At 43.1% G+C, this 107,737-nt stretch overlaps 3 protein-coding genes across 3 annotated transcripts; all 3 read right to left on the bottom strand.

Annotated features, from left to right (window-relative positions):
• Window positions 1-2,129: 2,129 nt before the first annotated feature.
• On the bottom strand, window positions 2,130-85,744 carry LOC138611396 (receptor-type tyrosine-protein phosphatase S-like). The gene is made up of 38 exons (XM_069684474.1): window positions 85,467-85,744; window positions 69,837-70,050; window positions 62,817-62,962; window positions 60,976-61,117; window positions 48,121-48,309; window positions 42,597-42,602; window positions 36,832-36,942; window positions 36,089-36,100; window positions 32,407-32,421; window positions 30,834-31,103; window positions 29,889-30,268; window positions 27,610-27,811; window positions 24,954-25,090; window positions 24,596-24,740; window positions 22,289-22,612; window positions 21,976-22,169; window positions 21,806-21,832; window positions 21,438-21,555; window positions 20,578-21,240; window positions 19,716-19,810; window positions 17,851-18,104; window positions 17,670-17,757; window positions 17,192-17,410; window positions 15,161-15,318; window positions 14,218-14,232; window positions 13,873-13,985; window positions 12,093-12,190; window positions 11,720-11,843; window positions 11,081-11,256; window positions 10,868-10,987; window positions 9,900-10,054; window positions 8,876-9,161; window positions 8,271-8,449; window positions 7,822-7,948; window positions 6,722-6,847; window positions 5,836-5,990; window positions 5,115-5,250; window positions 2,130-4,826 (listed from the first exon to the last, which is right to left on the bottom strand). Exons 2-38 carry the CDS (start codon window positions 69,979-69,981, stop codon window positions 4,758-4,760), a joined length of 5,919 nt encoding a protein of 1,972 aa, XP_069540575.1. The 5' UTR covers window positions 69,982-70,050; window positions 85,467-85,744; the 3' UTR covers window positions 2,130-4,757.
• A 2,778-nt stretch (window positions 85,745-88,522) lies between these two features.
• Window positions 88,523-92,037, bottom strand: fem1a (fem-1 homolog a). Its single transcript, XM_069684825.1, has one exon. It carries the CDS (start codon window positions 91,874-91,876, stop codon window positions 90,023-90,025), a length of 1,854 nt encoding a protein of 617 aa, XP_069540926.1. The 5' UTR covers window positions 91,877-92,037; the 3' UTR covers window positions 88,523-90,022.
• Window positions 92,038-96,219: 4,182 nt separating this feature from the next.
• On the bottom strand, window positions 96,220-98,154 carry LOC138612049 (C2 calcium-dependent domain-containing protein 4C-like). The gene is made up of 2 exons (XM_069685348.1): window positions 97,386-98,154; window positions 96,220-97,277 (listed from the first exon to the last, which is right to left on the bottom strand). Exons 1-2 carry the CDS (start codon window positions 98,133-98,135, stop codon window positions 96,726-96,728), a joined length of 1,302 nt encoding a protein of 433 aa, XP_069541449.1. The 5' UTR covers window positions 98,136-98,154; the 3' UTR covers window positions 96,220-96,725.
• Window positions 98,155-107,737: the final 9,583 nt, after the last annotated feature.

The raw sequence follows: 107,737 nt of genomic DNA, 5'->3' as shown, positions 1-107,737 counted from the left end.
CCAACTTTACTCCTGCATGCAGCTCAGAGCTGTGCTGACCTTTGTCTTTGTAGTCTGATTTATAATGACGGATTTAGTAACCACTGAGTTGTCAGTGTTATTGTGGCAAAGAGTTAAGCATTTTGGTACTTTCAGCAATACGTTTCAGTTCAGTATTGAGCCACAACAACACTTGTCATCACAAATGGACTCCTCTGCTGTTTTGTATTAAGGTGTTCTGAAAAATGTTATTCCATGAAATGCACATACTGTGCAGCATTGCAATTGCCAACATTTTCAGATGAACATTGTGCTCATCTGTTGTGCTCAGTACATGTTTGCTTAGAGCGAAAGTAGTTCAGGGTCACATTGACTCTGTGTTTTGTCACCACGTGAAGCTGAAGGAAAACTAAACAGCTACCTGAATGAAAATTAACACTTCCTTATGTGACAGAGATTAATTTCATTGCGAATAGTCCTTGAACTACAGTTAAAGGTGTAAAGTCACAGGGCCTGTCCCAGCACCCCTTAAGAAGGAAGGTTAGAACCATGACAACATTCAAACAACCATACATGATCTGTCCTGGGATGGAAAGAACAATACATTCCTTGTATCCTGCTTTTCTTCCTGATCTTTTTCGATCATTACTTTAAAATATTAAATAGCCTACAATTGAGCTGATGGTTTTCTTTGAGAGATTTTGAGGAAGTAGTAAGGTAAAGGATTAGCCAGTCACACTCAGCGATAAGCAGCACATACTTCTCTTCAGGTGCAGCAGGTCTTTTAACAGATCAGATTATAGTCGGAAACATTGAGGATTATGTTGCTGTATGTGAACTTCACACAAGGAAAGGAATCTTTTAAATCTTATGTTACTGAAAAATCAAGCACGTGTGGAGCTGTGCTGAGATCAGATTTAGTCTTTGGTAGTAGTTAGGTAATTATTGCTGATAATATTTCCTTATGTGTGGGTGTGTGAGCTCTGCTGTAGCCTAAACATACACGTTCGGTTATGTAAGGAGCAGCATTCCTCGTCATCTCCTGATCAGAAGCATAACGCTAGCTGTCTAGAGAATGTTATTCCAAAGAAGGGGAAGACAATGGAAAATATGTTTTGAAATACCTTTTGTCATTCAATCATGAAATGATGAAAAGCAGTTTTTCCTTTCCTGTCTAAAAGTAACACATTCAAACTAAAACAACTGCAAAATGAAATACTTTTTATTTCCTTAAAAAAGTGTGAAAACTGTTCTTTTGGGTTGTGTTATCTGGTAGTTTTTTCCCCCTTTAAACAGGGTAAAGCTGTTTCCGCCTTCTTTCACTCCTTTTGTTAAGTTAAGCTAAACACATGCTAAAGCTAGATAGCTCTGTCTTAAAGCACCAAATTCCAACTAAAACACTGTTCAATTTCATAGCAAATCTTCCTCAGTTGTCTGTACATAAAAAAGTGTTGAAAAAAAAGAAGAAGGGGGGGTTATGATTTGGTTATGTTATGTATCCCCTCTCAGCAGCAAGCTAGCTGTTTCCCTTGCTTTCAATCCTTGTGTAAAGCAAAGCTAACACTTTTCGTAGCTTCATATTTAGCCTACTATACAGATGTATGAGTGGTATGGTTATTTTTAGCTAACTTTTTGGTCAAGATATATTTGTCCTAATGTCAACAATAAAGTTGTATGATCAAGTTTACCCCCTATCTGACTTCACACTTTTTAATAAAAAGTGTAACAAATGTAAGCTACACCTCACATTAATCAGTTAAAGTTGTATCGTTCAGCCCAAATATCATGGATATGTTATTTTGTGAATGTAGTGTTTTAACCATGTCCAGCTGGTGTTAACATGAGAATTGATTCCATTTCCACCCTAAGTCCATAACATGAAATAATCCTGTCTCTGTCCTGTTGTACGTAAGGTTTAAATTCGTGGCTCCAAACCAGCTGGGAAACTGTGAATTCTCTCTGCTCTTTGGTTGCAAAAAAGGTCAAAGTTAAACATTATTTCAGACAATTTCTAGGTGTAATCCTATGTGCTGTGTAGTCAGTCTAACATGGGTGCAGGGACAGGAAATTGTGTTTCAGTTTAGAGTTACTTTGGTCCCATCTAGTGGACGAGGAGTGAACAACCAAAAAAGCCACAGGATCCAAGCAGCTCATTGTGCTGTATATCCAATCATCCTGCTTTTAATACAAAGTCAAGATACAATATCTACATCCATGGTTTGAAAGGAAAGAACAGGTACATAAGTGAGGGGGATGGCGTCATCAGAGCTGGCCCTCAACACATTTCATATTATGTTTCATGTGTGTGCCTTTTTATATTTCTCTTGACACAATAATCATTAGAAATCGAAGGAATAACATATTTTTATATATGTCACACACTGTCAAGACTTCTGGACCACACATAAATTTCATATCAGAATAATTTGAGATTTCAACAATAACCTTTGAGTATGTGTGTGTGTGTGTGTGTGTGTAGCTGGGCGATTGTTCACCCATTCTCTGTCAAAAAATACACTTGCTACCATGTGCTTTCCAGCAAACTAAATACCAACAGCTCGTCTGAGGTTTTCACCAACAACTCTGCTCTATATATCTAACTTCTCTGATGCCCCTTAACCTGTCACCATTAGGTGGATCATACCTGTAACTCTTGTTACTATAGGCAGGTCGAGCGAGGGAGGGCATCAAAAGGGCATCACTGTAAACTTAAACTAGGTCTGCCTCTAATGTACATCTCTAGCTAACTAGTTGGACATCAGTAATCAGTATCAAATAGCACCCTACACAGAGGGCATACTTTATAATAATAAAGCAAATAAAAAAGCACCAAAACTGACCATTAAAAATTAAAAAAACAAACAGTGACAATATCATACTTTAACATTGGCTCGCCAAAGAAACAAGTAAACAACATCTTATTGGTTATAGTTGCTAGATATCCCAAATAAATAAATTAAAAACATACGTAAAAAGTAACAAAATAGAATAATAAATATCTTAAAAAATCATATGAAATAAATATGACAAAGTGAACGAGAACAATAAGGCGTTTTTTTTGCGACAATAAGAACTACATCACATCCAATCCCACGTTATATCTTGTGCTCAGACGTATGTAACTGTACTGTATAGGACTCCAATGATAGACTGTATGTACAAAATCGGTGAAATCGCCCGAGATGTCTGATACACTGGAATATCGCTGTGCTCTTCAATCACCACGTGGGACCAATTATGATTATATGTCAAATCAAGAAAAGATATATATCGATATCACGGACTTGTGCAGTTGTACTGAAGGAGAGGACAGAAGAGGGGGAAACATCATTTGGTTAAGTTGGGATGTTCTGTACAGCGTGATTCAGGAGCAGAGAGATTCATAATGGAGTTTAAATGGAGGCGGGTCAGCTGGGTGAAGGGAGAGGACTGCTAAAGTGAGCAATTCACCACTCGCGCTGAATGTTTTTGGGATTTCTCTCATTATCCGTCATCGCTTTAAATAGTAAAATATCAGAGTGATTTAACTGCAAAGAGGTGCAATTCAAGTAGGTAAGCTTCAGAGGAGGATCAGGACACAGCTTTCATCCTCAGTTTAAGATACTGTATGACAATAAAAGTTTAGCACACAATGCGTGAACATTAAGCAGCATGTTAAAACACAAGATATATGTCAGCATAAGCCAAAGACATACCGTAAAAACACACAAAATAATCATGAAATGGGCTGAGACGTGTTTTCAATTCAAGAGAGAAGCTCAAATCTTTCATTAGCGTCTCTTTCAATAAGCCACTAAAGCTGAACTGACACAATGGGGCTGACATCAAGAGGAGCTGGAGGATGAACAAGGAACTACAGCAAATAGCAAGCACGCTTTGTTGAATGAGGATGCACTGGACTACAAATCTCAGCCCAGTTGAGGGTAGGACGGGCTCTAATCACTGTTCGGAGGCCGGCTGAGGATGCGGTTTGGGAGTGCGAACTGATCCTTAGCCAGCGCTTTAAGAGTCTGACTCTGGGTTATGCTGGATAAGGAGGGAGCCGCCTCTCCTCGTAGGCCACAGTTCATGTTCTGTATGGTTTCTCTTGGCACTGTGCGTCGGGTAAATGAGCATCCACATGCTTCTCCAACAGTCCTCAGGGTGGTGAGTCCGCACTGTAGGCTTCTGCTGAGGCGTGACCTAATAATCATCTGCTTTAACGATAATCTGTGGCAGCAGTAGACACCTTTGAAACAGACTCACGGACACATAGAAATGTTCACCTTTGCACTTTGTAACCCCTCAGTACACCAAACCAATAGATACAAAGTTGAGGATAAAAAGCCCATTTAGGGTGCAGCAAATATCCAGGCTCTTTGTGTTTTTGTTTTTTTTCCTTTTTTTGTTTTTTATACACATATAGTATCATAATTCCTGTTCAGAAGCCGTTTGTATTTCACTGGTTCATATTGGAGATAGCTGACCACAACACACATGTATTATACGTCCTTCACACTGGAACACTGAGGTAAGTATATGGATTACACATGGACAGTCTCCACACCCACCAGCTCCTCCCGATGAGTGTGGCTGCTGTTACACACAGATTTTCTTGTTGCTGTTTTTGTTGTTGCTTTTTGTCCTTGTTGGTGTTGATTTCATCTTTGAGCCTCGCTCCCGGGGAAAAAAAGAAAGGTTCAATGTTCACGTTTAATCTCAGGCCGTGTTTCTCTCTGTTTCTCTCGTCGGTTTGTTTGTGGACCTCGAGGCAGAAAGATGGATGGTTGTCTCTTCACTTACGTTGCATAGTGGTCAAAGCTACCCAGGTACTCCAGAGCGGCCTGGTAGCAGAACTGGTACTCGTCCTGGGAGAGAAACAGAAGGCACATAAATATATTATTGCTATGATCTAACCTTTTTAATTTTTTAACTGGAATCACAGCAGAAGAAACAACGATTTTAGCAAAAACTTCGACTTTTTGGAAGGAATCTTACTTACTTATCTCTCCAGTTTAATCAAATGTTGATCCGCCAAATATAAGCAGAACCAACACAACCAAGCAGTACCACTAGCGTGGTGTATCAGTGCTTCCCTTGCGTGTCTCGGCCCTGCCTAAAGAACAAATAAGTCTGACATGCAGTTCAGTGTCTACCTCAGTCTGCACCATGGCCGGTCTCTGTGTGCGCAGCATTTTGACAGTCTGGAAGATGTCCACCGCCCCCTCGTAACGCATCCTCTCCAGGACTATACTCAGAGTGATGAAGACACCTGTCCGCCCCACGCCAGCACTGCAGCCACAAAGGAAACATGTTAAGTGCCAGACAATGCCACATTCAGACCAACTTACTGCAGTTCTTATTGATTAAAGCAATAATCTCAAAGATTTTCATTTAAATAAATGTCTGTTAAGTCACTATCTATCTCCGAATGAGGTAACACAATGGTAATTGAGCCTATGGCCCACTGATGAAAGCCTTTGCATTTGCAGTATATAATATTATTACAGACTGGGTGTCTGAAAAAATCTCAAGCACCACCCAGTTAGTGACGCGTTTTCCAGCAGTGGTTGGTCTGCCAGAGAGGGTAGGCGGAGCTAAGCAGCTTCTTTTCCAGTCTCTGAAAGTGTTATGATTAAACAGTAGTCTACTATGGCTGAACAAACAAAGAAAAGATCGATGACTACAGATACAACTTCAAAAATAAGTGAAAATCCGACCGTCAGCGAGGAAAATCTAGAGTTACAACTGTAACAAAGGGAGCCAACCATGGACTCCCGCAATTGCTGTTTATCGCCATGCTAGGTACTGCTAAAATCTTCAATATTATACCTATAATATTAAATTTGAAGTGCTAAGATGATCCCCACAGCTCACCTGCAGTGAACGCTGATTGGTCCGTCCTGGCCAAACTGCTCCTTAGTTTTGTGCACTTGGCCGATGAAATCGATGAAGCCCTCTCCAGATTTGGGCACACCTTGCTCCGGCCAATCAGTGAACTGGAACTGACGCACTGTCCGTGATTGGCCGTCCTGAATGGAGTGAAGAAAAAATGAAAACAACGTCACAAAAATACTATGATCTGAAAGAGTGTCTGATGTTTATCCCCGCAGTGTGTAGTTATTGTTTATGTGAGGTGATTATTCAAAAAGAGCTTCTTCTCGCCGTATCGACTGCAGACTGAGACTCTGCCAGGCAATATCCTCTTTTTTCCTCTAATGATTACTGTTATCTGACCCTGGATCTGTGGCTGTGGTTAACATCAAGCTGTAACGTCAGTGCGTCTGCTATTGTCAGCCACTCAGTAGGCAATTACATCTTTTCTCCGCTGCTCAGCCTTCCTGACTCCCCCTTTAATGGAGATCAATATAGCATCTGTCAATGTGGCGTCAGTGCAGGACAGGCTTAACTGGAGTTATCTATGACTGGCACACGTGTGCACGAGCGGCCTTTTGCACGAGCGGTCACACACGCACACACACACACACATATGCCGTCAAGGTAATCTGGAGACAGCATGGTTGAATGAGTAATTCAGGTCCGCCTGTCAATACTGCTAACCTGATGTGTTGTGCACATTCACATACAAAACACACAATAACCGACACACACTACAGGTCGATAGGACATGCGATGCACTGCTGCTTTCTGACAGCACTGATGGATCGGGAAAAGAGCACAAAAGTCAAAGAGTGCACTGTTGCACTGCTGTTTGAATACAACATAAAGAGTTAGTCTTTAAACACAGACACCATGAACTCACCCTGGCATCAGTAACTTTGAACTCCCGCAGGATGTACTGAGGCATGTTGTACTCAGCCATGGGGTCCACCACGAAGTACTGATACCTGGCCGAGCGTTCAGCCGGCCAATACTGGTGACACTTCTCCTGGGAGAGCAGGACAGAAGGAAGGTATGAAGACATTTTGTACAGCAGAACTACTCCCTTATTTTAGCCACCCGTCTGGATGTTTCATGTTTGCAAAGCTAGGAATTGAAATGTGTTAACAATGCAGCTTTTTAATGCTAAAAGAGAAGTAGGCTGTTGATTTAAAGAAACACAATCTTGCTTTGTGTTTTTTTCCAGTTACCCTCAAAATAAATAGACTGGTTTAAAACTTTTAAATTAAAATATGCATTCTTTGCTTAAAGAGGGGTATTATGCTGATTTTATTTTTAAGACATATATAAGTCTATATTAAGGCATTTTAAAACACATATAAAATGTCACAATTTTGGATGTTCATACTAAATGTGGGTGAAGTTTCAAATCTGTAGGTAAAAGTATGTTGGAGTAATCCCCAGGCTTCTCAGCTCAGTCTGCAGGCTGCTGTGAACGCCAGGTTTCACACTGTTTTTTCTACACGCTTCACTTTGTGATGTCACAAAGGCTTGGGAGCGCTCCAATCAGAAGAAAGTGGGCTTGTAGGGGCGGGGTTTCTTAAAGGGACAAAGCTGACTGAGTCGTTTCTGGCAGAAGGCTGTATGAGGGCCTGCACAGAGCACCAGTGTGTGAGTTTTCTCTATTGTAAATGATGCTAAGCTACTCCACAGGTATCACAGGGTGAAATATGAAGCTTGAAATTAGCATTATACCCCCGTTTAACAGCAAACATAACTAAAACGGAACTACATGTGGCACGGGCTAAACAGCCTACTAATGAATGATCATCTTCTCATAATCAGGCACTGTAGTGACACATGAAGTGACATTAGCTATTTAAAGCAGCAGCTTGTGAAGTTTTAAGTTACAATTAAAGGCCCTGATTTAGTCCTCAGATTAAATAGGTCTTGTGTACAGCTCTGAAATCTGGTGATATTTGTAACACTTCACATGTGCATGTAAACTGAATTCGTCCCTACCCGTCCCATTTCTCTCAGTTTAGTCAGCATGACCACTATAGTCGAGTTGTGCTCCCATAGCATCCTCCAGAAATCCTCCGTCGTCTCAGCCAGTGGACCCTGGGTGGCAATGTAGCCTCTCTGCTGCCTGCACACACACAAACACACAAACACGCACGATGAAGCCACCTCCTCTCATCTTTCCTCCATCAAGCATCAAAACGAAAAGGGGGTCAGGCTTCAGGCAAGAAGAGGAACAGTCAAAACATGTGTGTACAACCACTCCACCACCCCTTCACCGCGGATCGAGACGGATAGCGGGAACATGTATACAGTAACGACAGATCTGACAGGACGTGACAGGTGAGAGCGCTGTGGTGAAAACCTATCCGATCCATTCACTCATCAAGCCATCATAAGAGCACGAGGGGCTCAGGTCATATTAGCGTTTGCTGGGACCAAGACGTTACCTGTATCCGTCTATGTAGCTGGCGTTGATGTAGTCTGAGCCCTCCAGGCCTCTGATTGGCTGGAGGCAGACGCGGGTGGTCTCGTACGGCATGATGTTGACCAGTCGGTTCTTGAATTTGTTGCAAGGCAGGTTGGCCGTGACAAACCGGGACGTGTGGGCTTTGGTGTTCGCCAGTCGCTGGATGGAGAGAGAATGTGAATGTTGTGTTATCATGTTTTTTTAAACTTCAGAGTAAATTATCGAGGGAACCACAACTGCTTTTGCACGCAAGGGAACTGGTTTATGCAGGATTATTTGCTTGGTTAGCTAATGTACAAGGCCACTATATTTTATCATCTGATGGCTCCGAACCACAAAATAATGTGAGGGGTTGTGAGATGATGAGAACAAGACAGGAAAGTAGTTTTCTCTGTTACACACAATGTTGTTAATTTTTTAGACTTTATAATTCTTTTATATTTTCTTCCTGGATGAATGTTACATCATCAGGCCCTTAAATATCGTTCTAGTCAAACTATTTCAGGTGCAAATCTGAAGCTGAGCGGCTCGTAAACTCATAGACACATGCAAGCTTATGTAAGTACACCCGACCCTTTTCCTCACCTTGAACTCCAGCTCCATGCCGGTGACGTGCTCCCCGCTCTCCACCTTGGAAAGCTTCTGCATGTAAGAGTACAGACTCCTGGCGGCCACCTCAGTGTTGCCGCAGGCCACGGCCTCCAGCAGGGACTCATGGATGAAGCTGTATTGGTCCTCCGTCTGCACCATGTAGTTCCTCTGTGAGCGCATCAGGGTCACATGACCGTAGATGTCCACGGTGCGCTCGTGTCGGATGCGCTCCAGCATGGCGTCGATGACGATGAAACAGCCGGTGCGACCGACTCCAGCACTAAGAGAAAGGAGTAATTCGATTTAAGGGTCTAGTTCAAGTACCACTCTCTTGTCTGTCACATGTTAAGCTTTAGGAGAAGCTTAGCCTAGCATGAAGACTGAAAAAGAAAGATCATAATCCACGCCTACCAACTCCTCTAAAAGAAATGAGCAATTGTTATACAGTATCTCAGTAATAATTAAATCTTACTTGCTGGACTATTTCTTGTGCGGAGCCTCTGAAAGTTACTGCACCCAGCCAAGAAACAGCCCCCTACATACCCCCTGCCCTACAGTTTTTACACTTTGGTTTTTGTACCGATGAAACTCATAGACGGTATAAAAAGATGGACGACATGACAGCTCCCTAAAAGTGAAGCCAAAACATTTGGAGCGCCCCCTGCTGACTGTCTGCAGTATAGGTCATAAAGCCCGCCTCCTCCATGTCAACAGATGGGACATGAGTCAAACTATAAAATCAAAATACACGTCAAATAAATGTTTCTCAAACATGGTTTCTGTCATTATAGTTCTTATCATGCTGATTTATGTCCAAGTGTTCATTTTGGCTTCAATTCGGTACAATAAGAGCAGATGGAGACGCGTCGTCCATCTATATATACAGTCATCAAATCAAACTTTGAAGATAGAAAGTACTTTTGGTAGCTTGAGATGTGCAGGTAAGCATGTTTTATTTTCTCTGACCGAAGCCAGAGTCAAACTATCCCCTTTAGATAAACTTGTGTGTGTACTGTACCTGCAGTGGGCGATGATAGGTCCGGCGTCAGGAGGGTTGCAGGCTTTGACCCTGCGGAGGAAGTTGAGGAAGGGGGTGGGATACTCCGGCACACCATGATCTGGCCAGGCTGTAAATTGGAACTGACGCACTTCTCTCCTTTCGCTGCTGCCACTCTGATATAAGACACAACCATAAAATAAGAGTGGCTTTAGTATCACTGAAAACAGACTTTTTATACCCTTTGTATTATGGGATATTATAACTCAAAACCTATTAAGTGGTTAGAGGGAACTGACACGTTTGCCAGTTTGTTTGAGTGCAGTTTCTCACATATATTTCCATTTGTCATGACTACATCTTAATTACTGCCAGTCAAAGGAGCAACAACCTTCATACTGAATGTCCAAGAAGCTTTTAACTGCAAAAATCATGTATATTCGTCTTTATTAGATGTATTATTTCAGAATATTTAACGTTAAAAATTCCTCCTCTAAACACAAATCAAAGCGATAACCAGCATTGTTGAATATTTCATGTCCCTTATTCTCTACTTTATGATGTCTCTCCCAACTTGACATTTCAAAACACATCAACAACATTTTGGAGAAGCGTTGGTACTCTTGGAAGCTACAGTTGGCCTAGTTTCTGTGTTTGTAAGTAGGCCACAGAGACACGCTAGTCTGACGGTCCTAGATTAGCCCTTTGCTATACGAAAGTGCTGTGCTTCCAACAGCGATCAAATCTCAGCGCCCGACACAGGGAGGCTGGCCTGGTTTGAACACTGCATGAAGGCCAGACTAATCTATTCTCCTCCGTGTGTCCACATGCTCGGCTCATTCAGTGACGGAGGAAATTTACGATTACCCTGCCCGCTCCTGGTTCCTGTAAACTCGAGAGATGAAAGCAGTTTCAGATGGATGTGACTGAGGAAAGGGCAGAGCGGTGAGTCAAGGGGTTGAAGAGAGGAAAATAACGCTATAATTTACCTTATGCAGGGAAAGGGTGCGGACACAGAAAGTGGCCAGCTCCATTGTGTCCAGCAGGGTGACCTGGATCATCCCGTAGGTCTCTGTGCCGCGACTCGGCCAGTACTGGTCACACTTTATCTGCAAACATAAAAGAAAAAATCATCAGATTTGTCCCCCGTGAACTGTAAATTGTGGGTAATGGTTCACAATGGGTTTGGTTCTGGTTCCTACCCTTGATTTCTCCTCCAGCCGGGTCATCATGACGACAGACGCGGCCCGCTGCTCCCACACCATCCTCCAGAAGTCCCCGAACGTCTCCGCCAGCGGGCCCTGTGTAGCGATGTACGCGTTCTGCTTCCTGTAGCCGTCAATGTAGTTGGCGTTGATGTAGTCGCTCCCCAGGATACCTGCAAATGAGACACTTGTGAGGCTCTTGCTAAACTGCGATCTGCATAAGCGACATAATAAATTAACCTGCATGTACGACATCAAACAGCCTAACGAACTGTTTGTCTCCAGCAGCCGCGGCTTCCAACAGACAGCTGCCGGATGACTAGTGGACGACAACAAACAAACAAGCCTCTGTCGGTGTAAATTCATGAGCTCCAGATCAAATCCCCTCTCCCCCTTGTTGCTCTGGAGGAGTGCTGGCTGCACTTGAATGCACTCGCGCTGTTTGTCAGTCTCATGCCGCTGCACACAGGCAGACTCCAGCACTATTTGCGATTTCAGATTTCATCCATCATGCAGCCCTCCCTCCCCACCCTCCCTCCCTCCCCCCTCTTTGTGTTCACCCCCTCTGAACACAAACATGCTCAGACTCTCTCATTAAAATCTAACATCTTCTTTAACTCGCCGCTCTTTCCTCACCTTCTATCGGCGCCAGGACGACTCTGGTGTGGTCGTACGCTATGACGTTAGCGTAGCGGTTTTTGGGCTTGTTGACCTCCAGGTTTGAGTGCTCCCAGGTGAACTGCTGACTGGGGTCGATGGACTGAGGAGAGGTGGCAAAACACACACGTTAACCGTGCTCGGTGGTTTAGCAGTGCATTTGAGCGTAATGGAAAGGGAGTGCCGCGTAATGTGGGCAAGTTACAGCAATAAATTGCAGTGTTGAATAAATCATGAGCGTACAGTCTGCACACGGAGATATAAACGTTAAATAAGATCTACTTTATGAAGCCGAACGTCTCTTAACAATAACCAGGAGATTTATTCATATTACATAACGATGATGTCTCACCTCGTACTCCTGCGACAGTCTCAGGTTGTCGTTGGCTTTCAGCAGCTCGATGTGCTCGGCCAGCTCGCTGATGGGGATCGGAGGATGGCTCATCATTCCTGCAAAGGGGTCAAAGGTGACACCGAGTTTAACTGAACAACCTGAATAACTGCAGGTCAACATCACTCATATGCAAAGATGTGAGGATAATATTCACAATCAGAGAGCTTCACATATCATTAAGGAACACGCTGAGGCAGAAAATCAATTTTGATCCATGTGCAAGAACAAAGTGAGGCGAGTCTTGTTTGTTTGTAAATTGTTTTTTCTTTGATAAATTGCTTTCTCTGTGATCAGAGAAGCAGCGACTCAGAGAAAACAAACACAGACAGAACGCTAATTAGGAGGGCTGCATGCACACACACACACCGAGGAAGCAATCTTTGCCTCCTACAGTCGTTTCTTTTCACAGCTGGAGCGAGAAAGAGAAGCCGGAGCGATCCATTGTCCATTAAAAAGGCAAAAAGCTCCATCAAAATATCTAAGTAACGCTGCCATGTAGTCAATAAACAATCCATTAAATGCCAGCTCAGATTGTTTTCCATGTTTGTAGATTTGTAATACAAACCGATGCACTGTGCAGAGCCATTGTGCAGCCACAGCTACATAAAGCAGCCTCATAATAACATTTATGTTCTGCTTCAGCACTGGCACTGCAGCTCCCACAAGTGATCACGACAAAACACTCCTGTCACGACCGCAAACGACCTCACATAGCATGAGCCGCTTCTGCTGGAAATACATTTCATCTTTGCCAAAGATCTCAAAAGCACAAATCTCAGGGGAGAAGTGGGTGAGGTGGGAGTTTCAAGGTTGCAGCCACAAGAGAGTACAAAAAAAAAAAAAGTGATAGAAGAGAAGAGCTGTAATCTGTGGGTTTTACTTCGCCTCCAGGAGCATGCAAAAAAAAGAGACTTCAAACCTTCATCTGTGGGTTTAATAAAATAGAATATTTGACTTTTTAAATCCTGGCAGGTAGAGACGAAAACCTTTCTACGTGGTGACACATCTTACCACCTTTTCCACGTGGGATTTCTATAAACTGCGAGCATGAAAACAAACTGAGAACAGGGATTAATTTCCTGTGTGTGTGTGTGTGTGTGTGTGTGTGTTTCAACGCTGTTAATTTAATGAAAGAAGCGAAAGCGAGGCATCAGCGGCCCGCTGCCTCGACCAAAGCAGCTGTGTTGTTAGATCTCGCTCGGTAGGGGGTGGGGAGGCGGCAAAATCTATGTAGTTACTTCACAGTGGGCTTTTTTAGTTGGTTATGCTGCTGAGGACGGAGTCGATTCCTTTGCAAATGATCACAGTTAACCCACAGCTCACCTTCTGATAGAGCAGTTTGACCGCTAAACCCCGATTGAGAGCGATAAGACGGATAGCCGTCATTCCTGTCTGCTCTGATGTGCTGTCTGCTCCCTGGCATGTGGCATGTGGAATGTGGGCGAGCGGAGATGATGGGATTTTGTCACACCGTTATGACTCATCCGTGACTAAGCACTGACTGTACTACCTGGGCGGCGGCCATTTTGACTCCTTAGAAACGGCTGGAAGCTGCCAGGTACATGTTTGTTGCAGTGCGGAGGAGTGCTCTCACAATCTCGTCTGCATAATCTCACCGGAGTTAAAATTAGCCGCATGAATATTTCAGCTTCAAATCACCTGCGATCGGAAGTGGACTTTATCATGCAAATACAAAGTGTGCGTGTCTGGGGGGCCTGTGCGGGTTCGCGCGTCTCACCGGGAGTCTGGAAGTTGATGCGCCTCATCTCCACGGGGTCGGTTGGGTGATGGGCCATCATCTCAGCGTTGCTCAGAAGGCTCTTGGTTCCCGGTTCAGAGTCCTTGCGCTTGCTGCTCGAACACCAGTGAGTCAAAAGAGCAATTAGCACATGCAAACAAGCAGAGGAGAAAAGCAGACTCACTACTGACACATCATTAACATGGCTACTTGAGAGTAGTAAACAGCACATTAACAGATATAGTGTTTTATAGCTTAATACGACATCTCAGCGCAGCATCTGTTATCATCTGTAATTGCTGCCGGTTAAAACAGACAAAGAGCTCGACATTGCTTTAATCTCACCTGTCGGGCTTGCTGCTTCCAGTGAACCGGGAGCAGGGAAGGAATAATTAGGGGAAGAAAAGGAAGGAAACAGACAGATTGTTAGAGAGGTAAATCAATATTTTGCATTAGTATTCCAAAGCTTGATGGCTTGCAGCAGATATCACAGGCTTACAGCAGGGTCAGGCTGTTTCATGGCTGTCTGAGGGGAGAACTAACTCCTAAATTGGAACAAATTTGATGAATATCCGACTAAAAGTGGAGCATTGTGGGAGAGCGGCTGGAAATGAAACAATCCCGAAACGGGGAACTTGAGTGGGAGCTGCTGAAAGAGCAGGAGACACAGAAACTTTATGTCGTTCTAAAAAAAAACACGGGCTGAAAATATTCAATATTTAGAGAACAAAACTGATAATGTATCCTACAGGACTTCTCAAGTGTTGTTTGTTTCGCCAAAGCCTGACATCGCTCACTCATCTGTCACTGTTTAAAAAGCTATTTAAAACACACCAGTGAGACTTTCTGTTGTCTGTGACATGTTCCTTCATTAACATGAACATAGACGCTGCAGTTTACTTTGACTCAATCCCACATAAACCATCCTGCTGCTATAAATACTCACCAGAACATCAAATATGTTTTATCCACCTCTGAAAATAGTCCCCGACAAATGCTGTTTACTCCAGTTTGAATAACTCTCGCCAAAAACTACAGTGCCCAGCATCTGAAGGGGAAGTAACTAATCTATTTTAAAAATGAAAGGTTTCATTTGTGACCAGTTTTCACACCTTCAGTAAGATGAACTGGAGTACGAGCGTTACTCGATGTACTGATGTGTTCATTGTTTGTCTTTCCATTGGAATCACCAACATTAAGTTAAACACAAATTAAAGCCCACCTTTTCCCTCTACAGTTTTAATAGAAGCTGACATTATTTGTCACAGAGTTTAACCGTCCCACTCACTTTTTGTAGAGCAGGATAGCGATCACGATGCAGATGATGAAGACCACAGCCAGGACCGGACCGACCACCCAGATCAGACCATCGCCTGCGTCCAGGGGCTGGGGGTCTGAATCTGGGGCGATCACGGGGTCTGTGTAGGGGCTGGCCACGTACATTTTCTGTAAACAAACATACAAGAACATAGTCAGAAAAATAATGTGTTTGTTTTTATGGTTTAGAGATGGATAGAAACCATCAGAAAGTTGTTTTTATTTTTAGGTTTTTTTTATCTCATGGACAAAACAACAAAAGAACAAGACACTAAAGCCGAGATATACTTGCTGTTAACTAAGCGTTCGCGTGTGCATGATGGCTGACATGCGTTTCCTGCGTCTGTTTTGAGCGTCAGTTGTGCGCGTCCTCAAAAGCACGAGAGGCAGTATGCACATGGACGGTAGGGGCAGTGTAGAGGCAGAGGGGATGTGACAGGGTCAACACAGCAGCAGGTACAATCTCGGATCCCATCGGCTATAGTCAGACAACGATATAGCCTCTGGGGACACCGATGAACATGTCGGGCGTGTCAGGTTTAGCCAGCGGTTAGCGATAAATGACTTTTTAAACCAGTCAAGTCTTCCTTTTCCACATGTCGCCTTGTTTACAGAAATAACTCTTTTTTCTTGTGGTTTACTTTAATTAACGGGTCTTAAATTTGCCGAAATGACAACATCATGATGCAGATTAGTAAAAGGTAAAAGTGAAGCTTTGTCAGGTCTGTCCTCAAGAGGAGAAGAAAACTACTTTATAATGCTCGTTTGTTTAACGGAGGTCGAATTGATCATTTCGGATGCATTCGAGGAAGTCAGGAAGTCAGGAAATCTGAGCGCTGAGCGGCTTTCGTGACACATGGTCAGGGACTTTGTCTCAAGTTGAATTTTTGTTCTACTGGTGAGAGATTGGTCAATACTACTCAGAGTACAAGCGTAGTACAAACGGAGACAAGAGCACTTGCCGTCCCTAAATTCCAAGTCCCTGCCTACAGATTCAGAATCTGTAAATAGAGATTACAGCAGTCGACGTGGAAACCTGCAAAACTAAATGGAAACAAGTCCAGGACCGTTACGTCCATGCACGGAGGAAAATGTTGGCACGGTGCCAAGAGGGTCAGAGTTAGCTAACCCCAATTGTGTTCTGTCCACCGAACACACGACAGCTGTCGCTTTTTGCACCCTGATCTCAAAATTAACATAACAGTAGCCTCCCCGAGTGTCGGCATGTCTGATGTTTACATCCCGCACACACAATAGCACATACAAATGCATAGGGCCTGAGCTCTCTGGTGCGCCCTCTATAGGTATCATCTAGAAACATGTTAAGTGCAAAGACAAGTACGTGAACAATTACGCTCATGACGCAGACGGTTGTGTACGTGAATGCAAGGTTAAAAAGCAAGTACATCCCCGGCCTGTGTGTAAAACCAACAGGTGTTTGACTTGTTGAATTGGATTAAAGGGCATTCCTGTAATTGTAACCAAGCTGCACTCGTGAGATCAGAGCTGATCAGCTTCAGCATTACAGCCCACAACCAGCATGTACCCGGGCTCACTGACATCATGCGTGTTTTATGGTGACAATAAACTAAATAAAGTGCCTTTTTATTACTTCTGAAGGACTTCTGAAGAGCACCCTTGGGCTACAAGTGTTCCTAATAAAAAACATGTAATGAAAAAATAAAATCTATCCTAATTAAAGTTGTATATCTATTCCAATTCAGCTCAACATACATAAACAAGCAGCGCACAAGGCAATATCTCTTCCGCTGCCACAGTTGCACACTCGCTCTTTATTAGCAGCGCTGATGGAAGTACGAGAAGGTTATTGCCTTTTGCTTACAACACTTTGACTGACGTGCTTTTTATTGTTTTAGCAGTGAGGCCATATTGATTACGATGTATAGTGACAGCCTGAAGGAGGGAAACACGGGCAGCGAGGGAACGAGGGAGTGGTTATAAACATGGAAGTAAAAGTGATTTGACACGGTGGCTTTCGTACCCCGGTGGTGGAGTTGAGCTCAGCCAGGATGAAGAAGACGTACTCCTGCCCCGGGTCCAGAGCTCGGTTCTCAAAGCCACCGTAGTCCAGCTGGTCTCCCAGGGTGAAGAAGGCAGGTAGAGTGGCAGGTGTGAAACGGGCGGTGATGTAAGCCCGGCGCAGGTCCACCTGCTTCTGCTGCCGAGAATCCCTCTGCTTTTGACTGATGTCTTTTAACAGCTGAGAGTCAGAGAGGGGTGAAAAGCAGAGAGGGACAGAGGGAAGACAGACAGAAGAGAAATGAGGCGTTCCAGTATCTATGACTAATGTTTAAACACAGATATTAAATTATAAAAGGGCTGGCGTTGCCAGGAGTTCTTAGCGATGGGATTGTGTGTGTGTGTGTGTGTGTGTGTGTGTGTGTGTGTGTGTGTGTGGAAGTCCTTTCCTCCTTTCAGGCACAGACATCTGTGGGTGCTGTCATTGTTGTGGTTCTCACCTCCTCTAGGTCCATTTCATCTGGGCTCTTGAGGTGTCTGATGACGCCGCGGGCTCTCCTCAGCGGAACCACAACAACATAAACATTCCTGTCGAAGCAAAGGAGGAAAAACAACTTGTGCTCTGATGTTTCTTTGCCAGATTGTAACACTAAGTCTGAAACTCTCTCTTTTTTATCTTACTTGACTGGAGAGCGACTCTCCAGCGACGGCAGGATTATGGTGACCGTGGTCTCGGTGTCACGGGTATGGTCGATCTCAGGGCGGCGGATGGTGATGGGTGGGGAGGTCTTGGCGGATATGCGGTGGCGGAGGCCTCCCATGTTGCCCTCCGGAGCTGTGATCTTGAAGTCGTAGCTGGTGTCAGCCTGAAGGTTTGGGATGACGGCCTTTCTCAGACGGGCGTCCACCTCCATCTTCTGTCGGTTATACTCCACCTAGAGGACGGGAGGTGGAAAGCAAAGATTATTCATATTCAGTATGCTGATGATATCCTATTCTACATTAAAGCACACTACTCCCTTCTAAATAAATTAAAACAACTTTTTTATCATTGGACCAAGAAAATTAAGTTTGAGATGAAGCTTTTAAGATATTATGACAATATTGGCGACCATACTGCCTCAGTTATCACCTTTTTGAAAGAAAAACTAAACTTTTTGGGGAAATATGCTTATTCAGTTCCTTGCAGAAGGTTGCCTGATAGCACCAGAGAATGTCTGTACGGTGATTATGAAGTGAATGAACACCAGCAGCCAGGTAAATTAGCTTAAAACAAAGACTCGAAACTGGGGGAAATAGCTTTCCTGGCTCTGTCCAAAGTTAACAAAATCTGTCTACTATTACTTCCAAAGCTCACTAATTAACATACAAAGTCCCCAAATGCAAAATAAACCATTTAAAAAATGTGTGCCCACGTCGATCAAAATTCTAAATGCTTCCTGAGGTTATAAGGATTGTAGATCGTGCAATCAAGCATCAGGATGTTCCTATATTTGTATTCCTATATTCTTTTACATGGATCTCTGCAATACTGGTTACATGCAATACATGTTTGTGGTCTTTTCACAGGCATGTACTCTTACATGTGGATTGTGTTGGTTTCTATTGTTTTTAATGTATTGATCCTACTGTAATGGGAGTGAGATGTGCACAGCATTGGAGCCAAAACATCTCTATCGCCCCCTGCTGACTGGCTGCAGTATAGGTCATAAAGCCCGCCTCCTCCATGTTAACATATGGGACATGGGTCAAACTATAAAATCAAAATACACGCCAAATAAATGTTTCTCAAACATGGTTTCTGTCATTATAGTTAGTTCTTATCATGCTGATTTACGTCCAAGTGTTTATTTTTCTGACAAGTTTATTTTTTATTAGTTATTTGATGCTGTAAAAAGGATGATTGACAGCTCTGTCTGTTCCGGACGACAACAGGAAACATAACTAAAACAATCACTACAGTCATTGAAGTTTCTATATCTGTGAACGTCTGCTTCAGACCAACACAAGAAGCTGTTAAACACGCCGTTGTGCAGGATTTTTGCGGTTTTCTTTAAGTGTGCTAATTTAAGTGTGTGTTTTGGTTAGCTTAAGTGGCTACAGCGGCTCCACCCGCCGATCTCTACTGCGCAGCTCTGGCTCAAAATGACGTCACCAGTGCAAGATGGCAGCGCCTGTCACAGGGGCTATTTTGGCTTCAATTTTGTACAATGAGAGCAGATGGAGACGTGTTGTCCATCTATATATACATTCACTGGTTGGCACGCTATGCTAAGTAACAGCAAATGTTAATTTTCATGTAACTTTTTATACAACTGTGTAATGAAATTCTAGATAAAGCCAGCCTCCCACAGGAGGAGCCGTGGGTGATGAAAGGTTAACATAGTCACGGTTGGGATTATAATTGAGGTTGTGGCCACACAGGCTAGAAATTCAGTACCTTATGCTAATGTAAGGTATGATAATGAAAAGCACCCGGATAATGATTTTACATAATAAGTTGTATTATGCACATGTACAGTACAAGCATCAGCAGATGGACATACGGTGAAGCGATAGGGGTTGCTGCTCTCTGGAAACTCCCAGGTCAGCAGCACGCTGGTCTTTGTGGCCAGATTGACTGAAAAATTCCTCGGCACGTCTGAAAACCAAGCAAAGAAAAGAAGAAGTGTCACTCATGGTGAAGCATTTTTATTCCGACCAGCTGCTCCTCTCATTTCCCAATGCTACCCTGTAAAACTGGAAGACACGTCAGTCAGATGTGTTACTGGGGGAAGAATCCATGACGGTTAGGAGGATGGGCAGGTGATGAGGAGAGTGGATGGCAAGAGTAATAAGAACAAATAAGACAGACAGACCGGCTGCAGGAATGTGACATGCCACATTCTCAGAGTGTTAGGTTGTGTTCTTTAGACTCAGACTTCAGCATGTCAGCAAAGGCTTTAGAAGAGGTGGAAGTGGAGGTCTATCAGATTAAAACAGCTTACCTGCAGATACAGCAGCGGACGCCCGATTTCACTTGAACTCAGACTGAAGACTTACCTCGTGTGTTAGATACTGTATATCCAAGCCTTGTATTGACTTTTACCTGAGGGTGTGTGATAAGCAGTGCTCTTGAAGCAAACATCCATTAACATTCAGCCTGCTCCCACTGGTGGTGAAGGGGAGGTGATGAAGGTATAAGTGAGTGAGTGGAGGAGATTGGGGGGAGTAGTCGTGGTCCCCTGGACTTTGCGGTTCTCAGCCTCTCTTAGGTGCACAGGTGAAATTTGGACCTGTAAGAACTGGCCCACACTTCATTGAGTTTAGTGTTTTGGAGTGAAATCCACATTAAGGGGAGCAGAGATGTGAAGCTGAACCAGTGCTTAGAAGGTGAAGGGGTTTCCTGAGGCCTGAGGCCAGCCCTACCTGTTTCAAAGGCCAGGGTTTGGCTCACCAGAGGTGGGCTGAAGGGGCCTGGCCCGGCCTCGTTGTGGGCTCTGAGCTGCACCTCGTAGGCCGTGCTGTGATTGAGGCCCAGGATGGTGTAGCTGGATTCGCTCGCTGGTATCACGATAAGCCACGGGGGAGAAGTGGGGGTGGGTAGGAAATAAAGGCCAGGGTCGCTAGAGGGATTGGGGCCCGGAGCTTCTTTGTAAGCGATAGTGTACTCTGTGAGGACACCGTTGCAGTCCTCTGGGTGCGGGGGATGCCAGGAAAACTCGATGGAGCAGCAAGTGACATTAACGTAGTTGGATAATTTGGGGTATCCCAAGGGTGGAAACACGGGAATCGTTACTTCCTGCTGCACTTCATCTCCGTAGCCTGCTCGGCTCTTGGCGGAAAGGACAAAGACGTAAGAGGAGCCCTGGGAGAGGTTACTGACAGTGAAGTTTCTCTCACGGCTGGTGAAATCCACTGCGGCGTCTAAAGAGGAATTCTTCAGGCCAAACTGTAGGCGGTAGCCCTGGATTTCCACCGGGGCCCCCCGGCTATCAGAGCCTGAGTCAGAGCACTCCAGCGGGGGAGACCACCGCACCACCAATGACGGGCCGAATCCTGGACGCAGCCAAAGGGAGGGGGGGCCGGGTACTGCAAACGACAGTGTGGGCGGCAGAAAATCAATAGAAATATATATAAAAACCATATATCATGTAAATCTTGACAAGAATTAGAATTGATTTGGCCGTTTATTTACTGCTAGCTTCTGGTGCAGTTTACTATAAGATCAATTCATGAGTATGTTACTAAATCCAGTGCACTGAACTGTATACTTGGCATATGCTTACAGATCCCCTGGGTCTGCACCAGCTTGGCTTTGCTGTGCGCTCCATCCCCTTTGGTGGTGTACGCCGCCACTGAGACGGAGTACAGAGTTTCTGCTCTCAGACCCCCCAAAATTAGCTCCTGTGAAGACAAACACATAACACTGTTGACTCAGTGCTTTAAATAGGAGACATTATACAGATTCTGTTTCTTTACCGTTAAGCATCAGGGACAAATTATCTAAAAGCAACATATATCAGAGGCCACTGAATCTCTGGTGGCCAAACTAATGAGGTTTTCATAACTGTCCCTGTGTAATATATGCATTGTGCTGCATTTATTAATAGTTGCTTCATTTATAATGAGAAGAGGATGGGTAGGCTGCACTCACATATTGGGTTGAGTCATCCTCCTCCATCTTATCCCACAGACAGAGACACACCCGGCAGGCAGCCGAGACAGATGAGAGTGAGTCAAAGGACAAAGGGAGAGAGAGATGGTGTTTAATGATAAATAAATGAACGCTTTTGAATCATTTTAAATGCTCTGCTTTCATGTCACCTGAGCCTCGTCCAACAAGAGGTCTTTGATGCGGGGAAGGGTTCGTGATTCACCGCTCTCTGCTCGGGCGAAGTGCACCTGGTAGCCCCGGACCTGGCCTTGCCTTAACCGAGGCAACACCGACCTCCAGGTGACGCGGAGGGCCGAGGAGTTGAGCTGTTGGACGTCCACTTGACGAGGGGCAGCTCCAGGAACTAAAGACACACACACACACACATAGGCAGAATTAATTAAGTGACCAACAGTCCAGCCAGTAAATAATCAACTAAACAATCAATACTGTTTCAGTCTGATCTACGGCTCTCGCTCTCACCGTCTTCATCAGTTCTGCAGAGGGCAGCCGGGCTGGCGGGTCCGGTCCCCTCTGTGGTCGTAGCTGCCACCGTGACGTTGTACCAGCTCCACTTCTCCAGCCTCTCTAACACTGTCTGCCCCTGCTGGGCCGGGACAGGAAGGCCCTTCACCTCCTGGCCATGCCCACCTGCGCCTCCTCCTGCCCCAGAAACTCTCTGGTATCTCAGCTCATAACCTGCCAACTCGCCATTCAGGCCCTCCACCGGAGGCGGCCTCCAACCTACTCTCAGCGAGGTGGAGCTGGCACTCTCGCAGGACACACCCTCGGGTGCGGCGGAGGGCTCTGATTGGACAAGAGGGGCAAGGAATTGGCAAAGAGTTTAGGAGAGACCCACGAGAACGAGGGTTGAAAAAAAAAAAAAAAGCAAGAGAGGGGGAAGTTTATGCGAAAGGATTGGAGATAAGGATGAGAAAGGAAAGAATAAGAAACTACAGTAAACTGAACTGAAAGCAGCCAACAAAACGGGAGCGACCACATAATGTAAACACATAATGTTAGACTAAGAGTCTAATGAAATAAACCAGAGACGAGAGCATCGACCATCGAGTGGACAACTTAATTATACCCAAGGAGAATGTGCGTCTCATACCCAGCGATAATATCTGATCCTGCTGGTATAAAAGGATGCAGATTTATGAATGACAGAGATATTTATTTCTAAAGCACGGCTCAGCACACACAGCACGGACAAATATACACATTTATATTAACACCAGCCCCCATGGTGGCATAATCCTTGAGTCCTCGGGATAATAGAGTGCTTTGAGACTTTCCTCTGCTGACTAGGGGAAGGTCTTCACAGAGGGGAGAAACAAACAAACTAAACAGATCTCACATTGAGCAGAAAGGATTTAGGAGGCAGGCAAAAAAAACAACAAAAGAACAGGAAGCCGGGGAGAGAAAGGCACTCAGACGGATATTGAACGTCAGGCTAGAATGATGAATCGTAGACAAGGATTGAATCAGAAGTAAGCTGCGGCGCTTACTGTAACACACACAAATACAGAGAATAGCACACCTTCATCAGCACTGTGATATCACTCACCCTATACACTGTCCCTTACAGAGCGCACACACACTATGGCGAGCGCAGCCGAGGCGTCTGCAGGAGATCGGAGTGTATAGCATGTGTGTGTGTGTGTGGGAGTGTAATAGTCATAGCTGACAGGTTCAAGTATCTATCCACTCAGCCGTACAGCCAGTGTTCTGTCGGCCTCTGGGGACAATCTAGATGTGCACCAAAGCTTGGCGATAACAAAGCGCACATAACCTCCCTGGGAAATGAATTCTGCTGCATGAAATAGTCTGCTTATCTGGCACCTTCCTTTTCCTTAACCCCCCTCTTGCCCCCATCCTCTGCCACCCCCTCCGGTGTTCCTCTTTGGTCTCTTTTTCTTTCCGCAGGTTACCAGTGAAAGGAGAGCAGCTCGGAGCGTTTAATACTTTTTGTACTCAGCTCTAAAACAGATCTGATTGTGAACGGTGTGAGTCATTGTGTGTGTTGAGAGAGTGTAAATACTTGACAAACTTACCGCTGAAACGACACCGCATCAAGACCTGCACGACTTTCTTTCGGGTATGTTCTCGACTACTTTATTAATTCTCTTCCTTGCTCCATTTTCTCTGTTATCTCCGGGTTTCCCCCTTTTTTTTTCTTCTTAAGAGCAGATACAAAATGTCTATGTCAAAGCAAAACTGCGGAACTTGTTTGACTTTTATCACAGAGAAATGAGACAAGGAAGAGAATCCAGGTTCATCGTGGTTAAAACACAGACTGTCAGGCACTTACCTGTCAACAAAGCGGGCCAACCACCATCCTTTAATGCTCCTCACTCCTGGCTGTTTGCCAATAAGTGGCAGACAGTTTCGCCCTTTCAAAGACATTAGACACTGATAGAGTGGAAAAAGTGAAAGAGGGCGAGGAAAAGGAAGAGCGAAACATTAATCGGTGCTCCGTCTCCATCTGTCATGATGTTTTGGCTGTGTAAGAAAGCGAGAGGCTGAGCGCAGAGAGAAAGGCACGGTCAAACGGAGATGGATGGATGAGAGGGGAGGTGGGGCAGATGGGTTGATAAACGAGAGAGATGAGAGATGTGACGATTTTTCACAGGTTTTCCTTGGGTCAGGAGCTGAGGACGATGTGTGTGTGTTTGTGTGTGTGTGTGTGTAGAGGACAATATATTTCCATCAAGTCAAAAAAAAACACAACATAATCAACTGTGTGCGTTTATATCTGCATATGAGCTCAGTTAAGCGGGGACGTACTGGCTTGTGACGTCCTCTGCACCAGCTCGTTGGTGAACGCTCCGATGCCTTTGTTTGAGATGGCGGCCAGGGAGAAGGAGTACTCGGTGTTGGCTTTCAGACCCTCCACTGTGTAAGAGTTCCTCGGCCCAAAGGTCAACTTCTCCTGCGAGAGAGAAGAGAGGAAGCGGAGGATGGGACGAGAGGGAAAGTGAAACATTAAAGCAGAGTTTGAGAGGAATTGAGACGAGGACTGTCACCAGCAGACAAAGTGGTGCTGAGCGCCGGGGTTAATCTTTTAAACTTCCTCTCTTCCCTCTGTCTTGTTAGGAAATCCACTCAGCAGACAGATTTATGAAAAGAGACTAAGAGGTCTTACCAGACTGCCAAACTTGACAGGTTTGTAGAGCAGCTCGTAGTTGACGATGCCCTCCTTGGTGTAAGCAGGCTCCCAGGTCAGCTCAATGCTGGTGTCAGTCACCCTGCCGACCTTAAACTTCCCTGGTTGGCCCGGGACTGCAGGGGACAAAGAGACAGTCAGGACTCCAAACAAATAGACTTAATTCTATACAGATAGACAGTTTGTGTCGTGAATTTTGCGGTGCGTAGTTAAAGGTTTTTTCAAAGAGCTTTAATGAGAATGTATTCTTCATGGAAACTCTGTTATCTGCCTGAGTAACAACCATAGCGCTTATATTGACAAAATATTAAAGCTTGTGAGGAGTTTTTCGCTGGTTATGAATCAGACTGAAATTTATTCTGATGACTCTACATGAGCAACAAAAGCAAACCAGACCATCAGCGACAACACTGATTATTTCTTTATAGTTATTCTTAATGCCTGAAACCGCTGGTGGGGGGTAGGTGTCAGAAGAAGCGATAAACTGCACTAATTAAAGATTTTTTGTTAAACACACCACTTAAAGGAGCAGTTCGCCCCTGGAAAAAGCCACTGTCAGTCACAGCCGGTGTTCTCTGTAATCAATAGAAGCAATAATGTTTGAAATTGAAGCCATAGCTGTGGAGAAAGTTGTAAAAACAGCTTGTGGTTTCACCCATTCTACATTCCTACAACTCCCAGCATGCATTACACCCCTCCCTCTGAAAGTAAACGGCCCAGCGAGAGACGCTGGACTGAAATACTACCGAGTGCTACTCATGGTGGATTCATGTTGGGCCTCTCTTTAAATAACTTAACAAAGAGTCGGTCTAGACCTCCTCTTTCTGTAAAGTGTCTCGAGATAACCCTGGTTATGATTTGGCGCTATACAAATCAAATTTGATTGATTGATTGATTCTCTGCAGGCAATGGCTCACAGCGGGACAGAATCTGAAATACAACGAGAATATCATCTTCAGGTTTGCAGTCTACATTTCAAACCTGACGATTTTGAGAGACATGACACGAGACGAAACATGTCGGGAACGAGAAATGACAATGGAAGTGTTGTTAAGCAAGCTCCCTGGCCTCCCCCAGATGACGCGTTTTTACACAGTCTGGCTGAGGTTTTCCAGGGCCCATTGGAGAAGCGGATAGCGTGCTCCTAAAGGCACAGAGCCAAATTGCATTTTTCTCCTACCATAATGGCATTAGCTCCACATAATAGCATGATAGGACTGAGGTTGAAAATCGGCAAACTCGCCCTTTAAGCATCTACAGGGCAAAATCAGCAAAGAGATAAGCGGTACGGCTTTGTCCACAAGGGGCGACAAAATCAACACAAACCAAAAGTTCCTCACAGGAGCTTTAAAAAAAATGAGGGAACAAAAAGTTTTTTCATGACTGAATCAAAATTGATCTGTCAATCAATTTGTGTTTATAAATCGCTGAATCACAACAAAAGTCCTGTCAGGACACTACACAGAAAGAGCAGGTCAAGACAGTACTCTGTTATATTAGACTGCACTCTGTACCAGTATAAGCAATGATACACGTTTTATTTCCTTTATATTGTCGTCATTTAAAGTCTGTTATACTCTATATATAATTTAAATTTCTTAACATTCAATCATGTTTATAGAATACATAGTTCTCCTCCTGTCTGGTGACTTTATACCTTTAGTGAGTGTTATTGTTTTTCTCTGTTTTGTTTAGTTATTTTTTTGTGTTACTTGCTTGGAGCTGTGTTTAGACAAGTGGTATATAAATAAAGTGTATTCATATTATCATGGGAATTATGTTGCCATGGCAATGACACTGTCAGTTAAGTAACGGTATTATCACACACACACACACACACACACAACCTTGATGAAGCAGGTTTAAAGAGCGATAAATTATAATGACTTTATTGCCTGTAGTGTTTCTCTAACTTTGCTGTACTAGTTCCTTACACAGTCAGACAGGCCTCATATCACAGATAATGATGCTGTGTAACCATCGGCTCGTTTTTTTTTTTTCTATCAAAGTCAAAAAAGATTTTGCACTTATGCTGGCGACACACATCGACCCATTAATCCCACAAACCCTTGCAATTGTTTTTGCGCAGTTCCTACATAATCTCATTCCTTTCATTCACTGGTAGACGGCAGACTTTTTAAGGACATCTAAAGGCGCAGCCGTAGCTCAGGCTGCAGTACACACAAATTTAAACTAGTAATACCATCAGAGTAATCATCTCTTTGTACCTCCCATCACATAAAACCTGCCACAGCAGCTGTCACGGCGACACGAGCAGCAACGAGCTACGACGGACATTTTTGGCTGCTAATCCCTGTTTCCTTTTCGTAAGTCTCCACGGCTCCGTCCCGGCAGGTGGAATTTATTCATTTTCAGGAAGTCGTATTTTCTGACAGGTCAAGCTTATATTAAGTATTTCACAGTGGATTGCCTCCCAAACTTTACATAAGTCACTCAGATAAGCTACTTAACAGTTTGGATACATGCACACGCACAAAGAGTGACTCATGTGTGCACATCTGAGAAGAAAAACACTCTCCAGCACAAGAAGACCACCGCTTAGCTGTTATCTATGCGCAGGCAGGCTAGACAAATATACTTAGGCACACACTTTCACAGTCGCGCACACACTGACCTCCAGGCATGACTTTAACATGGACTGGGTCTGAGAAGGGCCCGTCCCCGACAGAGGTGAAGGCCAGGACCTGGATGGTGTAGGTCTCAGAGGTCACCAGGTTCTGGATGGTGGTGATCACGCTGTCCTGGACGTTGTGGATCTGCCACTCATTCATGGGGCGGGACGGGTCCATGGTGTAGTACACGCGGTATCCTTTCACCTACAACAGGAAGAGGAAGGGGAAGAGGGGAGAAAGAAAGGCCGCTTACTGGATTGGGTCTGGATTTTAAGGCCATCAGCGACTCTTCCTGTATAAAACAGTCCATTGTTTAATTCCACTATCCTGCAGAAGAGGTAATCCACAACTCGCCTCGACTCTACCGCAGCAAAGGTCATCGTCTATGAATTATATTTCACTTTAATCCCGTGGATTTGTTGGTCCAGTGTTTGTGTGCGGTCATTGTCGCAAGGTGATGTCCCTGCGTCTGCGGGCCTGTTGTGCAGCTGACCCCGATAAACAAATGTCACTCTCAGCTTAACCAAACCAGTTCCAATACATGCCCTCATATTGTAGCGCTTAAGATATAATCACTATACCCTCTCCTGTGGGATTTGTTTACGGCCAGTTCAGAGGACGTGTAATCCCGCTGCCATGCTTTTGCCCTCAGCCCTTCCACCTCTCCCACCTCTCCTGTTATTACTCTTTAATATCCATAATCCCCATATGCACTCAATTCAATCTTGCACTTTTATGAACATACTGTACAGTTAGGTAGGCTAGAACAGGAAATAGGCCTCCAGAGGGAGCGCTCTTAACTCAGGGCGGACAGTCCAATTACCTTTCCTTTCTTTAGCGAGTGGGGAAAGTAGCGAGGGAGTTACAGGAGGGAACTCTCAAACCCTGCAAACGACATGAACCTTCACACTGAAATAAAGCTCCCCGTGGTGAATTTGATCGAGGCTTATCAATTTAAACTCGTCTGTGTCGTCTGAAAGGTTGTCAGTCCACAGTAAGCGAAGCTAAATGTGACTTCAAATTTCAAGAGTCTATTTTGTATTGTTGTTTTTGTTACATATCTAAGACTATTTATCACTATGTCCATCCAGTGTTATAGGAAATGTTACTTTTAATCAATCAATCACTTTTTGTGCCACCAAATTGCAATTAATGGTGCAGCAGTGAAACAGAAGATAAAAAGAAGATAAACGCATGATTACAAGAAGCATAAAAACACAGTACACAAGTTAAAAAGTTAAGTTTTAAATAAGTTATCATAAAATCTGCAAAGTGAATTGTTATTTGTGCTGAACTTTATATTTTCCCTCCTCCTCCCACCTACAGTATGTTGAGAGATGACTTCTCCGTTCACGTGGGTTCTCTATCTGTTATCATTGATGATAAACTCTACTGACCAAAAGCTGATGTCAGACATTTAACAGTGCTTTTTTTTTATTTAATAAGTCTTAAAAATGTTTCTCTTTCTTATATTTTAAGACTCTGGAAATTGTCATCCATGCTTTGAACACAACCCATCTAAATTATAGCTTGCTGTACTCCTGCCTCACACGATCTGTCTGAGCACAAAATCCCACAGAAGACTCCGGATAACATCGCTGGTTACCTGTAAGTTTTAGAATTAGTTTGAACATTTTAATAATTACCTTTATGCATGTTTTGGATTGGCACGTTATTATACCACTGATTTACTTCTAGTTGCGCGATTTTGACTCACAGCATCACTGCTTCATGACTCCTCTGGGAGGCACTTATGACATGAATGAGGGTAACTTGAACATAAGTTAATTGGCTGAAGAAGTTCATCAGATATCGTGATGCATCATTTTATGATTGTCTTGCAATATATCAATTATCACAGAATTGCTGTATCGTGATATTATCGATATCGTGGGCCACGTGTCGCGTATTGTATCGTGAGTTACCCTGCGATTCCCACGCCTACTTACTAACCACAAGTCTATTAGTAATAGTTTAGAGGCCCTTTGGATTCCCACGACTCTGGAACAACCTGAGAGAAGAGTTCAGGCCGGCTTGATCGGTTTCTTCTGCAATTAATCCCAAACTCTAAAGGTTGGTCAGAGCTGTCACTCTAAATTGACTCTCTCTCTTTCTTTAACAACTTTTTGTTGAACAGAACAGGTCGGCCTTTTTGTCAAGTGCTACTGATTTTGTTGACCATATTTAGGCCAATAAGGTCAACTCCTCAACTTCCTGCTCAAAAGGAAGAAAAGAACACCCACACGTGTGTTCTCTACATCTTATAAAGTCCTCCTCCCACCTGTCCATTGGGCTCCTCCGGCTCCTCCCAGCGGACCATCACTGTGTTCTGAGAAATAATGTGGGCCTGGACGTTTCTTGGAGGACTGGCGGGGGCCTGCTCTCCTGTGCGGGCCTCCACCCTCGTAGATGGTGGCCCCTGGCCGATGCTATTGAAGGCCGACACTCTGATCTCATACTCGGTGTTGGGGTACAGTCCCCCAATGCTGTAGCGGGTGGTGGTGATGCTGTCCACCGTCTCGTACTTGCTCTCTGGCCCTTTGGCTCGGTACTGGATGATGTAGTAGGAGACGGGGTCTGGGTTACCGGAGTCCCAGGTGATGGTCACACTGGTGGCGGTGGTCTCCGTGACGATGGGTGTGCCGGGAGGCTTTGGCAAAGCTGGGAAAATAATTATATTATATATTAATATATAATTATATTATTAACTACAGTTCTCTATTCTATTCTATTCTATTCTTATTACTTTTACATTAATGAGACATTTATTTACACAAATCACACTGATATCTCTCCCTCCTATTGCATACATTTGTTTATATGCAACATGCAATAAAGGCTATATCATACAACAGTTAGTTTTGACCAGGTAATCAGTTTGGACAAGAGGCAATCATGAGTGCTGATATAGAGTATAACAGCACTGGTGTTCTGAACACTATTAATAACACGCTCTTTGTCTTGAATGATCTGGTTCTGTTTAAAATCTAAATTTATTAAATTAACTGCATGAAAGTGAAATTATACTCAAGCTGTTGTACTGAATGTCAGCACAGCTATAATTATCTTCTATCTTCTACAACCGTGTCCCATCTGTGCTGGTATTCAGTATAACAGCACACCCTCTCGTGTGACATTGCTTAATATTATGACCTCCCACACTGCCATGTGTCAGTGACGATCTCAGTGTGAAAATGATTCATCATGTCATCACAGCGTCTCTTACTCTTTACTAAGACCTGAGCAGTGGCCTCGATGATACCCAGGCTGCTCATGGCCACACAGGTGTAGTTAGCAGACTCCCGGACACCGTTTAGCTCCAGAACGTTCCGTCCGATCGGCATCTCATCCTCGGGGGTCAGGTCCTCGCTGCCCAGCATCCACTTGACGTAGGGCATGGGCGAACCCACGGCCACGCAGGTGATGTTCACGCTCCCTCCCGGCATGATCTCGTGGTTGGAGGGGAGGATGGAGAAACGAGGGGGCACGCGGCGCACTGGGAAAGGAGGAGAGTCAGGGTAGAGAGGAAGGGGGAGGGTTTTAGGGGTAAGGGCGGGGAGGGAGGAGAAAAGAGGGGAAGGGAGTGAGGAGAAAGGCGGAGAAAGAAGGAGGGAGGAGGGGAGGTGAGGGAGAGAATGAGAGAGAAAGAGAGAGAGAGGAAGAGCGAGGCAGAGAAGCAAGGTAGAGATTTAGAGAAAGCGAGGGCGAGAAAGATAAAAAGAAAGAGAGAGGAAGAGAGGAGAGGTAACAGGAAGGGGGAGAATGAACTTCAGGGTTTTTACAGAAAATTACAAAGGGATATTTCAAGTTTTGTCCCAATTACTTTATGGTACTGATGATTCCAACAGAAAGACACAAATCTTGTGTTGAGCTCAACCAATCAGAGTGAGCTGCCTACAAAAATAATAAAGTGACAAACTCTTGAGTATCAATTCAACCAGGACATGACACCTAGAGTCAGTTTCTCTTCTTTTTTTAATTCTGTTTTTCTTTTATTAAAATCACATTATACTTTTTTCACCCCCTCTGAGCAAATACGTTAAACTTTACCAGAAACTTCAGTGACAAACTTTACTTTATAGAGATTTCTTTGCCTCGGGGTGCTTCTGCATCAGATGGGCTCCTTTTAGAGAGAGTGTATGCATCATACGGGCCGATCAATAGGCCCTCCTTGCTATTTGTGTCCCCATGAGAAGAACAAGTAAAGTGGCAAAGTATATCCAATGCTGCATCTGTCAGAGCTGGGTTGACTATATATTAGGGAGAGATGCATCGAGAGACTGAACTCATAGGTCACTTGCATGCCTGGGCGACTCAAGAGGGAGAAAATGGTGGAGGAAACACAAAGAAGAGAACGGAGAACTGAAGGCTGAGGAAGAGACGGAGAGAAGCGAGACGAGAGCAGAGACACGGAGAGAGGGACAGAGGAAGTGATAGAGAGAGAGAAAGACAGACAGAGAGAAGGACGGAGAGAGAGAGAGAGAGAGACAGGCAGCTCTGCTTCTCTTCCAGACAATGACAGGCAATGTAGCAAAGGACAGCCACATTGTACAACAAGATACTGTACAATACATAGGATTCATAACTGATACAGTGTGTAGTCAAATGAATTGAAGATGTGGACAGGAGTGGGTTCTATAAAAGGTGTCGTGGCAAATTACAGAGTGATCATTGGACACATTAAGTAAAGAACACCAAGACAGCATGAGAGAGGCAGAACGGGAAAGAACAAGTGCGAGCAAAAAAGAGAGATATGTGAGGTAGTATGTGCATGTTTATAAGTTAATAAACTTATGTACATGTGTCTGTCGCTCCTACACATCAGGGTGCAGACAGAATGCAGAAGAAGAAGAGAAAAAAAGGAGGGGAAGGGAAAGGAGGGGAGAAGACAGGGAAGTGGAGATAAAGGGAGGGTTAGAAGAGGGTTTCAGGGGAAGGAGGGAAAAAGGGGGGAAGAAAAGAGGAGCGAGGAAGAAGAAAACACATGGATCTAATTTAAAAACACGGCTATATACCAGAGTCAGGCCCATTCAGAAAGGAGGTGCTTTCAAAGTAAGAGAAAAGAAAGAGTAGAAGAGAACGGATGTTTGAAGGAACAGAGAAGAAGAGGATACCCCAGGGTCACAAGACAGGAAACAGAGAGAGACAGAAAGAGAGAAACGGACAAACATCTCTGCATGGGAGGAGAGAATGAAAGGGAGGCAGACAGAGAGCAGAAACATAGTCGAAAAACAAAACCCAACTCAACACTACGTAGCTTGTATGTGTAATAAAAAAAGAACGTGAGGAGCAACAAAAGTTCTGTTTAAAATAGATTAACTGAAAAGTTGCTGTTAAACCCTACAGTAGCAAAACAATAATACGATTCCTTACGATGTAATCCTAAAATACTAATTCTAATATATGAAATTAAAAATAAAGCTTAATAAATCAATGAATATGGGTAAATTGTCTGCACAACCTCCTCTCCTTAATGTGTAACATCATTACTTGGAATCTTCACGGGCCACATCCCCCCTACTCAAAGAATCTAGAGACAATTGGGTAGAAGTTAACATTTTGTGCATGATATCAACAAATTAAAGTTAAAAAACGTTGCCGTGGCGTCAGTGTCATTTCATGAATAACAAAACATTTTGAATACTTGAAGGAATGAAAAAAACAAAAGAAGCCGGAAGATACCCAGAATTGGATACAGAAGTTGAAGACACGAAAGAGACAAAGAGACAAAAACAGGTAGATCTGTTAGAAAACAGACATGATTAGGCAGGCATCTCCTTATATGGGCATGCTGGAGACAGACAGACAGACAGAGACAGACAGACGGCATCCATGATAGCTTCATGCACAAGACAGGCCAAGCAGACGCAATGCAGCATGACACAAAAACAGTCATTCAGTCAGTTATTTTATACCTATAAATATGGGAAAGAAACAAACTTAAAACACAATTAGTCAGCTTATAGATTAGTGCGGTAATATGAGGAGGAGCAGGATGGAGGTGAAGACTCAGGATGATCGTTTAGTGAAACATGACCTCAGCCGTATTTCTTAAAGAAAAAGTATCAGTCAGGTCGAGAGACAAAAGAGTGAAGAATCCACTGCAGAGACACAGCCGAGGACTTTACAATGAAGTGAGCTCATAACAAGGGATAATCCTTCACATGCTCACAGAGCCTTCAGCTTAAAGTTAATCTAGCAGGGCCGCATGATTCCCCTCCATTTTCTATACAGTTTGAGAGAGCCAGGAGCCTCAGTCTTTATTAGCAGAGCTATCATTAGTGCTGTCCTCTGCAGGGAGTCTGGAGGCTACAGACTGGGGAGACCTTGGCACAGCCACAAGGATTACCGCCGGATCTCTGCACTGCTCTGAACGCGCTCAGCACCGGCACTGAGCTGACATTTACGCAGCACCATCCAGCCCGTCTCAAGGACACAGCTTTCATTAACCACTGTAGTGAGAGGGAATCATTAATATAACCCCCTGATATCGAAAAAATGTGAATGGATATGATTAATTTCAAATGTCAGTCAACAGAGCCGTGTCTGAGTGTTTGGCAAAGATAGCTTCAGCCAGGACACAGCACAGGCTATGTTACAATACATAATGAGATCTCATATTGCTTTACTTCACCTGTAAACAGATACTTTGGTGTTAGCATTCAAATCCTTTACCTAGTTGTTTATATATACATATATATATTTAAAAGCTACAGGGTTTATTTTTTGCTAAAGTGTGGTATTGACTGAATAAAAGCAAAATTCCTAAATAGCCTAACAATAGCTACATTTATTTAAAGCTAGCTTATAAGTGTGGCATTGACAATATAATGCTAACTGCTACAATGTAGCCTAACAACAGCAACATTTATTCAAAGCTAGCTTATAAGTGTGGCATTGACTATATAAAGCTAAATGCTACAATATAGCCTAACAATAGCTACATTTATTTAAAGCTAGCTTAAACGTTTGGCATTGGCTATATAATGTTAAATGCTACAATGTAGCCTAACAATAGCAACATTTATTTTAAGCTAGCTTAAAAGTGTGGCATTGACTGTATAATGCTAAATGCTACAGTATAGCCTAAAATTAGCAACATTTGTGTGGGGTGGTAGTGACTAAATGCTGTAATATAACCTAAAGGTAGCAGTAGTAGAAAAGATTCATAAAAATTCTTGAACTTACTCAATAATTTTAGCGTCATGGCAATAACTAGCTAACGTGCGCAAAAGCTAGCTAACATTAGCTGCAATAGAACACTGGTGATACGAGACCAAGTAAGCCTGGTGCAGTTAAACTCCTTAGAGTACTGAATAAAGCAAGGATGTGTTTTATTGGTTATTTATTCAACTTTACATTTGTAAGAAGAATAATGTGTTCATTCTTTAAGAAGTTATACAGTACTGCTGTGAAGTTCAAAGTTAAATGCATTAAAAAAGTCCCCCCGGAGTCTTCATTTTACAGTTTTTTAATTAGTAGAGTTGAGCTTATTTGAACTCATTTAAATACTGTTGTGCACTCTAATATATAACAATGCATCATATTTTATTAAGTCTTCATATACTTTGTTAAATCTTGTTTTGTATTTTGTAAAGGTATTGTTAAATACATGTAGTGGAATAAAAATACTTCCCTTTGCATTGTAGTAAAGTAGACGTATTATTCTCAAGTTAAGTCCCTCAGATATGTACTTAAGTACAGTACTCGAGTAAATATATTCAGTTACTTCGCAGCACTGGTGACGTGTCGGTTCTCTCACTATCTTGAACTGATGTCGTGAATTTGGCAAAAATAACTGAAGCTTCTCCTACAAACCTGCACAACACTTAAACCTCAGAACAGAAGGGCGAGTACAAGCGTGACTGCAAGTGCAAGATTTCCACCAACAAGTGCAGAACTGGACAAGATGTAATGTCATGGAAGCTGTGACACACATGGCAACACAGAGGAAAATAAGAGAGACAAGCAAGACATGACAAGACGGCAAGTTCAATAACATCACAATCTGAGCATATCAATAGGCGTGAACACACACTGTGCCATGCTCTGGTGTCAGTCCAGCAGTCTACACACATGCGAGCGGTGCTCCTTTCTCTTTCTCTCTCACTCCGTCCATGCAAACATCTTTTTAATCTTCCAATTCTTGGGTCTCCATGACAACAAGATCATACCATGCAGAAAACATTGATCGGGGAGTGAAGGCAACACCAAGGGTTCTGCACACAAGGCCTCACAATGCAGTCAATGCACTCTGCTGCGTAGGCAGACCACTTCATCATCATCATCATCATCATGGTAGCAGCTTTAGAGAAATCAACTCTCTTCATTTTTGGAGACAATATCATTTCACTTTTAAATCTACTCCGACGTCCTTTAAATGTCTTTTTTTTATTTATTCTTTTTTTGTTTCTCTCTGTTTCAATAAGTAAAGCTTTCTGAAACAAAGGAGTAACAAAAGAAAAGAAAGAGCACACCAACCTTCTCGAAGCTCTGAGGGATGGAAGGGGGTTGATGCAGAACACAATGACGTGAGGGGGGAGAGAGAGAACGGGGAAACACAGAGAGAATAAAAACGGCCAGCGCAAAGCCACTCGCTCCACTGCATCACACTCACACACACACACACACACACACAAACACACACGCACTCACCAACACCCACACGTCGCATTCACACTCCTCTGATATCCCAAATCACATAGAAACTAGAACTTGTATATCTTAGCATTGGTCGTCGTTCAGTTATAAGCACCCACAGTCCAGAGGCTACGATCAGTTAAACAGGGATCATGTGGGTGTCATCAACATCTCTAAGAATTATTTATTTCCTGATTGTTTAACGTCCAATTTCAATCAAATCTTCACTAAATTTGTGCAGCTTTTTCTCTTAATCTGCCTCTTGTACAGAAACCAGTTTAGTAGACAGATCAGTGATGTTTCCATGCAGTTAAACCGAGGTGTGTCCCCGCTTTTATCTTCAATTTGATTCCTCTGTAGGGGCTCGCACCAGGGTTTAAGGTGGACTTGTTAAGGTGGTTGTGAGAAACAACAGAGTCAACATATACTGTAGACAATGGATGGGTTAGTAATACTTGTTTACAGTAAGAACACAGCTATGGGAAAGAGATATTTATAGCAGCACCTTAATCGTAGGGATTTCTGCGTGTTCTGTCACTGCGTGTGTGTGCGTGACGCGGCCGTGTCATGTGATCAGGTCCTACCTCGCACGTAAAGGTTGGCAGGGGAGGAGTAGCGCACGCCTTGGGAGTTGGTGGCCACACACTCGTACTTCCCTTGGTCGGTCTCCTCGCTGTTCTCGATCTGCAGCGCTCCTGCCAAACGCAGAGTGACAGAAACAGAGAGAGGGATAAAGATATTTAGTTGAGTTTGCAGAAAAAGCGACTCTGCTGCTGTCTGCTTTGCTTTGCATCCTCGTCTTTTGATCCTGAAACGCTCGTCTGCTGGTCTGTTTCTGTTATATTTTGACCTCAGGCGTATCCTCCCTTCTATTGCTTTACATCTAATAAAGTCAGCTTTGTTGTTACATCTGTGAAGGATCAAATGAAAGGGCCCTGCTTTTATATAAAAAACTTTTATTAGTCTTTCTCCTTCCTCCTGAAAAGCGAACAGAAATGATAACACATCGAGAAATCTGAAATAGCTTCCAAAAAAGTTTCCAAGCAAAGTCCCAAAATGACTTTTTACAAACTTCTATGACATTTAAAGGATCCTTTGTTGTATACTTTTTACAAGCTAGTGATGCCTCTCCTGCAGCCCTGCTGGCGTGAAGAAAGCCTGTTTCTATCTCGGCAGTTAACTGGCAGCAGCTACACGGCTTCCCCCCACGGCAACAACCCGCCAATGCTCTTTAACTCCTCTACTTGTTTCTTTTACTTCCTCAATCCTTACCCTCCTCCCCTGATCGCACCGTGGTAAACAGTGTCTCCCTAAATGTGCTATAATTACACACAGCGCTTGTCAGGTATTCTTTTGTCTCCTCGGCTTCACACTGTGCTTTTCTCACTGCTTTTTCTAAACTTTCCTTTTTTTTTTTTTGCTAACAGCCTTTTGAATTACCAGCAGAGATTTTTTTTTTCTGGTTTTGCTCTTTCAGCCTGCTCTGTCACATCCATCTCATCTGAAACTGACTTTGACAAGAAGCCTGAGGAGGAAGCACAGAACCATGGATTACACTCTGCTGCAGGAGGAGAAAGACACAACTCGAAACGCACAGGACACACACACACACACACACACACACACACACACACACACACACACAGGCATATAGATAAACTGCACACACGCACACAAAGCGCAGCGTTTTGTATCAGATCTTCTGTTAGACCGATAAAAGGGATCTGGATTATAACAGATGCATTGAGTTATGTAGAGAAACAAATACTGATGTTTCACATACACACAAATACTCAATAGTCAAGGCATTCAAAGGACAGAAGAATATGGGAAAATGTACGACTGTGATCTTTGTTATGATGAAAGATTATTTTGCACGTCTTTTACAACTGCATTCATTGTACATTTAAATGTTACTGGTATTTGTAGCTGGTTGAGGTGAAAGAACAGTCACACATTACAGTTGTACAAATAAACCCCGTGCATACACTGTACAGTATTTTAAACTGTGCTCAGGATGCAGCAGAGGTCTGAAAACCTGCAGAGGATTTTTTGTCTCCCCCTTCTGGCATACAAACATTGTTATCACATGCTTGTGACATATTAGCTATAGACTGGATAAAAAGATGGACGACATGACAGCTCCCTTTAAGTGAAGCCAAAACATCTGCTGACCTGGTTTCTGTCATCATAGTTAGTTCTTATCATGCTGATTTATGTTAAGTGTTCATTTTTCTGACAAGTTTAGGATGATTGACAGCTCTGTTGACCAACACAGCTCCTGCAACCGATCTGTTTTAGATTAGCAGAGTAGAGGATCAATCACTACGGTCATTTAAGTTTCCATATCTGTGAACGTCTGCTTCAGACCAACATAAAGGAACTGTTCTGCTGTTAAAGGAGAAGTCCAGTATTTTTAAAACTGGGCCCTATTTTTTACAAATTTGCATGTCAAAATGATTCATAGGAACAAAACCTTTTGGAATCGGTCCAGTAGATGGCCTCCGCCGTAGCGTAGCAACATAATCCCCAGGGGCAACTGCGCACAATCAAAGTGCGTCCACTAAAAGTGCTTGTTTTTGCCACTGACAGGCTCAGATTGTTACTCCAGGTGTCTGACAACATTAAGGAAATTATCCCTGCAAAGATCGTCCTTTTTTTAAAGAGTAAGATCCTTTTTCATTGCTACACTAACATTTGTAAAAAAAAAAAGAAATAGGGCCCAGGTTTAAAAATACTGGACTTCTCCTTTAACAGCAGAACAGATCCTTTGTGTTGGTCTGAAGCAGACGTTCACAGTTATGGAAACTTAAATGACCATAGTGATTGATCCTCTACTCTGCTAATCTAAAACAGATCGGTTGCAGGAGCTGTGTTGGTCAACAGAGCTGTCAATCATCCTAAACTTGTCAGAAAAATTAACTTCTCCTTTAAATACACCAACGTGCAGAACCATAGCCATTTTGTTTTGGTAAGCTAAGTGTGTGTTTCACGGAGGATTGACCCACCCACTGTGCAGCTCTGGCTCCAAATGACGTCACCATAACAAGATGGCAGCACCCGTCATGGGGCTATTTTGGCTTCAATTGTGTACACTGAGAGTACATGGAGACGTGTCGTCCATCTATATATACAGTCATTGGTATTAGTGCGCTACAAACAGGGAGAAGCTGGGGCTCCAGTTTAGCTCAGTTGGTAGAGCATAGTCCACGTCGCATCAGCCCCCGGCTCAACTCTGGACTTGTGACTCTTTGGTGCATGTCATTCCCCACTCTCTCTTCCCATTTATCCTTTTCACTGTCCTATCTATATATACGTTTGTCCTCACCATCAACCACTTCATTTCTTTTTACTGTAATCCTCTAAACAGCAAGTTTCTTTTTTTCTTGAGCATGACAAACTTTTCTTGGATGCTTTTTAGTTTTTTTTTAACTTCGTGCCTACAGTTGCTGGCTCGACACATCTCTACCAGTCTGCCAGCGTTGGATGTCACCACAGCAGCAGATGACACCTTAAATGTAACAGACGTTCAGTTATAGGCAAGTAGTGCTTCACTCCAGCTTTTACATAAAGCTATGTCACTTTGTGCATGTCCCCAGAGAAAGTTAAACATGGTGGTTGGGTGTTTTGTGATTTTTGGTGGACTGTCTGTTTAACTTCTTTTTTTACATGTTCAAAGAAAAAACAGCTCATCATGGTCAACTTGCACAACAAAAAGGAGGCAGAAGTTGAGTTAGTTAACTTTAACACAGCACTTTATACATTGTCCGGTGGCTATATCACTAACAATGTACTATGCAGTAAAATAGATGTATGATGAAGTAACGTAAGTTGGAAATACTTCAGTAAAACCACCCAGAGATTCATTGATTTATCAATTAGTTTGCTGTTTTTGGATATTGAATATTATATATCATTATTATATTATATATTATATAAATTGATGGGTCTTTGGGTTTTGTGCAAGTTGTCCGGGCAGATATCAAATCTTCAACCAACTCGTGTTTACAGACCAAACAGTTAAACCTACTAATGTGGAAAATAAAAGACGATGATGATTGAAACTGAAAGTGATCACCAGTCGCAGTCCTGTATTCAGTCTAAATATAATACTTGGGTTGATGTACTGACAGTTGCTTTCCTCTGCTGCAGACACAGACGGTACACATGGTGTGTTATCCTAATGGAGAGAAAAGCTTTCACTGATTAAATCTTAAAAAGCCGGCCAGTTAAGCCCTAAAAGGCTCCACAGAGACCCACAGTGTGTGTGTCGGTGTGTGTGAGTCTCCACATTAGCCGATCGGTACATGCAGAAGTCTAAACTTGGTTTTGGAGGCTCAGAGGAGGAGAAAGTTTGACTTGTTACACTCAAGGAGGGCACGAGTGTGCGCTTCGTGTGCCTGAGCGTGTTTAGTGAGCTGAGGCCTGCTAGCTGGAGCTGTCATCCATTTGCTTCTGTCTTCTGCATTACATGAAAGAAAAACAGCTCGCGCCCTCTTCTTCTCTCTATTTTTCCATCTCACATTTCCCCGCGGTACAGGGCCGAGCAGGGAGATAAACAGGAATAAATTATCTGCTCTACAAGCCGAGTCTCCTCTCCAGAAAGAGGAAGGAGGAGACGCGAGAGGAGGAAGACGGAGTGGAGGAGGGATGGAGCTGGACAGGTGGAGCTCTGCAAACAAGAACTCATCTGACAGCTGGAAGCAGCTCATATGGCCAACCATCAGCACAAATTTGAAATTGCCGATTGAAATCTTCCTTTATGCAAAACATGGCGATACTAAACGCTGTTCAGTATATATGCACATATAAAGGTCGCCATATACGCGTAAACAGACGGCGTAGACACAAACATAATGACAGTCAGTGTGGAGAAGCAGCACAGAAAGCTGTAAAAAGGGAGAGTGAAAGATACCAGAGAAGAAGAAGAAGAGGGAGAGCAGTTTGTTAGTGAGTGTGTGGAAGCTGCTGACAGACCCAGAATGAGATGTGACTTCAGTAAATTGAGCTGCTGTGAAATCGCGGGCGGTGTATTATGTCTGCTGGGCAGAGACTCTGCCGGTCGGATGACAACAGATACTGCTAACCTGATAGGTCCGCCCGAACATGTAGGTCAAACAGATCACCTGGACTCCAGCTCTCCCACAGGGCAAGGCATTAACTTTAACTGGGAGCGGACATTACCAACAGACATGAAGGACTGAAGCCATTTATACTGCAAAACATTTACTTAACACAGTTTAAATGTAAACACAAAGACACTAAAGACAGGACATAAAAATCTTTAAAGCCAGGTAACTTTTGAGAACCTGGTGCAGTGTAATTGATGACTTCATTATCATTCAACTAATCATTCAAGTCATCTTAAGACTTAAGAAGTCTTTAATTCTCTGAACAATTCAGGTTAAGGCTGCACAATTAATCGAATATTAACCCCGATCACGATTGCCGACATTTAAATAACTGACTGACGCCGATACTGATGTTTAAAATGCGTGCTCTGCCCGTAGAAAACTCTGCTGCATATCAAATCAAGCACCTCCTAAACTAACAGCCACTCCCCCGGGGGTCGATCCAGAGGTTCTCGCTTCACTTTTGGGGCAGCTGGCATGTCATGTCATGAGCGCCTACCTCGCAGCGACAGTTTAGAGTGGAGGAGAAAACAAAAGAGACCGGTGTTTCGGTTCAACAAGTGACCATGTGAGCTGGGGACTTTCAGCCGAATGCATCTGTGGTTGTCATAGTTACAGCGGCTGCTGAAAATGGAAAGGGGAAACATAGCTGTCCTCGTAAATGCCTGTGTTTTTTTTTATTACAAGCTCAAAATATACTTATCTGCTGCTAACGCTCAGTCGCATTTTGAACGCTGCTTGTTGTTAAGTTAAAACAAGAAGAGAGCAGGTCACTGGTTAAACCGGAACACCGGTCCCCCGGCCCGACTTATCATGGGTTGTTTGGAAGTTTTTGGGGTTTCGTGATGTGATGTTATGTTAAAGATTCAATCTCAAAGATTTCTGTTGCATTCTTTATGGCGACACCTTCGGCGATAAACGGTAATTGTGGGAATAAACTTCCCAATTTAACCAGACGTCCATGGCTGGCTCCCTTTGTTACGGTTGTAACTCTTGATTTTCCTCGCTGACGGTCGCTTTCCTTTTCAGACTGTTTGCCTTCATCTGAGCGTCGAGTTTGTTTCTTTTTCTTTGGATTTTCACTTATTTTTGAAGTTGTATCTGTAGTCATCCATCTTTTCTTTGTTTGTTCAGCCATAGTAGATTACTGTTTACTCGCAACACTTGCAGAGACCGGAAAAGCAACCGCTTAGCTCCGCCTACCCTCTTTGGCAGACCAACCACTGCTGGCTGATGGAAAATGCGTCACTAACTGGGCACCACTTGTGATTTTTTTCTGTGAAAGTCGCCACAGACACCTAGTCTGTAATAATACTATATACTGCAAATGCAAAGGCTTTCATCAGTGGGCCATAGACTCAGTCACCATTGTGTTACCTCATTCAGGGATAGATAGAGACTTAACAGACATTCATTTAAATGAAAATCTTCTAAATTATTCCTTTAGATGGAAAAAATAATATGCAAAGAGTGCATTAAACGTGTGTCTGAGCTACAAAGCAACACAACTAAAAACAACACAAAGTGCAGCATGATGAGAGTCTGAAGGCCAAGAGGAATAACGGCGCTACTCCCATTTTATAAAGTGTTGCATTATATATTCAAATGTGAAATTACAATATAAAATGTTGTCCCTAAAATAAATAAATAATCATGATCTCAATATTGATCAAAATATGGGTGATTATCATTTTGGCCAAAACTGTGCAGCCCTTGTTTCAGGTGTTTTTCACAATTTAGAGCCAGAATCAATCATCGCTTAGGTGTGAAAACACACACAAAAAATTGAAGTCGCTGCACTTTATTATTTCTCATTTATCCTACATCATAAAATTGGTCGTGAAAACTACAAACCAGAGGATAAACTAAAGGTATCTTCATATTTTCTGTCCGATCTGAAACTGGATCTGTCAAAGGATTTCTCCAGCTATTTTAAGACATTCTTTCAAACAGACCCTGGATCCTCACCAATAGCAAATCATTTATTTTTCTGGCCGGTGTCCTAATTTCCCGTCCAAATTTCATTGAAATCTGTTTTTGAGAAATCCTGCTGACTAACAGACAGATGAACAAACATGACCAAAAATAACCTCCGTTGCAGAGGTATTCAGTGATGCACATGCAACATTTAGAGTCGTGACAAGAGAACCTGCCTTCAATAAGTCAAAACTAATTTGAGTGATTTCAGAACAATTGGTCCGTGTTTGTGGCTTTTACAGAAATTGTTTTAATTATTTGCCTTTTTTGCTCAGCTGAAAGTGACTTAAACCACGACGGTAACCATAACCACGAACTTTGATCAGATCCCAGGTCCGTCCATCACCCAGCAGTCAACCTCAGGGTCCATATTGCTCGCCATCTGTTAGAGTGACGGTCTACGAGGGCTGTTAAGTGCTTAGGTAAACTCTGCAGATCTCGTCCCAAATGTCAGCGAGAGACGGATCGCTTGTCACGGCTCTCCTCACGCACATCTAAAACTGGTGCAGCAGATGGCATGGAAAAATACATGGATCCCTTAGTTGAAGTATAAAGATGTCAGAAGAAGTTCATGTCTATACGCCGCCATATGTTTGTCCCCTCAGGAAGCCGATCTGCGCAGGTATATGCACATGGGGTTCCCAACTGTCACCTTTTGGACAGTTACCTGCGTTGGGAGGACACCACCGATGATGGATACTTATGGGCTGTAAAATGGCTAAGAGTCATCTTTAGAGGGATTTGAGAGCAGCCATTCTCTACATCATTTTTCATCTTGACCCATATGGGCCATAAAAACATTTCCAACAGAGAAAGAAAAGGAAAAGACGGAGGGAAAACAATGTTTGTGACTCAAAACAGATCCCTGGCTGCGCTCCAACGAGAGCTGGCAGCCGTCCACTAAATGCGAGGCTCTGCTTGGAAGGTGCCCTCATTAAACAGATTTTAAAGGAGTGTTTCATCCATAACACATCTCGCTGCTATTTTGTGCTTTAGCTTAGGTGTAATTGATTTCCTCCAAGTCATTTCACCGCAGTGTTTGGTTCATTATACAGTGTGTTTTGTTGTTGGGCTTCGTGATGCTTTTGGTGATTTGAAATCCTATTAAAACCCTGCGGTGAATCGCACTGAGCCATTTGTCTTGCTACTGTTTCATTGATGTGAAATGTGGCCTAACGTTCTGTACCGGTGAATCAGTGTCATGTCTCTGTGTGACACCCTATAGAGGACAAAATGAGCCTGAGAGCACACAAAGTGAAACTTATTATGATGGATTGTTAAATTATTTACAATTTTAGGGCAACAAAAAAAGTATTCGCTAAACTGTAAAGGAAAAATACTTCAGGAAGAGAGAGCAGCAGAACAAAAGCTGGCTGCATCTGAGGAGTTGTTTCCTAGCTCCAACGCCGCCAAAGCTTTCTCATAAATTATAAGCAGAGAATAAAAAATGTTTGTATAGTGTTTATCGCAATTAGGGGTCCATAAAACAGTCACTGCACTGCTCCCTCTGGTATGTTCCTTATGTTCCAACAACTTTAATGGTCTCTTGTTCTCGGTCTTTTTTGTGGCACTGAACATATTGGCTCACCTGCCTCCGTGCACAGCATGACACGTCCTACGTCAACTTCCACCCACACCCCTTGCAGAGTATTTTACACAGAGGCAACTACTCTATGAATTCTGTACATCAATCAGCGATAACATTATGACCACCTGCCTGCCTGCATATAATTGTGTAGGTCCCCCTTCTGCCGCCAAACCAGCCCTGACCCGTCGAGGCATGGACTCCACTAGACCGCTGAAGGTCTAGTGGAGTCCATGGCAAGACGTTTGCCGCAGATCCTTTTAGTCCTGTAATTTGCGAGGTGGGGCCACCTAGGATCGGACTTGTTTGTCCAGCACATCCTACAGATGCTCGATTGGATTGAGATCTGGAGAATTTGGAGGCCGAGTCAACACCTTGAACTCGTTATCGTGTTCCTCAAACCATTCCTGAACCATGTCTGCAGTGTGGCAGGGCGCATTATCCTACTGAAAGAGGCCACTGCCATTAGGTAACACCGTTTCCATGTAGGGGTGCACTTGGTCTGCAACAATGTTTAGGTAGGTGATATGTGTCTAAGTAACATCCACATGAATGGCAGGACCCAAGGTTTCCCAGCAGAACTTTGCCCAAAGCATCACACTGCCTACACCGCCTTGCCCTCTTCCCATCATGCATCCTGGTGCCATGTCTACCCCAGGTAAGTGGCGCACAAGCACATGATGTATAAGAAAACGTGATTCATCCGACCAGGCCTCCTTCTCTCTCACCTTGCTCTGTGGTCCAGTTCCAATGCTTTCAGGCAGTGGACAGGGGGCAGCATTGGCATCCTGACCGGTCTGCTGCTACACAGCCCCATACACAACAAACTGCAACACACTGCGTTTTCTGACACCTTTCTATCAGAACCAGCATCAACTTTTAGCTCGGATCGGACAACACTGACCAGCCATTGCTCTCCATGTGCATCAGTGAGCCTTGGCCACTCATGACCCCGTCGGCGGTTCACTGGTTTTCCTTCCTTGGACCACTCTTGGTCGGTCCTGACCCCAGCAGACCGGGAACAGCCCGCAAGAGCTGCAGTTTTGGAGATGCTCTGACCCAGACATCTAGCCATCACAATGTGGCCCTTGTCAAAGTTGCTCACATCCTCACACTTGCCTACTTTTCCTGCTTCCAACACGTCAACTTCCAGGACAAAATGTTCACTTGCTGCATTCATTTTGACACCTCAGTAGGTTACTGGAAAGCCTTCTAGGAATGGCTGTAGGAGCTAAAACTGGCAGAGAGAGTGGGCAACAACTACCTGTAAAAGCTTCAACTGACTGTAACCCGTACCTCAAACAGCGGTGCAGCATATCATTGCTGATGTTACAAGGCAAGGTAGGCCTGCTAAGCTTTGGGTTTCTTTGCATATTGAGGCGGTGAGTATAGTATTGTTGTAAGTGCAATACTCGCTGCTTTAAACACAAGTGCATGGTGCTAATAAAGGCCACAAATGTAAGCATGTATATTAACACTAACATAATGTTATTTCCAAGGTTACAGCGCTTTTTCCAGGTTCCAGGTTACATTAGAAACAACCCATCTTGATCCGTCACATCCTGTTTACGGTGTTGACCCACTGTAGATGCTTCTGGATGTCACTGTGTCACAGATTTGACCAACGCTCGGGACTCTGTCCTGCTCTTTATTGGATTTGATCATATCCAAGGAACACAAGCCAATCTCGTTACCCGTAATAGCATTAGCGTTAGCCAAACAGAGCCCTCATCCTAAAAGCCCTTTTTTCTTGTAGTTTTGTGCTCTGTTGTTTATGTATTATAGCATGATCCAAATTCAAATATACTTCCAGGAATTTTGTGAGAACAACACAACAGCTTGATCTCACATTGTCCTTTTGATGCTGCCCTTCAGTGCCGAGGCTAACAGCTCTGCAATGCCCTAAAAAAACAATGCTGCAGCTATTCTTCATGTCTCCTACAGTTATTCTTGCTTAGGACATGTAGCTTTGTGTGAACTATGGCACTATGTAGCCACTGATTGCATATTTGAGACCCTGTCATGTGTCTCTGATACAGAGTCGGATAAGCTAACCCAAAGAGTTAGCAACAATAAGCTAGCTAGCTACAGCTGATACCTCTTCTTGTGCAGAGCAGAAATCTTGACAAGCTTGGAGACAGTAAGTAAAGGAGGCAAATATTCAAAAATGTGAAAGTTTTAGATTCTTCTATTTGTTTATAAAGTCTTAGCTGTGCACATGGAGACGCTTCTGCAAGTCTGACAGAGGGCACCAGTGATCAGTGAAGGCTATTGGCTGACAGCAGGGAGATATCAGAGCTGGCAGGACGCGGGAGCACAGAGAATATGGATGAAGCGACAGCAAAATGGTTTCGCCTCACCATCACTTTCATTCCCCCTGAGGAACGGCTGAGAAAATACGCGTCTGCCTCCTCCAGGAGACACTGTATCATCCGTACAGGAGAGCATAAACAAAGCTGAGCAAACTGTCTTAAACGCAAAATGTTATTCTTCTGTTTTCAGCGCAAGATTCATCAGCACAGACACAATCTCCCACTTCTCCCAAACATAAAAAACAACCGCCCTCCTTCTTTACTTATTACTGTCCTTGGAAAAGTGATCTTACATCCAGAGTTAATTTCACGCTGTTTCAGGCGGGGCGGGTCAGAAGATAAGAGGAGCATCAGTTAAATGTGAAGGAACTCCTGTTTGATTACATTGATTTTGAGAGAGAGAGAGAATTGCTGTTGTTTTGGGGGAGATTGATCATTTTCATGTGGGTTTACTTAATAGTTGTGCTTTAACTTTTTCAACCCACTTGTGTATTTGGACTTTTCTTCTTCATGCTGCTGTTTCTTGCCATTTATGATCCACAATGGAAAAAGATTTGTGCCTTTTAAGTGTCATCTTTTCTAATCTTTTCTCCCTAATGTTAATAAAAACGGCTATTTTTTTAATGGCTTAAGGGCGGCACAATTATCCTTTTATAAAAATTGGCTTTAAAAAGGTTTTACACCCCCAAAGGATGCAGATAAACTCAGAGAGCAGCGTGTAATCCCTCAATCCTAATTAAAACACGATAATCACCAAATTTAGAGCATCGGGGATTTCACCTGATAGCCGGGCTAAGCTTTAGATGCACTGTTTGTTTACTTATTTCCAAATGAAATAATCTGACAGTAACTGCCTGTCTTTCTCACCTGATCGGAGCTGTTTGATGCGACCCTGGCTGGAGCCCGGTTCCACGGGCAGGAAGTCTTTGAACCAGGAGATCTCTGGGTCGGGGATGCCGCTGGCGGCGCACAGCATGGTTGCCGTCCTCGTCCGCTCCACCACCTTCAGCTGGGGCCCCATGTCTATACTGGGGAAGCCAAATGGCAACAGGTCCTCTGGAAGGATGAAGACAAAGAAAGAAATTTAAAAAGCGTGTCACCAGGAACTCAGTAATTAGGCGCAAAAGTGGACATGCTGTAACCTTTAAACTGGCTCCACTACAGGCTAATGCTAACGTCCAGTCTCCTTTCTTTACTTTTTCTCTGTTATTTGATTATTGTATTATCAAGTTCTTTTTAGAGGGAATAAGTTGTAATGTTTTTTTCCATATTGAAAAAAAAACGTCAAAAGACTAAGAAGCATGCAAATGGCTCTGGGATGCTGAGGCACAGAAGTACTTAAAGCTAAATGGTAACATCATCATGTTAAAATGCCCACAACAACATTACTAAGAAGCACATTTTTGGCAGGTATGAACTCTTAAAGAGGGGGTAGTATGTTGTTTCACATTTTAGGACATGTATATAATGTTACAATGTTGGATGTCCAAACTAAAAGTGGGTGGAGTTTCAAATCTGTTGGTAAAAGTATGTTGGGGTAATCCCCAGGCGTCTCAGCTCAGTCTGCAGGCTGCTGTGAACGTCAGGTTTCACACAGTTTTTTTCTCAGCAGACCTTGGAGAGCTGGCCAATCAGAAGAAAGTGGGCTTGTAGGGGCAGGGGGTCTTAAAGGCACAGAGCTGACTGAGTCGTTTCAGGCAGAGGCTGTATGAGGGCCTGCACAGAGCACCAGTTTTTTTGACTGTAAGTTATGCTACGCTACTCCACAGGTATCTCAGAGTGAAATATGAAGCTTGAAATCAGTATAATACCCCCCTTTAATCTTTTTTAAGGTTTTAATTTAGCATGTAAGCATGCTAACATTAGCAATAGACACAAAGTACAGCTAAGGTTATGTTGGGTCATTAACCAAAGTATAGTTGGCGCCTTGGTACCGATAAAACGGTAAATGGACTGTACTTATAAAGCGCCTCTCTAGTCTTCACACCACTCAGGGCGCTTTTACACTACATGTTACATTCACCCTTTCATACGCTAATTGAACGCTATACAACTGTTCAGCTAATGTACACACACATTAACACTGCAGCCTTTGCAATTTCAGGTTCAGTATCTTTCCCAAGGACACATCAGCATATAGACTGTATGAGCTGGGGATCGAACCGCCAACCTTCAGATTATCGGGCGACCCACTCTACCTCTGAGCCACAGAGCTTTATGAAAAGTTACAATAAATTCTGTTCATATCGTTTCGGGACCAAAACACTGACGGTCTAATTACCCGTCAGACTGAAACTGTTGTCCCTAGAAACATGCTGCTGGCATGGCTACTAACAGATAGTGACAAAGCAATAAAGAGAGGCAGAGGGTTGTGGTTGGGGGTCAGGACACGATGTAAGGATTGCTTTTCATCGATAATTTGGACGGAGGATAATAAACAAAATGTGTGTTCTCCTTATTTTTTATGTCAGTAGATCTGCAGCTGTTTTAAACACAACTGACTTTTATCTGCCTGAACAGAGACAGCGCGAACCCTGCCATGCACTGAATCCTTCCACACTGACACTGATGTGAGAGCCACTGTCAGCCCCCCTCCACCTCCTCCTTTAACATCTGCAGGCCTTTGAAAGTGGCGCTGCCGGCGGGGACGGCCGAGCCACAATATCGTTCCTCATCAAAGCGGCGTTTTCCTTCCTACAGCTAGCTAGTCATTAGGTGATCTTGTAGGCTGGCAGAAACACTGCTAGCTTTTAATGTGTGTGTGACAGGCCGTTTCTACAGGAGGATAAACACGCCGCCCAGTCAGCAGGAGGGACTTAAGTGCTGACACACAAACACACAGCCGCGCACACACACTTGCAGTCCTTTCCTAGAAACACAGGTGTTTGGTGGCAGTGGCAGTGAACTGTGAGTTTTTCCGTGGTGTGGCCTTGTGTTGTGTGCTGGTAATGATTCTTGTCTAATAACTATGCAGAGAGCTGCTCAGAAACAGCAGCAGCAATTAGACGCCGGGATCAAGAGGAGGGGCAGGGCGCTGGGGGTAATAAGGACTTGTTAGCAGTAATTGTTAAAATGTACCAACGATTAGAGAGGCCGATCTGGGATGTGTCTGCATGCGTCTGGATGTGTCTGATTACAACAGGGGGGCAGCGCACAAGTGTGTGTGTGTGTATTTGTTTCTATAGCTTTGTTCTTATTAGCATCTTCACAGATTTATGCAAAGTGTGGAATAATGTACAGACACATGTCCTCACATATCCTGGAAAGTGAAGGTGTGTGCACGCAGAAAAGCTTTCACACACACAAACGCGCACACACATTAACACTCACTTTCTCTGCTGAATGGGATTAAGCATCTTGGTGACAACAGTCCAGATGGCGAGACACGTAATCAAGCATCCATCAGCCTCCCTGCTTCCTCCTCGCCTTACCCTTTAACCACTAGATCTCTTTCTCTCTCTCTCACACACACACACACACCTCCCCCATACCTGCAACTATAATTATATATTCCACCTTCCAACAGCAGCAAAGCAATTACCAAGACGCTAATTTGCTCGGCTAATAAATCAAACTTGCGCAGCCTCTTGATTGTCAAGCACAACAAAAACACCCTAAAAGTTTCCTACGGCTCAAGCCCAACAAATCTGCGGCCAAACACAGTCCGAGACGCATGCTGCAGCCACGTCAACATGTCCGTGTGTTTTTTCCTCCGCTCCTCTCCTCCTCCTCCTCCTCCCCCTCCTCCGGGCCCCCTGCTACCTAACCACATGACAGACGCGTACCATCTGTTTCCACACACTCCGCTATGGGGATGAGAGGCTGAGTGGAGATAGGATCTATCGCCCTCTTTCTCTCTCTTTCCACAGTCATCAGCTTTGGAGAGACACACCGTCAGATAGGAATGTCAAGCTGCTGCTGCTGATGGCGGAGCAGAGAGGAGGAAGGAGAAGAGAAATGTCAGAAATGGCAAGAGAGCAACTCACAGCTCCAAGGAGAGCCTGGCGATGAGTCTGAACGCTCTGTGGTTAGAGTTAGAGATGCTCTGATGCCAATTCAGATACCTGAATCTGCGTATCAGCCGGCACTGAGTATCTGATACGATCTGATACCAGACTTAAAAAATAACAGGTGTACACTTTTAAGTCTGTATGGATGTGGTGTGATTCCTTTCATTTTTGTATTTCCGAGCTCAGAAAATGTATGACGGAGAACTTTCTTTTATTTGGAGGTTGCATAAACAGTCAGAACTTAGCAAGAACATTAATTGATAAATAAATCAAGAAGTAAATAAAGATCCTGCTGTAAGACGATTTGTCTGACACATCTCTTGAGTCTACTTAAGGGCCTGTGTCCACTGACGGCATTTTTCGTGCTGGCAGCGCCTATTTTCAATACAAAGCCAATGCAGTTCAGCGTTTTCCTAAACGCAAATATGCCCTTCCTCTGCGCCAGCTGTTTTTGGTAACTGCCACGCAAGGTGTGGACCCACTGAACGCGAACCGACACGGCTGAAAATTGGCCCCTATTCAAAGCGTATTGCAAGCAACTGATTCACTGCTGAATGTATGCACCAGGCAAGTGGCGCCACTTTTTAACAGCTTTTCTCCCTCATTCTGTCGTAATCATGCATTTAAAGAAAACAGCAATGTAGTATTTAATTAAAAAAACCTTGTGGGGTGTTGGTTTGATTGAAAAAACTTCTCAATTCACACCAACAAGTGACCAGCGAGGCTGGGCAGATGTGAGTGTGGGTGAATTGGTCACCTGCAGTGAGTCCACACCGTCAGTTGAAAATAGTTCAGCTTTTAGAACACCACTGCGCTTGTCAGTGTAACTTCTCCTTCACCAACCAATCAAAATGAAGAAGGGGCGGGACTTCAGATATCAACTTTTAAACATCAGTGGCGGAGGAGAAGCTAATCCTTTCGTTTTTTCAAGGCTACAGTTTCCAGGTGTAGAGCTGTTGCTAATGCCAGACACGATTCATTTCCAGTGTTTTTATGTTTTCTCTGTAAAAAATCCTTGAATAAAAGCAAATATTAAGCCTACTAAGCAATTTAAAACAGACTTTAAGGTCACGACCAAGGGAAGCGGAAGTGCTGCAAATTTCGTATCCTAGCAACACTAAGTGTCGGTGAGAAGCGCTCTGAAATTGAGGTTGTGGGCGCTGCCAGCGCAAAAAACCTCGTCAATGGACAAACGCCCTAAGAGTGTTGGAGAGACACAAAATTTGAATGTGGAACTGCTTTTTTTGAGTGTTTTTACAGGTTTTAATTAGCAGGTCAGCTTTGCAGATAATTGAGGTCCTTTTAAAGAGCTCAGGAACGACGAACGATAGAGGAATGCTACCCTGAAAACAAGCTGAGTTAACGTTAGCGGCAGCTTGAACCTGCTGTGTCGACAGAGGCGTCAGAGGAAGGCAGATTTTTATGTGAAACTCCTTTACTTTCCATAGATCTGCCTGATGTTACATTCTCTGCTAGCACTGTACTGTTGTTTTTGCTATTGTTACGTAACAAATGACCAGAAACCCGTTCTTCTTTGCTGCTCTAAAACAGTCGTTACCTGTGGCAGCCGTATTACATCCATGGTATCAGAGTGCTGCAGCCTGCTGTGAAGGGAACTGCTTCACAAATGATTTCCTGTGACACTAAATTATTTTATTTTGGTCCAATAAATGATATCGGATCGTTGGACGGTCTGCTGTGCTCGCCACAATTTGCGATCCTGGTGTCGGCTTTGGAACAACGCTACTTAGAGCTCAGGTGGAGATCAGGCCTCATCAAACCCTCTTTTATCAGCCAATGAAGACTTAAGCAGAGGGGGGGACACTACACATGATTCCTCCCTCACCTCCACCTACTCCCACCTCTCCACCACTGATCAATGCTAATGATCCATCTGAATGGAGGCTAGTCCTACGGCCATTGACGAAAAGATGGAGGAAAAGAAAGAAGGAACAGGGGGGAGATCGATATGGAGGTCAGGAGGCCAGCTCCCCCGAGGAGAGGAATATGCTGGGCCTACATCTGCTCCCCTCTGCCCCCCCCCCCCAACCTCACTCCTCTCCTGAGAGGGTTCAGATGGTCTTTTTATCACCCCGCCGGCTACGACTACATGGACTCCCTGGCTGTTAATTAGAGCACGCCACTGCAGCGGGCTGGGGGCCTGTGCAAGGGTGTGTGTGTGTGTTTGTGTGTGGGTGTTGGGGGGTCTGGATCTGTATTCCAGTCAGGTCTTTATCAATGCTGCAAATATAAAGCGTAGGTGGACCTTGGACTGAATCGAGAGAGGCATGAGAAGGAGACGGATGGATATATTTTTAGATTCTGCTGAATTCGTGAAAAAAATATGATACAATACGATTTGTTTTTAAGAGCCAGATTTTAAGCAATTCTTCCCGTTCCCAGGAAGGCTATCTTTAGGCATCTTGGCCATAAAGATGGCATTTGTTAACTTAATAAATTAACACAAAGTTGTGAAAAATATCCATAAAATGTTCCCCGGACCCAACGTGACATCTTAGCTAAAAGTGTTCAGATGTAAAGGAGGCAGCAGATGCAGATGCTTTCACTGAGACACACTCTGTTGTTCATCATCAGGCACCTGGACTCTGCATCGCTGCCGTCTTCACACCAGCAGTGGACTTAATTGTTTTAACCTTGACATTTTTAGATACGAGTGGCCTGGGTCTTCTCCCTCATTGTGTTATTTCATATAAGGTTTCTTGTGTGCTGACTCAGGCAAAAGATTGGCCTAATACCTCCTTTCCTACAAAACATTTTTCCCTATAGAAATAGACAATCCTGGATAATAGTGATGCAATCTAAAAGGCACACACCCTCTCCAACCTCTAAACGTCTGTACTTCATCTGTAATTGTGTAGTAAGATTGATTACCTGCGATGCCTTTGGTGCACATCATTGTGTTTTGTATAATAGGGTTGGTTAGTCCCGTCCCCAAGAGGAACATGATACTCACTGGCATCTTTTAGTTATACGTCCCTTATTGGAAAATTACCATTTTACTTCCCTGAACCTCTTTATTTCTCCAATGGGCTTTATGCGCTTTACCTGCTGTTGTTCCACAAGTTAGGTCGTAACTTTTAAAGTCTGCTTTTGATTTTTTATGGACTAGAAGAAAAACACAGCACAGCCTTGGATTAGATACAATCTTACCTTTGGGACAGTTTTACAAATGTGATTATAAACCTCCCAACCTCGATTTGTAATTCTTTTACAGAACAGGTTTTTTTTTCCATCTTAAAGTAATAATCTTGAAGATTTTCATTTAAATAAATGTCACCATCTATCGCCGAATAAGGTAACACAACGGTGACTGAGCCTACAGCCCACTGATGAAGGCGGCGCCCAGTTAGTGACTCGTTTTCCATCACCCAGCAGTGGTTGGTCTGCCAGAGAGGGTAGGCGGAGCTAAGCGGCTGCTTTTCCGGTCTCTGTAAGTGTTGCAAGTAAACAGTAATCTACTATGGCTGAACAAACAAAGAAAAGATCGATGACTACAGATACAACTTCAAAAATAAGTGAAAATCCAAAGAAACAAATTGTACGCACACATGAAGGCAAACAGTCTAAAAAGGAAAGCGACCGTCAGCGAGGAAAATCGTCACATGCGATATCTGGGAAGTGTGCTCCTGCAGTTACCATTTATCACCATAGGTGTCGCCAAAGAGAACGAAAACTGAGATCTTCGAAATTATTACTTTAAATACTTTATTATATCTCTCAAATATTTGCTCTAGTTACCAGTTTTTCAGGCTTTTTTTCTTACCTGTATTTTATTTTAGCTTTTAATTATCTTCATTCATCTATTAAGATTTCTCAATGTTCGGAAAACTCCAATGGCCTTTCTATTATGTTATTGTGCTATATCTGTTTTTGTGTGTCAAGTATCTCTTTGCTGTTTTTCTTTTATGTTCTCTGGGATTCATCTCAATGTCATCGTCAACAAGTGTTGCCCTTAATGATCTCCTTATTGTCAATAAAGTTTGACTGTATCACATAAAATCAGTTAAAGAAATTCAACTGCCTAAGAGCTGTTTCACATGAACACACAGCACAGCAGTAGTTCAGCATGCTCTCACAGTAACAGTGCTGCAGATTTTTGGCATGCAGAATTAGCTTTTTACACCTCTCTTGTTGTAACTTTGTAAAGGGATACAAAAGAACAGAATGTAACCAGTATAATATGAATAATATAGACCGAGAGGAAGACACTGCAGCATGTATTGTGCAGAAGAAGCCGCAGACTGGACGCTGAAGTACAGTTCACTGGAGAGGAGAACAGCAGCTACAGGTATTCAGCCAGGCTCCTGGATGAGTCAGCCGCTGCTTGAAATAGATACTGCGGGCATGGCCTTGATCACACTTTTCACCAAATGAATCATTTATCAAACACAAACACTGCCGCACAAAAGTACCGCTTATTCTCATCTCCTGTTTAAATTGATAAGACAGCCTATGGAAAAATGAGGCATGTGTGTGTGTATATAAACACTGTGTGTGTCAACAGCGTTTGGGGGAACATTGGCAAGGACCGAGCGGCATTGTTCCCCGGAGCTTTGTGTGCGTGCATGTGTGTATTTGTGTGTATCAAGAGGGTGAGAGCGTAAATTTGGCCTGGTTGTGTTTGCAGAAGGGCAATCAGGCCCTGTGCCCAAAACCAGCCGGTGGAGCCAACCGAATCTGGGCAAATATGCAATTCATGCGTCCGTGTGCACACAAACACACACCCACACAGATACGAGGACCAACACGCACACACACTCTCTCAAAGTAAAACATAAAATGCATTTGATGCAAACAAACAAACATGAATCCAGGTTTTCCTCTTTCCTGGCTGTCTTTGAATCTCTCTCAGTCACCCAAACACAGACACACACACACACTTGGCCAAACACTCACAGAGCATTATAATTCGTCCTGGTTAAGAGACAGGTTGCCTATTCATCTTTCAGTTCATTTCAGCGGGGAACGGCCATGTGCATGAAAGAGGCCTGAATAAAAGCGCGATCTCAGGGAGCCTGATTCAGGCTTAATCTGCCGGCGCTCAGCAGTCTTCAGAGGCTGTAATGCTTTGACTCCTATAGACTGCAGGAGGGCTGGAGGGGAGCACTTTAAATGCTAATGGACCTTTATGATAATACATCACAATACAATGCAGAATCAGACTTTGCATCGTAGATCAATCGCAGCCAAAATCCCACACGTGTCCCCGTCGTCCTGAGCCCCTCTTTGGCTCTCCAGCAGCCGGAGACTGAACACACAAAGCGCGATGATCCCCACACGTAAAACTCTATTAAACACAAACACGCATGAAGAATGGACTGGAAGAAACAGAAATAAAAAGAGGGGGGGATAAAAACAGTGAAGACGAAGGGGCATGTATGATGAAAGAGCCTGTTCTCCACTCCTGGAGTGTAATCCTCTCCAGGCTGAGTTGATACTCTCAGTTGTTTCCAGACCAAAATGCTGCTTGAGCCGCCGGCCTGCCAATGCAGCAGACGCCCGGGGGGAATCACTGATCTGACTCTGTTGTTCATTTGAAGGGTGTTTGCCGTGGTGGCAGAACATCTCTCCTCCCCCCGTCTCTCCCTCACCCTCTTCCCTCCTCCATCCCTTGCCTCCCTTTCTCCTAAAATGGGACACTGGGAGGTGGGTATAATCAGGATTACTCTGCACAAACCAGCCGCACACGCACAGATATGCACACGCACGCACATAAACAAAGAAGTCCACGTGCATGCTTTCAAAGACACAGATAATCATTAAGGTTCTGCACGCGCACACACACATAAACACACACACACACACATATATATTTATACACAGCTGCAGTGATGTGAATCCCTCGCCCACCAGAGGTTTTCAAACATGCAGGACTGCAGATATTCACATCTGCTTAAGGCGAAACACAACTGCAGTGTCCATAGAAAAGAGCAGTTCGGGTGGAAAGGGGATGGGGTTGGTTCTAAAGGGGTGAGGGTGTGGGGGTGGGGGGACGGCAGAGACAGCCTGTAAAAACACAAAGGGAGGAGAGGAGAGAGAGACTCGGGATAGACAGCGAGGGTCAGGCAGAATAGATGGCAGAGAAAATGAAAGAATGAATAAAACAAGAGAGGAGAAATTAGAAACGGACATTGCTGTGAGCCAAAGACAGAGAGACCTAGTCGGGGAGAGAGAGAGAGGAGGAGGTAATGAGAGGAGGGTGATTTTTGAAGACACAAAAAGAATGATCTCTCCGACCATAACCTACCACATCTCCATCCATTAGGCAGCCTACAAGAGCTGCAGCCCATTTCCTGTGGCCAACCACAGGGCCCTCGCGCCGTACCACGCTGCTATTAGTGTCGGTCAACCATTACACAAAATGATGCGATGAAACACATCAGGGGCTGAGGAGACTGTTCGGGGGGAGGGTTCGGTCAGTAATGGAAAGCCTGCTTTCTGCTCCAGCGGTTGGTGGACCTTTTTCTCCACTGAACCGTGTTTTAAAAAGAGACTGACCCAAACAGGATTTTTGCAGACTTCTGTGCACTTAACGGCGTTCTTAGATAACATGAGCTATCATACAGCGTAGCACTCAGCCGTGTGTGAGAGTGTACAGTCAAACAGAAGCGTTCAGTTGTGTAGAGGAGGTGTCTTATTTTGAAATGCATACATGTTAGATGACTATATGTTCGATTTGGAGCCTTTCCAAGACTTTGAATCATCAGTCGGGAGGATCAGCAGCTGCATTAGAAGATATTTGCTTCACTGATAAAAAGTCAAAGGCCTAAAATAAATGACTCCTGAGGAGCTTCTTGATAATAAATATTTATTCACAGATCTTACTTTTTTTTTCAGCTGCTTGAAGGTTAGCAGGCAAAAACTACAGTTTACGCTCCTGTATGTAAAAACAGATTTTATATTCAGCAGTTTAAAACATTTTCTAGATTCAGGACTTTCTGTGAATTTTGGGGAAAATAGTGGATTGTTTTATTCTAAGTTACGATGAAGCAAACTGAAATATGTAAAACTCTGAACTGCGCATCTGACTGGTTTCTCTACAAAGCAATCTCTGCAGAGGCTTGTGGGTAATATTTAAAGGGCTGCTTACTAACTTTCAAATGTATTTATTGAGCAATTAGGGAAAAAAGGGGCGCAGGTTTAGCTCAGTTGGTCGAGCGGGTGCCCCATGTACAGAGGCTGCAGTCCTCATTGCACTGGTCGCAGGTTGGACGCCCTGTCTGCTGATCATTTGGTGCATGTCATCCCCCACTCTCTACTCCCAACATTTCCTGTCTCTCTTCAGCTGCAAATAAAGGCAAAAGCCAAAAAAATAATCTGTAAAGACAATATACATATGCTCACTTTTTTTTGTATTATCAAGCTAAAACTAAAGCAGTCTCATGACCCACCCACAGCCCTCTGCAGACCTTAAATCTCAGACAACAGTAACACTCAAAATAGGCTTTGAGTTTTATTCTAAGACACAGAGCCAAACAGAGAATCCGTTATGAAATATTAATAATCTGCGACATGTACATAAAAAGGAGAAATAAAGTAGAGTAAAAGGTTTTATAAAAAAATAAGTAATATAATAAAATATTAAGTAAGTTATAAGAAGAATACCTAAATATGAAAAGAGATAAAATATGTTAAAGTAAAACAATAAAATAATGAAAGGAGGCCTCTCGATCAAAAGAGGGTCTACTCCATTAACACCTTCAAGAGTCGTCCGGGAGCCTTTTCAGTTTGTCAAAGGAAGCGAGCAGGTGGATACAAATCTACCAGGAGACCCTCTCAGGGCAGATTTTACCTTCTTGAGCCTCACGTCTTTTAGCCAAAGGTCTGGCTCAGGGGCTGATGGTGACTTCGACTCTAATTCTCCTCTGTGCCAGTTATGATGCAAAAGCAAAACCATTATGAATTTTTTATTAAGTGTCTGAGCAGCTGGTAACACACCAAAGACTGCTACTTGAGCACAAGGCTGCAGGTTTGTATTAAATGCTTCTGATATTGATCTGAAAATAATGGTCCAATATTGATCAGTAACTCTTGAATGATTTTCCAGGCTGACAAATAAGCATCAGCGTCTGCTTGCTATTTTAAGCCTCACATTTTGAGTCATGAAGATACTACTTAGTTGTTCAACAGCTGTCATTTTTTTTAAACTAAACATTTCAGCAACCAACAAAATTCTTCTGTAGTTTTCCTGCATTTGTTAAGCTGACAGGTTAGTGCAGCTTTTCACCGCACAATACGTGATTCATAATTGTCTCTAAAGCAGAAGTGCGTAGTCACATGACTAAAAGCACCAACGCACTGAAGTGTGTTCTGGTTCTGGCATCGACTATCGAAGCAAATATTAATAATGTGTGTATGTTCGGGTGTGTGTTTCGCTGTTTGCTGACAGCATTCGTGGTTAGAATAAACAGAAAGAAAAGTAGTTTGTCTTTAGCAAATTAAGTTGATGTAGAAATATATTTATTTAACAGTGTTACATTTATATAAAAGAAAAAGCAAAATGCCAGACATGATCAAATACAAATGGGGATATCAAAAAGACACCATATGGCAGAAACTGTCGGTGGACACGTCTATATTATCCTCCCACTATAAATCACACAGCCCAGCATATACTGTATAGATGCTCTCCTTCTGTGTGTCCTTATCCCTCAGATTAGGGAGAATCAAAGACATCTGATTCTATTTCCACACGGGGGACAGAAACGTCATGGAACACAAACTGAGTAAGAGAAAAGTTAGCACAAACAGGAACAGGCACACATGGCCACACACACTGTGAGGCTGCCCTCGAGGTGTATTTTATGTGGTAATGTGCTTTAGATTGGGGCTGTGTGTGCAGAGATGATGGGCCGGGTAACAGATGGACAGGAGTCTATTCCCTGGGCTAGCAGCCTTCTGCTTACCACACAGCCCTGCCAAGTCCACAATCCTCATCCATCTCCTGCTCTCCTCCACCCCCTCCACCGCTTCTCCGACTCCCCATTTCATCTTGATTGTTTCACAGCATCCTGTGTTGTTACTCAACTTACCCCCACCTCCTCTTCCTCCTTCACACCCCTCCTCACCTCTCCTCGACCTCTTTCTCCCTCTTTCTTTCTCTTCCTCAATTTCCCCTGGCAGAAATGGGTTGTCTGCCAAACGGAGGCCTAATCCCCTGATTTTTCTTCTTGTAGTAACAGCCCAAGCTGCCATCCCTCTATTTCTTGGTCCTTTCCTGCTGTGCTGCTGGGCGGATGGCCAGCGCTCTGATCCCAGGCTTGCAGCCACATGCTGCAACCTTAGTTTGCAGCATGTTGGAGCATCACATTAGATAAGTTTCCCTCCAAGGAGGCAGTGGACATTAGATTAACACCCCACTCTAGCAGGGAAGCGCAGTGATTACAGCTAGCTGGGATGCTAAAGTACCCTTTAGCTAGAGCGCTTGCTGGCCCTCTCTGTGGCCAGATCACGCTCGGTTGCACTGAACCGGGACTATAAAAAGAACAGTTGACTGCAGCCTGCTGTGGAGGCAGGGTGTGGCACGTCTCTATTGTCACATCCACAACTGACAACCCAGGGAACCGGGGACGACGGTTGAAATCAGGTGTGGGCACGTGGAGAGAAAGAACCCTCAAGAGGAAAAAGGATGGAGGCAGTGTGTGTGTGTGTGTGTGTGTGTGTGTGTGTGGCAGACGTTTGTGTGTCTCACCTCGGATAATGGCCAGCTTTGCAGTGACGGACACCTCTCCTTCACTGTTTCGTGCCACACACTCGTAGATGTTCTCATCTCGGGGGGCTCGGAGTGGTTGGATCCTCAGCACAGCACCTGCACCATCATCAAACTCTACGGTCTGGACGGCCACAGAACCACAGAACAAGACGCGTCAGTCACAGCAGAGTAAACAGATGCATCACTATAAGAACAGTAAACTATGATGTCATACATCATTAACTTAGCAGAGTTTCTGTTGCAGTAATAATGTGACAGTAATTATACTTTAATATTTCATTGATTCCTTTTTTACCTGCCCCTCTGCCTCGAGGCAGACTCAGCTACCGTTCCTGGAGCTGAAAGGGTTTCTTGCACAGAGACACCTCAGAACAGACCATACTTACCGACATGGGGGGAGTGAATGAGGGTCCACTGGTTGAAACGCACTCTATCTAACCATTAGGTCAAATTACTGCATCAATACACAATCAAACCTCTAATGTGTTTGAGCTGCAGGAATTAACAGCTCTGCAGAAAAGCTTAGCTCTGGAAAAGCCTGCTTGTTCGCATACATCTTAGGGACAACAATATGTGCAATGAGTGATAGAAAAAGTACTTTGTGATCTGCTTCATATTTTTATGTCAGTTAGGAAAAGAGACTTATTCTAATGCAGTCATTTTGTCTTCAGCTATTTAATTACATAATTCTTGCAACCTTTGCCTAAAATTTGCACAACAAATACTCTACTGCCTGTGTTTGTTAGACTACAGCAAAGGGTAAATTAGCTTAGCTTAGCAAAAGGCTGAAAACGGGAGAAAGCTAGCCTGGCTTTTTCCACAGTTCACCTGCCACAGCCTCTTAAACAAACTTATCTATTTACAGGCCGGTTCACAATACACGTGTGACGTGTGTGTGACGACGGCGGAACGTCTTCCTTTTCATTTTAAACGTATGAAAACAGGTTAAAGCCTTCAGACTGCCAGCACGAGTCGCGCATGTCAGACGATGCTCACGCGCTGAAAATCTAGAGAATAGGAGGCTCGCCTATTTTTACCATGAGCGGTTCTCGGCCAAAATACACTGTGAAAATAAAGTGTGGAGAGTCCTCTTGACCTCGTCACACCATTATTAACATCTTTTCCTGGAGAATATGGCACTGGCATGGAAAGTGAAGTACGTCAACACTTCCGGTATTCTTTTTCAAAGTAAAAGTCCAATCTGCCATTCTGACTCCCTTGTTTGTACACAATGCTTTTATTTTGATGTATTGAGGATTTGATGTGTAATCTTGAAAACCTAACCGTAACAACAAGAGCTAGAGACAAAATCTACAGGAAATCACTGTAGGCCTACCCTGCCAGAAAATAGTTCCATGTCTCTGTCGTGAACACACTTCAGTTTGTGTACAGATAAAACAAATAGTCTGTAATGTGTTATAGAGCTTTCAAAATGCTCGTTGGATGGATTTAATTGTTACCTTTGGATAAAGCCCGGCTAGCTTCTCCCTGCTACTAGCCTTTATACTAAGCTAAGCTAATTGACTTATAGATCTATCTTAATATTGAGTGTACCAACAAGGGAGTTTCGGTTTTCGTCAGCCAGAAAAAAAGTCAATGTATTTTACACAGAATTATAACAACTTGCACGAAGAGCGATATGTAATCTTAAAGGTTACATTTTATAAAATCTATGTAAGTAGTAATACACAGATTTATACATACACATAACACACAGAAATAAGGTTGTAAACATTCATATGATAAAATATATAATTATAACAGGATATACTACAATGTAATTTACAGTAAAGTTAACCATTGAGAACTGTGACAACCACCTCGATACGCTGGGAATTGACCTTCTTGCCCTTCTTGTTCCAGTAGACGACAGGCTTGGGATTTCCAGAGGCCTGGCACACGAATGATGCCACACCGCCTGACACTCCGATCTGGTCTGTGGGAATCTTGGTGAACTTTGGGGGGGCTGCGAGACAGAGACAGGGAGGGGGATAAAATAAGTGAAAAATAAATAAATAAACAGACAAGCATGAAAACTGATGGCCTTAAACCCAGAGGACAACAACAACCCCGCTGCTGACCACGCCCCATTTCACTGTCAGTGACTGGTCTGGCTGACTTGTGCTCTGATGGCTGCGTGTTGTGCTTACTTCCTGGGTATCATCTAGAGGACATGCTGAAGGACTTCCTGTGGGTCATAAATAAAAGATGGGGTTGGGCTTCAGAGGAACATCTCTGTCTCTCTCTGTCTCTCTCTGTCTCTCTCTCCGTCTGTCTCTCTCTCTGGCTGCTTCCTCCCGGCCGGACTACCCCTCATACGCACCGCATGCAGCAGCACAGGCTGTCATGGCACATGAGTGTTTCACAGGTAGGAGAAGTGTTGGCTGCAAATTTCACAGCATATAATTGGTTTAAATGTATTAATACCAGAGGTGTCACTTTGTTCTCCACACTCCTATAGGGAATTAGCACTTGCAGAATCTGATGATCTTAACAAACGCAATGAATTTACCGACATTAGTTGTGTTAATCTCCTGCGCTGCCTCGGGGGAATGTCAGCTGTTGTTGTGCATCTCATGTTGGATGTATAAGTGCAGCGGCTGAAAGAAAATAGCAATTTCCAAGTCCGATATTGAGCCAACAGCACTGAACCTATATTTTTCACAGTGGCTGAGTCAGATCAATCACACAACTTCATGCTCCCACCCCTCGCTATCAGTCTGCGGCCTGTTTCCATGGTGCCCAGCTTAACTCCTCCTCAGCTTCAGCATCACCGCCATCCATCAGGGTGAAGTCAGGATGACCCTTACCATAGCAACCTGCATCCCTCCTCCCACTCCCCCCCGTGTGTCTGGGTGGGTGAGGTCCTACTGTGTTGATTCACTTCTGCTCTGAAGGCAGAACAAAAACTGCCTATAAAATAATGGCTACAGACTCTAAAGCCTGTTTGCACGTTTCTTTTCCCCGCTCCTCCTCACCGCTCTGGCTAACACTCACGCAGACCGCTTTCCAGTTTCACAACACCGCCTTGACAGTAACTGCAATACCGCCGTGTCAAAAGACTGCTCCTGTGCCCGCTTCACTGTGTTGTAGCTCCAAAAGACCCACTCAGAATGTCAGAATTAAAGTGGTTTCATTTTATGCTTGCCATAATCCTCAACAGGAAGAAGCAAAAAGCTGGCTCAGTATAGTCAATCAGAACAAATTTATGCCCACCATTTTAAGACTCAAGAGCAGGAGATTTCCTGCCTGTTACACTCTCAGAAAAGGCACGCAGAGTATTGAGCAAATTGCCGCTTTACCCTGCCAACAATATGAGAATCTGACCTATCAAAAGTCTGAGAAATGTCACGCCTGAGAACCGTCCTCTCCTGGCGATGGGATTATGAATGAATTTCGTGTGCTTCTCGGGGCTTCTACACGGGTCTCAGTGGCTTTATGTTGTGTCCAAAACTGTGTTCTCTTAAATGCGCTCCAACATCAATCCTACAGTACAGAAAAAAACGACCCCACTGGCAATGTTACTACTTAAGCCTCTTCTGAAAGCCAGGGAAAAGCCCCGCAAGGCACCGGCTCGGGATGGATTTGCACCAAACAGAGACTTGTTATGAGCGGACGGTTCGAGAAACCTCACGGAAAAATGAGCAACTAATGAGCAGCTCTGTCTCTTTAAAGGTTTCATTCTCTCTTCTATGCAGGTCTACCACGGGCCTGTTTTTAATGAAACACCTCTGTAAGCTGTGATCATCTGTATGATCGACCACTGCTGAGCTCAGGTAAGACTGGAGCCAGCAGGTACAGAATCAAAGTGTTAGCATGTCATTGCTTGAACTCTTTGCCTCAGGTAAAACTGTGTTCAAATCATTAAAACAATAAATAATAAACCTTCAGATTGCCGTATTTCAGAAGTTCTTCTCTTCTACCAGGTGCCTTAAAGAAACATTACTTATGGCCAGGGCATCAAGCTCAACCGGCTGTGGTCTGACAAGCCTTTAAGCCACATTTAATAATGCATCCCTTCCTGTTTGTACGTCTTTGCTGTCAAATCTGTTTGCATCTCACGGCCAAATGTTGTGCAACTAAAATAATTCTGTGATACAAAGATAATGAGGCCCGTGGTGGTGCGCTGTGTAGCTGCAGGAAGTAGAAATGGTATTTGAAGATGATTTGTGGGCCTATCTCAAACAAGAAAGCGAAAATTGGACACACAAATAACAAACTTCATTTGCATGGTTTTGACACTGTTTGTGCTTGATAGTCAAGTGGGGATGATTTCTCTGAGGAAATATTAAACATCTTTTGGATTTAGTTTCCATTAAAGACTAATGGAAAAGTATTTCTATTGGTTTACAAAAACGTGGCAGACATTTGAGGCAGGGAAATAAAAAAACACAGCGTGCCTATCAACAAGTGCTACATGTTTGTCATACTGCCAACATTTAACTTATTAAAGCTCCTGTGAGGAGTTTTTCGCTGGTTATGAAACAGGCTGAAATTAATTCTGATGCCTTTATATGAGCTACAAAAGCAAACCAGGCCATCAGAGACAGGATTGATTATTTCAATGGCGGGGGGTAGGTGTCAGACGAAGAGATTAACTGCACGCTGTCTTTGTTTACATGTTCCAGGGCAGAAATTTCAAGTGAGTGATACACATGACTGTTAAAGAAAGCAGGAAGACATTTGTTGTTAAAAACCGCCACTTAGCTTGTAGAGGACAAAATCAGCAAAGAGATAAGAGGTACGGCTTTGTCCACAGGGGGCGCCAAAATCAACACAAACTGAAAAAGGGGACATATTTTAGCTATGCAATCAATGTTCTGTTGTTCTAATGTGTTTTTGAATCAAAGTAAAGTTGGTTTCGTTTAAAAAAAAATTGTATACAGTATATATTTTAATTTACTTATTATAATTAATATTAATTACATATTATTCGGAGCCTCTCCTTCCTCCTGAAACGAACAAGCCCTTTTGCTATTCAAAGGTTAGACCTTAGCCGAGACCTTGGCTGAAAACATGGCTGCTCTAGGATCGGTAATTCGGCCTTATAGGTACAAGCCAGAATCGCCAGGAGGTATCAGAATGGTAATTTGAAATCTTGACGACTTGACTACAAGCTGGTGAAGCAGGCAGCCTGAGGTGAATGACGATTGGTTGATTTCAGCGAAAGCAAGGTTCTACATAGAAACCTGCAGCTGTTATGAACGGCCCATTTCAGAGGCGACCTTTTTAAAAACGTGATTCTATGTGAAACATTTTTATGCAGTTTTTTACTTTTTCACTGTGAACAATAAACACCCAAAAATGTGAAACCCATGAAAATATGAGAATATCCGTTTAAAAGATATGGCCCCTTTAAGTGCGGTCTGACATGAAACGTACTGTTTATTAATATATGAATTCTTGTTCACTTTCAACTTTATTCAAATTTACGGAGTATAAAATTTGTACACAGGTCAAAAATTAAGAATCCAGTCACAACCAACTAAACTATGTATGGTGTTTTTTAGAATAACTGTTTTTCCTTGTTAAGGGGCCCGAGTGTGTGGAAACTTTTATTCACAAGTTATGTTTCATTACCTTGGGGTAATAAGGAATTCTGTGTCTGTGTGACTTTGCAGACAACTTTATTTCTATAAAACAGCCAGACAGTGGAGCCTATACCCACTAGGAGTCTAGGATGCTCCAATTCAGTGTGTGCAAAATCATTAATATTGGATGTTTCTTTGCAGGAGAAACTAGATGAATACAGTGAATGTTTGCAAAGAAAATCAAAAGGTGCAGCGACTGTAAGAAATTACAACAAAAGATTAATGGACAATTAATATGTCAAGCATTAGATTACATTGGTTATTAAGTTCTGAAATAAATATTGTTAGTAGAATATAAAAAGAAGATCTCAGTTGGATGCTTTTCTTCGTTTTGTGTCTGTTTATCTATTGAAGAAGCTGGAGAGATGCTGGAGATGAAGCTTTTATACCACTCTTTTTGTTCTGCAGAGTTAAACTGTAGGTGGTCCAAAGGCAGTGATCTTCAATCCCACAACATTTCCACTGAAAGTTGGCTGTTGTGTAATTCTACCTCTTCACTGAATATAAAAATATTCTTGGTATGACGCTACTCTTCTCAAAGGCTCATGAACTCAAATTGGTTACAGAAATGAAAAATAAATATATATTAGACAATTCCTATCAAACAATTCAAAGTGCTATCTCCATCTTTAGCCTGAATCCGCTTTCAAAAAAATCAGCTTGGTTATATTTTCATAGCAGTGACAGCTGAGTGTATGCGAGTGTGTGAGTGTGTGTGTGTGTATGTGTGTGTGTGTGTGGGTGTGTGCGTGCGTGTGTGGACCACTGAGGCAGGAAATCTGTGGAAATGTTGTAATCAAGGAGATGATGAGAAACATGCTGATGGGACCTCCTGGCTTATCAAAACACATTAAGAAAACGCCACAGTCCAGAGCTGATGTACTGATGAACTGACGCACACAAAAGGATGTGCAGGCACACACACACACACACACAGACATTCACACCTTTGTATAAGGCATTTAGAGCTGACAATATACCAGCTGTCATTCAATTAAGAAAGAGAGAGATGGAAAGAGGAAGAACAGTAAAGCCAGCTAGCTATAGATATGTGTGAGATTAAAAGATAGACATACAGTCTAGACATATATACTGTGCCATATGTAGTGCAGATATATCATACAATATGTAAGCAGTGTACAAAATCTGGTTAAAAATATACTTATGAAACTGAGCATGGTACATAGATAGCTAGCAGGTAGCCAGAAAGCGAGGTTACTATGTAGATTAGTTCGGTCGGTAGCTTGCAAGGTAGATAGCAGAGCCTGACATACATTGGATTTTTGGGGCCGATGCCGATTCCGATATTAGTGAGTAAAAAAATTCTGATATCGATATATCGGCCGATATATTCACATATGTTCAAAATGTATCTGAAATTAAAATATTAAAATTCCAAATCTGAAAAGTTACTGTCACATTTGCATGACATACAAAATTAAAATAAAATAGTGTTTCTGTAGCAACTTAAATAGCACTAAAATAAAATATCAAATTAAAAACAAGTGAGTATAAAACAAAAACACACAAAAGTAGGAACAAAAATGATTTTCTTGTTTTGCCCACCTTCACACAGTGCTGCTGAAGATAAAAGTCACTAAACACAGACCAGCTCATCTGACAGACTGAAACTGTAAATAATAGTAATAAAAGGCTTAATGGGCAGGATTTTCTATATTAAATATTCCCTATTAATCAATATCATGATCCAGGAGAAGTGTGAGCTGGTGTCTGTATCTGCAGAGGATCTGCCCTTCGTCTGTGTTTCTATTCTTATCATTCTGCTCTGTTTGGGACATTTTGGACGATCTATGGACTATCGCGAGGCAGAGGTCTGGAGCTCAGCCAACAGTCTGCAGGTCGGGACTCAATCAAAACGTAGCATCACGGTAACATGGCTGTCTCTCTGCTCGGCTCTGCTCGGCTCTGCTCTCTGTCTGTCTGTAACACCGTAACTTTAACATCTTTATGAGACGTGAAAGGGACTTCACAAAACGTATTCATTTGCCGTTCTGTGAATGAGAACAGTCCGCGCGCGTGTTTCTCACTGCTGTGAGGAACTGCAGGTGTGCTGAGGGCGGAGTAGACAGACGCACACACCTGGCAGCAGTGCGACGATGGCTTATTAAAAGAAAACCCTGTATCTTCCTGCGGTGTTAAACGGAGATGTAGACGTGTAAGCTTGTTGTTTAGAGCGTAACCGCTGTGAAACTAGCAGACAATAAAGCTTAAAGCTCCTGTGCCTTGGTTATTATCGAATTTAAAACTAACTGAGAGCCAGACTGTACAAACGGGATCTCGTCTGCGTAGTTTAGAGGCGCAGAGGGTAGAAAGGGTGGTGCTCTGAAAGCAAGCTTTCTTTGGCTGATTACTGTGATTAACATGAGTTTGTTGTTCACAATGTTTCGTTCTGTATGGGAAAGATAATGGTTCCCTTTGCTGTGTGTGCTGCTCTGCTCAGCTGTGACGCGCACTCTGGCAGCGATAGGGACGTCCTCATTTCCCATCATGCCTGTCGCCTAGTGTTGACTGAGTAGTTTAAGTTGTTAAGTTTGCTATTTATGTTCCAAAATAGTTGTAACCATGAGTGAGGTGGCTGTTTTATTTCTTGAGTCCAGCTGTATTTCGTTTGAAACACAGAGATTGGCTGTTGTATTGTTAAAATATTAGCTGCGTCCTCTGCTTGGCACAAAGTGTAAATAAATAAACCCACGGCACTACAAAAAAATAAGTTAATAAATACCGGAGCATACGGGAGGACATATATGCTGATACCTAGATGGATAAATAGATATACATATGTATATCTGGAAAGTGCTAATGTTGCAATCGGTCGGGCTCAAATAGCTAGATAAATAAATTATGTTTTGTGTGTAGTTCAAATACATCTTGGAATATGTTATATAACAAACAGACATTGTACAAAATTTGATTTAAAAAAGGCTTGTGATCAAAGCAAAGGAATTGAGAAACTAGCAGGTAGCTAGATAGCTAGCTTCCTTGTTAGATAGCCTACTGATAGCAAAGTAGATAGCTAGACAGATAGACAGACACATAGATAGATAATATAATATTCTACCACTGTACAAAAGGTGGTTGAAAATTTTGATTTTGAGCTTAGCTAGGTACCTAGATAGCTAGCTAGGAGGCTAGCGAAATAGTAGAATAGATATATAGCTAAATTGAGAGATATAGACACTAGAGATCGAAAGATAGACAGACAGACAGATAGATATCTGATCATCATACCTAGTCCTCCATGCACGCTGCTCAAATGGTTGGTTAGCAGGAGAATCAAGGGCAGTAGCAGACACAGGGGAGAGGGGCTGAGGCGCAGCCCCAGGATAGGCCTCCTGGACAGGGCTAGGACTCCACCTGTCCTGGATAGAGGCATGGCACCACCGTGGGTTAGTCGGAGATGGCGGAGTTTTGGGTTGGGCTTCACTCAACAGGGGTAGGCACTCTGCAGACACAAAAAAAAGCAGAAAGGTCAGCTGAGAGGAATGAAAGGCATATTTCCTCCACCTCTGATTCATCGCTGTGCTTTCAGAAAGGCAGAGGAAATGTCAGTGCGCCATGAGCAGAGACAGAAAACATACAATAATTCATACAGATGCAGAGAGAACATCCTCATGAAGAAAATTAAAGACAAATTCATGCTAATGCAGGATTAGGCCTTTTGATTTAGCCAGAGCACTTCTGACTTGGGATTAACAGCTCAAGCAGGCCAGCTCTGACTGAACTAATACCAGAACAATGGAGCCTTTGCTACACAACACAAGACAAGAAACAGACAGAAATAGTTTTCAGCATACTGCTTCTGTATTAATAAGTCTCCTTTTCTAGTGAGCCGTGAAATGAGCTGCAACGATACATTTTTAAGGGTTCCTTTTTTTTTCTTTAGACGTCCTCATAATTTCATTTCACTTTAGCTCTGGCCTAATTCCTTCAGAGCGTTCAGTATTTTACTGTTCTGGTGGCACGTAGAAGTGTTAATGCAATAATACACCCAGAGTGTGCCACAGTAATGGAAAACACTTAAACAAAGAGGATTGAGGGGTCAGTAGGAATGCGGCAAAATTCAATAACAGCAAATGTAAAGCAGAAACTGCTGCTTTAATAGATGTCCCCCTTCTTGTTAATCCCCAGCCCTGGGGGGGATCTCGCTGTATTTTGTTCTTTTTTTCCCGCACAAACACACGCAGTGGCACACATCTGGAAGTCTGGACATAATTCAGCTCTGTCTGCTTACAGAGATTTAGACAAGCTGTGCAGAAGCCTCCCCGCCTGGGAGTCAATAACTCCACAGTCCTATCGAGCTCTCCCGACCCCCACCCCTCTGCCCGATGTGTCAGAACGCAGGTGGGGAGGCCAAATGAGAAAGGAGCCTTTGTTAACCTGTCATATATCACACACATACACGTCAAATACCAGTACAGGGTAACATATATGCTCTAGGGGAGACACAATTTGTATTAACAGGTGACAGGCCACATTGTGATCGGTACATAAATATGCGCAAACACCCATTTGCACGAGTGCACCCTGACAGCCCCGATACACCGCCAGACATGGAGCCCCAGAGATAAGACCGACCCTGATTCGCCTTTACTAAATGAAAGAGGCATTTCTTGTGAGTTACATATTCAAAGACTCCTCCAACCACTTATTGAGCTAATGACCTGCTCAAACACATTACTGTCTGCCAGTTTGGATACTAAAAATAGCTCATCTGAAAAAAACATGGCCGACTATCTGATACCGGCTCCTTTTTTTTTTCCCGCGCCGCTTTGCCCTCGCCCTTATCTGACGCCGCGTAATAGACGTCGAATAGAAAAGCTTTCAGCGTCCCCTTTTCAATTGAACAATGTGATAAGAGAAATCAGATCAGAGCTCATTCAAGCACCATTGGCAGCATGTTAAGTAAATTCTCCTCTTACGGAAACTCAATTTGCAGTCGTTAATCTAACTAGGAATACTGCTCTGCGTGGAGCCACACGGCCACTTAAACATTAGGTACTCCTCCGATGTTGCAGCGTCTGCTTCCTCCTTCATGTGTGGTGGATTTGCTTTTTTTGGGGGGCCTTTTTATATCGCTCTGTGACCCCAGTCTAACCCTATCTATCACTCTCAGTTTATTCACACCTCCTTGTTGTCTTTCACCTGCTGACAAAGGCCTTGAAGCTATAGTGGCTCACCCTGCATCTAATCCTTAATCTTACCCTCATCTCGCTCCCGTGTTACTCGCCGTATTCCTAGAATCTCTTCGCTCCTTTCATCCCCCTTCCTCCCCTCCCCTTTCCTTTTTATACTTGGATTTTATTAGATATTTTTTTGACTTAACAACAGCAAAGAAAACAACAATAAAATCGCAAGGCATCTTGACATACACAGTATCCAGATCACAAACAATAGCGTTATGAAAAAGGTGTTATGGATCACAGACAGGAGGTTCTATGCGGGACTACTTTTTATATATACTAGTGACGATGATTGACGGAGTATACAGCATAAGAAAGGCATCTTATACTGGGAGGATGAGTAAGCCACCAACCATGATTCTTATTTCGACAAATAAACAATCCATTCTGTCGATTTTGCAATGTATAAGTAATTTCTCAATCTGACAGCGAGTCTGAACCTCTCTCCCGTCTCCCTTTCATCCCCTTGCCTCCTCTCCTCTCTCGATGCCATCTCTTCCTAGCATCCTATCATTTATCTCCTTCCTCTTTCTAAACACACTCTAACCCCTGCTTGTATCCAAATCCTCTTCCTCTCTCCCCAGCTGCCCCGCACCGGCTGCTCCAGCTGTTGTTGGTCCATTGACACAGTTCAAACAAAAGAGGGTTTAGAGCTTCCTACAGCTGCGAATGTGGAGGGAGCGAGCCAAAACAGATACACAGACGCAGCAGTCCACCAGGGCCGGTTTGGGCATGTCTGGGCTTGTGCTTTCAAAACAGGCTCTTCCTCTAGATTAGGAACGTCCATGCAGTTTTCTTGTCATAGATGCAGAATTGAAGCATTGTGAGTGTGATTATTCTCATGATTCAGTCCTGCCCACCGTCTCTACAGCCCCCTCACAGCTACGACAACCTGCTCTGCCTGATCATCTGGCGCAGCATCCACGGAGAAGACAGCAGGGGTTGGTCTTATTACATTTTCGGCGTGACAACACAGATGGTCAGCCAGACAGATAGATTGATGGGGATACATGTGGTATTTATTGCGGGGAGGCAGATAATGACACCGCAGCTCAGGTGGTGAAACGTACACCGGTTATTGTGCTCCCATCAGGTTGATGAAATAACGTCGTTTAGGTGGCATCCAACCTGCCCCTGCTCCGCTGGGGACATGTTTTGTTTTTCTCACCTCGCACCCACCGCACACCCCACCTTCTTACCCATGATGCCTTTCACCACAAGTGGGTTGAGCTGGTCTCCCAAGGCCTGTCTCCATGACAACGAGCTGGGAGCGCTCACAGAAGGATCAGATCTGTTTCCTGCGGCACCATGCTAGCTGGGAGATAGTCACTACACCTGAGTGCGAGCTCGGGCTTTCTTATTTGTTTTAGCTTTAATTTGGATTCAGCGCTGTGAGAAAATGTTGTGTGTGTTGTGACGCTTTGGGGACCTGGTTTGGAAGAAAAAGGAGCTGAAAATGTTCGTTTTTTTATTCTTGAGGGAAAAACAATGGAAGGAACATAAAATGTGCCTGTGCAAAGCCTTTGAGGGTCCGATAATGAGAATACTTCCCCCGTCGTTTGTCCTCTTTCACACTTTTACCACTGATTCTGAACTTATAGCGCACTCTTATATTGTTCTGAATAAAAATAGCCTTGTGTTGAATTATGCATGGCTTTGTGCGCCAGCTTGCAGAGGGAAAAGTTAAGAGTGGGAACCATGCATAAGAACGGGCTGGGACTGATATTACCTCACGTCTCCTCTGACCTCAGACCCTGTGGGCACATGGCACTTACGACTTATACACACACAAATGCACCCACACACACACTCACATCAAAAAACACACAAACACACACAAACATGGCAGATGGCAAAGCATCATGGGGGAGATTGGCACTCTCTCACACTTCCCCTTCTCTCTCTCTCTTAAACACACAGCCCAGAGACACACAAGTATGCGGACACACACGCTCGCATGAACACACACACACATTCACAGACGTTGAGGATCAGAAGCACAGGATGAAGCACGGCTTACTGCAGGCATGAGCTGCACCGCCCCGGTTACATTTTTAGCAGAGGAAATAAACTATCTGAGGATCCTCTCGAACAAGAAAACACACCTGTCACTCAAACGCTGCGATTCTCTGCCCTGAATATCAATGAATCCGGAGACTTGGGTGCCTCAACCAAAAATCTCTATCAGGGCTGCTTAATGCTGCAGGATGCTGTTAGGAGCACATATGCAGCAACACTACACACACACACGTCCAAAAGGAGTTATCATTATGAGAAGTATTCACAAGTAGCAATAACACTCCCAGCCTGAAGAAACTATTTTCATCACTAGCAGAGCGAGGCTGTGAGAAAGGTAGCCGCTTCAGTTCGAAATCACACTGCTGAGAGCGAATATGAGTCATGGACACAGCGATCCCACTCCGAACCTGCAGAGACGGAAGGGAAGCCCAAATATGTAACTATTTATACGGTGATGCTTTTTAATGATTAAAAGGGGTACTCATTTATTGATTAGTCAGACCAGGGACATGTACTCAGAGACACAGATCATGGCTATAAATATATATTTTATTTTTTATCCTGAAACATTATACTTTTAATTCATGTCACCTTTAAATGTAAGCATTTCTGGATGGTCAGACAAAACGAGCAGTATTAAGACCTCCCTCTGAACTGTGTTAAATTAGGATTTCCATTACTATTTTTTAAATAATTAAATTAGATGGATCACTAAACTAAATTATGAATGGAATTATTAATCACACACTAAATCATTAAAGCTCCTGTGAGGAACTTTCAGTTTGTGTTGATTTTGGCGCCCCTGTGGACAAAGCTGTACCTCTTATCTCTTTGCTGATTTTGTCGTGTTCATGCTTAAATGGTGTTTTTTAACAACACATCTCATCCTGCTCTTTACCAGTCATATGTATCACTCACTTTAAATTTTTGCCCTGGAAAATGTAAACAAAGGCAGCGTGCAGTTAATCGCTTTGTCTGACACCTACCCCCCCGCCAGCCGTTTCAGGCATAGAGAATAACTATATAGAAATAAACAATCTTGTCGCTGATGGTCTGGTTTGCTTTTGTAGCTCATATAAAGCCATCAGAATTAATTTCAGCCTGTTTCATAACCAGCGAAAAACTCCTCATAGGAGCTTTAAATAAATAATTATGAGGAAATTATCTGTTGCCTTTTGGTTCACAACATTTAGTGATGAAGAATCGGGCGACGCCTGCGAGCTAGTTCAGGCAGGCAACTCAAGCTGCACTGATTTCACACTTGACATGCGTCACTCTCCACAATCACCTGACAAACACTTCCTCACAATTTTTGTGTTCTATTTAAGCCTCTGCTCTGTCATTGCCACCGCTGCCCTGCACCAGTACTGCGCTCACACTTTCAGCCCACCCACCACCCCAGCATCCACCTGCAGGCTCCGACGAGCGGGGTTTAATATGTTATTTCATCACTCCTCAGATTTCTGCATGTAAAATAAATCTGCATGGAGTGATGAGGTCGGAGCCTTGACGTCAAACACAAGCTACGTTCTGCTGCGGCAATACACATTTCAAAGGTGAGATGTCTGACTGACATACAATAACAGGTGTGGTGACATCATATTCATTTATTTGTCATCTTTCCGTCTATATCAGGTCTGTATTTTTATTCATCCTTTGTGCGTTTGAAGGTTTTTATATTATAAACGTGTCTATATTTGCATGTCTCCTGCCTCCCTCTATGATGACATCACATGTAGGTTTTCATCCGTGGAGTGTTTGTTCTCTGTACGAGGCCTTTCAAGTCTCTCTTATACATCCATGTAGCTCCAGTGGGAAGTTTCCTCTCATACTTTATTATGTGATCTTCAGAAAACCAGCATGATTTTCTTATTATCATGAAATAATGAGACATGAATCATAAAAATAGCTTTCTTGGGATCATAAGAAAACAGAACTGAAACGTTGTATCCACCCACATCCTCTCCGTGGCTTTCTCTGGCAGGGTGCGCCAGTTTAGCTTCAGGCCACAATTTAATTAACTGATCACCTGCAGCTAACAGTGTGGACGACTCGTGCAGCGAGTATTTAAAGATTGACAAACTTCTTCTCATCTTAGAGCGAACAATTTTCTCAACACTTTCATTTCCATCATTTTAAATCACATTTGGAGCCAATTCTTTTCAGTCGGACCTCTCCGTCTGATCTTAACAAGAAGAGGATATCAGCCTTTCACTCTGCACATCAACAGAATTACACCCCAGCATGACCATTATTCCAGCTGTTAGACCACCGTTCACCATTTAAAAGATCCGAATGTGCTTAATTTTTTCCATCACAAATTCACATCATGTCAGGACAGCACATGGATTCATGACTGAGGAACAAAAAAAGAAGCGTGCCTGAAATCTTTCTCCTCCCTCGTGCGCAAAAATAACCAAACTAAGTTTCCCTTTGACCTCAATCTCTGCACGTCTAGGCCGTATCAAAGCTGCTGCAGCACCAACAATAGTGCGGCTAACGCACGCCCACGCTTCTTTACGGGGCTCCAAGGTCAGACAAAAACAACACAGCTAGAAAGAGGCATCCAGTAATGGAGGCATCGGCCTTGGATGAGCCCAGCAACAGATGGACAGGCTCCCGCTAAGCAGGAAATGTATTATAAAATGGTATAAAAGTACATATAGGGCAGATTAATGCAGGGGATCAGGAGAGAGAGAAGCAGGAGGCTTGAAGTAACATTTATCTCTACTGGCATGAAGAATCTGCTTCAGTATATCAGACATTTCAATTGAGATCATGTAAAGACACATCGTATATCTAGCCATGTTATTATTAAATATAACGCATACAATGTGTGTTTAAATTACATCTAATTGTGGTGCATTAGTCTCAAACCTTTGCTTCAACAACTAATGGTCCTTTCATCATTCTCTAATGGAGTGCCACGCCACCTGTTTTCTAAGATGCTACTTTAATCCTCCAACTGTTAATGCTTACTTTAACACGTTAAGTTTCTTTTCATGTTAGATAAAAAGCATAATAAAGCTAAAAATATGTTCATATCTTTAAGATATTGCTTTGCAGAAACAGCCCCATAATGGGTCAGATTTTGTAACACAGGTGAGAAAGTCAAGGTATGAAAGAGGCATTGTGAAAGTGCCGACAAACCGTATGCTTTAACATGTCCCAAATCTGCTTTGAAAAGGGAGCCATGCGTCACACTGATGGCTGAAAACCTCACAGCTTCAATTTCGACAATTTTCATGCTTTCAAATAAGTTGAGGGATTACTTGCTCCTCTGTGAGCTGAGTCAATTTTTCAACCCCTTAGGCTCATAAACCTCTTTCAAACCCCTCAGGGTAATGCCAAAAATGCAAAGTCATCCAGCTGAAAATGGTTGTTTTTTTTCTCTAATGCAAAAAAAAAAATTGACATTTTGCAGATACAGGTGAAAGATTTCCCCTGACAAGAGGTGTGCATGTCCACATGCAGACACCTACACAACGTTCACTCAACTGAAACGACAACACGCAGCCTGCAAACACCCAAACACACTTGGTAATTTCACTCTTGGCGACCTCGCCTCTCTCTGTTGCTCGCTCTTCAGAGGCAGCACGTCTTCTGTGCAGCGGCTCATTACGCAGGCTGATGGTTGAGTCCTTGTCAACTCACTGTCCAATTAGCATATCTGAGGCTGGCACAGACTCTTATCCTAGCAGGAGAGAGAACTGTATATACATACTGATGTCCACATAGTTATGCACTTGCATGTACATCCCTAATTGTTAAACAGCTCTGACATACGAGAGGAGAAGCATAAATTATCCAATTACAGGTCCAATCCCTGATAAAACTGTGAGCCACACACTTTGCCTCTTTGCATAAACCCAAAACACTCTTAATAAAGTATTTTGAATGAATTATCATCGGCTACATTTTGTTATTTTAGGGTTAATTAATGATTTAGTTTGTAATTAGTATTTTCATGCATAATTTAGCTTAGCAATTAACAATAATAATAATAAAAAAAGTGCTGCTTTTGGCACTGTATGGAGATAAGAGGATAAGAAAGGTGTGGGAAATGTATCTAGCAAACTTGCTATGTAGCCATCTACCTTGCTAGCTTTCAGGAGCTATGAGCATCTACCCAAGAACCTAGCTATCTATCTACCTGCTACTTATCTAGATACCTTGCTAAATTTCAAGAGCGTTTTGAACAGTGTCTGTTATAAGTGTATATTATATATTACATATTACATATTACATTTGTATTAAATATAGTAAAGTATCTCTCTTGTAATACCCTTGTTAGCTACCAGTGATGCAAGCTAGCTATCTTCAGTCCTAGGCTATCAAGCTAGGAACAGAGCTATCTAGCTACCTGCTAGCTATCGCTATACCTTGTTCAAAAGCATATTTACAACCAATTTTGTACAGTGGTAATTTATATTTCTCTATCCATCTATCTATCTATCTATGAATCTAGCTTTCTAGCTACCTGCTAGTTATCTAGACACTTAGCTAAAATTCATGAGTACATTTTCAATTATATTTTGTACTGTGCTATGTATTATATTACACAATATGATATATTTGTAATACATAGGCTATAGTTTAGTGTTGATCTCATTTTATAAGCTAACTAGTTATTGATCTAGGTTATGTTCCTTGCTCTATGTATCCATCTATCATAATTCATGTGTCATCACCCAAAGCTTCACATCAGTTTTTTTTCATCGAAGTGTAGACACACACACACACACACACGCACACACACACGCGCACACACACACACGCACGCACGCACACACACACACACACACACACACACACACACACACACACACACACACACACACACACACACACACACACACACACACACACACACGTGCAGTCAAGTAACCACCAGCCAAGACACACCGCAGCCAATTAGTGAGCTTCTCCTGCAGCAGGACTGAGGCTCCCTGACAACAGAGAACACCTTCATCTCCCTGGACGTCATTGTCATCATCCGGGCCATCATCATATTTCAACTGCGCTTCATTAATGAGACATGCCAGCCATTTTTCCCTCCCTGTTTCAGCTTTTTAGCAAAACCTACACATCAGTCGGGAGACACAGTCGGGTTGTACAAAGCAGATTCGGGGGCTTGTTGATAAGCTTGTCTTGAGACTGATAACAGCAGCCTTGAGAAACACAGAGCTCTGTTTTAATAACCTCATATTGATTGATCATTCATATAAAGTATTTTCAGTGGGGATGTCTTTAATGTAAGATCTGTCCACGGACTTCTAATGGATTCATCCTTATATTGATTTATAGAATGAATATAATCATCCTTTGCCAGCACACGACAGATATCTCGAATACACACCTGGCACCGCCCGCACACACTGATCTGCACTGAATGTTCACATGTGTTTTATTCATTCTCTGCTTATGTAAAATACCTCCCGTGCCTAAAGTAGTTGCCATTAATTATCCTGAGACACTCTGTTGTGTTTACCCACGATCCACCTCTCTCCTGTGTATCTGCGCTGCCATGGTATCACCTGTCTGTCTTGGTCACATGATACGTCGTCCACTGAGAGCTCATTATCTGCAACATCGTTCTGCAACAACACAGAGATCATCTATTCAACATTAACATACATTTCACTCTCCTTACTGTTTTCTTATGTGCTCTTTAGTGGAAGGTGGATGTAAAGCACAAAAATATAGTCACAAAAGCTGATTACTCACAACTTACATGAGCATTAAGTTAAAGAATTCACTCCTGAATAGCTCTGATTTCTTTGCCTGCTTCTGAACAAATCCTATTTACGTGCTACACAGGCGAGCAGCCTTAGCAGTTCTGTCACTAACCAGCCATTGCATGACTTCCTGATGGAGATGAGATTTGTGACGCCAAATGAATTTCTCCTTGAGGGGCGATAAAGTTGTGAATAGAATTGAAAACCAGAGTAATGGGGTAGAAAAACTGCATTTGTCCTCCGTCTCATTGCTGGAATCAGACAGAGAGTGCGTCCCGGTAAGTGAAGAGATAAAACGCTTGTCAAGGGTAACAGACTTGCGCACGGATGCTTTCCACCAATGACTGGCCATTACTCTCACCTCCGTCAAACAAATACTTCATCCAACCTGACATCCCTCAGCGCTGTGGAGACAGAGTAATCATGAAATGCCACAAACAAATGTGTGGCTGTTTTCAAGTGCCATGTCAACCAGTCTTCACTACCTCCACCTGCACGCACACACAAACTATTACAGACTGCAGAATGTTTCCACTGACCCCAGAAGGAGTTTAATCTTCCAGCTTTTACATTTTCTGTCTGTGAGTTATGGTGATGGAACAGAGCCACAAGTTTCCTGGACTTTGTCCCTTTTCCATCCTGCAAGGTCTTTTTGTAGAGCAGAGCCGTTTTGCTGATGCAATAAAGATGTTCTTTCATTAACTGGCAATGGAGGAACGCCAAATCCTTTTCTTTTCCTCCATTGTAGAGCTGAATACAACAGAGCACACTCGGTCTGGAAAGGTGGAATGGGACCTAGAGCTATTTGTTCGCAAATTGTGGTGTAGAATAACTCAGATACAGGCAGTTTTAAACAAGGCTAATAGTCCGCAGCTATGCTAGCAGCTCTGTGAGGAAATGTTAAATTGTCAACTGTCATGTAATGTAGAAATACTCAACAACATCTTTAAACAGAGGCTAATAGTCTACAGCTATGCTAGCAGCTTTTTGAGACTGTACGTAAGCACTGCAGTTTTTGAGCTAAATGCTAACATCCTCGCAATGACAATGCTAACAAGCTAATGTAATGCGGGTCTAATGTTTAACAGTGTGTTAGCATGCTAACATTTGCCAAATTAGCACTAAAGACAAATTAAAGCTGAGGCTGATGAGAATGCTGTTTTGGAGGTATTTCAAACCAAAGAATGACAGATGAAGGATTACACCTAATGATTGGACTACACAAAAGTAAAAGGTTTGCCACACTTCTTAGAACACCTTCTGAGGAGATCATGAACGTCTGTTCCAAATTTCACAGAAATCTATCCAATAGTTGTTGAGATATTTCAGTCTGGACCGAAGCAGAGGACATTTTCATACCTAGAGCAAAGAGCTAGTGTGGCTAAGAAGTAGGCTAAGACATGTTCACACAGGGCTGTGAAGCCTAAGCTAGCTTAATCATAGGTGTCTTTAGTCACAAATGTGATTATGGTCCTGGATAGATAAGACTCGGTAAGAACAGGTATCACCTGACATGGAAGGAGATAGCATTCATATGTCAAATCTGAAACTTGTGTTTTAGCAAAGTGAACAAGGAGTCAGAGGTCTTTAGTTGCTCGGTTGAGAACAGGAATCCTTCCTAAAAACATCCAGGAGGACATCAGGTTGTGAATTAATCACACTTTTTGTATGGTTCCTATTATGATGTGCAATAACACCTCTGATAAATGAAACGCGTGTTTAAAATGTTTTGTTGCACTGACTACGACACAATAAAATGGTTGTTTAATTTAAATGCTTATAAGTCGGCTCCCTTTGTGTCTCGAGCTTGGATGAAACGTCAGGATTGTTTATGTCTTTAATATTATTTGTAATCTATGTGTCGACTTTGGTTTCTGGTCTACTTTTTCAAAATAATGGCGTCTTTAAAGCCTGTTTTGGGCTGCGCGTATTATTTATGTATGATAAAGTAAAAATCAAACCATCATATTTCTTAGTCTCACAGAATAAAGGAAAGCCAAGTATACATTTATTTTTTTGCAAGGTCTAATAAACTACTTTGGCACCCATCCAGCCCAAATGAATTCATCCGACCCCTCTCTGCATGCAGAGTTTTCAGTCCAGCAGTTGAAAATAGTCCTGAGGACCTGTCAGACGCCTTGAAGCACGGTGCATAGAATATTCTGCCTTTTGAACATTTATTGGCGGCTAACTGTAAACTTCAAAGCGGGTGGTGCCCACTCATCCTGCAAGTTCTGATTAGGCAGTTTGTCTCCTGCTTTGTCAGCCATCTTGTCAGTCAGCCCGTCCCCCCTAATGACTGCTGTCAGTCAGGGATGTAACTGTCAGACCGAGTCAATGGCTGCACTCCCACCTTCCATGATTAGATGATGAGTTGTGTACATCAACACGTTTAGCCTTTTTCAGTGCAAATGCCAGCAGAATAAAAGGGAACATGTTCTTGTCACGCAGTGTGCAAAAACTTCTGCAAAGACGACTCTGAAAAACTTCTTCTGAAGAAGACAAAAGGGAAATCTCATCCGGGAGGAGAAGAAGAATTAGTCGTCTGTTGAAGTAGAGACGAGGGTTGACCAGAGGACAGCGAGGCAACAGAGAGATGCTGCCCTCTTTTTGCATGAGGGAGGAGAGGAGAGAGAGGGGGGAGGGGTGAGGAGGAAGGTGAAGATGTCTTCAGATGTGGCAGTCGTGATGAAAAGAGAGGCGAACGACTGAAGACAAGAGGTGGAGAAGGGAGGAAGAGGAGAGGAGAGGTAGTGGAGGAGTGTGCATTATTCATCCCTGCTGACACATCAGAATCTCTGATTCATCTGGAGAAGGGCATCAGTCAAGTCACAACCCATCTCTTAGCCTTCACTCATATGCACACACGGAAACACAGACACATGATGGACACACACACACACACACACACACACACACACACACATTAATGCAAATGACCGTCTCACTGAAAAAAGGGTAATTATGGGTTTGATCGGCTCGCTATAGAGACCCTCAACATCAGGCTGGGTGTTTCTGCACAACAAGAGGATCAGGTCGAGTGTTTCATTTCAACGTCAATATAAATGTCACGTCTGCACTGTTCAGCTCGCTCTGGAGGATACCGCAGTACCATTCTTTAATACTTGTGCACAGAAGTGATTTTTATCATCATCTTCATGAAGTATTCCACCATGTTGGATTGAAACGACTCCGTTAATAATTTACTGATCATCTGCAAAATTGCATCCAGATGATTTGATCGTGTGAAATCGTATTAACTGTGATTCAATGGCAAGAAAAACATGAATTCAATTTTTATGAGCGAATGTGTAACAGCAGAAATCCAATTTTTATTTTATTTATATGAGTAGTTCTGAGTTTTTATTGTTAACTTTATAGAGTTGTACCAGCCTGTTGTTGCTGCATTTGAGTGTTTGTTGAACTGACTGCAGCCTGATGGTTGCAATCAATATCACAGTAGAGTGTTTTATTATAATCCATACACATAATAATACGAGTCTCATATTTAAGTTCACACATAGAAATAATCCTACGCTCCACATTATACCAATGAAAGCGCCTCATATGTGTGTTTAACAAGAGCTTAAATACCTCTGTTTGAACATCTAGATAGGTAATATTTGCTCATAATTATTCATTCTGAAATGTATAAAATAATAAAATGTTTTGATCATGTTTAATAAAGTGTTTCCCCAGGAAGCCCATGAATAATAACGCTGATTTATTTCCCTGCTGGGGATGATGTATCTGAAGACAACCCCTGATTAAAAAAAGGTTAAATGGATAAATAAACATGTATCATTTCATTGCACATCCTGGATACCTCTGTATTACTCTTAATACTGTCATAATAATTCTGCCATATTGCCCAGTCCTAATGGCCTCATTCTGCATGCTGTACGCTTTGCTTTCAGCGGCGCCTGAATAAACAAGAAGAGAAGCGGAGCAGACAAAAGCTCACTGTTTGGAGCCTCTGAAAAGGTCAATTAATATCAATGCCGAGACAACAACAAAGTTTCTGTCTGCTTGTAATACAGGTGGCTACGCTCCCAGCATCAAAGTCACACGCCTTATTGGATGTTCTCCTTCCTTCCAGCTGACTGCTGCGACAAAGCAAAAGGGAAAGTGTGCACAGAGATTCTGACTAAATCCACGGATGGGCACATCATGTAGCACAAGGGAGCGGAGCAGTTATGGGGTAATGCTGCTGCAGGTTCTGGGAATAAGACTTCAATGAGGCCTTTGACGTGTAACCAAAGCTGCTCCACTGGGAGCACACGTCATCCGGCATATTCCAGTCTGGATGGATCTTTCAGTGCTATCTGTTAGGAAAGAGCAGGAAACCATTGAGGCCCATGGTTGAACCCTGTGAGATGCTATTTAAAGGAGCACATGCCATCACTGATTTCATAAGCGTCTGCTCCTAACAGGGCCGGGATGAATACCTGTGGGGCCGAGCATCTCTCGGCTCATGGAGGAGCATATTTGATGTGAGACAGACAGAGGGAATTTTTACGGTCGAGTTACTCTGCTTCCACATAATGATTTTTCCCTGTCAAAATATTACAAATATGTAGACCCTTTCATGTAAAAGTATGTGGCTTGTGTATGTCTGCCAGGCAGGGGAGTGGAGCTGAAACTTCCGGACAGAAAATCCACTAAAGAGAGGAATCCATGTGTGAAAATGACTGATTAAAAATAATTAGGGATGTGGAAATGGTGTGGAACAATAACCAGCAAACGCAGGGTGCCCCAGGGAAAATTCCCCATCTGTGTGTGAGGAGGAAGACCTCCCTCAGATCCACCACGACAGTTTGATTTTTCCAGTTTAACGAAGGCCAAACAGCGGAAATACAGAAAACCTAAACAGGCATTCAGAGTGATTAAATCCCGAACAGGCAATAGCCCTCGGAAAATGTGTCAGGATGAATTGATGTATCATTAAATTACACTGAGCCTGTGCACGAGTGAGTGGCTGCGTTAAGAGCAAATCCTGCTGCGTATAATTATAGACATATGAGAGGTCTATGGACTACAAAACACTGCCTATATGTGCAGATGGGCTTGTTTTAAGTAAAGGCTGAGTGAAGCAGATGCAGCAGCCGCTCTATTGTCTAGAAAACAGTCTTTATAAACAAGTCGCCTTGCCAACTGGTGCCTTTTCCAAGAAATGCATAATATCAATGTAAGAGCACTTATGGATTTCTAATAGGACTGTGATAGCCTCTTTAAAAGTGTTGATATGACATTAGCATGATGGGATTTTTACTTTGCTGCATCACTGAAATATGAAGTATAAAAAGACTCTTCTTTAAATATCCATGACACATCTATAGAATGCAGGTGCCTCTTATGCATCATCATATAAAAGTAAAACATTGTTATTTTCTGTATTTTGTTTTTAGTCACACTTAAAAAAAAAATGTCTTCACATGCGATTCATTTTACCTAATGTAGTGTCTTAAAGGACCAAAAGAAAATGTCACTTTAAACAAGAGTGGCTGAGGAACAAAGGCTCCTCTGCCAGTCTGCCCCGGTCCCTCGTGCTGCCCAGCCAACAATAAGGAGAGGGGGGGGTGCAGGGGGGGCACGCGCACTCACAGCGCTGTTGCCAACCAGCCTGGTCTGCACAACCCCTCGCGGACTGATTTTCACCCAAACGTTTGAAACAAAGTCTCAAGTGATGCTGAGACGAAAGAGGGAAATACATACATACACACACACACGCACACACACACGAAGAAGAAGAAGCCTCCCGGCCACTGAGAGAGGCTAAAAGATGAAATTTCACCCGGAAACAGGGTGAAATCTCATTAGTTTCCTAAAAAGGCTTCTCGACAAGTGAAAATAAGGCGTCAGGGCGGGGTGCACGCGCGGCAGCAAACATGAAGTGTGTGAGGATGAAGGATTCTAGTTACCTTGGTAGGAAGTGCTCCGTCTTCTTTACTGTCTGCTAGATTCATGTGGGTGGATTTGCAGCTGGAAGCTTCCTCTCCTCGGGAAACAGCGGGGATAAATGTAATCCAGAGAAAGGTCTGCCTTTGCGGGGGGTGCATGCACACATCGCCGGCGTTTCTCCCCCCTCCTGTGTCCTGCCTGGGTCACGGCTGCTCCTCAGCCCGTTTGTCGGGAGAGCATTGCTAGCAGGTCGGGCGGCCTCAGATACTGCTGGTTGATGTCATTGATACTCCCTGCCTTCTTCTCCTTCCTTAATGCCCTCCTCCTTCCCTCCCTCTCCTCTCCTCTCCTCTCCTCCCCCTCCCCGCTCTCTCCCTCTCTCTCTCACTCAAACACACACCGGTGCTCTCTCCCCCTCCCCCCTACACATGACGTGATGCAGGCAAGATCTCCAATAGCAACCGTATCCCCCATCACCCCTATTTACCCCCATTACCACCACCACCACCACACACCTCCCTCCGCTTCACCTCCTCCATGCAGCTCCCCTCTCTGGAACGCTGACTGCTGCAAAGAGGAGGCTGCTGAGGTAGGTTTTAGTCTTGTGTATTGGTGGCTGGTTTTTCCTCTGTGCTCCCCAGGGGTAAAAATGAAGATAAGCACCTTGAAACCCCTCAGACTCCCATATAATAGTGTCTAATTATAGATGTTTGGCAGCAATTCAGAGCCCCAGAACTCCTCCAGGAGAGCAGGACTCCCTCTCTGAGTTACACTAGGACTCTCTTTAAATATTATAGGTTGAATAACTCCCTGTGGGACATTATGACAATATATTATGAACACAATAGAAAGGAGACAATACATTTCACAGGATGAGGTTACTATCGCACTGTAATGAGACATGTTTCAAACATTTTGTCCTCCCCTTTATAACCACGAGGATAGACTGATCACTTGATATTAATCAGTTGTATCAATGTGGTCGCCCCATATGCGCTTTAATCTTCCTTTTATTACCCTACACAATGTGTGTCATACATCTTTTCTATAGACTTGTTCCTTTTTTATCATCCGGGAAGACATCTAGGAAACAGATAAATACATGGATTATATAGGTCTTTTGTCACATTATATGAGCATGTCCTTGGTAAACGCGTGGCTGCTAGCAAGAAAGCATAACATGGAAATGGCTGCAGGCAAACCCTCCAACCAAGCTGGACTGCAACTGTGTATGAAATTAATTTTAGTATCTGACCTTTACCTCATGATATGAACGATACGGGGGGGAAATCCAGGGGAAAATAGACCTCAAATATGTGCAGATGTAACCCTTCATGTTCTGTATGTCACTGGAAGATGCTGTTCAGGTACAATTATTGTGCAACTCATGCTAACCGACTGAATTTGCTTGAAAATATCAATGAAACTAGAACTTAAAAGGAAAATTCTGAGGAAGGGAAACAAAGGTTTCCATTGAAAAAGATGTTAGGCGAACACAGGCCTTTGTTTTATAAGATTGTGTCTTATTTAGGTCACCAAACGTGACAATACCAACCGCCACGAGGGCTAAATGTGAGGTGTTGGAAGTGTCGGAGGTTGCCATGACGCTTCAGGAACGTGTGAAGGAGGCTTTATTGTCTGACCCCCAACCTCAGCGTCAGCATCGCAGCCTGCCTGGATTTTTTTCTGTTTATCCAGATGCATTACAAATGCATATTCAGCCCGGCCTAATAGCCTGGTAAAAGTCATTCAGAACAACTCATTCTCATTTTGTATCTGACACACAAAGAGTGGCCGACAGGGTGGGAGACGGGGAAAATGAACCAACTGACACCACTTCTGACTCTAATTGGATGCTACAGTGTTTGAGTCTCTCACATGGTGTGAAAGGGACAAAGGCTTCCCCTCTGATTGATTTTCTTTGTTGCTGCTGACATCTAGTGGAAGGTTTGGATTACATGCTGCTGCTTTTACTGCAGATCAGAAGCACTAACACAAAAGGTTCATGAATCCAGGATCAGGTGTTGCAGGATTTCTCTGGCACGGCTCTTTTGTTTGCATGAAAAAATGATCTTGACTGCGATTTTAACTTTATGACCCTGAGAATAAACCCTTTAGTTACCATGTGGAAGCTTCCATTTGTAAATGTGGGTCTATTTTTTGTCTAAATGCAGCAAGAGGAGACATTCTTTCTTTGTTTTGACCTCTTTAAATTATAGTTTCTGCTTAAAACATCAAACTATGTCTTAACGTAGCAATTAGCTAAATCTTTTGGCGACCTTTGCAGAAAGGTCAAAGGTCAGGTCAGGGTTAATTTTGTTGTTAGAGACCTGACCTCTCTTAAGCAGCTGGTGTTTCTCTGCTAACTACGCCAACCTGACCTGTCACATAAAATGTGACCGACCAATAACATAAAATGAACATAGGTTAAACTTCCCTCACATATAGAATGAATGAGCTCATCAGGATAATGCGCTCTCTGTTGTCTGTGCGCCGTCTCTGCCAGTCACCCTGTGACCTGCCTGACTGTATAGCATTACAGTATTCCCATTTTCAGAGTTAGAGCTAGGGCAAAAGATCCCTAAAATTAGCAGGGTAAGTGCCCTGTCTCTACCACTGCCCCGCAGCAGTGACGTTAATTGCACTCTATTTATACTTTAAGAGTGCACGGCTCAGAAAGATCAAGTTTCTGTTATACTTTATTCCAGTGTCCTCGGGTTTATGCGAGCAGAGCAGTGAAAGGGCCATGTTTGGGATAAAGAGCTGATTTAAATGGGCTCTGATTACTTTTTAATATTCTGCTAATGCAACACTCTAAAGCGAAGTGTCTTCCTCTTTCTAATTTTATAGACCTCTGCTACCTTTTTATGTCCTGCTCTTGCAGCTGTTTAAATGCATCTAAATAAATGTATAATGAAGCTCTTAATGACAATGACACGGTTTTAGGCAAAAGCATTTAAACCAAAGAAGCAAGGACACTTCAGGGCTCAGAACAATGCTGGAAAAGACAAAGAAGAACCGAGATCACCCACACAAGATGATGTTGCGACACTGAATTTTATTCAAGTATCCCCAACACACTTTTTTGTTCTCGAGTTATCATCAGTTAAACGAATCAGTTGAGAAAGAGAAAGGCAGCGACAGTTCGTGGCCTGAATGTAAGTCGTCTATTTAGGATTTAGAGCCTCTCAGTGTGCATTCAACTCGGCGGTGCTTAGCACAGACAGACAAATAAAACATTCATGATGACACAAGATAAACAAAAGAGAGACCATTAAAAATAAGACGTAGATGCAGGAATGGCTGCAGCTGAGCCAGCTGTCCCATTTCTGTGAGCTGCATCTGAGGTTAAAGGGAGAGTCCACTCAGAAACAGAATGAACACATGAGCTCAGAGGGTTATAAACAAGAGGGCTCTGCTCTTACTCTCTGCTGTTTTCACTGTGAGTGCTGCTTCTGTGACAGTGAAGATCTTTGTTGGTGTTACCCAGAAGTAGAGGAGATTTAGGCACACTTGAGGCTCGAGTTTGAAACTGTTCATTCGGACGTAGGCAGACTTTATGAGAAAACATTCTTAGTTAGCAGAGATGATTCACTGACACCGAAGCAGCTCCAGGTTTGATTCTGTTAGAGGTAACACTTCTGAGTGACCCTACGTAAAATCTGTTTATGTGGTGAATTTTGCTTGAAAATGTTGCCTCTGATTCAAATATGACAAACTGCATAGGTTATTAACGCCTGTTTGGAGACTGAGGGAAGAGTTAGCCGAACAATGGTGCAAGCTCTTTCAGAACGGTGGCTCTGCAGCGCTGACGAATCACATCACAATCGGAAACATCAAACAGCTCGAGCTGCTCATCTTTCAGGAGATTCGTGCATGTGTCACCTTTAAGTTATAACTTCTGCTTAGAATGACGGCAGATCAGATGAGTTAGTTGCTTTCGTTTTGCTTACAGTCTGTAACAGATCATGGCGGATATTTGGCACAGTTAATTCAACACCTTCCCGCATCAAAGACACAGAGCAGATGGTAAATGTGAACAAGCAGACAAGGCAAAAATTACCTCCAGAGAGTTTGTTCACACGTCCTTTCTGACTGACTTTGAAAAAAAATAAAATAAAAAACCCACAAGAGAGCTACCACTTTCACTCTTCTTTTTCATGCAGTAATCTGGCTACTTTGATCAGATGCTTTCTATCAGTAATACTAAAACCCGTCTTTCACAAAGTCCAGCCCCCACCACATGCACACAAGCACCACCAAACCACAAGTCTCCTTTTCACTGGGATAAAAAGAGGGAAAATGCATTACAGCCTAAGTTAGGTTGAAGTTTCACCCAGTTTTAAGGAGCAGTAGAAACCAAGAATCAAGCGATAACTGACCAGGTCTCAGGCAGAGATTTAAGCCCAGAGGCTGGAGGTTTATTGCTATGGTTTGGTCTGACACAAGGCTGGAAAGGGCCGGAGCGAAGCAGAGATCAAAAGGAGACAAAGATGAAAGGTGGAAGTTTGTGGCAGGTCAGAGTAAGGGGCAACAGAAGAGTAGTGCAGGGACGCATCGGGGAGAGTAGTGGGTGTCAGTGCAGCTCAATGAAAGCCTCCATCTCCTCAGAGATCAGTCCCCTGTAGGGCAGTCTGTGCTTTTCAATCGCACGCGCCGCCAGGCACTGAAGGGTGACATAGTTCAGTGGGTAGAGGGCCGGGTGCCCGCTGCTCTGCTCATCCAGCAGCTCGTAGGCCGTCTTCCTCTGTGCATTTGTCGCGTCAAAGTGAGCCCCGGCCTTCATGAGCAGCGCCATAATCTCTGGACAGCCGTTGTTGGCGGCGATGTGCAGCGGCGTGTTGTTCTCACAGTCACGTGAATCCACGTCCGCGCCGCACTCCAAGAGCAGCGCCGCCACCGCCTGGGAGGGGAAGCGGCCGACGGGGTAGCGTCCGACAGAGGTGGTCTCCTTGTCTACAGCCATGTGGAGAGGGGTGAAGCCGCTCCTGCCTCGAGGGTTCAGCTTCAGGAGGCGGTACACAGTGTGCTTCTTCTGGTGCTCCTGCTCGGGGCTGCACTCCAGCTTCTCCAGCAGAAAGATGAGGTGCAAGATGATGGAGAGGGCTTTGGTGAACTGAGGAGCTTCTGGAGGGTTGTCCCTCTGTGCCACAGCTCTCTCCACCTCCCGCACACTTTTTCCCAGCACAGTCATCAGGTCGTGGAAGGTGATGCGCGTCGACAGGGTGCCTTTGGCCCGGTCCTGGAGGACAAAAGAGAAGAGCTCTGCAAAAGACAGGAAACTGGAGGCTGTCATTGGGCTGAGGGGGTCCAGGTTGCTCTGCTGCATGTCTAAAGCGTATTTCCACAGGCTGATGCAGCGTTCAAAGTTGCCTGAGTCAGCGTACACAGCTCCCCTGTAGCGGATGTAGTAAGAGGTGTCTGGGTGAGAAGGCCCCAGGATGCGCTCTCTCACCAACAAGGCCTGCATCCTCATTTCATCAGGGTCTGTGATCAGAGCCTCCAGCTCCTCTGCAGTGTTCACTTCCTGTGCACAGCCATAGGCCGGGATAGGGGGACCAGGGGGAGGCTTGGCCAGGGACCCAGTCTTGTCCCCTGGCTGCCTCAGCTCCATCGCCCTTCTCCAGTACCTCATAGCCCCTAAGAGATCCCGCTTTTTGTCCACAAAAGTAGCCCCAAGGAGTTCAAGTGCATCGATGCGTTCCTCTCTGGAGGTGCGGGGCTGGTGGGCGAGGTACTCCACTATGTTTGTGTGACCTGTGACACTTGCAGCAAGGAGGGGGGTCATCCCGTATCCATCCCTCTCCATGCGGGCATTGCACTTTAGCAGCATCTTCATGATGTCCAGGCTGCCTGACTCAGCACAGTCATGCAGGGCAGTGTTCCCTTTCACACTCTTGCGGTTGACGTCAGCCCCGCGGTCCAGGAGGAACTTGGCTATCTCCTTGTGGCCCTTGTAGCAGGAGATCATGAGGCAGGTGTGGCCATGGCGGTTGGCTACTTCCATGTCGGCTCTGTGCTCCACCAGGTAGCGGACGATCTCCAGGTGACCGTCAAAGCAGGCAGCTCTTAGCGGTGTTGAGTTAGTTAGTGTTGCATTATTGACTGAGGCACCGTGTTTGAGGAGCGTCTTCACCACGGGGAGGTGACCGGCTGCCGACGCTGCCCATAGCGGCGGAGCCCCTTCGATGGTCTCCCCGTCAAAGTTAACTGCCCCCCCGAGTTCCACATTAGCTTTACAATGTTCAAGGAGGTAATCTACAACCTCTAGATGTCCGTATCGAGAGGCTATCAACAGAGGGGTTCCTCCCTGCGTTTTCTCCTCGGCTAAAGCCTCCAGCTCCTCGGGAGTTTTGTTGCTCAGCAACTTCTGGATAAGTTTCAGCTTACCATCTCTGGCCGCGTTGAAAACCGCCGTCGTTATATCCATTTTACAGGCTCTGTGCTGCCGCGCTGGGCACCAACCCCATAACCACTCGTTTATGGAAAAACTGTCGAGCCTGTTTTTAAACAACAAGGAGCAGGAATATTAGTTTGGACTCGATTTCTACCGCACATCTTTCTGCCATTTTGAGGGTGCTGTCAAGATGGCGTTTGTGTTGTTTGACAGGTCTATGTTTACGATAGCAGCGAGGCATTGTGGGTGACGTAGTTTTGATGGAATTGCCAGTTCGGAGAGTGGAAGGCAGTTGTACTCTAAATATAACTACATTTACCAAGATGCACGTGAGTTAAATGACCGAACGTTTCCAGCTGATGGGTTCGTTTGTTATGGTTGTTCTGACAAACGAGGAGCACCACCTCAGGTAGGCAGACAGCGGCACTTCATGCCCGGCTCACAAACCAAATACACCCTCGTTCCCATTGATTCCCACCATACGTAAAAACGTGCGTTACACTTTAAAAATAGAAATGTGGTTGTAGAAATGGGAATTCCCCTGGATACTGGTATGTAAGTTAGTTCATTGACAACAATCCTTAAAGAACATGTAGTAACTTTTACATTTATATCCTATAAAACTATTTAAAAAATGTTTGACTCTAAATGAACATATCATCACAAATAGATTTTTTGAAACTTACAGAAAGGTCTTAACAGTTTGTTTAGAAAAAGTAATTTAAATGGAGGAGAGGCATTCATGAGTGCTTATATAGGGTACAATTATACTAAAGCATTTTCCTATGTGTATCACTCCACCTCAGCTGTTCTGAATACATTTTAGTACACATTACAGCAAAAGGTGTTTGTCTAGATTGAGCTGGTACCTCAAAATCACACAGGCCACTAAAGTAACTTTCATTAGACTCTTATTTCACTGGTTGGACGATACATGGGAACATATAGATAAATATATAGAACACAAAGTAGCTGGTCTGCAGTAGTGTGTAGAAAAGTAGCAACTGAGCAGTAAATGTTTATGTTCAACCAACTAACCAAACAACTAACTAAAAGTACAGAAGTACTCCCCCTTGATGACAATGGCAGAGAGGTATGTTTATTTTCATATAATTATTCACTTATTATCAGGAATTGTGTTTGTAAACCATTTTGAAGTCTGAATTAGATCACCAAACTCTGTTACGTCAGATGATCAGTTTCAGTCTACATTATGCAGGCTAAGGAAAGCTAAAATAATCAGCTCAGTCAGATGACAGTAACTTGAATCTCACAGGCTTCCTGCATTGTAAGCAAGCTGCAGCCGACAGCATCAGGCTCCTGCAGTCATGTCACATTAATAGGGTGGTGAATAAGAGAGAGGTCGAGCCACACTCCAGCATTAAAACAGTATTGTTCATGATGTCTGGCAGCATTTTCTTTGGCGGATTAACTGATCTGTAAATATCAGGGAGACGACACATAATTAAACTGTTAGAATTAGTTTTTGTGATGGTAGGCTAAATGTAGTTCCTTTGCTACAGCATCCAGATAACTGTCATATTTTAAGAACCGTGTTGATAAAAAAGGAGGAGCAGTCACATAAACGTCAAAACAATCTGAATCTTATGTGTGTTGAGGAGATCACGTTGCATTATCCTCCTACACAGTTGCTAGAATATTGACATGCATGATGCTGTATATGAACACCAGGACTTTACATTCATTGCAGTGTGGATGCTGATATTCCCCTCTGTATCTCTCCACAGTATGAAAAATCATCTACCTACTTATGTATGCATAAATGCAGGTTGGCCTGCAGTGTATTACAGCTATTGATGAGAGTCGAGCAGAGAAGTGGATTAGAATATTTTATAAATTCATAGAATAAGTTTCCCTTCTGGGGATTTGAATAGCAGTGTAATGACATGACACCTCTGCCCTCAGACAGCGTCACAAAGCCACTTTAGTTTGGAGACAAAAATCTACTTGGATTGTGTAATGTTCCTCTTGTACGGTGTATACTCTTAAAACTTTATGTAGTGTTAATGTCCACAAGAAATGTGGATGTCTAATTTATAACCTTGTTGGCAGTCCCTTGTGTTAAAGCAGATTTACTCACAAGTGATGATGCGGGAATATTAAAGTGCCTGGTGGGCATTTTAAGTCAATATTAGAAAGATGGTAATGTTTTTCTAAAAAGCTCTAACAAGTTTCTTATGACAAACTAATACTATTTAGGTTTTAATAGCCCTCAAAATGTTCCATTTCAAGTCTAAAGCCACAAACTGGGGTCAAGTTTTTATAGTAAAATATAAAATATAGTTTCCAACATTTTGTCACATAGGGCCTCATTACCATAAAAGACTGAAAATTATACATGAAACGTTTTAAGGGACCTTATTCAACACAAACAAACAAACAAACTAATTAAGATTTGAGTCTGTTTATAATGACTACTTCCTGGTTACTTAAAGCTCCTGTCAGGAGTTTTTCACTGGTTATGAAACAGACTCAAATTAATTCTGATGACTCTATATGAGCTACAAAAGCAAACCAGACCATCAGCGACAACACTGATTATTTCTATATAGTTAGTTATTTTTAATGCCTGAAACTGCTGGTGGGGGGGTAGGTGTCAGAAGAAGCGATTAACTGCACGCTGCCTTTGTTTACATTTTCATGACAGATTCACAGTGAGTGATTCATGTGACTGTTAAAGAAAGCCCGATACGTTTTTTTTGTTAAAAATCACCACTTAAGCGTGTACAGGACAAAATCAGCAAAGAGATAAGAGGTACAGTTTTGTTCACAGGGGACGCCAAAATCAACACAAACTGTAAATTCCTCACAGGAGCTCTAATCCAGTGGTTAAGGCCATGTCCACACCTACACGGGTATTTTTCAATACGTAGCTTTTTCTCTGCGTTTTGGCCTTTCGTGCACACAAACGCCGTTTTAGGACACTGAAAACGGATCTTTTGTAAAACTCCGGCCAGGGTGGAGACTTTTAAATATTCTGTTTCCGTGGAGACGGGGTAAACAGCCTTTTTAAGTCGTGACGTCAGGCTGTGCGCCATTATCTCCATGGTGACGCATCAGTAATGAGGCGACATTCCTTGCAAAATGATGGACGTGACCAAAACAGTGATTATCAACAGGACTTTTTACATGTTTATACACATATGTACTGTTACTCATCTACTATATTGAGAAACGAAAGCTTCAGGATAGATTTTTTCAAACTTTTGATTGGCCGCGATTCTTCTCCTTCTTCTTTGCATGACCGGGTTATATCGCCACCTGTTGGTGTGGCATTCTCATGACAGCGTTTCTGTTGTGTTTTTGCGCTTTCATTTGGACAGGGATTTTTTATAACCGTGCTTGTGCGGATGGGATTTTTTTTGGAAACGAAGGAGGTAAAAACTCCAATAATACCCGTGTACGTGTAGACATGGTCTAAGTAATAATTTACTTCACCAAGTCTACAGAGGCAAAAATAATCACTTCATAATTCTCCACCAGTTTTATTAGTTTCCATGTCAGGTCTGTTCAGGTCTTTTAACCTCAGACATGAATGTGTCTCACATGTGTGCTTGTTGTGACTTATTATAGAGCTAAATAGAGCGGGCTACAGACCAGCCTGACGCACACGCCTGAGAGCATACTCACAGTGTTTCCATCAGCTCAGGAGACACCCAGGGCAGGCCATCAGTCGATTAAAAGTAAGTAAGTAAGTAAGGAATATTTTTGAAGCTTTCATTTGAATAGTACTGCATGTATTGTTAAGTGTCATTCTGATGTGTCACCAGTAGATGGTGCAAAAGCTCCACTCCCACATACAGCTCTATAATCACTGGGGCCATGGCTGCATGTGGACTACAGTATAGGGGCATGTTTGGCATCTGTTGCAGCCTCCTCTTTAGGCACAAATGCATTTCCACATATCAACCCAAGTATTGAAAACATGAATTGTTTGTAACGTACAGGTAAATATCATCGAGACTGTCTGAGTTTGTGCACATATTTGTTTGCAGAGAGCGACTGAGCCCTGATTAAACCTCCTCATCGTTAATAATCATTGGAAACTCACTGGAGGCCAGCCTGAGCAGGAGACGTGTTTCTGAAATTAAACAGGGAGTTTGATTGCACACGGAGACAATATTGCGTGCTGTGATCCCGGATTAAAAGCCTCACAAATGACACCCGGCCTGTGCGCGTCTCGGAGGAGACGCATTTTCCGACTTGGCTGCCAAAACGAAAAGCTTGGGGGAGCAGAAGAGGGTTTATAATTTCCTAGAGCTAGCTCTGGATCCCGAAGATTTATTAGAAGACGAAGCTGCAGCGTAGGAAACCTTCCTTGTGAGTTTAGTGTTTTTATTCATTACAGTCATTAACATTACATCCACTAGCAGTAAAATCTGATTTACAAATATAGATTCTTTCAGGCACAGAGACGTATTATACATTTCCACAGGAACGTGCAAAACAGACACTTGTTATAACTGCAAATATTACAAAAATACAGCTCCAACTTCCACAAGATCATCATTGCATCACAGCTGATATGATAGTGAGCCACAGCACAATGCTCATCAGAGAGGGAAACACCTTTAGTAACTCAATACTTAGAGAGGGATACAGAAACAAGGACGACAGCTCCACTTATCATGATCATTTAATAATGGTGCTTTTGCTTTGTTTAACCTGGACTGTAAAAATCTACTGCTGCGACTTGATAAAGTAACTCTACACAGGTTTTTTGTCCATTGATGTACAGAACACAGTGTGCAAGATACGACTCCCTTTTCATCAGCCTGATCAGCACCTGCCCAGTACTTATCAGATCTGTGGATAAAAAGGCAGCCAGACAATAAAGGGCTGTCAAGCTGACAGTTTCTCTCTAGAGGTCGGCCAGCAGCTCGCTGAGCAGTACCTCCCTCTCTCCCAGCAGCACGTCTCTCCTCAGACTGGTTCCTTTGTTCACCACCTTTATCTTCATTGCCAGACTCTTTACTTGCGCCTTGGGCAGCGCGTCAAAGAAAAAGTCCTCGTTGAACACGGGATTCCTGCTGTTCTTGATGATGGTGCTCCTCTGTTTCTGCTGCTTGCCGGGGTTCAGGTAGAGAGCCACGCAGCAGTTGATGCTCTTAGGGTCCGTCTGCCTGTCGTAAAGGGCCTCGGCGGTGAGCACTCGCACCCTCAGCCTGGCCGCCTCCGCGTCGTAGTGAGTGCTCAGCCTCAGTGTCCCCCCCTTGTGGAGGTTTATGGTGTGCTCACGCTGCAGGAGGTCCGACGCCGCGCCCCTCAAGCCGCTGCTTTTACATCCTCTGAAGGCTGGGGAGGGCGGGCAGCGCATGCGGCGGCGCTGCATGTTGGGGCTGTTGTCTGCTGAGCTGCAGTCGTCAGTGGAGAGGGAGCTGTGGCGTGCGAGGGAGCGCTTGGCACGAGAAACCTAGAGGGCGAGAGGGAAAAGCAACAGGTAAACACGCAGAAAGGAGAGGGAAACACTTAACGTAACCTCTTCTTTAATAGCCAATCCATGTTCACAGGCCTTACTCACCTTGGCCTGCGTCTCCTGTGTAATGGAGCGCAGCAGAGACGCAGAGCGGGACAGCAGGGGGGAATTAAAGGGGGACGACTCTGCAGAGGAGCAGGTGTCGCTCTCTCCACCGCTGAAATAGCGGTAGGGGTTGGGGTCCGCAGGGGCCAGCAGAGTCCCCCCTTGCGAGCGCCTCTTGGAGTTGGGGGAGGTCAGAGGACTGCTGGGGTCGCTGTGGAACAAGCTCTCCTTGCGGCGAGTGTGAGGAGACTCCACCAGGGTGGAGAAGCCGTAGGAGGTCTGAGCTTTGGGGACGTAGGGCAGAGACATGGCGGTCTGAGACTGCGGGTCTGCGTTGGTGTTAAAATCAGCTCTGTTTCTGTCCGCAGACCTGGCCCCTGGCTCATCAGCGCTCTCAATCTGGATGATGTGCCGGTTGGCTGACTTTTGCAGGCTGCGGCTGTCTCCTCCCAGGCGGGAGAAGAGGCCGGGGCTGCAGGGGCTCCTGCTGCTGCGGGCTCTGGGGCTCTGGCTGCAGATGGCGTGGTCGGAGGAGGAGGGTCGCAGGGTGGAGCAGGGCTGAGGCTCCGGGGTGAGAGACTCCTCTGGTGGGCAGCAGATGAGTTTTGGCGGGATGAAGAAATCAGGGATCTTGTCCGGAGTGAGGACATTGGCGTAAACAGAAACAGGAATGGCCTCCACTGTCTGCGGGGGCTTGGCTTGTGTCCCACTGCTCTCCACAGAGCTGCGGAGCTTCTCCAGGAGCCACATGCCCACTCAGACGCCTCAGTGCTCTCTGTGAGCAGGAGAGTGCTGCGTGGAGAGAAAAAAGCACATTAAACCACCACTAACAGACAAAATAAACACTATTAGACGTTTTTGTTGACGTTTACTATATATTGTATATATATGTAAGGCATAATTCTTCATCTGTGTAGCATTTAAACCTTAGTAGAAAAATCTGTTGAACATGCAGCTCACTAATTAGTGATGGAGAGGAAAAAAAGAGTAAACATTTAAGTTGTAGCCAAGAAACACACATTCCTTTCACTATTCAGAAACTAAAATAGCGTGTAAACATCTCTAAAAAAAACTTAAAGTAAATGTGAAATAATGAAATCACTGCGCAAGCGTAGTGAGATAAAAATAACCACGTAATCCTCTTGAAAACGATTAACACGAGCGCTAATGAGATTTGTACCATCTCAAACTAATTCAGAATCCTTTTTACTTCTTTTAAAACCACTTTTCAGTCATTTAAAATTTACTTTATCAACGGAATCCTAAAAAAATCGAAGAAAAACACGTCGAGTTAACTTTTTCACAAACAAACCCGCATTATCTGCCTTCGAGTTTCGCATCTAACATCAAATCCAAACCAACCTGTTGTCTGTGTAACTCTTTTCCGTCGGAGAATTTATCACCAAGTGTGCGCTCGTCTGCAGCCTCTCCACGCGCTCCGTGCGTAAAAGGTGCAGGCTGTTTTCCCCGTCAGTGTGATCCAAAACGCTCGCCAGCGGTTAAAGGCTGCTAGATCAGGCTCCCTCGCTTTATATGTTGGGGGTCTCTGACTCCTGAGCCAATGAGGAGGTTGTGAGACCTTCCCATCATATTTACCATAAAGCTGTTCTCTGCGCAGAAAGAAATAAACAATTTAAAGGCTGTTGTTTCTTCACTCTGAAGAGTTGGAAATTATGAGGCTTTCATATCTCACGCCTCATTGATTTTTAAAGAGGACGTCACAGGGATGTCATTTAGCGCTCACGTGAGCACTATTCCCTCATGCATTGTTATCAGATTGAGGCTCTCTCACCATAATGCGCGGTGCAAACCTTAATTGGCTTCCTGGTGGCGTGTGACATGCACTGACAATGTGCTGTGTTCACATGCTCCATCTGAACAAATCTTTCAGTAATAATAGAAGAGAAAGGTTTCCTCCTTATACTTGGAATCAGAGGATAAAGTAGGAAAACAACAACACAAAGAAACAAAAGTACAATCAGAACGTAAACAACAAAGAACAAAGCTCACATAAAGCCTCCTGTGTGCAGACACTTGCTTCCAGTTTTTGGACAGTTTCATGAAACCCACAGTTTGTTTATTACTCTTCTCGTGAACATGCCACAGATTTGGATATGTTGCTGGGATGTGTCCCTGCTGCTTTCTGAACCTAAAACTCTGACAAAGACCTGCGGCCAAGCCGCCGTCTGTAGTTTTGGACCGAATCTCTGGAACAGTCAGGCTGTTGATCCACAGGGAGGAGATGAGCCACACAGAATGAAGTGTTTAAAACCCCACTGAAAAGTCACAGTGGAAGATGTGCTTTTATCCATAACGTGTGGGGATTGAGTGGATGACAAAAGAACTATAGGAAATTCATAGTCAATAGTATTGCTAATCAATTCATAGTTCAAGTCATTTTTCAAATGTAATTTCCACATTTCCTCGTTCCAAACGTGGAGATACTTTTTCTTTGGTGCAAGTTAAAGATCACCATTCTTCCTGAAACAGTGCAGAATATCTGTCAATATCTCCTGATATTTCATACAGGACTACAATTATAAAAAAAATAGTTAATCAAGAAAATGATCATCAGATTAATTTGGATTCATGAAAATGTTTTAGTTACAGAACTATCAATACTCCTTTAATACATTCATTTTGGTCCCCTACACTTAACTTTAATCTCTCATGATTTTTAAGTATTATATAAACATGTAGAATCTGGTTTATAACTCATGGTAATGTAGTTGTCAGAATAGGAGTGGGTCAAAATATCGTTGCAGCAATATATCGTCGTCCTGACTTGTGCAATACAATTATCGATAATCTGGTGCCAAATATCAATATTGTAATTTACAAATATACGACACTCTAAACAGATTTCACTGCGATTTTGACTGACCGCGTCACTACTGCAAGAGTCCTCGCGGTGGCGCTTATGACATGAATGAGGATAAATTGGCCAAAGAAGAAGTTGACAGAAGGATAAAAGAGGACGACGACAGCGGAATAATGTCGGACAGCGGTGAGAAGAAGTTAAGAGATGAGCCAGCCACTTTCAAATCCAACGTCCTGAATAGTTTTTGCAGTTGCTCTATAGTAGGTTTATTTGTTATGTATGTTTGTTTCATCCCAGTTTGTGTCAAATTCTGTGAAACTGACACTAAATTGCAGTGAATACATACATTACTGCTGCACTTTACCTTTTTTAGGGGCATTTTGTTTACTTCAGTTAATAGATATTTTGATGTATCATTATATGATTGTCTTGCAATATGTCAATTATCGTTATCGTGGGCCACATATCGCGTAAGGTATCGTGAGTTACCACGCAATTCCCGCCCCTATGTGAGAAGATATAATAGTTCATTAATTCACTTCAACAATTTAACTCCTCCCTTCATGAATGAAGATAGTAAACTATGCTGTAGAAATATGTCTTTATAGGAGAAGTTATAGTTGAAAAATACTACACTTTAAGACACGAACACTTGAAATGTCCTTATTACTGGACTTCATGCTTTGTACTGTAAATTAAAGTGTAACTATTATTTTTGAGCCAAAGGTCTTCTGGGAAATAAGACCTGGCAGTGACTGTTTATTTGAGTTTTAGACACATCATGCTGTGCCAGGACAGATTTTATCACAAAAGCTTAAAGTCTAATAATCCACACACTTGCAATACTTTCCGAAAAACATTGTTTCCATTCATTATAATTGAATGCCTGCTTAATGTTATACACAGCGTTATGTAAGGAAATAAAACCTAATAAAGTAAAAGTAATATGGACCAATGAATTCTCTTTCTTTTCTATCTGGCCCAGTTTCTGTCTGGAGAAAGCCAAAAAATCCATTCAACCCACATTGTCTTTTGCCAGGTGTTAAACATGGAGGTGGATCTGTCATGGTATGAGCAGCCATCTCGTAGGAGTCATTTGGACCAGTCCATGTTCTCCAGGGTTTTCAAAACGCCTAACGAATGTGCAGTTGTACTGTCTCATTATTGAAGCTGACAATACCCCTCCTTACTGCATTACTAATATTAGTTTGTGTTAAATGTGTTGTTTTCAGTATTTTGTCCAATATCAATTTTTCACTAAACTCTGCACATATTGTTTTAGACTCAGGTGAAAAAAAGTAGAAACACTCTATTTGTGTTGCTTCATATGACAAGATCTTTAAAAAGCTGTTGCTAATTTTCACACCCAGTTGGTGTTTGGCTTTCAACTCTGATATTACAATGCTTATGTCTCCTTGTGGTTAGTGTCTGATCTGCTTGGCTGGGTGCACACAAACTACAATGAATGTGTACAATTCTTTGTGCTATAGCACCTTACTTACCACATATTTTATGCCATACAGTGTCTTATTGTTGAAAACTAATCTATATCTATTTGTTCCCTTTCACATATTTCCATTTTCTTTCCTTTTGGGTTGTAATGTTTTCTCCCATGTGTAATGCAGCAACAGGTCATCTTATCAAATAGTTTTTTCTTTACCCCCAAATCCCTATCCATTTAGTTTTTTCCAGTGACACCATACTTTGGTTCAACAATTCAAATCTGGGACCTAGTGAAAGCAGCTTGTAGTTCCTTAATCACACTCACTAAAGGAGAAGCACACATATATATAATGGTGTCATCAGCATAAAAATAAATATATAACATGGTAACATAAATAATTGATATAAATTATAAATGAAGAAGGACCCAGTATGGATCCTTGTGGGACACCATTTTAAAAGAGCTGGAAGTTAAAGCATCAACTTGGAAAATTTGCATTCTACCACTCAAGTAAGTTTAAAACAATTGTCTAAAGGAGCTGAAGTAAAAAATGTCTACTCTCATAACAAACAAAGAAATCATTCATTTCATTTCATAATGTAAGTATAGACCCTCAAAGTTTTCTTTTATTTCCTTTATAAATTAGTATCAATATACTGCATCTTATTTTTAAGAATCCTAAACATACACGTTCAACGACTTGCCAAAGGCAATCAAATTGAGTTAAGTGGCTATAATACAAGTGTGAACAATAAAGGCAAATACTCAGGAAGACTTTTAGCTGTACTGGTTGCCAATGCTGGCTCTCCACATACCTCCAGAAAGACCCTAAATGCTTCATGCTAATGAGATCCATTTGTCTTTTTTTTTTTTTTTCTAAAAATAGATTGTAGTCAATTATAGATTAGTGATGAACCATTAGATGAGTACACCAGGGGATGATTCATCCACTAGTCCAACCATCTATTTAGACATTTGACCAGTCAACTATTAAGTGATTCCATAGAGACATGTTGTTTTGCCCCTAAACCCCTCTACGTAAATTGGCTGTAATAATGCTGAGAGTCTGTAGCCAGGGGCCCTGAGAGGCTGTGATGCTTATAACACACAAGGAAAAACGTGTATGAAAATGAAGAGGCAACACTGCTGTTTGTAGATCCATATCACGTGTAGGGCAACACAAAATAACATATTTTTGCACATGGCAACATCTCAGACTAAGCTTGTTAGACTCAATTCAACTTCATTAATCGAGCATTTACGTTTGTCAGCTACCACTAGGCCCAGTTGCTTGTATTGTTTTCATTGCAAACCTGCAACATTTAGGGGTTTGTGGAGAAAATAAACTGTCAGTAGAAAGGAATGGGAGAAATCCCCTCACAATGCCGTGGTGAGTGTGCATTTATTCAGAAATATAATGTTTTCATTTACATTTCACGAACGATTCAGTATTATTTTCTGTATATTTCATTCGGTATTAGTTTCAGCGTCAACCACCTTATCCAGTAAGAAATGTTTTGTTCTAAGGAGGTTCTTAGAATGTTACGTGCGATGTTCTGGTAATGTTTTGAGCGAGAAGTTTATATATCTATTTGGTTCCCAGAATGTTCCCTCTAATAGTAGGAGAACGTTTCAGGAACGTTTTATAAATCACGTTCTGATAGTTGAGGCCGTACTAACATCCTGAAAAGATCCTCAGAATGTTGCAGTGAGCATGTTCTACCTTTGTTGTAACATTGAGCAAATGTTTCATAAAAGGCGTTCTGACATCCCAGGCCTCAATAACATCCTGAAAATATCTTCAGAGTGTTGCACTTAAAATGTTTTGTCTTTAAGTTTTAACGTTACAAGAACTTTATTTGAAATCATAAACATCCTTAAAACGTTCTTTGAATATTAGATTAAAACGTTTACTTTTAAATGTTATTAGAACTTGTAGATAATGTTAGCCGATGTTATGGGAATGTTCCCTGTTAGCTGGGTACCCACCTCATCATCCCACCTTATTCTGAAATAGCCTTGTGTATGTGTAACCTTGTTTATTCCAATGCACAGTGTACATACGTATATTGTTTATAGCTGATCATAACGATAACATAATGTAGATGTAATTATATGCATTACTGATACATCAGAATTATTTCATGCAACATTGTGCTTTAACATCTCTTATACACTCACACACACCAACCCACACACACCAGCTAATGTGACTGTGTCAGGTTTAATTGGACCTGGCTTGGAGGTTGGTGTGCACTGTTTATAATGAGGCCTTCCACACTTCTCTGATTCTTCCCACACCCTCTCAAACCCAGCCAATAGGATTGATGGCACCATTTCTTGACCAATTATGTCTCTACTGTTGGCTATCTACAGTACATACAGTAACTATCTATATCCACATACTGCCTCGCATGTCACTTCAGCTGACATCACCTCATCCGAATAATCACCAATTGTTTTTTAAACTGTAAACTTATTATTCCTCTCTGCAGGTATTGGAAACAAAATGTTCCTGCTGACTCACATATACCTGTTGCAACCTGTTGCTGATTGTTTTACCCGTGGTTTTGACTGAGTTTAGAGTCATGTTGGTTAGACTGTCCTGGGATGTGTTACAGAAATTCATTACAGCCGGAGGATGAATCCTAAGATGAGCCTCTGACACTACTATGAGACAGATTATTGTGTTAAATACTGACCATATTCACACAAGTCACTCAGGGTAGGAAGCTAAAATTATATGCTAAAAGTTAAATTGCTGTGTTCTTAGATGTAAATGATGTACCGAAACTACAAAATTTTGAGTCACTGCAGCCTGAACAGATGAAATGTCACTCTGAGCTTTTGATGAAACTTGAGAGGTCTGATTGACAACACGGAGTCCCCACAGTCACTGAAAAAACATTTTCATTCAATTAAAACAATGTAGGGTAATGGTTCACATCCATATTTTATAACTTGAACCAATTAAAAAATTAATAATTTGTCGCAAACAATATTTCCTATTTTATGTCACTTGGCACAAAGTATATTTTTCTTGTTGAAGAAAGTAAATAAATTTTAATTCTATTTTTTAATCAAACCAAAAAGATTTTGATTTTATCAAACAATTATTTGTCATTTAAGAAATACAATTTAATAGAAATAATTTGTTTTATCCAATCAAAACAATAAATTTGATAAAACAATCTTTTTCTGATCTAAAGTTGGAATCTCGAAGATCTCATTTTGGTTCTCTTTGGCAGCACCTTGTGGCAATAAACGGTAATCGCGGGAGCACACGTCCCAGATATCCAGACAGTGTTGCATGTGTGACGTCCACGGTTGGCTCTGGTTGTAACTCTTGATTTTCCTTGCTTACGGTCGCTTTCATTTTTAGACTGTTTGCCTTCATCTGAGCGTCGAGTTTGTTTCTTTTTCTTTGGATTTTCACTTATTGTTGAAGTTGTATCTGTAGTCATCCATCTTTTCTTTGTTTGTTCAGCCATAGTAGATTACTGTTTACTCACAACACTTGCAGAGACCGGAAAAGCAGCCGCTTAGCTCCGCCTACCCTCTCTGGCAGACTAACCACTGCTGGGTGATGGAAAACGTGTCACTAACTGTGACTCTAAAGTCACCACAGACACCCAGTCTGTAATACTGCAAATGCAAAGGCTTTCATCATTGGGCCATAGGCTCAATCACCATTGTGTTTCGGTGGTGGATAGAGTTTTAACAGACATTCATTTAAATGAAAATCTTTGGTATGTGGTTAGGGTTAGTGTGTCTGTGTCACACAATAGTATGGGCTTCTTTTTAATAACAGCATAAAAAAAATTAAGCACTAAAATAATAAAATACAGCCACTTTAAAAAAGATAAAAAGTGCTTAAGAACAGGACGAGTACATGTGGCTAAAATACTAAAATAAGACCAGTGATATGATCATATCCAGGAGATAAAATAAAGCACAATGACTGTCAAAAACAGCAGTGCCGCAGTTTAATTACCACAGACAGGTAATAAAATGTTCAGAAAGGGGATTGTATTTATTGTCAATATGTAACGGGAAATGGAGACTTCTTTTAGGTGATTGTCTTTTAGCCCCTCTGTTTTCGGTTCCTCTGTGTCTCTGTCTTCCTGCTGCCTCTCCTCTATCAGACCGCTGCAGCCAATGTGAGAGGAGAATCCCCTCAGTTGTGGCACACACGAGTGGAGAGTCTCACACACACACACACACACACACACACACACAAGTTCAGTTTGCTTGGTCACTTCACTTTTCTCAGCTTTCAGCGTTGAACCGAGTCTTTCTGCCTCTGCGTCACGTCTGGCTCATCCACGGCTGTCCACGCTGTACTTGCCTCTGGCCTCCCTTCCGCTCTTACTCTGAATATCAAATTAAAACATGCAACCATGAAACCACACTGGATAATAAAATAGGTAGATAGCATCAAGTAGAGTCAGACTTTTCAACAGATATTATATGAATGAACAAAAATATATTTATCTGTCTTTAAACACAGCCAATGCTCTCTGTTAAATCAGGGTTGGGGGTTTGTTCTCCCGGTTCTTCTCGCTGCATTACATCAATAAAACTCATTGCGGCACTCTTCCCATCTTCGGCCTCTCTCCACTCGGCCAAGCTGAAGGTTCCTGATGAACACACAGATGGGTCACTGTAGAATCTTAACCTGGGGCCCATTTTTAAGGTAAAACCCAGGATGTACCATGTTAACATATGTAGCTTCTTTTATATTTTGAAATTCAAAGAATTTAAGTGAATTTCTCAAATGTCACGAGTTATTAAAATTAATAAACCCCCTAATCATACACCAGGCATTTAATTGCTACTGCAAATCAGAAACAATTGTTTTCAAGATTAAAAAACAACATAGTTTTATTCAGTCCTGAAGTTTGTAGACTTACCATACAGGCCTACAACAGAAGACAGAGTATTTATGAAATCTGTGAGATGTAATAAGAAGCAGGTCAGTGTTAAACACTAATGGACAGTACAAGAGTTGTGATTGATGCTGACAGTGATTTGGTTTGAATCCAAGCTGGCCTGATTTCCAATTCCGTTTAAACACACAGGCCCTATTGCTAGGTTACAAAGGAAATAATATCAAGAGAATAAAATATCAAATGGGCCAAATAGCCAAATGCAAACAACTCAGGTGGGTAATGTACAGTGGCCCTGAGAGCTCAACGCACAGCAACTGAAGAAAACACATGCAAATAAACAAAACAAGCTGTAAACAGAAAAATGTTGCAAATACAAAACCTCAAAAAAGACTATTTTACTGTAATCTCTTATTATCTCAGACATGATTTCAAGTCAAAGACTATCCCCCCTCGGCTCCTCGGACCAGGCCAGGCGGGAGATCTCCAGCAGCAAAGAAAAGGAGGATCTGCTCAAACAGGTCGAGGACCTGAAGACTCAGCTTAAGCTTCAGCAGCAACAAATCACTGAGCTCTCTGCCAACCTTGAGTCCGAGGTGCATGAAAATCATACCCTCTGGGATCAGGTGGAGTATATGACCAGTGAGGTCAGCAGAGTGAACAACCTTTCTCAGCAAAAGAGCGATCTGTTGCGCAAAGAGAGAGCAAAGTGTTTTGAAGAGCAAACACTAAGATTTCAACTCAGCAAGCAGGTGGAAGAGCTGAAGGAGCAGCTGTGTCATCAGGAGAGCCAGGAACAGTTGCTCTACGAGAAATATCTGACAGATATCAGGGCTGAAAAAGAAAAGAATGACATCCTTCAGCAGCAACTTAAGGCTGAAAAGAAGTCGCACGCTGAAAGGGTGTCAGAGATTCAGAGACTGAAGGAACAAGAAATCAGACTCCTGATTCAAGAAGCCTCTGAGGGGGAGCAATCCTTCCACAGGCACTTGGAGGACCTGAAAAAGACACTCCCCCAACAGACCCACCTTGCCCACCTTGAGTCCGAGGTGAATGAAAATCATTGCCTCTGGAATCAGGTGGAGTATCTGACCAATGAGACCCACAGATTGAACGCCCTCTCACACCATCAGAGAGATCTGCTGCGCAAAGAGACAGTCAAGTGTTTTAAAGAGCAAACACGAAGGTTTCAACTTGG

Source organism: Semicossyphus pulcher, unplaced genomic scaffold, assembly GCF_022749685.1.
Source record: "Semicossyphus pulcher isolate SPU_LCO1_2020_fin unplaced genomic scaffold, fSemPul1.0.p SCAF_7, whole genome shotgun sequence".
In the NCBI taxonomy this organism is placed as follows: Eukaryota; Metazoa; Chordata; class Actinopteri; order Labriformes; family Labridae; genus Semicossyphus; species Semicossyphus pulcher.
Note: the sequence above shows the minus strand (reverse complement) of the source record. Positions and strands in the feature narration are given on the sequence as shown.

Excerpts from the sequence above, each read along its gene's own strand:
- LOC138612049 (XM_069685348.1), bottom strand. The coding sequence starts at position 98,135 with ATGTGGCTCCTGGAGAAGCTCCGCAGCTCTGTGGAGAGCAGTGGGACA. Across the intron at positions 97,278-97,385 it reads CACAGGAGACGCAGGCCAAG|GTTTCTCGTGCCAAGCGCTC; the intron begins GTGAGTAAGGCC and ends CTCGCCCTCTAG.
- fem1a (XM_069684825.1), bottom strand. The coding sequence starts at position 91,876 with ATGGATATAACGACGGCGGTTTTCAACGCGGCCAGAGATGGTAAGCTG.
- LOC138611396 (XM_069684474.1), bottom strand. The coding sequence starts at position 69,981 with ATGCCTCTATCCAGGACAGGTGGAGTCCTAGCCCTGTCCAGGAGGCCT. Across the intron at positions 22,170-22,288 it reads CTGCAGAACTGATGAAGACG|TTCCTGGAGCTGCCCCTCGT; the intron begins GTGAGAGCGAGA and ends GTGTGTCTTTAG. Across the intron at positions 10,055-10,867 it reads GCACCCTTTCCCTGCATAAG|AGTGGCAGCAGCGAAAGGAG; the intron begins GTAAATTATAGC and ends GTCTTATATCAG.